Source organism: Mixophyes fleayi, chromosome 4 (genome assembly GCF_038048845.1).
Source record: "Mixophyes fleayi isolate aMixFle1 chromosome 4, aMixFle1.hap1, whole genome shotgun sequence".
Classification (NCBI taxonomy): Eukaryota; Metazoa; Chordata; class Amphibia; order Anura; family Limnodynastidae; genus Mixophyes; species Mixophyes fleayi.
In genome coordinates, this window is record NC_134405.1 from 128,276,097 (window position 1) to 128,401,531 (window position 125,435).

A 125,435-nucleotide genomic window follows, 5' to 3' on the forward strand; every position below is an offset into this window, starting at 1 on the left:
GGGAATTCAGCACTGTGTTGACCAGCCTACAGCTGCTTTGGTAATATGACGATCCCGGGCTGGCATAGCATAGTGCTGGTATCTGCAATTTTAGGGGAACCCCATGCTTTTTTGCCAATACCACTAGCACTAAGGTAAGTTTGGCCTTTTGGGGTGGGGAGTGTGCCCACTCAATTTTGGTTTATTTTTAGTGAAGATGCAAAAGATCTTGCACCAGGGAGAAGCAGTCTCCTAAGAGATATATCTGTACCTGCTTCCTACTGTACATGAGGTATGTGAACACACCCTTCATGTACTCGGGTTACACCTCTCCATCCTTCCCTCCCCTGTTCCACCTCTCTACCCATATAAGTAGCATTTCAAATGAACATTTTTAGTAAACCAAACTTATTATCAAAATTATCTGCAATTGTGATCAACATCTAATCAGGATTGTTCAGATATATATAGGTACTGGCAGAAAATATGATCAGATGATGATATCTATGTGTGAGGTCATTGGCCAACCACACTAATAGGACTAATTGTGATACAATGGCTGGACCTGAATAGTGACTGATCATCTGTTTTGCATATGACTGTGAGTGGTTAGCCCTTTGCTACTAGGCAGGTAATCCTAAGCATGTCACACAAACTACTGTCTACAATATGGACCGTCATTTACTAAGGTACCCATTTTGATGATCAGCAGTGAATTTCTTGATCAGTAACTGAGGGAGAATGAAATCACAGAGCCAAGACTAACAATAGGCTGCGGAATTAGGTGCGCTATATAAATAGATGATGATGATGATGATGGAGGATAGGCTGGGAGATTATGCAGAAGGTGATTAAGACTCATGGATAAAGCAAGACAGATACAGTAACCAAGGAAAACAGTTACAACACGAGTCAGGATTCCAGAACAGGAAGTCATACAGCAATGGATCAAAACAAGAGATGGCCAGGAAGGGGTTTATACAAGGAGTCAATAAAAACATAAACATGACACAGACACAACAAAAGATATCAGACAAGACTGAGGCATTAATCACATGAACGGGGAAGGGGCGAGAGAAGGGAAAGGATATGAAATCCATGCCTACTGGAGAGCCAAGTTCCCAGTCTCAGCATGCTCTTGAGACTTTAGAAGTCATATTTCCCCTTGGGAGTGGAATTGGGTACTCAGATGCTTTCAAAACTTGGATAGCTTAGAACATCAGAACCACAGTAGAGTAAGCAGGGTGAGCGGGCCAGGACAGAGACACAAGAGAAGGTAGCAACAGTAACTTGAACAAGGCCGACACAGACTAAACAATAGGAAACAAAAAAAGAATACACTAGACAGACTAATACAAAAAAGCACAAAGGCCACGGGCTAGGAATAAAACAAGGACACAATAATGTCAGATCTAAATATACAAAGCAAGGTTGGCCAAAGGAATAAGATATAAAATGTTCCAGCAATCTCTAGTATACTTATTGGCCATATATACCCCTCAAGATTGCTTGGAGCTCCCTACAGCTGGGCTTGTTAGCAAGGGGAAGACAGATTGGAGACCACCCTCCCTAAACAAATGCATTGCCCAGTGCACCAGTGGAAGTTGTGCATGGCTCCTGCTCACCATTGTGTGCAGAACACACCTCCCAACATTTTCGACATTCAGAACAAAGGACTAGATGGCGGGACAATCCCCTCAAATCAAGATTGTCTTGCTTAAATTGGTACAGGTGGAAGGTATTCACATGGTCGATAGATAGATAGATAGATAGATAGATAGATATATTTTGCAAAGCCATAATTCATTATATGCAATGCTTATAGATTCATACGTATTTGTTGACACATTTAATTTATTAGACACGTTCACATGTTCATGAATGAACGAAACAGAAGTCTACGCATATTGTAGAGGCTCATTAAAGGATTGCAGAACATAAAATAAAAACAAATAGCCTTATTTAAAGAACTACTAATAAAATGTTAAAAAAATAAAAAATATATGTACATTTATTATAAGGTTAGTAAAACTGAACATGTCTGAGACATCAAGGAGGAAAAGTTGTAATTTTTTTACAGCAAATCTGTTCAACTTTGTTTTTTATTTTTGTTCTGTTATTTTATTTTTCTTTATTATGCATGTGGTTGATTCATTATTATAATCCTTAGAACAGCCTTTTTTGTCTCTTGTATTGTTTACATTATATTGCTTTCTTATTGCCTTACACTTTCGTGGAAGGTAATTTTACAAATCTACCGAATACACTATATAAAAAAAGTGTTGCTTTATATAACTTTTCAGTTTTCCTTCATAAAATTAAGATTGATTTCTTGAACAGCCAGATTACCAGGATGAATTGTAATTTGTGTTACTTGAAGTTTCACATCTGTCCAACTCACAAAATATGTACCCACAAATATACATACAAAATAAGACATAATGTCTATGTTAAAATAAATGCACCAAAGATATCAATAATCCATTATATTGTGCTCCTAGGTTGAACAAATAGAGCTTCATAAGTGGATGAAACTAATGTCGGGGTACCGAGGCTTGGTGCCCCTCTGATAATACTCTGATAACCTGATTTCCCAATAACAGCAATGCTTGCAGTTGACTGGAGAGTAGAAAAATGAAATTCAGACATGTGGTTAGGTTTCAGAGTCAGCTCTGGCTGCTTTCCAGTCCTGCTCGTTTATATATATACACAGAATTAGGCTGTTGTCCAATAAATGTAAAGCATAGTTTAACAGATGCTAAAGTCCATATATGGTACTAAAGGTGAGTTTTCCTTATCTAGTTTAGCAGATGATTGATCTAGGCATTGTCTCCTTGCAGTCTTCAGATTGTATGGTAATGAAGGTGGGTTTCCGTATCTTGCTTAGCAGATGACTGATCTATGTGTTGGCTTCAGATTCCAGCAAGCAGAAATATATCTGGTCTTTATTATTTAAAGTTGTAACATTTATAATTCGCTTATCAATAAAAAAATATATAATTTTCACCCTCACACTAATATATCCTCCAACTTTAAAATTAAGGCCTTTTGCACAACGAAACACTTGTGTCCCACAATTTTGTAAGTGCTAAAATACTAAACCTCCCTACAAAAGATGCCATCTTGACATGCAAATCCTTTCTCAGCAGGATAAATCCAAGTGCGCAAAGAAAGCATGTGTGCTGTCATAAGAGGGAACAATGACTTTTACCTGCCCAATACTATTTTCTGCTCTGTAAATGATCATCCTGTGACATATCATCATCATCATCATTTATTTATACATATAGACATCCCTGCTAATGGTTGCTGTTGTAAGTCAGCGACCCACTATAAAATATCAATGCTGTGTTTATACCCAATTATATTTTCTTTTTATGCCAAATTGCTGGAAAAAAAGATGAAGAAACCCACCATCAAGTTGTAGAAGTCTAAATAATACATTCCAGAGGCAGTGACTGGGACATATGTGCACACTGGGAAATACATATTACTCATTCTGTATGTGTTATATAGATAAGCTTACCCATAATGGATGCTATTATCAGAATGCAATTCATCTCAAAGTTCCATAACCTTACAAAGAATACTTTATAGCCAAGGAAGCTCTCAGTGCTTGTTATATCATTGCATACATCAGGAGTACTTTATCTCATATATATTTATTACTTTTAAGCGTGATCTGCGGCTCCATTATACTGATCTGGAGTGTTAGGAAACAAATGATTTTCATTTTACACCCATTGATAAGTGTGATTTTATGGAAGTATTCTGGTTACATTATATATTTTCTTATTAGCAGATACACTTTTAGATACGAACCTACCTGCAATTTCACATAGTGATGACTAATGTATATCTCACTATTCTTCTAGTAATATCTTGTACTCAGAGCCAAATAAACGTTGTGATAATGAAGCGGCAGCTTTAAATCTCTGTAATACAATATCCACATTACTTCCTAACACGGACCCCCATCCCACCCAGCTAAGATTGCCACCTATCGTTTTTAGCTGAACTGATTGGTTGTGAAGGTTCTGCAGTCACAGGCCATGTGAGCACAAACCTTATTAGCTAATATTTTGTGGGTTATATTAATGTAGGTACGAGAAATAGTTGTTTTACTATGTTTTAACTTATACTTTTGAATTTTAAGATAGAAAGGGAGAACTCACAGCACCTCAATAATGTTGCTTGGCTTCTCAGCCAAGGGAGTTGGCTCATTAACAATTTTGCCTAAGAACACAGCCATGAATGAAGAATGGTACCAAAATATCCTCCAAGCGCAACTTCTCCCAACCATACAAGAACAGTTTGGTGACAAACAATGCCTTTCCCAGCATGATGGAGCACCTTGCCATAAGGCAAAAGTGATAACTAAGTGGCTTGGGGGTCAGAATTTTGGGTCTATGGTCAAGAAACTCCCCAGATCTTAATCCCATTGAGAACTTGTGGTCAATCCTCAAAAGGTGGGTGGACAAACAAAAACCCACAAATTCTGACAAACTCCAAGTATTGATTAGGCAAGAATGGGCAGCCATCAGTCAGTATGTGGCCCAGAAGTTGATTGACAGCATGCCAGGGCGAATTACAGAAGTCTTCAAAAAGAAGGGTCAACACTGCAAATATTGACTCTTTGCATAAACTTAATGTAATTGTCAATAAAAGCCTTTGATACCAGCCAGGCTCCTACGTTAACAGTAACTGTGACAGTAGGCTATTAATTTAATGGTGGAGTTTAGGTGGGGGCTAATTATTTAATGGATGCTATACTATTTGTGGGGTGATAGTGGACCTTTAATTTAATGTTGAGTTGGTTTGGGTCTATAATTAAATGTAGGGTGGAGATTGGAAGAAGGGCCATTTATTAAATGTGAATATATTATTATTTCATGCCGTGGATGGTTTTGGGAAATAGTTATATTAAACGTAAATGCTATTAATTTATTGCTCGGGCTGTTTAGATGAAGGGTCATAGGATTATTTATTAAATGGGAATACTATTAATTTAATGTTGGGGTTGGTTGGAGGAAAATAGATTTATTTATCAAATGTGAGTACTGCTACTTTGATGTTGGGGCTGAAGAGAGGCCTAATTATTAAATGTGTGTGCTGTTCATTTAATGCCAGGGATGGTTGGAGGTTTCTAAATTTCATGTAGGTATTTATTTTTCCAAATAGGGCCCCCAACATTCCAGGATCCAGACAAGCAGCAACTGATCTAAAGAAACCAGCAGCTGTGGAAGTCGAATAATTGGATGAAGTTAGTTAAATTAAAGAATATTGGTTTACAGTACAATTGCATTTAGTACGCTACGTGTAATGACGCAATTACACAGGTAAATAACACACACACTTCCATTTACACTTGTAAATAGTACACATGTTCTAAAAGAACCAACCCACACTTGATTATTTAATAAATTAATGAAAGTTTATTTATACTTAAATAATACTATAGTAAAGGTATTTATGGTTCAGATCCTCTAAAATATATGGAGTTTGGTCTCATATTAATCCATATTATAATCCCTATTATACCAGCAGAAACCCTGTGTCAACAGAGTAGCAATTGCACCTAGCGGCCGCTAATTATGAACAATATGAGATTAATACTCAAAAGCACTGTTTATGGGTCAGTTTAAACCGGTTCTTCGGTGGGAAGACACATATGCAACAGTTGGAATGAGTTGCCCCCTCTTTTGAGAAGAGATCAATTAAACTGACCTATGACCAGCAGTCTACTGGAACATTGTAAACCCTGGACCACTGAAGACCTCTCTTAGTATTATCTGTGTGTATTTGTGACATCATCGCAGCCCTTGATTCAGGAACGGCCTCTCTTTGCCAACAGACATCAGCTTTGACGGACTGTTCCTGGATCCAGGGTTGTGCAGCGTATGTATCGGTTGTACTTTGTATTATTATTGTGTTTTGCTAAATTTTACTATTAAATCTCTTTTGTGCTTTGGAACCACATTAATTGCATTCGACAATATTTATTGGTAGCGACAATATGGACACAACACAGCCACAGATGGTGAAGGTGACAAGACAGGTAGGAGAGAGCAGGATAGTCTGTCAACTGTCCTGAATCTGTTGGGGCAGTCCCGAATTTGGGTGACCGTTTTGATTAGTCAGGATTTGGTCCGACTACAAGGACAGTTAGGAGGTATGTCCTGCTTCAGTGCCACGCAAAGCTTTAATCCAGCACAGCTCACCGGTACACTGATTACATTTGAGTTCTGTTTCAGCCAATTTAGTATTAAAGTAATTCTATCATTTTCAAATAAGCATTGCATAAACGATTATATTGTGTTTCCAAAGCACAAAGTAATTTATTTTAGCAGATGCAATAATTTAACAATTCAATACATGATTATAATACAGTACAGCCAATACCAAAAGATAAATACATACCGGTGCGTTCGCTTGCGCTAGCTGCGCTCCCACTGGTACCAGAGGACAGTATTTGACTACAGAATACTGTGGTCAAAGAATGACTGAAGCCAGTGGGAGTACAGCTATATTATATACACTCAGTGTTACAGAGAGAACAATGCAGATGACGTGGCTTGCTTCTATAGGTCCAGACTTCAGGTGGGTCCAGTGTAAACAGGTCATAGGCTAGTTCAAACAACCCCCTCTAAGGCTGAGGGTCAACATTCCAGATGATTCTCCCGCTCAGAAACCAGTTTAAGCTAGTCTATTCACACATTACAGTCAGTATAACTTTAAGGATTTATTCCCTAACATCACTAACTAGAGTATGCAATGTGCGATCTCTTCGGCAAAAGAAGACAACTGCTGATGAATAGGGGATTAAAATGATACCAGACATGACACATATCCTATAACCAGAACCTTAAATAACACTAAAGTGTACATATAATCATAATATATAAACTAATAATAAACTAATTACTATCTGCTCATAAATCACTGTGGAATATATGAAATATGAAAATAACAAAATGTTGTAGTGCGAGTGTGTGCGTGCGTATTTTACTGTGTGATCGCAGTATGGCACGTGTAGCGTGGCATACTGAGTGCAATCGCACGATAAAACAATATTAACCAATATACTTTCGTTCATCCAATTATACGACTTCGACATTAGTATCAGCACAGCGGTTCTCAAATGTAGTTTTTGAGTGAGAACTACATTTGAGAAGCACCGAAACCTCAGTACTGATACTAAAATGGGCAAAACTGAACTGCTGCGCATGCCCAGTGACAGCAGCTCCTCCTACCTAATTGGGAATTTCTGAAAAACAGGACAGATAGTTGTAATGACTACTAAAATTTTGTGTGTCCCAACTGTGAGTATTGTTCTTTGTGAGTATGTTTCCTCTGTTTTTAATTTCTTAAGCACGTTTAATTTGTATGCAGGCGCAGGCACATACTGGCTAGGTGGTCACTTTCTCATTTAAAAATAAATTTCTAAGTTACATTTAGTTGGTCTAAGCCAGGTTCAAACAGTCCAGTCCTAAAGTATCAGAATATTGATTAAAATTTGATAACAGATACTTTAAATTCTAGAACAAATGTAATTGAGACCTTTAATATTGCTTCTATTGTCTTCAAATCCTTTAATTAAAATATCCAGAACAGGTGTCATAGAACCCAGTATAATCAACATAAAATGTATTTCAGCAATCCTTTTGTTTATCATGCTGGAGGTCTATGTATACTTATTTCAATGTCTTGTTTGATGACATTTCTTACAGTTTTATGTATAAAAAGACCCAGACATACTGTACATGTCGATTACCAAAAAATATAAGGCCTACAGTTGATACTATGCAAATATGGGCAGCACAATGGCCTAGTGGCTAGCACTTCTGCCTCAAGGCACTGGGGTCATGAGTTTGATTCCCGACCATGACCTTATCTGTGTGGAGTTTGTATGTTCTCCCTGTGTTTGCGTGGGTTTCCTCCAGGTGCTCCTCTCATACTCCAAAAACATACTAGTAGGTTAAATGGCTGCTATCAAAATTGACCCTTGTCTCTCTGTCTGTGTGTGTATGTTAGGGAATTTAGACTGTAAGCTCCAATGGGGCAGGGACTGATGTGAGTTCTCTGTACAACGCTGTGGAATTAGTGGCGCTATATAAAGAAACGATGATGATGATCATGATGATGAAATATGCTGCTGGCACATGGTAATTTTTCAGGTTTATTTTCAATAAGGCTGTGTGTCTATGGATGGCAAGGATTTATGGATGAGTCTCAGTAAATTAAATTTTATACGTGCAATTGTATTTACATAAACTTAACATCCCATGTATTCTTTAACAGAAGAGTCAGTGAGAGGCAATGGGGACAGGCATAAAGGCAAAGAAGCAGAGCCAACAAAGGGGCAGACATAAGGTACGAGGTTCAGGGGTGTTATGGGCTGAAAACTGAAAATAGATTAAAATCAACTGGGAAAGTCAGTGATGTGAGAGAGCAGGGAAATGGCAGGAAATGAGTTCCATTAGGGGACTTGGACCAGACCAGCCTGAATCCAGCTCCAGCACAATCTGAGAATCAGGAGGTCACAGATATTTGTAAGTACAGGAAGGAATAATAATACATTTCTCCATTCTTTACACCTAACTGCATATTTCACTCTAAATGAGTGATGCAAATGTAGCTTTTTCATTTAAGCACGTCCTCAATACCCCCTGGCTGGGAGTGGGACACATTCTAGGTCAAGAAATCAGTTTAAAAATAAATCTGTCCAGTATTTGCTACATGCAAAAGCAGCTAGTATTTTCCCTGCATAAAAAAATCCCTTTTCTAATCCTAGATGTCCTTACAAGCACTATTCTCTCTTTAATATCATCCCCCAGGTATTTTATTTTCCTACAGTGCAGCGTGGATTGGCGATCGAATCAGAGATCACACCTTGTCACACCTTGTCTCCTCTGATTGGTCTACATGGTGAAGTGTGCCGTTCGTAGTTCCTGCAGGTTACACTGGGGCACATGTGTTATATATAGGTACTATACAGGGAGGGGTAGTCAAAAGAATACGCCATTGTTGTCCAATGGATCATGTGATTCAATGTGTGTTTCTGGGAAAGAGAAACCCACCTAAGTGCACTCCTACTTAAGTCAGCCACTCACAGTCCATTCCAGACAATTGTTGGGTGAACAGAACTGAACAAGATCCAGCCATCCAGCCTGTTGGATTGAGTGACTGGATCATTTATGGAAAACCTGTGTCTGTCAGTGCAGTCAGAAGATAATTACACTGGAAATGTTCTTTGTATTTAATTAAGATCAATGCACAGTATCAGTTATACTGCTCTGCACGCTGGATATAAGTCTTAATATGTTTTGTATCTATAATCCACTTATAACAGTGACATGATTTTGAGTAAGTTATTCTAAACACCATTCTCATTACATAGCACTTCCTCCGGTACACATTTTGTTACCTCTTTATAGAGATCTTGGGCCTGATTCATTAAGAAACTTAGGCAAGAAATTGAGTGAGTTTTCTTACTTAAGTTTGCTGGACAAATCCGTGTTAAAATGTAAGGGGTGAAAATTAGTTTTCTATTTTGCACATAAGTTAACTACTGGCTGTTTTTCATGTAGCACACAAATACTTGATAGCTTATTTGTACACTGATATTTAGGGCTAGATTTACTAAGCTGCGGGTTTGAAAAAGTGGGGATGTTGCCTATAGCAACCAATCAGATTCTAGTTTTTATTTATTTAGTACCTTCTACAAAATGATAGCTAGAATCTGATTGGTTGCTATAGGCAACATCCCCACTTTTTCAAAACCGCAGCTTAGTAAATCTAGCCCTTAATGTTGATATTTGTGTGCTACATGAAAAAACAGACAGTATTTAACTTATGTGCAAAATAGAAGACTAATTTGCACCCCTTGCATTGTAACATGGTTTTGATAAAAAAAACTTGAGTAAGAAAACTTACTCAATTTCTTGCCTACGTTAATTAATGAATCGGGCCCCTTGTCACCAGGGGAATAGGCTCTATTTTTTAACAATCAGTTTAAAAAAAAGCTTGCCCCAAGCAGGCGGTTGACTGTCCTGCTCAATCTGTTGTTGGCATAACAAGACCAGCTGGATCAGAGAATTGATGAAGCACAGGTAACTGAGATTTTCCTATTCTGTTTTATTCCTTTATCTTTAAGCACACAAGGAAGAAATATTTAAATTGTCCCCAACATTAGCATGGGAGGCCTTTAGAACAGCTAGGCTGCTAATAAATGCAACTACTATGCTCATGGGATAGCACTATACCCCTCTACCAACAGCCCCCATGCTACATCAACCCACTAGGCTAGTAAGGAGTACTACTAATCATAGAGCATCTCATAGGCAAACAGAAGTGGTTGAAGACTTTTCATTCATTTTCTAACAATATAGATCATTTACGAACCACAAAAGTGCAAAACAGCAGCTGCCTACTTTTGCTCAATAGAACCCCATTTAATATATGGGTTTGCTGATTAAACTGGTGGCATGTGGAAGGGTGCAAGAGTTTGCACATGCCGAAAGAAGAAAAGAGGGGCGGATCAGGTTGAATGTGCCTTTCTTTGCACCAACGTGCAAAGACGATATTTTGTTTAGTGGGATAAAATAATTTCAAAAGAATACGTACAATTTTGTTTCTCCCTGCAAAAGAACTTGGATTTTCCTGTCTCATACATGTACTTATAATGGGATTACAAAGGTAGAGTTCTGTAGTATGATAATGTGCCAAAAAACGTTTATTGGTCAGAAAAGACCCATCATAAGATTTACCAACAGGCACATAAAACACTGCCTGCAGTTGCTTTTGGCAAAGTATGCAAGATTTCACCTGCATTAATCAACTTTTCGTGGGTTACCGTAGTCCCAATACAACTCTATGTGCAATGTTTGTGATTTACTAAGCAGCGAAAGCTACTGCTTTTCGCTGCAAACTAACGTCATCACAGGATGGCATTAGCTTACCTGTATCTATGGGGTCTAAAGAAGCTGGAAAGGCCTTACATGATCTCCTGCTGGGTAAAATCCTATGACCATGTGTCAGTGACGGATCCAGGGGGGGGTGATCGGGGCAATCGCCCCCCCCCCCCCCCCCCCTAAGAGGGGCGGCTGAACACCATGTGCAGGTCTGCTCGGCAGTGACAGGCAGTGACAGTGTGCTGCCCGGCTGCTCTGATTGTGTTTTAAACACAATCAGAGCAGCCGGGCAGCACAATCTCCCTACCTGTCACTGCCGAGCCACCGGCAGCCTCAGAAGTCAGAAAGGGGCCAGGACCTATATCCCCCTTCCCCACTAAATTGCCCCGGGTACAACAATTTTCTAGATCCGCCCCTGACATGTGTGAACTTTATCTGTGCATGCGCAGTTAAGATTCTGCTTTCACTGGCAGCGTTAGTCAGAAAACACTGTGTGTAGGAGAGTCTCTTTCGCAGGGCTCCCTGCGTGGCCAAGGCATAGTAAATAGCAGCGGTAATGCATTATGTATTGCTGCAATTTGCAGCAATTCATAATGAGTGGTACCACTGCACAATAGTAAATAAACCTGTAGAAATTAAATAATATAAAATCAATGAAAAGTAAAATTATGCAGTTTTACTTATCTCAGTGCAACCTGTTACACAGCTAAAGTATTTGATGCCTCTTCACTTTTCATATTGTTTCTGATTGCAAAGTACAACACTCTGAGGTATCATTTTGGTTGGCCTACTTGCCTACATGATAGGCTGATTGACCGCCCAGGGAACAATAAAGAGGGTCAAAATGCAAACGTTGAAGTTGTCAAAGAAAACTAAGATAGGAAATAGAAGAGTTTGCGAATACAGCGATGGGCAGATACTGTAACTATGGAGTATTATATTTGCTTTTAATATGAAACAGGAATTAGCTTTTTTTTTAGCTTAAAAGGTTTTAGTTTTTAGTAAAAGAATATGTAACAAACATGGCAGTTACAACAGAGTACAGTGCATAATGTAGATCCAATAAATCAGTCAGAACTGCCCATAAACAAACAATCAAAAAAGTAACAACAATCAATAACACAAGAAACATTCAAATACACATAAGACAAAGACTTCATGGGGGAGGGGGAGGGAGACAGACAGGGGGGCAAGAGTCGGAGACTGACCGTATTGAACCCAATCAACCATAAAAATACATTTTTAAAACAGGACATCTACCCTCCAGAGGGGTATACAGCATGGGAGAGTTAGGTGGCAGACACTGGTCTATACTCTGAAAAAAAATTGTACTATGTGAACCATTTAACCAGGGGGGAGGAAGCCCTTGAGGGGAAGTTAAACCCTATGGTTTCCATCTCATAGCTGTGTTGAACTTTGCTGATGATTTTGGTAAGAGATGGAACCAAAGGGGATTTTCAGCTTTGAGCTATTGCGGCTCTGGATGAGATGAGTATGTGTCCAGCCACATAGTGCTTATGACACTGAAGATGAGGGGGATATAGGTGTAAAAGCAGGAATTAGCTTTTAAGCTCTGCATTTTATCTTATCATTTATTATACGTTTTGTGATAATTGTGCTCCAATACTACCTACACATGCTGAGATATTTTAGCCTACGAAAAAAAGGAGAACAGAAAAGGCTGGATTCAATACTGGTGCACAAAACAATCCACATTCAGAATGTCAATTTATGCTTTCCATGCAAATCAAAAAAATAATTTAAAATATAACCTTTGAGTGAGACCAAAAAAGGAAGAAAGGGCAAGAAGCTTGATGGAGGCAGGGTCAGTGGAGTTATCAATAGGAATGTTAAAATCACCTAGTATAATGGAGGGGAGGTCAGAGGAAAGGTGTTGGGGAAGCCAGGCTGAAAGGTTGTCAAGAAAAAGGGAAGTGGGGCCAGGGGGTGGTAAATGACAGACACACAGAGTTAGATAGGGGAGAAGAGACGGATAAAGTGGAGTACAAAAGGAGGAGAAAGAGAGGGAAGGCACAGTGGGAATGACCCGAAAGGTACAGTTAGGGGAACGGAAGAGGCCCACACCACATCCTGGATGGTCGTCCGGTCTGGTGGAAAGGGTGAAGGAGAGGCCCCATGGGGCAGAGCGGCGGGGGAAGCAGTGTCAGTAGAAGTGAGCCAGGTTTCGGTCATAGCAAGCAGGTTAAGAGAGTTGGAATTGAAGAGGTCGTGGATAGAGGGCAGTTTATTATGTAGGGATCTGGTGTACCAGAGGGCACAGAAGGGGAGGGAGGGAAGTGGGGAGATAAGGATGAGATTGGCAGGGTTGCTGAAGCATGGATGAGGGCTATAGTTGGGGCAGGGAAGGGGGCTGGGGGAGAGGATGGGTATTGGACATGAACGAAGAGGCATGGTGAGAGATTGGGAGAGGGGAACGTGCAGAGGAAGAGAAACGGGGGCAGATGAAGCAGGAAGAGTGTAGAGACAGAGGCGAGGAGCACCAATGGGCAACCAGTAGTCAATCAAGCTAAATGAAACTAAATTATATACTAAATAAAATACAAGGCAATAACAAATTGTTAAAGCTAAAGAAAGTAGAAAACCAGGCAGAGAAGAAAGCATGCACAAAAACAAATTGTGCAAGACCACATGTACAGGTGAATCCAGATGGTGAATGTCCACAGAAACTGGTGTACTCAGGCAATGGTAAAGGAGGAGGAGTTCAGATGAGTCGAGGTGAGTGAGTTCAGGTGAGTCCAGAACTTCAATGTAAGCAATGTATCCAAGCAACAAGATTTCTTGGCTGTAGAGAGAGCAGTAATATTACTATAATTAGAAATCACCATATTTCTATGTAATATATTCTAATGGCCGTCCTTATTGCACAAACCTTGATTTAAGGTGCAACTAAAACCCTCAAAGCATATTTTGCATTCAAATTCACAAGTTGCTCACTGCTTGCTACCATGTGAAAGTCACTCCCACATGCTTAGTCACTGACATTAAACATTTAATAACCAAACCTGTTTGCACCAAACCAGAAGATTTTTGTTTGGCTACTTTACCGATTTACACATCACACCTTTAAAAATAAATAGAACGTGTACATTATATAAAAAAAAACCATTATATTATGGTAGCCATAGCAGGAAGAAGGTAAAAGCCGGAAACATACTAAATGCATTGAAAAAGCCGGAAACCATGTAAAGTGTATTGAAAAAAAATGGAAATCATATTAAACGCATTGCCAGAAACATATTAAATGCATTGAAAAAGCCGAAAATCATATTAAATGCATTGCTGGAAACCATGTAAAGTATATTGAAAAAACCTGGAACCATGTAAAATGTATTGAAAAAAACAGAAATCATATTAAGTGTATTGAAAAAGCCGAAAATCTGTAAACTATACTGAAAAAGCCAGGAACCATGCAAAGTATATTGAAAAAGCTGGAAAATGTAAAGTATATTGAAAAAGCCGGAAACCATATTAAATGTATTGAATAAGCCGAAAACCATATTGCATACTCACCTACTCTCCTGGAATTTTTGGAAGGCTCCCCAAAAATAGGCATCCTCCTGGATCGCATTGGAGGCGGAGCTTAATGACGCAATTTTGCACCATTAAGCCCCGATCCCCTCGCTATGCAGTGCCATTAATACACTTGTCACATGACCTCCCCTCCAGGATCTCCCAGAGGGGAGGTTTCAAAAGTCATAGCAATTGTATTGAAAAAGCATGAAATCCTAGTAAATGTATTAAAATAGTCGGAAACTATAGAAAATGCTTTAAAAATATATAATGAAACAATACAATTGGCTTTTGTACGATAAAACGTGATCGTGGGAGCATACACACTAATGCAATATCGGACCTAACATTCGTTCATTTAAAAGTATAAAAATTATATTTACTTGTAGGCTGACTGTACATTCATGCTTCCAAAGATTGTAACATGTTTTACCATATATTTGCCTGCCTACAAATTCAATAAAAAAATGTATATATATATAAAAAAATAAAAAAAGAAGAATTTGTAGGCTGTATAACTCAAAACTTTGGCATCTATTTATTAAAACATTAAAAAAAACCAAAGCTGAATAGGCCACGATTGTCGCTTTTACAATTCCTTTACTATGGTTTCCGGCCCTTTGGGTGAATCTAGTGTAGATCTAGGTGTTTTGTATGAATTCAGTGTGTATATGGCAAGGTGTGTGTGTTTATATATGTGTATCTGGCTTTCAAAACATTTTCTATTATTTCCGGCTTTTTTAATGCATTTAATATGGTCCCCAGGTTTTTCTATACCCTTACTACATGATTGCCACTTTCACAATACATTTACTATGATTTCCGGCTTTTTCAATCATCATTTATTTATATAGTGCCAGCAAATTCCGTAGCGCTTTTCAGTGCATTTGATTGATTTTACGGCTTTTTTTAATACTCTTTACATTGTTTTCGGTTTTTTCAACGCATTTAATATGGTTTTCGGCTTTTTTCAATACATTACCTATGGTTTCCGGCTTTATACACTTACTACATGCTTGTCACTTTTACAATATATTTACTATGATTTCCGGGTTTTCAATACACTTTATATTCTTTTCCGCTTTTTCAATGCATTTAATATGGCTCCGGCTTTTACCCAAACCCGCCATAGCAGAATGTACAGCTTACCTACTAAGACCCGGGGCCATCTTTTTCACTGGGCATGATGGGCAAGTGCTCAGGGGCCCCACGTGCAAGGGGGCCCCATAGGCAGGGCTCTTTCTTAATAAGAATAGATAATCCTGAAAAAAACCCCAAAAAAAACTTACCTTTTGTGGTCATGCAGTTAGGGCAGGTGGCAATCCAGCTGCCTCCTTGTTCCCCTCCTCCATGCCACCCGACATTTTCATTGAGAAGCGCAGCCCGGGGGCCCATAATGTTGGTAAGATGCTAAGACCTCCACAAAGATAACGCCTTGGTTGGGACTTGAATTCATGACCCCAGTGCTGTGAAGCAGAAGTGCTAAATAGGTATTCGCCTATAATATAAGGCTAGGAAATAATAATTATGTTTAATAATGTAAGTATGTTATGTTCATTTAGAACAAATCCCATTCATTGCGTGATTTAATTTTGGTTTATCAATCTTGAGTGGAGGTCTGATGAAATGATCACTTTACCCACACATAAAACAATATTGCACTGTATTAAGGTCCAATGTCTAGTTATCAACAATTCACAAGGTGAATGCTACAACATTGACAATGTGCACCCTATTCTATATACAAAGTCTAAATAACTAAAATTCCATCTACATTAGAAGAGGACCTGTCATCAGGAGGGTACATGAGGTTTTAGTTTAGTTATTGAAGAGAGAACTGTTTTTTAATGTGTTTTAAAATAAAAAAAAATCTCCACCTGTTCAGCCAGAAGACAGCCTGCTTTGTAGTACTCCCAATAAACTATAAATTTGTGTGCACACTTATCTCTTGTCCAGCACCAGCCTCCTTACTTTATGTCAACTCTTACAATGCATTTAATTAGCTAGATAATATCATACTTACCAGCTTTCTGACTCTATCCTCCGGGATGACAGGTCATGTGACAGGCGTATGAGAGGGCTATAAAATGCAAAAATGTATGGCATTTAAAAGTGAGCGGCGCTTAATAATACGATTAAGCCCCGCCCTGATATTTAATGCTGTGAATATCGGCAATTTTTACGATCCGAGAAGATGTCTAATCCGGGTGGTGTCCCTGAAATTTGGGAGCCTCCCAGAGAGTAGTCAAGTATGCTTAATATATTAAGGGGTCTATTTACTATTTGCACACTGCAATAGATACCACTGTGTATCACAGCATAACGTTGCATCTCAGGTATTTACTATGCCGGGGTTGCTCTGGGAAGACCCCCCTATTTACAATATATTTTAACTCTTCAATGACAGCCTAATGCTGCAGCACATGTTCATAGGGACCTGACTCGTCGGGGAGAATAAACCAAAGCCTTGCTGGCTTCACTGCACCCCATCACCCATGCCATACTGATATGGCATTATTTTGTACTCGCTGCTTTGTAAATCACTAACATTGTAATCCCTAAAATGTAATATGGTTACAGCGATTACCAACAAAAAGCAGGTTAATGTAGGGGAAATTGCACTGCTCATTGCACCTTTGTAAATAGACCTCTAGGTTCTACCATGTGGTTTCCCTCCTGGGCGGGGAAAAACGTCTTAGTTTTTAGAAAACATTAAGGATTTTTTTTCAATAAAAATCCACTGATGTACTTATGGGGCCATAGTTTATTATTTTACATATAAGAAATACTAGCTGTTTTGTTTATGTAGCATACAAATAATTGATAGCTTATTTGTACACATAAATTTGCAGTTGATCTACAACATGCACTATGCCAACTATAAATCTGCCATCACAATTTAAATTTTCCTCCCCTCCAATGTAACATGGTTTTGCCTTACTGACTTTCCTTAATGATTCAGGCTCAGGGTGAGTTATTTGTATGAAGATAAATAAGATATAATGAAAGCCCCCCCCCCCTCTCTCTCTGGTGATATGTTGGGACTACCAGCCCCTCCCACATGTACTGAGTCGCTACACCCTGACACCACAGCCTAATCCCACCAGCGGCTGCAGACAGGTGCTGCCAATTCAGATGGATCCAGTCATTAGTGGGGAACTATAAATGTCTCTTCTGCCCGAACATAACTCATTGTTAAAAAAGATCTTAGAAAACAAACCATTGGATTTAAAGACAGAAAGTCTAGGGAAAGATAATCTCCAGACTCGCAGAGCATTTACCTGTGCGATGGCTTTCCCACTGGTAAGGATTTGGTTGATTGCGTAACTAGTATCCATGTAGTTTGCATGATAATAACTAGTGCTGGATTATCTGTGGGTCAGTGCAGACAGCATTAACCAGGGGGGAGATTACCGTACTTGTGTTGGGTACAGAAAATAGTAATAAAGACACTTATGACGCTGTGATCAGTAGACTAAGTATGCCAATGTAGGATTTATATGCCTATAATAACGGTCCGCAAACTGGAACTGCATCCCACGCCAGCTAGAGCCTCAGTTTGCATACTTGTAACATGACCGTAGTAACCTACAGGGATTACGATAAGGTGTTTAGCGGCCCCCTATAACCATAGCATTGTAATGACTTGATGTGTGGCTCCTTTGGCCAGCAGGGGTTAATGGTGTATGGGTGAGAATGGCTAATGACATCACATGCCTCTCTGGTCCAGCGTTCTACTCGCCACGCCCCGCTGAAAGCTGGCGGGAAGAAGGCTGGAAACATGTGGTCCATGCAGGTTCTTGTGCTTCGTTCCTCGTCTGTTGGCCCTGTGGTGTCCCGTAACCACTGGTGGTTGTAGTCCTGACGCCATGTAGTGGGATGTTTGTATTCTGTAGTGCAGCGTATGTTTCTTCCCTACATGTGGAGCATTGTGTGGGTGTAAATTTGGCGTTTTGCTGGTGTCTGTTCACTTACTGCCACAATTCAGATAAGTAGGAAAGACCAATAGCTGTGACTACGGGTATGGCTGCACGTATGTGGGAGCGTAATTAGCCTGAGAAATGGCAGATTATACAGTATCGGGTTTGCCAAATGTCCACAATTTGCGGTCTCCCAGTCTTTGCAGCCCTGACTTATTACTGTGTCAAGGTATTTAAAGGGACCGTAAAAATAAATGTAGTTGAAAATTCGGGTCACCTCTTCTGGTGTTTCTATGGCACTGTGCTATTGTAGAACAATTGCTGCAGATGCCATTCTTAGTCGTACTGTTACCCACTTGTGTCATGAATAGGATTTACATGCAGTTTCTCAGCCCAAGGTCATAGTGCTCCAGGGTCGTTTGAACTCAACATGTAGAGTAAGGTGACCGCCTAATGTATAGGGCAAAACCAGTTTTGGTTAGGGCGTTTCACTCTTTAATAGATTGACCTCGTGGTCTGTCTGCCGTCTGGGTGGGAGACACAATAACTTGTCACAATGAGAGCTTGCTGGAGAGACTACTTAAAATTCAAGTGTCACTGTTGGACATTAACTAAGGATCCATTCATTGCAGCTTATATTTCACTTTCAGTAACTAAATATGTTGCAGTGGAGATATAGATCCATCTCATCTCCTAGATGCAATTTGTAGGCTATGTACACACTAGCATTTTCAGTGCATGCACACATTTTATGTGCTTAAGATACAAATATTAAATAAAATATATATTGATAAAGAATATTTTAAATCAGAGTAAAAATGTCAATGGGGCACTACCAAATCAGATTATACTGGTAATGTTATACAGTTGTAATGTAGCCACATTAAATGAAACAGGATGTATATAGGTAAAAATACAACATAAGGCAGCGGTTCCCAAACTGTGTGCCGTGGCTCCCTGGGGTGCTGCGGTGTCCTCAAAGGGGTGCTGTGGCCAGGGCAGGTGATAAGCAAGATAGGGGACTACTTGATTATTTTTGCTTGGAGGTGCCTTGAAAAAATTATGGAGAGCTTAACGGTGCCTCAAACTGAGAGAGTATGGGATCCACTGACATAAGGGAAGGATGTTGATAGAAAATCACATGACTTGCACTGTCCTACATATAGAAAAAATGTTGAGTTCCATATGGTTCACATTATCGATCTATTGACTAGTAGGTCCAAGGGATAAGCATCATAAGGATAATACAGTGCCAGCCATTTGGAACATATTCTACTTTGGCAGTTTGTATTGACAAAACTGCAGTGTTTAATTGTGGCACTATATTTGATATCCTGATTCTCTCATGGATTATGGAGAGATGCCAAATGGTAGATGTTACAATCAATATGGATGTTTGGGAGAAGTACAGCTTATTTGGCCTTTACCACAGAGTGTAGTATGGTCACAAACTCTTACCTCTTTCAGACTATGGTGCTGCGGCACGTCACTATTATTTTGTTGTAGTAGTGTATCAAAACAGGAGGTAATCTTTGTCAAATGTCTATGTAAATATTATTCAACCATATAATTTGTTTACTCCATAATTTTTTATTAAAGATTTTTCTAAAACTGTAGAAAATGGCTGCAAAGTCTAAAAGAACATTAATAAAACAGGGTGGTTAATAAGGAAAGAGGGAAAGGGATTACCAAGGGAGGGTCTTTAGTGAAATTAAGAATAAGAAAACACATTTATACATGAGTTTAATGAACTAGTCAACTGGTATTCATTATAATGTGAACTTGGATTAACCATATTTTATTTTACAATGTAAACGTCCACTCTGATGCCCTGAAATATAACAAATGTTTTAAAAAAAAAACTACTGCATAAGCTTATACACACATAACTGCTAAAATGTACAGTCACTTGGTAGAATTTATTTTCACAGCCATTTACTTAACTTTCTTTAGAAATGCAGTGTACATATACAGTGTACATGCAGTGTACATAGCATTACTAACTACATTTTTAGTGCCTTTGTTTTTCAGCAATGTCTCTGAATTAACAGGCACTACTTTCCCCTGCGATATGGCTGCTCTGCACTGGAAGCATTTATATCCAGGACAGCCTGTAATTTGTAATAGGGCTATACAGATGGTCTGTTCATATTAAAATTCTGCTAAAAACAAGGAAGAGACTAGTTATATACATGTACACCCCCCCCCCCCCCCCCCCTTTGTCTCTACATTATCCCATTTCATCCCAGCTTCCTTTCGCAAGACAAAGGAAACAATTTGCCCTCATTGTTTTTATCTGTTTCCTTTACAAACCATGCCTTTAAAAACAAAAGCAAAGAGAGAAGCAATGTTCAGGTAAAAGTTGCAGGGTGGTGTATACAGTGGTCATCTGAAGATGGAAGACGTCTGTTTAATTTCTATTTCAGTCCCCTACCATGGTGTAACACTTGGAAGTGCTGAGAAAAACAAACTTGCAAACATTTTAACCCACTAACTCTGGATTTTGGATACATATTGTCTCCATTTCAGAATTGCACAGCTCAGCCAATCGCATTGCAAAAAATTTCTTACACATTTCTTGTATGTCTGCGCTGTGCATCAGTGTCTGAGGTTAAACTGTAAGTGTTGTTGAAGACTCTTGTCCAAGTGCACTTGGCAATGTTAAATTCTCTACAATATATAAAGGAATGTGTATAGCACAAGAATGCCCTGACAGAAAATCATGTGCCTTGCTTTGTCCATGTAATTCTTTCCACTGCCTCGAACTGCTGCTTGTGTGCAAGGTAAGAAGAACAAATGGCTTTTTTAATCACTGATTGGCTGTCAGCAGAACACTTCAGTGATGTCATCACCATAGCTGAGCATGATCACAGACCATCAATGACCAGGAAAATCAGCATGATTTATGTTACCAGGGACACCCTTCCTAGCTGATTATTGTATAAGGGTGAATAAGCAGTGTAGTAGGGGAGTGAAAAGGAATCACGGGGGTGGTGCTGAATTAAAATATGTGGGGGTGGCTGTAAATGAATAACAAGGGAAGGGAAACTTAGATGAATTACAGGGGAGGAGCGCTCCTGATTTAAAATATATCTCTTGCAGCCATTGTTGGAAGTTGACAACAGGCCAATGTTCATAGCAGTTGTTCCTGACATTAGCTGCAATGTACTGTACCACAGATGGAGGTGTACTGTCTACAATAAAAAAAATCCTTTTTTATTTTAATTGTCTGTCTCGTAATCTGAGTCTTGCAGGGATACCCTACCCTTTGTGTATAACACTAAATTGCTGCTGATAGTGCCTTAATGCAGTGTTGCCCAATTTAGTGTTTGAATTTTTGTTTTTTTTTATTTAACAAAGCAATCTTTAGCAGTTTAAAGTCACTATTGTTGATGCCCAGCATCACATAAAGTGGCAAAATGAGATCTTTTGATAGTTATTCAGCTTTGCCTGAATTTACATAGCCAGGGTCCACCTGCTGCTTTGGCATTGTATTGGAAGATCTAGTGCAAGCAGACCCTGCCCAGTCATGGAGATGAAGCATGAGATTCGTCTCACCGCCCTTCTCTGGGGGAGGTGCTATGTGCAGGCATTGATGCCACTAGTTGCTGCTCATGCTGGCAGTGGATGCATCTGCAGAAGGGATAGTGACTCAGAATAGAGGTGGGTCTGCTTTGTAATGCATATTGTGTTGACTGTGCTTTGCAGCAGTACTACTGCAAATGTTTAGTGCTAGCATGCATATCTTACTTGTACATGTCAAATCAACTAGTCTATCACCGTAACATCTAAAATGAAAGTGATATGGATTTGGCAGCATCTGACATGATCCTGTCTTCTGCAGCAAAGTATCTCGTTCATTAATGTATACTGTTTAACTGTGTGCAGTGTGTGTGTGCTGTATCCAGGTATTGCCATCTGTTGGGAACAGTCTGTGGCTCATGGCTTTAAATCTTCTAATCAAAATCTAATTGTAGGTGCATTGGTGTGCATCCATGAGACTTAAGCTAGAGGCTGTCTTGATGTAGACATTCCCCTATGAACTAACTGTGAAAATGGCACAAATGTTTAATTGATGCACTGGTTTTATTGTGTTAAAGCTGTGCTACGATCTATTGTAAAATTTTAGTAATGTGCTCATCCTCTTAGCCGTAGCCCTAGAGGCTGCTACATGCAGTCTGCGGGGAAAGCTGTATAGCAGCCCGACCGGTCTCTGGCTTGGGAACAGATTGTTAGAGAAAACGTTTCCGTTAGAAATGTGATTTGACACAGCTTTAGAAACTACTCCCTTTATTTGCAGATATCTTCCTGAAGTATAGGAAAAATTGGATATGGATTGCATGTGAACAATTGTCAACTACTGCAGGTGACGTGCAGCATGTTGAATTTTATTAGAAACCTCAAATTGGGCAGTAAATGTGTTAATTTTTTTTAATCCATGTCTCAATACAGGGATGAACAACCTGCTGCACTTCAAAGGACACATGTGTGGTCCCCCAACCTTTAAAAGGGCCACACATTGTCCTTAATTTCAAGAATGAAAAACCGCTATAAAATGACCTTGACACACTCATGTCACTCATTCCAAAACGCACCTGTATGCCTCTGGTGCTCCAAAATTCCACCACATGCCCTTAGACACACACTTGCCCCAAAATGCACTTGGACTCACACAATCCGTCAACTCCCATGCATGACTCATTCCTCCTAACATGCCCACAGACTTTACCACTTTGCAGAGGTTTGGGTGAAGATTTGCAAGCTTGAGGCTTAGAAGTGGTAGATCTGGTTGTTCTGGTGGCAAAGCATACTTTTTTTTTCCTTTTGGAAACTGTGCCTCTGGATAAGGGGTATGTTTTTCAACCAATGAATGTTTGATTCAGTGAGATATGTAAAGTTGGACCAAGCCACTGCAGTGGAAGCTTATCCAGCTGTCTGGCAACTTAAGAGAGTAATTGTGTCCTAGAATGACATATCTAGACAAGATGCTATTGACCATAAAAACTTGTGCTGGTGGCTAACTGGTAGTCCCCACAAACTCTGTAGAGGTTTGTTTTCTGGAGTGCAATGGTCTTGGTCTGACCAAGACAAATCAGAAACTACAATCCAGGATGAATCTACACGCACAATAAAGAATAAACACTTCTCAGGAGCAGGACACAGTGACAGATTTAAATGTCCTAATACTGAAAGATCTTTAACAATGACAGGGAGAGAAAAATCTGGGCATTTAAGCTGATAAGAACCTTACTTCAGCTTATCTTAATGATGTATCCCCCCCCCCCTCTCTACAAATTTCTTGATATAACAGCTCTTGAATGTTGTGCCTGTTTCTAAAGCTGGGTGCACACTACAGAAATTTCAACCAACTTTTTATGCCAAGCTATTTCACATGCGATCGATGGTCCGATTGCTGGGTCCATGGACTGCATACACACTAGCCTTGTTTAGGACGATAAAGGGAAGAGCGGACGTCCCTTTAGCGACTTTTTACAGCCATCTTGTCATGAGCAATGACTGTAATCTCATACTCCCTGTTGTGGATTGGTCGGAAGTTTATACACACTACACAACGGAAACGAGATTGGAACGAAAATATTAAACGGTACGACCAACCAAATGAGGTGACAATCGTCCATTTGGGCAGACTTTCGACCATCGTGTCACTGCACACACTGACCCGACTTTTGAACGAGCGGTCGTATGTCGGTTGAGTTAGCCGATTATTGGATGAAAACTGTAGTGTGTACCCAGCTTTATTTAGTCACTTATTTGTAAAGTAGCCTGATGAAGGGGCCTCTGTGCTCTGAAAGCTAGCAAATATAATTTTTTTTTGGGTTCGCCAATAAAGGTATCACTCCTATAATACTTTTTGTCTTTTTTGACACAAGTATTTAACATCACAAAGGGAACTGTTGAAACCTGAGGAATGTCTGCTGGACTTTGCTTCATTATAGCACCAAAATGGAAAGTGCTAAGAGGTTATAGCTGTTTTTCAGGACAGCTATGCAGGAGTTTGCCTACTGGAGGGCCCTTGCTTTATCCAACAACCTTAAAGCTGGGTATATACTGATGCAATTATTGTGCAGATCACACTGTAAACGACCATTTAGTCAGATATTTCAAGAGTGTATACTCTTCCACGATCATGTTTTATCTTGCCAAAACACATTGCTGGTTTGGTTTTAGAAACTTCTCCAATTAAAATAAAGATCAAAGATGGCACAATGTTTGGAAAATGTTGAAGTGTGCACTCAAAACCAGCAGCATAGGCAGATGGTTGTAGAGTTTATTCACTATCTCTAGCAGATGGTTGAGATGTTGATCCCAGATCTGAAGGAAACATGTTGTAGGTGTACACGTGTCTGCATGATCATTGGTAAAATCACTACAGAAATTGAATCTGCAGTACAATGCAACAGTGTACCTAGCTTAAGTGTACTAGGATGTAGCTTTGCACACTGCACAGTCAAAACGTGCTACAGATGGCTTTTGTCATTTGAATAACTAAAGTTTAATTTTATTGTACTGTAAACCAGGAATGCATCTAGAGAATTTTCTAATATACAATGCCATGTTACCTGTGTAGTTTACATGAATATAGCAAAACCTGACTTCTGCCACCAGACCCTGCCCTTGGGTACATCAAACAGTGTGGTGCATTGTTTCATGTTAACATATGCACAATCAGGTGATTACCATAAGCAGGAGCAACCCTCAAAAAGGATACTCTTCCCCTTATGTGGTAAGAATCCCTGTAAATTGAATCTTCAAGCCATAGGGCATTGATTTATGCCCATGTATTGTGCTGAATGTAGTAGCTTCCCAACCCTACAGTAATAAAATGTCAACCTTGGCCATATTTGTCTCTCCAGAAATTGTGGTGGTCTGCATTCAGATCATGTTTATTAGGCTATTCTCCAACTATGAGCCTCAACACACAGCATCTATGGCAGCCAACAACTTCTCATCTTGTGTTTTTAGATTAATTGTATCATTGCAGTATTGCTGCATGCAGTGAGACATTTGCTATTGGATGCTGTTTATATCTGTAGTAAAGCTGTGGGATTTGTGAATTCCATTTATTTATTTCACCTTCCCAGTGCCTGTCTCATCCTCTAATTGAGCTAGTCCCTTAAGGTTTAGAAAGTGTCTGTAAAATACAATGAACTGTAATTAGAGATGTGTATATACTGCAGTTTTAATGGTTTGATATGAAAGAGTTTAGCCATTTTCTATTAAACACAGTAGAATTCTAGAACGGCTTCCCAAAGCTACATGGCTTTTAAGACTCATAATCATGGTATTCTACTAAGGGTTTCCCAGGTTTCCACTGCCAAATGGTTAGGTGTTGGAGATCAGCGTAACCAATCTGTTTTGTTTTCCTTCCAGAAAGATGATTTAGGGAGAAGTAAAGATTGCTGGGGTTGCCCTTCCGATACCCCAGCACTTTCCACATGCAGCAATGCTGACATTTTTCGTCGGATAAACGCAATGCTGGACAACTCTCTGGACTTCACTGGGGTCTGCACCACTCCCAATGCAAAGGGTAAATGTGACCACCTACAAGGTACCTAGTTTTAATTTAAACAGTTGACAATTCAAATAGTGCAATATGTTGCTGTTTAGTTTGAAACTGTGCCATCAAATTGTACTTTATTTTGCTACATATTGTATTCATTGGCTTTAATGAGATGTAATAAATTGGTATTTGGGCTACAATTTCCTGCAAACTGCATATTCAATGTGAACAAGTCAGATTCACTATACATGCATAAAATTGACTGTTTCCATAGCATGTGAATTCATGTCTTTCTAATCTGGTTAAGTCGTAGATTAAAAGTGTGCAACTTTCTGGTTAATCAGAAACTGAAGTAAGAAACCATCCTGGAGCACTCTGATTGTGGCTGCTTCCAATGTGTATATGGGTCTTCACTTTCCCCTATGAATGGAAAAACTATAATAATACAAGCATAATACATAGGTGCTACACCCTGTGTTAGAAGGTGTGTATGTATATACATGCATACCATATAAATCAAATGGATACTCTAAGCAACATGTCTCAAGCCATCCAAATGGACAATAAAAGTTCATATATAGTGTGCTGTAGCTTGTTCTCTTAAAAAAAAAAAAAAAAAAAAAAAGCCATCCAAAACTCCTCACCTATTATGCAATATGAAAAAGCATTTTAAAAGTGAAATACTACACTATATATGCTTCTAACAATTTCAAAATCAAGCACACCAATAAGATGAATGATTTCTAAAGGGTATTCCACCTACACCACTTTTGTGAGTATGCTTACTTGGAAAATGAAGCAAACAAATCTATCACCATCAGTGGTATATAGCTTCAGGGGACAAACCTTAGGTGGTGAATTTTAAAATGGAAGAAAGAAGCATATAGTGAGTGCATTGCCTCATAAAGGCTAGTCTAAGTGTCTCATCTTGGTTAGCCTGAAATGATCAAAATTTCCTATCTGAATATCGGAAATATGTGGCTTAATAGGGGGACTTATCGCCCTTTACATTTATTACACTTGATAACATGTTTGTGTAAGCACTTAAAGTTTGTAAGTAACTATATTTGTAATACCCCGCGTGGTGTTATTTAGAGTAATACGTTGAAATTGCACCAGAGAGGTAAGGAGATTTATCCAGATTTAAAATGACAAGTTTATTCTTAACTAACTTCCTTTTATTATTATTCTGATATTTATATTGGAAGCAAACAATTATTTTTAAACAATCTTATCATTTTAAAACTATTTACAATTGACAAACCTTTAAATTCACCATACTAATATCACTGACATCTCTAATAATATATATAACTTAATTTCTCCATACAACTTTAAGACCTACATTATATATTTCAATATTTATTTGTGGAAGTGGTGCACGTGGTTGGGGCCCATAAATGATTTTTTCACGCCAAATAAATTGGTGATCTTTTGTATTACACAGTCCCTTTTGTGTGTATTCACAGACCTCTATTTTCTCTCCTCTCTCACTGTCCTCAGTACATAGCTCAGTTTCTTTTTAGTGTGATTTCACAGATCTCTCTACTGCTTATTTGTTTTCAGCACTTTACTTTTTACTTACACCTCTCTTTGGCTCACTTCTTCTCTTACACTTTCTTCACTTTTAATCTGCTTATATATCACTTTGTCCCATTTTCATTCTGTCCCTATTTTTCTCTGTCTATCCAGACACAGGGATCTCTCTCAGCGGTCCTGAGTATCACTCCTCTCGCTCTGTCACCCCCAGCTTATATAAGATTTAAAATAAATACATTTTATATATATATATATCACTTTTAACAATTAACAAATTAAAAACATAGATACACCCCAGGGTACTCAGATTTTGGGGTATCACCTTGTGATGACGCAAGATGCTGACATCTAATTTATACCCCATTCATACTGCACCAAAAACCCGGGTTTTTGCAGAGGCACGCTGAAAAACCCGGGTCTTGGTGCAGTATGAATACTCCAACCACAAAATCCCGGTACTTAGACCCGGGATTTTGCGAGGGGTAATTCCCGGGTTGGACCCCGCTCGCCTGCAGTATGAATGGTGCAACCTGTGTAATTCCTGGGTCTCACCATTCATACTGTAAAAAAAAAAAATGGCAAAGTGTAAAAAAATGATTTTAATTAATAAAAAAAAACCATAAGAAATGTTTACTTAACTTATTTTCAGCCAGCGGTGTCTCTGGTGCGTTGCCGGCTGTCAGGGGGACCTCTGGGTACTAAAATGATGTCATTTCTAATGGACTAGAAATGACATCGGGTCGGGCAGGTGCAGTATGAACCCGCCCTACCCGGGAATCTTATCTATACTGCCCTGTGCCCTGGTAATATTCCAGGGTTAACATGATGTGATAAAATGTTCTACTTAAGCATATTAACAAAACCTTTGGATACCAGAGTTCTGGCCTCTTTCCTGGATTCCATGTTTGTGTATCGCAGAAAAGGCAGTGTTCCTAGTACAGTTATTAAAGATATCCTTGGTAAAGAATAGTAGCAATTAAATACTTTAAATTTAATAAAATTGAAGTATTTATCGGCTGCATCCCTTTCACTTCTAAATGGTGGTCAGTGTCAGACTGATGCAGCTGAAGGCAGTTACCCTACTAGAACCACTAGAATTTCTTTAGGAAGTCCAGTGAAGGATTGCATGGATATAAAAATTAAAAGTTCATGTAAAACTTGACACTTCCTCTGGAGTAGCTATGACTTCAGTCTCCAGGGCAATTAAGAGTATGGGCAGAGACCTTTTGAGAAATGGGAACATGAGTACTACATATGTTCATTCTAGATAGAAGAACATTTTAAATAAACCTCATAAAATCAGTCATAAGACAGGACCATGCATAGCATGGCTACTAAACTCTATTTTGTATCCAGATTGTCATTCAACTTTTACAATCAACCCTCTGACTCTGGAATCGCCTAATTGGCCTGCCTAACAATGTCGCCTTTGCCAAAATTCTGATAAAATGCTGGATAGTCAAACAATCTTCCTTGCTTGCACAAGACATTTGGGAAGACACCTTTTATTTGCATAAATGACAAATGGGCCCACAAGACCAGTCTTTGTTTATTGTACTATACCTGACATCAACTTTGATCCTGCACCTAGATGTGGAAAATGATCCCATGTCTTTGCCAATGTCCCTTCTTGCATTTCACTAATTTGGTGTCCTTTAATCACATTATATTGGTCAGAAATGAAGGTACAACATTTTTGGCCTATCTACATACTCCTCTACGAAGAACATATCAAGGACCTCTTGATTCTAGAACTGCTCTTACCTTATCACAGCCAATTCATCACTACAGTGACTAGTTTTATCTATAACCTTATCCAAAACTTCTAAATATTGTTGCAGTCTGACAGTATCTCAACCCCTACTTGAGGGAAAAATATCAGAACTGTTTTACTCTTGTAAGCCACCCCTCTTTTCTGCAACTTGGATGCTGGTAAATTGTCATTACTCACAAACATGAGCTCACTTTCCACATATAAGGTCCCATAACTTATGACCTGTGCTGATTTGAACCACTTAAAAAATTCCTTTTTTTTTTTAAGGAGTTAGACTTGGGTTCTGATTGGATCCAAGTAATCAGTCCTTATCTTGCAAACATCTTTATGATACTGGTCATCTGGATTTAGACTGACAATTGTCAATATCAGGCAGATGAGTATAAAACTGTGCACCAGGGATGTCTGCTCATCTGAGCCAAGTATTGCCAGACTTGCTTTTCAGTAAGTAACTACTAAGGGCCCACTAAAACATGGAGTTCTCCAAATAGGATTCATAAGGGAAGATACTGAAGGGGTCTTCAGGGCATGACCCTCATGCCTTGTGATATAAAGGGTTATACTTCTGGCCAATGTGAGACCAGTTTTCTTTATGATTTTGGTCTGTAGTCTTCATTTTCTGGTTATAACTTTCAGCCTTTCCACTTTAAGGATGGTAAGGGGAGTGTAATGGTCTTATGCCCATCAGATCACTTGTCAGTTTTAATGCTTGTGAAATGGCTTAGTCTGAGAATCACTTGTAATCCATTTCTGAACCATCTTTGCGGTTATATTTGCTGTGGCCCTGGCAAAGCTTCCACCCAACCATAAAATTGTCATTCAGCTTTCACAGGCCTCGCACGCTTTTCAACATCTAGAACTGAAAATTAGACTCCCTCAAATAGACCTAATTGGCAACACACTTCAGCACCAAGGTAATGCAGTTCTATCATCACAGGGATACTGGAACAAAGGAGTAGATGAAAGTAACATGGAATCGACAAATCAGCTAGTATGATTTGCCTCCTTTTCTTATTGTCCACACTTCATAGAAGATCATTATTGAAGGGCAAATAGCTGTACTTCAATTTTGCCCACACCGCATGAGGAAACCTTCTACCATACTGTCCCAATCAGACAACCTACAACAGGGACCAATTTTGCATCCCATTCCATAGGCAACATCTTTCAACTGATGCAAGGCAGTTGAAGTGAGGTACTTCTGAAAGCTAGAAAACTTCTTGTTATAGGTTTTGAATATATTCATTCTGTAGTGCAAACCGAAATTATCTTGATCCTGCTACCATTCCACAAAATCTAGATTCATTCTTTTTTTCCAGAGGTTTTTGCTCTCATGACCTTAAATTCAGGTGTTTTTCTAGACTCTGGTTTGGCATCTGAACATCTTTTTTGCAAGGCTGTGCAGGATGCAATTGCTTCATGCCTTTACCAGACATTATCTTCTGGATGTAGCATCCTTCAGTTATTCAATTAAAACATCTTTGTGTTGGATTACTTTGCTCTGCTGTTTTAACCCACTCTTTTCATACTTTGATTATTCTACAGTTGTATTTCATCACTTATTTATATAGCACCACTAATTCTACAGCGCTGTACACTGAACTTGCTCACATCAGTCCCTGCCCCATTGGAGCTTAGTCTAAATTCCTTAACACACAAACGCAGACAGATACAGACTAGGGTCAATTTGTTAGCAGCCAATTAACCTACCAGTATGTTTTTGGAGTGTGCCAGAAACCAGAGCACCTGGAGGAAACCCACGCAAACATGGGGAGAACATACAAACTCCAGACAAGGCCGTAATCAGGAATTGAACTCATGACCCCAGTGCTGTAAGGCAGAAGTGCTAACCACTTAGCCACTGTGCTGCCTCACTTAAAGGAACATTGCCATGCTAGCCAGATATTTCCACCCATGGCTAAATTTTGGACAATTTGGGTAACAGACACGAAATAGGAGTCATTAAATGCCTTCCAGGGTGTTGGTTAGCTGAGTAGACCAGAAAAAAAGTAAACCCATACATTAGTTGCCTGGAGGTAAATGGATATATATATATATATATATTATATAAAATTTTCGATGCAGGTGAGCAATATATTTAAAAGGGAGGGTGCATGGCTAGTTTGTTGTGAGGGGGGGGGGGGGTTTCTCCCAAAAATAACTCTTATCAATAGACTGGCTGAATAAACTGCATGTAAGGGCCAGCTTAAATAAGGCTAAGGAAACCCATCATCCCTTAACCTGCAACATGACACTCCAACTACATGTATCACTAAATGAGTGATACATTTAAACTGCCATACCCTGTTCAAAGAATGAACTGCAGTCTGAGTTTCAGTTAACTATACTTATCATCCTTTTTAAATTCATTCACTCCCCCTATGAGCTGCTTGTTTCTGATAATGCTGAGAACCCTTTGTAAATCTTGAAAGTGGCAAAATAATGGTTGCGTTGCTACAAACTTGGTACAAATGACCTGATTTGAAACCAGGGTGTATTGTTAGTCAGGGATCAAGTCTTGTGACAAGCTAAACTTCAGCGTGCTTTTGTGAGGGGTAGAATGTTGCATGTTATGATCAAACAAATAATTGTGTTTGCAAGATTAAATGTAAAATTGTTTTGATACCCCATTCCTTTTCCTTACATGGTTTTAAAGTGGTCTAATAAATATGTTCACTAGAATGAGCTGCTTTGAATGTTATCCTTATTGCATTCTGGTAAACAGTGGCTCATAGACCAGGCTCTTGTCTATATTCCAAGCAAACAGATTATGCTAGCACAATGGTGAAGCCCTGCGTTGCTGCTGCTGATTCAGGCTTGGAGTCTCTCCAGAACTATGTGTGGGAGGGGTTCTGGAAGGGCTTGGAGAGGGATGAAGGCAGGGCCACTGGAAGCAAAGTATCTGCATCTATGTGCGCAGGAGTCTCTGCTTATTTTATCTTGACAGCTGCAGATCCTATATCAAACTTCAGATTCTGCTATTCTCCCTGATGCATCATATGGTGCAAAAACAAGCTATGCTTTCTGAAATATTAACGTAGCAGGCAAGGCTGGGTGTGGGTAATGCAGTGCTTTAGGTACTTGGCAGTGGTGCTACTTGCTGCAGGTGGAAAGTCATTTATGTTTTACTGAGATCAGGTATGTAAAAGCAATTGAGTCTTGCATTCCTCTTATTTCTGAACAGAGTTCCCAGATACGGAGGGAGCTACAGCAAGCAGGATGCTCTTCCCTACATCACATGATACATCTCCTCGTGGCCTTCCTGACACAAATGACTTGTGCCTTGGTCTGCAGTCTCTTAGCCTCACAGGCTGGGACAGACCGTGGAGCACTCAGGACTCGGACGTTTCTGGGCAGTCCAGCACACCATCAGCTGCCCAGTCAGGTAAGGCACTCTTACTTATATTGCTGGGAAGCAACTGGGATGGAGGTCTTGGCCCTCTGAGCTACATTTCAATCAATGTGAACATCAATTACTATGTCACATTTTGATCTTTAAATAACCGCCTTAACATAGAACTTTTCTTATGATGTGCATAACTCTTAATCTGTCCATAGACCTTGTATTTACTGTGTAAAGTAGGTGTAGGTAGCTACATTGAGATGCAAGGGAAATGTCCCAGCATCCTGCAGGACGAGTGGCCATCTCCAGGTGGCTTTTTATTTTACTTAAATAGTAAGTGTGCATGTGATATGATGGCAGAGGGGGTAGGATGTCTGCACAGACCATATACAGCATTGACAGTCCATGTGCCTCTGGAATAGTCATGAAGGCACTCTGCAGCGATTTAATATCACTGGTATTTGTTCCCCATAGATGTGCACTGGAAATCTATGATATAGTACAGTGGAAATGAGTGCAGCCAAACATTAAGGGGAGGTATTCAGTTCCATAGTCTACGACACACATATGCTCATAGCTCTAAATATGTCCTGTAATGACAGAGCAGGGGTATGAAGAGGGGGAGGATTTAAGCACTCGGGTATGTTTCAAAGCATCTCTTCTCACTGCATGTGCCAGAAAAGGGAATTGGTAAATACAGACATTCCTCTTGCAGCCTGTTGGTGATTTGTTTGGGACCCCTTTTTTTTCTTCTGCATTAACCTCTGGAAAGAAGTTCACAGAAAAGCATCAGTCGCCTTGTTTAAGGATATTTAATGTCAAACACTGCAGTTAACTTTGTATTGTTGCATTATTTAGAGAATGACTTGCTTTATTGCTGTATGAAGAGTACAAGTTTGTCCTTACTGTATTCCCTTAGACACTGAATATCTGGGTTAGGGACTTGTTTGGTGCACAAAGGGAAAATCTTGTGACTTCTGCAGACATTTCCAAGTGCAATGAATGAATACCAAAGACCTATCTGGGGAGAGATGGGACATATGGCCAATATGGAGCAAATGATTTGTCTGGTAGAGGGTGACACTAGTAAAACATACAAGGATTTTTTTTTTTTATCCCAAAATTTTAAGCTTATTTTGTTATGAACCCTACAATATTTCTTCTGTATAGAAGGCTAATTAGAAGATGTTGGCTAACTGTTAAATTCTATTGGCCATTCATTCTTACTCCCAGGGCTTGCACATGAACCTGTTTATGGAACATTATGAGATTCCTAACAAGCAGGCTGTAGTCTGTCCTGGAGAACGATCAGCAGGCCCCGCAGCTCCCATTAGGCAAGGTTAGGCAGTTGCCTAGGGCGCCGGGCTCTGGAGGGCGCCACAGATTAAAAAATTTCTTTAAAACTGTGCGGCGACCGCTGACCATACCTTTCACAGCTTCAGATACATCCACAGGGAGGGGGGGAAGGACTATTGCTCACCACCACCGCCTTTCTGCTCCGTCTCCTCCCCTCCACTCACTCACTGACTGACTGTCGGGCATGACATCATCATCACGGCCCGACAGTGTCAGGGAGTGGAGGGAAGCAGAGAGGAGGCAAGTTAAGGTAAGAAAAGACGCACATTTTCAAAATCTGCACCCCCCCCCCCCACCCTGCACACTTACACTATTTTGTAAGTGTGCAGGGTGGGGGCGCCGATTTCGAAAATGCCTAGGGCGCCACGGACCCTAGCACCGGCCCTGACTATCAGGCAGCTCTTGGACCATCTATACTTGATTACAATTCAAAATTAAAATAACAAGACTTAGCATGGTAAATTACAGAGATGGGATTGTAAGGGATAGCCTATGCTATACAATGTAGCACTATACTCTGACTAGACATACATTTTAGGTAAACTCCTGCAAAGGGTTATTCCAAACAGTATATGGAAACCTCCCCCTCCATTCCTTTTAAAACTTCATTAAAGCCCCATTATAAGGGGGGAAAAAAGAGAGGGGGGGGGGGGGGCTTTGTCTGCTGACACTTGTAACTTAATTGGGCCACTTCACACAATCCTTTCTACAATGCCACACCCTGAACAATTGTATTAAGGAGTATTACTTTCAATAAACAATAGAATAGCTTTGAAAATGGCTTGAACGCTTACTTGCACAATCGTAGTAACTATGTAGTATAGTACTGTAACTACCTTTTATACTGTCTTGTATAAATTAAGGCAGATAAACTGGCAAGAGGTTCCCATGATATACACTATTGTCTCAAGTAAATGAAATTAATGCATGATGAGCTAGCTTAATTAAACATAATCATGTCTGTAGCATGATGAAACCTGAACACTGAATGAGGTGCTGCAGTTCAAACTAATATCTAAATGGAGACTATGCTAAATCTTTTGAACTCCATAGAACAGTAGTAAGCTTTTGTAGGTGTTTATCATTTAAAATATATACTTGTATTTCTATCAAATACATGCAGTGTCAATAGTCACTTGGGACATGGGGTGAGCGGTTGTATTTGTGGTATAAACACTTGACTGCGTTACAGCATGAGTTTGAGACTCGTATTGTTGCACTAAGTATGTAGGGGGGAAATGCGTCAATGGTATGTAGTGGTAAGTTGCTGGTTCTTGGGCCCATTCCATATTGTGTGCTGAATGGAAACTATTTGTTGGTAACCATGCTTTTTTAAATAGACTGCATGTTGGCACATTCCATTCCACAATATTGTGCATTCCAATAACTTGTGCTCATAGGATCTGATAGACCTCATAACACCATTTTACGCCCACATGCAAGTTGTCTACAAAATCTATAGTAACTCAATGGACGTAACACATTTGGGGTGACTGGCAATGCAATTTTATTCAAAAGGCTTTATATACATTTGATCTCTGGCAGGGTTTTAATCTGCAGGGGTAACTTGTTTGCCCAGCAATATCTTGAAGACTGATTTGCATCTAGAAACTTCCCATGTATTGCCTCCAGATTTGCCAATCCCTGACAGAAGTCATTTTCTCAAATTCATGAGTGCTAGACAAATGGGCAGAACACTTCAGACAGAGTAGCAAATGTCTTTGGCAAAACTGCTGGTTAAGTTTGACATGGGTTAGTTACTTCCTGACAGGGGTACCCACACTTCTTATCAGAGGTAAAATTTCAGGGTGCCAAATTTATTGGCATTTTGGGCATTGGAGTATATTAAACCTACCACCTAAGTGGATGCTACAAAAGTAAGGGAAAACTAAAATTGGCATAATAGACATAATATTCCTAAATCAAAACTCATTCCCTGTTTCATAGGATGTTGATTTTGTTTGTAATGAGACCTCAAATCAGAGGTAAAATAGTTAATGTTTTGACTATCTTTAATTGATCTGCTCAAGATTACAAATGTTCTGGCTATTATAAAGGATAATACAGGAGACTGTTCTAGAAGAGATTGACCAGTCATGGATCTAATCCCTGCATTAAGACGATGATTCAGCAGAATGCACCCCTTGGCATGGGCCATCAGTGCCAGGTTCCAAAATAGATTCTGCAGGGAATGAGGGCTGCAGTTCTCATCTCAAAGGTCTTAATGTTGTCCAGCAAGTTCATACTAAAGTCGTGTTTTTTTTTTTTGGTTTCCTTGGATTACTCATTATCCTACCCTTAGACGTTTAAATGCAATTTTTAGTGCTGAAATTGCCCAACAATATAAAATAAGTGATTGAAAGTTCAGGAAGGTAGGAGTTTAAATTAAGGATTCTGTCCTTAAAAGTTGTACACTAGTGATGGAACAGGTACTTTTATAAACTACTGTGCAGAATGTATGCTGTACTCTTGTTTTTGCAAAAGTGCAACTTTGTGTGTTATCTTGTGAAAAAAAGGCCTTGCCACTGGAGGAGGCCTTGCTGTCTAGTGTAGTTTCCCATGATGGTGCTTGTTTGGATTTAGTCAGTGATGAAATGTAATTATAATGGAGTGTTAACTTTTTCTTGATACAGGAACATCTAATACTATATTATTTTTCTGCAGTTTTCAATCTGCTAAACAACCCTCTTGGAAAACCTCCACCTCTGGGCTTTTTGCCTCTTGATCCAATTGGCTCAGATTTTGTAGAGAAATATCCCTCTCCACTGCTGCGTGGCTCACGATTGGACAGCCGTTCCATTTTGGACTCCCGCTCAAGCAGCCCCTCGGATTCTGACACCAGTGGATTCAGCTCTGGCTCGGACCACCTTTCTGACTTGATAGTAAGCATGTAACTTTGTTTAAAATATTGGTCTACACCTAGCTTTGTCTTTAGGTACTATGGGCTTGATGCAGAGTTAAAAGCAACCTGGACATAATTTATGGTAGAAAAATGAACTTTCAAATATAGCCCATATGCAGTCGCACAAGTTGAGTCTTCCAGCTTTGCATCTGTAGCATATATGCAAGGTTTATGGACTGTTACTTGGACACTAGTATGCAGAGCCAGGTCGTAAATCAATAGAACTGTAAACATGTTTTTGTAGTAAATTTGCGTTTAGGATTCACATAATACAGCAGATATAACCTTCCGTCCCGCTTAAACATGTGAAGGTTGTTTGTAAAATATGCATGAGCAATGCAGGAGGCAGTCCTCGCCATTTCAGAGCTGAATCCACATTCAACTAATTAAAAGTGGTTAGCTAGTGTTGGTGTAAACAGTTGTGAACTGGTAGATACCTTTTACCAGTCCACAACACTGCTTTACTGTACTCGGCCTACATTGGAACACCCCTTCCCTTCCCATAATGCCTTTTCAGTCACGAGTACAGATGTATGAAAGCCTGTGCTTGTTTACAAAAACCCTGAAAGTATCTTTGAAGAGTGAATTTACACTTTACAAACAGGCATGCCTTAGACTCTGCATCAGGCTCTGTGTTCAACGTGTTTCTGTTTGTCCTCTGCAGCTTTATATTTTCAGGAGTAAAGTCTTATAATGCTGCCAACCCACTTACCAAGCACTACATTTGGTTGTCTATATGAAATGTGTTAAATGTTTTTTTGTTTTTCTTTTTTAAATTGTCATTCTAGAATTATGTATTTTGCCAACTCTATGGATGCTTCTGATCACCATTTTATTTTTTTTCTCTACAGTCCAGTCTACGTATTTCACCCCCTCTACCATTCCTCCCCTTGGGCAGTGGCTTGTCCCGGGACCCTTTAAAGCTGGGCATTGGCTCAAGATTGGACACAGACCATGCTGCTCTTGTAGCAGCAACTGGTTCCCCCATGGGGATGTCTAAGAGATGGCCTGGCACTTCTGTCTGGCCGTCTTGGGACCTTCTGGAATCTGCTGAAGATCCATTCAGCATTGAAAGGGAGGCACGGCTGCACAGGCAGGCAGCAGGTACATTTTGTTTGTTTTTGCAGATTGTTTAATTTACGCACTAGGGCCAACAATGGCAGTCTACATTTTCATCTTGTTTATCAAATGTAACTTAAACTGAAAATAGAACACCCATTGGTTTTTGTTTGTTTTTTGAGCAGTAAATAATATGTTAAGTCTTTATCTATAAAAGAAACAAACAAGCTTTTCATTCCTTTGGGTGCTCTATAATCAGACTATTATAAGTGTGTAACTAGGTGCGAGTGAAATAAGTGTTAATAGGTGTCACAAGACCCAGTATATAACTTGCAGCAAACTTTTATACACCTATCCCACTAGCTGTAAATGAAGCAACTTGTACATGGAGTGGTCAGCTGCCTCCTCGCAACTACAAGAATCCAGTTTATTCCTGCAAGGTGTTTCTTGGTGGAGTTCCCTGGGATATTACAGAGAGTAAGTGCACTAACACCAGTGACAATCCTTTCCCCTTTTCTCCTCAAACAGTGAAAAACAAATGCAATTTCTAGCTCATCAGGTGGGGACGGGTCTCTGATCTATTCTCTATAGATTGCAAATATTCTCAAGCTTCTACAATTTTACTTAAAACCTATTTCTGTCAATATATTAAACTGAGTGAAGCACTCTGATAAAGCTGTCGGGTTCTGAATGGTAATGCCTATTTTGCTTTGCAGCTGGATTGATAAACACTTTCCGTGTGTTTGGTGCTCTGAGTGTTGAGTGGCCTGGTAAGGATGGGAAGCATCCCCGTTGTCCTCCTAAAGGTAATATGCCTAAAGGTAATGCCAAAATGGTAGGAGTAAACTTTTTTTTTTAAAACACTTACTGGTGGTACACTGGTGGTTTGCTTTGTTTCATGGGACTTAATGGCTTGATCACACGGTGATGGGACATTGCATGTTTCTGAATGGCTTTCAATATAAATCAAAAATATCACCAGAAACACAAATGTGTGTTTAAGAGCCTGTTCATGTTGGGGTAACAAGCCACATGCTATTGAGACTGGTTTAAAAATTGAATAAAAAACAAAACGGACACTTTCATTATGTATTAAGCTATTTGCCCATGTAGAACTAACTAGATGGTTTTTGTAGCTTGGGGAGGGCAGACACTGGTGCCCCACCACCAGTCTTGGTGAGAGTAGATGCTGCCTCCAAACTGTGGTGCACCACTGAAGGAGATTTGGCCATCTTTCTTTTGGGGAGGGGGGGGGGGGGTGTGTCAGCACGCCTGGACCTTTACATGCAATAGACAAAGCCTACATCCCTGTGCTGTTTTCTCCTACCTGCTTTACAGCTTTGGCTATCTGGCGCTGATGTCTGCTCTGCTTTCCAGTAGGAGCTCAGTAACACTAGGCTTCCAGTCCTTCCCAACATTGTCAGTAGCACACACATGTAGTAATTATGTCACCTGATGGCGCCTCCTGTGTTCCTGCAGGAGCATCTGTCTGAAGTGACTCGTAACCACTTGAGTCAGTGGCCCTGAACCACTCCTCACTTGTGTCTGAGCTGGCCTTTTCCTCAGCATTGTTTCGTGGGTGGTGGAATATGCCATACTTCCCTAGTTACAGCCCTAAACCATGCATGTTGGGGTTTTGTCTACAGACACAAATAACTGAGGCACAGGTTGTAAATAAGTGCACATAAAAAAAAAAATCACTGATCACCTGCCAGTTTGCAGTGTCTGGGCTGCAGGGTAATTGAACTATGCATTAACTTGAGTAGCTTCTACTTGGTAATAAACTCCAGATATTCCTGTTATACTTTTTTATTTTTTTTGTGGGTCACTTGATGTTTTGTAAACCACAGCTCCAGCACTACAGTGTTGCATTGCAAAGGTGGATTCTTTAATTGTAACATTCTTAGATTTGGCCAAGATTCTTGCAGTAACTTCCTTTTCTTAGCACATAACTAATAAGCAAAATAAGAAATTTGTCTTCTACAGAAAAAAATAGTAGGTGAAGTTCTTTGTTTTGATCCACAGTATTTTTCACCATTGCAGGCTATGTGTATTTGGTGTTTGAGTCTGAAAAATCGGTCCGCGCTCTACTTCAAGCCTGCACTCAGGATTTGCTAAGCCAGGATGGGCTGAGTGAGCACTACTTCAAAATGTCAAGTCGTAGGATGCGCTGCAAGGAGGTAGTTCTCTGCTTTGAGCATGGTTAGCTCTTCATAGTCTTGACCAAAGTACAGCTAATGGTGAGACCAGTCAGTAACACAATACTCAGTATAGAAACAAGTCTGAAAACTGAAGCCATTTTCCATCTTATGAATTTGCATAAAAAAATTGAAATGCTGGCGATGCCAACATGATCTGCTTCATGTTATACACCTATAAAATTAACTTTGAACTCATTAGACTAGTGACGTTTAGTGACCTAAGTTATGTACTCTTATGGTCACAAACTGCCAGGCATGTACTTCAAAAGTCTATACTGGCACAACCTTAAAACAAATGGTAACTGAATGTTGTCACCTTTAGCTAGGGTGGAAGCCAACAAATAGGAAAGCATTTCATGGTGGTTCCACCCCTGAAACTAACCGTAACGTAAATATGCTGGTTTATTAAAGTTTAAGGGCTAGATTTACTAAACTGCGGGTTTGAAAAAGTGGAGATGTTGCCTATAGCAACGAATCAGATTCTAGCTGTCATTTTGTAGAATGCACAAAATAAATGAGAACTAGAATCTGATTGGTTGCTACAGGCAACATCTCCACTTTTTCAAACCCGCAGTTTAGCAAAGATACCCCTAAGTCTTAAGAGCAGGGCTGGATCCAAATGCTGCCTTGCTCAAGCCAGTGGAAACATGTTTAAACAGGTTGTCACTTTGCAAGACATATTTTAAAAAAAATGTGCCAAATAAAACATTTTATAGTGAAAAATATTGAAACTGAAGATTGGATTATTCATTAAGGCAAGTTGAGTAGATTAATGGAGAGTTAATGAGATGTTATGACATCATTCTTATGTGTAACTTTGAGACACATGACTTGTATTTTTATGCTAAAAAGTTCAGTCTGCAATAAATGTCACTCATAGGTGCAGGTCATTCCTTGGGTGCTGGCAGATAGCAACTTTGTGCGTAGTCCATCTCAACGCCTGGATCCCAGCAAGACTGTATTTGTTGGAGCTCTACATGGCATGCTGAATGCTGAAGCACTTGCCTCTATAATGAACGATTTGTTTGGTGGAGTGGTCTATGCTGGTATTGATACTGATAAGCACAAGTACCCAATTGGTGAGTAGCAGTTTCCTCCCCTTTAAATGTGCTTTAGTATCGCTTGTAGATCTAGCTCCTAACTTTCTCTCTCAAATAGGTTCTGGACGTGTGACTTTCAACAACCAGCGCAGTTATCTGAAGGCTGTGAGTGCTGCATTTGTGGAAATAAAAACTGCAAAGTTTACCAAGAAGGTGTGTTTTAAAATTGGTTTTAAATCTTGCTCTCTAGCTGCACTTTCTGTACAAATGTTTAGTGTGGGTTGATTTCCTTTAGCTCATTCACTTTGACTCTAAATTCTGCGAACCTAATAGATTTAATAGCTTATTAGACTTGCTCTTCAGGTGAAGTAACTGTTATGGCTTAATGTTTAGATTTCATGCTTCTGATTTTACATGAAGGGCTCTATGTAAAGAGCCCTAATTCAGTTTTTGGGTGCACAGCGGTGCCATATGCAGAAGTTATGCTCTAATGAGCAGAGCTGAAATTGGTTACCTGAGGTGAAGGGATTCGGACCATGCGGCATGTTACATACAATATATGCCTTTGCACTGTCCAAACGCCTCCAAAGCCACGTAAGCCAGCCGTCTGGAGGCAAATATGGTTGGAAGAGGGTGGCCTTATCTCCATTATCTTAACTGGCTTAAATAAGAATGTGTTTTAGAACTGTTTTAATCTAGATTGAATGTGTTTATAATTCATTTAGGAGCATAAAGTTTTCCAGTGTGTAGTTGTAGAATAAAACTTTATAACAGGCCAATTTACACTCCCATTAAGAAAATGGCTGTTTTAACGCCTGTTGTGTGCATTAAAGACCTCTATGTGCAGAAGTTGTTTATCTTCATACAGAGCAACAAATACAGCTGTCTGCAGATGCCACTACAACATTTATTATCCGTGTTTATTCTTATAATTGTACACCTTACACACTGAACCTGTGTTTGGTACAATGTAATCACTAAAGTATGACAGATCACATTGTAAAAGGGTGGTCTATTTTGCACTGGCACATGGACTATTCCCTATCAGGAGCTCATGTAAATCTTTGTTTAAATGGTAGTTCATTTATACATGTGTATACTGGCTTATCCTATTAAGGGTTACTCCATATAGCCTACAGGCCCACTCTTCCTGAACTTGAATGATGCACAGGAAGTATATATCTGCAGTGCTCAACTAGATTGTTGGTGTGAAATTAGGTTAGATGTATATTTATATTCTTCAGTAGAAGGCTCTGGCTTCAAATGGATGTTTATTACAGTGTAAAAATTCCATAAATGGCATCTTCGTCAAACTACTATGCCTAGAAGGGTCTTGAATTAAAGTAAATTTGCTAACAGGTAATCGGCCCAGCATTAATAAAATTAAAACTTAATGACCAATAGCAACTCCTTGAAGTCTAGTGCCCAATCTATAGTTCTGTAACTAGTGGTTCTGGTTTTTCAAAATGAAAATGTTAATGAGGGAAGGTATATGAGAAACCACCAATGCCACTCACTATATGGAAGTTCAATTTCTTCTCAGACAGCAATAAAATGTTTCATGGCACTTAATGCTGACCAAGAGCTTTAGAATATTGGACAAGCTTGTAAATGAGTTGAATACACATGAATGTTATGTATTCAGGAAACCTGATCACATAAACGTCAACTTAAGTCTGGAAAGCTAGAATGAATCCACTGATACAAAATCTGCAAACCCATAATAGAATTAAGGTGATATCTAACACCAGTGGAGGTGCACTATCAAGTCATGTATGGTTTAACTCTGGAGTCATGAGTTTTATCACCTTGACAAAAACGAAGACCATTGCCATAGGTAATGAATAGTATGTCCTCAGAAGGCATAGTGAGATGATTTATTCACTGCCCGGTCTCCCCTGCACTGCCAGTAATTGTACTAGATGCACCTATCAGACAATCATCACTGTCATAACTTACAATTGCCTCACACATTTCTTCAAAGGATCATGGCTACAATGTGTAAAATAAAATTCACTTCCACCTGAAGGGTGAAGAAACTAAACACTTGCAAGCAGGACTAATATGAACTGCATCAATAGGGCATAGTTACACCTGAATCATTTAAGGAAGCTAACTAAAGCTGTTTATTAATTGATAGTGACTATCAAAAACCTGGGCAGCCTCTGGGCTAGAGTCTACACATCCAAGTGTATCATGAGCAGGAAGGGGGTTCTGCTTCACAGAAGAGTACAAGAGAACTAGAAGATTACCTTGCTGAAGTAATAACCATGTAGGGTATTCAGTAGCATTATCTGCATGCGGTATCTTAGAGCAAAATTGTGTGGCAGAGAACTGCTCTAAAAGTGTGCTCTATGCTTCACACTTACCACCTTGGCATATTTGCATCCATTGGGTCTCTCTCTCTCTCCTTAACAGCTTACAAAGCTTTGTAACTCCATACCAACAGTGGAAGATGCCTGCGCTGCAGCATATTTGAAGCTCATGTAAATAAAGAATTATTGTATGCTAGAGGAAATACATAATTCTGCGTAGAGATAACAATTGGTTTGTTAAAACTAGTGACCTTTAGCAACATTGATGACATTGAACAATTTCTTAGTTCTCCTTGAACTAACATGTTGCTTAGATTGTCTAGTTCAACCTCATAGGCAGGGGTAGTGCCATCTTTAATTTGGGGATCCACAATATGGATCAAGAGCATTTTAGCCAAACACCAGACCACATGGTTTGAACAGTACCACAGCCTAATTTGTAGGGTGATGCAGGCTCCTTATCCATGTGCAGAAGTGAATTAAAGTTGCTGATTAAGAATGTTTTGTGAGTTCCCAGTTCTGGGGCTAGTTTAATGTATAATTATGCAAGTAAATAGAAATGGGTTTTTAAAAAATAGTGCAACTCTGGAGGAAAGGTTCATATTAAAGGCAATTTTGTTATGGTAGTGTCTTGCTAAAGTATATTGACTGTTATGATGCTGGTATTGCTAAACAAAGTATTTGGGTGCTCTGGCCATGGCAGCTGTACAGCCGTTGAAATCGGCACCTGAAATGAAGCTACTTTCCTCAATGGTGACTAAGTTGTACATGTCTCAATCTGAAAGTATGTGCCCAAAGAGTACTAACACTTATTGTGGCAGGTTATATCCTTCTACTCAACTAAAGAACTAAAATGTGTGTAATCATGCAATGTCATTGGTTTCTTATGCCAGACCTTATCCTCAAAAGACTTCATAAATCTCATCAATGACTTTAATTTTAAACAGCCTTCATTTCCCTTTATTTGACACATCTAATCTGCCAGAAATGTATACTTTTTTTTTTTAAGGGTTCAATGATTTTGCCAGAACATATTCAGTATATAGATCCAGCACTTCTACACAGCCTTCTCCAATCCCACAACCCTTTAAGTGTACTTGTTCATACATATGTTCCATTAAATAAACCACATATGAGGAATGGCAGCTCATATTACCATAAATATAAAGATTGCCCAGTACAGAAGGAACTAAATCTATCAAATTGATTTCAACAATGTGTAAATTAGGCTGACCTTAAACTTAGATAAGTCATGAGCCCAACATCAAGTCAACAAGTGGTTACTCTATTCCCTTAGTCAAATTAGGAAATAGCTCAATATTGGGGTCCAGCAGAAAGCAAGTGTACTGTTGCTTTGTCTAGACATAATACTCAGCATTTATACTAGCCAAGAGGTGATTTGTTTGTACCAACTACTTAAGATCTCTGATAACCAGCAGCTCAACTATGTGATATGCAAACACAACCAAAGGTGTATCAAGCCTGCAGATGGTGAAGGTCAATTCTAGATAAAGTATATTGCTGTCTGACATCACCTAGGATGTAGGATCTAGGACCTAGGATCACCTAGTCAAATCTAATGAGTCGGACAAGAAAATGGTGTGAAAAGCAGTTAAGACCCAAGCTTTACCTTAGAACCAGTGTTGTACTTGCATAGTAAGTGGAGTAAGTGTTACAATTCACATATAGGAGAACAAAAGCGCTACGGAATTTGCTGGCGCTATATAAATTGACATATGCTTATTGCAAAAACTACTGTGATTGTTTCAATGGTCTGTCAGACGTTATGAAGGCGGGGATAAGTGTTCAGGTTTAAAATAAAGGAGTAGAGGCCTGGAAAACAAACTCCCTGTTGTAGCAGTAAATGGAGCAGCTTGCTGCTTGGCAAACATTAACTTCAAATGCCTGAACATCCTGATTTTATCTGCCAACAGGCCTTTTTTATATGAATTGTTGCATATGTTTCTGTCCAGTAGTTAACTTGATGAAGCTGTTGCACTGGGTGAAAGCATAATATTGTGGAGTGTTGTGCCAGTCTCCAGCCTAGCCTTTCTTACATTCCCTCTAAGGGGGGGGAATTCAGTTAGCTGTAAAGTCTCGTGACCATTCTGGAGACATTTTGCAGTGCAGATTTTGACAAAAATCTACTTTTTTTTTTTTTTTTTTTTTTTCTTCTGCCTCATATAGGTGAGGGAAAAAATGAGCAGAGATTTCTACCATAGTGTCATAAACATAAAGAACTTGGTTATTTGTAAGGGTTGACCCATCACATTGTGGGGAATAAGGCCCAAGTCATAACTGCGGTGGAAATATGGTATATCAAATGAATCCATTGATAAGGTGAGCTACTAAAGTGTAAAATGTGAAGTAAAAGTCTGTTCAGTGACTCTGCACATTCCTGTGTTTGAAGCTGTCACAGGTGACACTGCTATCTTCTAAGGTCCCTGTGGTGGGCTATATCCTTGCCTGAGATGGAGTCGTGACACCTGAATAGACTTTTAGGAAGCACTCACCATGGTATCTTGCTCAAGTAGACCATGTGCTGACTGGCTATATTTTATATAGACAAAGAATTCAGTTTTAAAATATGCCACTTAAAATCAATAAAAGTAGTTATCGGCCATATATTCCTCAATAGCATGATGAATGGCAGCTCATGTTGAATTAAGAATTCTGCAACACAAGTTGAGGAAATGAGTATAAGCTCAACTGATTCAGTGTACCTATGTCTGTTTGGTATCAATAGATGGATAAATTCATAGGGGATCTATTAGTAATAAAATGGGGTCTGTGTGACACTCCACAGAAAAATTAGGTCACATTGTAGAATTGGGTAGTAAATCGGGCAACATGCAAATGGTGGTTAAAATGTGTCAGACCACAACCCCTGGAGTTGGGGACAGGTGTGGAAGTGTCTTTGACAATTTGTTGTAACTGGTCTCAGCATTTTAGTCTCGAGAAAATCAATCCACATTGATAAGTTGTCCATCTTCCAAGCCAATATCCCATGGTACAGATTATACAACTCATGTAAATTATGCTCTGAAATTTAATCCCTTTTAACTGTTTTGCTTGTGTATGTTATGTCAATTGTTTATCTGAATGCCCTGTACCTTTTTTTTTTGTATATTAAACCTATAAATTTAAGTGGCGTCCTTGATACGCTAACAAATCCATTAGCCTATTAAGAATATAGCTCGACCAAGTTAACCCTTTGAATGCTGGTGTGTAGGCTTGGTCAAATGTATTAACAAATCAGTGTGCTTGCATTTACATTTGTGTAAGTCTGGAGGTGTGAGGAGTTAACCCTTTGGTTGCTGGTGAGGGCTTTGCTAACCTGTGGGTAGCCAGAAGCCGTGTGGGACAGTATATTTGGGTCCTATTGCCCATATTCAATAGGTGGTGACAAACCTGAAGTATGTGGGGGGGTGTGAGCGCTGTTGTGGGGCAATTCAGCAGGTCTATAACCTGTGTGATGGGTAGAGAGACCTTAGTACTGGAATCGTGTGTAACCTACATTAAACACCCAAAGTAACAGAAGCTGGGAGCTTGTTCATGACATGGTATAGGAAAAAATGCTTCCTCAGAACATTGCAGCTAATTGAATTCCCCCGTAATGTTCTATATTGGGACACACTGCTTGCACCAACTACCTGTGGGTAGAGTGTGCAAATTGTACACATTATGCCATGAGCTGTCTGCTTTACCCACTCTTCCCTCTCCAGACTTTCTTGCCGAATAGTCTCTTCTGCCTGGTTTCTCCCTCTTCACTGAGAATTTTGTGAATCCATGCTGAATATCTGCCATCTAAACAGGCATACACTTAAGTTTGTACATTAACTGTTCCAGAGGGTGTTTGGTGTTACATGAGGGGCAATAGGTGCAGAATATAGTATGCAGATACAGGCTTCATTTGTTGCAGTGATTAGCATTGCTGCCTCCCAGCAATTATCCCTTTTGATTCTTAACTGGGGCTATATCTGTGTGCAGTTTGTGGTCTCTCCCTGGTTTTATACTCTTCCTCCTAGTTCTAGGATTATCTTCCACACTCCAAAAACATACTGACACATTAACTGGCTGCTGACTAAAATGTGCTCTTGTGTGGAAGGACATTTTGGAATATGCTCCAGTGGGGCATGGACTGATGTGAAGGACAAATATTCTCTGTACAGCGCTGCGTGTTATGGTGGGGGATTTCATGGATAAACAATAGCACCACTCCATAAAGCTGAATGTTTTTCCCTTTTGACTTGAGTAATACTCCATTTTGGTAGCTAGATATGTAATTGTATCACGATTTGCCATTTGGATTTTGAAAATATTGTACACCTTGTCATGTGTGCGGGTTTTTTTTTTTTTTAAATCTGTACCCCTTTAACAGTGTATTTTATACCTAGTTTGGGTAACACATTAACATATTGTAAATATGATCAGCAGTACTGTCTCATTGTAACTTTACCAGTGATCTAAACTTTAACATTAAAGCTGCACATATTTATTTGCTAAAATGGAATGTATCTTGTGAATAAACATGCAGGATTATGGTGAAGTTTGAACAGCATAATAAAAACCTCAGATAACTATTAACTAGAAGTTGCTGTACATTGGTTTAATGTGGTCCCTTTTCTTTTATGATCTCTTCAGGTTCAGATAGACCCTTACCTTGAAGACTCTGTGTGCCAGGTTTGCAATGCTCAGCCCGGTCCATTTTTCTGCCGAGACCAGGTAATCCCATATTTAACTGCTTTTCAGACAGTAATTAATCAGTTTTCTTTAATGAGCTTTTTGCATACTTGCTACTAGTTACAGAAAAAAATTGCATACTGCACTGTGTGGTCAAAACCCAATTTCTATCATCCAAAAATTAAATCAAAGAATAATACGTGGGGGGGGGGGGGGGGGAGACCTTGTTGTAAAGGGTGTTTTGAATAAATATCAATATTTTGGATGTTTGATTCTACTCCTTTTCTTATTTACTAGATTATTTTACTGCCAAATAGGAACTTTTTCAGTATATTAATGAATATCAATAAAGCTGTAGTGCATATTTTATGTAATTGAATGTAAAAGTCTTGCAGTGTCACAAGTTGACACTTTATTTTTCCTCTACTTAATTGCTACTAGAGTTGCCAGATACCAGTAAACCATTAATTCCCAGTCATAAATATGGACTGATATTGTAAAATGTAACACCTCAGCAACAGGAGAGCCCAACCTTCCCTGAATAGAGTGCAGGCTAGAAAAGGTCAGATATTGTGACTGGTACATGGCAGGACTGGAAGCAATTCCGCAATGTTTAATCTGCTACATATTTTGGAGGTTTGACAGACATTCAAAGCCCACTTGGGACAATGTAGAAGTGGTATGTTGCCTACACAATTGACAGCTTGTTGTACCAACACCAACCAATTGCAAAGGACCATTTAGAGGTGGTTGGGAGGGATATTCTCTGCCTGTAATACTAGCTGTGTATATACCATTAAGATTATGGGAGTAGTTGTAAACTTATACGGGAGATCGTGAGATTTTGCCAAAATCCATGTCTAAACTCTCCACTTTCACCCATCCTAAGGTTTGCTTCAAGTATTTCTGCCGTTCTTGCTGGCACTGGCAACATTCAATGGAGATTCTACGTCACCATCGTCCTCTCATGCGTAACCAGAAGAGCCGTGACTCCAGCTAAAAAGTGGAAAGTCCAGAGCCCTCTTACTATAAACTGAATGTGCGGTAGAGAGGAGACTGCCTCCTGTGTCCTGCCACCCAGCACGCAGAGCACTCTTAAGTCTTTCCTGGAATAAAGCGGAAGTCAGAGAATGGTGGGGGAAGTCACTTTATAGTTTGTTTTGGCACTTGCTGTACCTTGTAACAGTTTTCTGCACTTGTGCACAGTAAATTCTTGCCAGGGTTAGCGTTTTTCGTTTGTAGGGTTTTTTATTTTTTTATCGTTATGGGGGAATATTCCTCCCAATGTTTTGCAGTTCCCATACTGATCTCCAGCACTTGCTGAACGTAAGCAATGTGTGAACAGTGTTGTCTGATGGTTTAACTATTAATGCCTCTGTCTTAGGTTTTCTTTTTATTACAGGCGCTTCTTCTTTTACATTCATTGCAAATACTGCGGGTGATATTTCATTACATTACCTGTTACCCAGTTTTTTGCCGTTGCCATACAGTGCCTTCCGATTTGTTTAGTGTCCCATCTGAACTACATAAACTGGTTGTCTAGTTGGCATTTTTACTGGAACAATAGCAGGATCTGCTCTTTATTTAAACCAAATCATATTTCATATTTTTACCCTCTGTGGGATTTTTACCAGTTCCTTTTTACACTCTTAAAAAGACTGTTTTTAAGTCCATTTTTTTTCTTTTTTTTTCTTTCCTGGCAGCTTTTAACATTATTGCAACATTTCAGTTTCTGGGAGCTGCTAGTTTAAGAGACTAAACTTAAACAAAATATTTGTACTACAATCTGCAACAAAGGAGATTTGGGGCCTTGGCTGAAACTGATTAGTGTGTGTGTGTATATAGTTTTAAGGATGTTTGTTGCACTTTTTTTAATTTGCACTTCAGGGGATGGTAGAGTTTTTAATCACTATTTGTTTGGCTGGACAGAAAAGGGCTGTAATTTCTTTTGAGGCTGGGGTGGAGGTAAGAGATGAGACCTTTCTCCTGGAGGGAATGTGCCCATGCTCTTAGGTTATTTTGTTACAGGAAGCAGCTGACTTATGCAAATTGTTGCAAGCCTTTAAAATCTGTGTCCATGTTTTTTATTTCTGTACCCCCCTCTATTTTGGAAGCTCTGTGCCAAAGATCCCACTGTCTGTAACTTTTTCCCTTTTTCAGTACATGCTGAGCTAAACCTGCACTAGCTGCCCTATATGGGTATTTCTGTGAAGCTGTGTGTAAGTCTCTACCTCATTGTAGTTATGCAAACAGCAAATGCACTTAACCTACAGATGTGGTGTTTTCTTTATTTTTGTTTTTGGCACATAATAAACACGTTGAAGCAGTAATTGTGTGTCTTTATTTGAAAGGGGTGTCTCTCCTAAAGTCACTGACAACAGAGGCTATTAAATGTAGTATTACAATACTCTTAAACTGCCCCTATTCTCCATGCTCTGCAGGGCATCAGTCAGAAACACCACCCAGACATATCCTTACTGTCTGATCTGTCTCTGACTTCACTTGCCCACCTTTTTAAAGCTCCAGCATATTACTCAGTGACTTAAATTGAAGGTATTGTGATTTAATTCATGTCACTGTATGACATTTATAAGGTGAAGGTGGCCCTGCCAAATGAGCTGACCGTAAGGTATGGGATATTTGTAACTTAAGGGGAAAAATGTTTCTGTTAAGTATATGCATGATCTGCCACCGATATTAAAGGAGCCATTTGTAACTAGTTTCTTTGGGCATAGTACACTTGTAACAAGGAGAGGCCATGGAAGATGGACTTAAATGTTTACTGAGGTGGCTTTTCAAAGTCTACTGCTGGCAACCATGACTATCCTTCCTGTTCTGTAGAAGGATTTTGTCATTTATCCTGTAGATTAATTTATAGAAATAGCGCTGCCTATATAATAGAAGAAACCTAAGAATACACAGGCATATCTAGAATAAGTAAACCATGTTTCTCTCGATTGATCAAGAGAATTAAATTTACATTGGTGTGAAAGAATGCAGATTATGTGCAAATACACTAGATGTAACTTTCAAACATTCATAAATGGCTCTCCTGGTAAAGATCAGTGGTGTCTACTAGCTTTCTGAAGCTGATCACTAACTTGCTAGGAAGTTCTTGAAGCATCGTTTAGCTGGTCACATGTTAGAATACTGGTCATTGGGCTTTCTAGTTTAGAAAAATGTGGTTACTAGTGGAAGGCCAAAATGCACATATCCATGATTGATCAAAGGCCCAGGAAATCTAACTACTAGGTTCTCAAAGCACCTTATTGCAATTGGTGGGATCTCTATTTGCAAACTAAATCTGATCTACTACAGTGTGAAACTGGAGCTTGTGTACTCCTAATTGTGCAACTATGCTCTCGGCATGACATACAAGATCTCAAAGAAATTAAGGAATTAACTACAGGTGTACAGTAAATGTAAAACTAGCTCATTTCTGAGTTTTGTTGCTAATGCTCCACTTTAATCAGTGTGACTGTCCTAGAAACACTTGTGCAAAGGGTTGTAGCCATGGCAATGACAGGACCTTTTATTAGTCACATGAGCTGTATTCTCTGGTTCACAAATACATATTGAATACAATGTATAGTTAAAATTGTTACAAGTAGTCATAGCTAGAAGTACAAAACTGAGCACAAAATTGTAAAAATCTGTTTTACTGCAAATCTAATCGGATTTTTATTTGACATAAAACACATTGAAAACAAGTAGATTGAAAAGTGATCACTGGATGGCTAACTGCAGAGGGCTTAAGTACAAATTCAATCAAGTGTTTTTTCAGTTCTTTCACTAGCACATGCATGATGGAGAACTAGCTGTTGTGCAAATATCTTTTAGATATGCTCAGTCTGCACAGTGATGCCGACATTAGCTAGACACTGCCTAAGGCACTATCTGATATCGAGCCATTGAATTTTTTTCATGTTGGTACCTTTTGCATTCCAGAAATGCACACGGCCTGGAAACATGTAAGATTGTAAAAATAATTATACTCTGTACTGGAACCAGGCCGTCTGTAACAACTTAAAAGCGCTTGCTTTGGTTCCCAACCAAGTTTCTTGCATATGTGATATGCAAGAGCGTAAATTGTCATACAATTTGTGTCCACATTAATTGACAGTGAAGCAGAACACTCGTACATGTGTTTGCTAGTATTAGGGGGGACTTGTTTGTCTTGTGGAAATGCTAGCTATGAGTAATAAAATGCTATTGCTAAAATACACAAAATCTGGCAGAACAATGGCATTCTTTATTTATAAAGTCTCCACTACCACCCCTGTGTCTAAAGTTTGCCACATAGAGCACACATTCAGATTTAAATTTAGCAACTGTTTGGTGTCTGATTTAAAGATTTCATGAGGGCTAACACTCCCATAAAATTGCAAAAGTTTTCTTTCATGCACAACAATCAGCTTCCATGGCAAAGATCTGCTTTGCCTGTGAATTGAAGAAATTATGCTGACTTTTGTTCTGTTATGTATGTAATTTCTGATTCTCATTGAAGGAAACTGGTAAGCTATCAGGAGAAAAACCTTCCCTCACAGAGGACTGTCTGAGGACAGTGCTGTAGTCTATTAGATCTTTATATATACACTTGCTGCAACAACTACTTGCTGTTGGTCCTTACATGCACTAACTACTGGGCTCCAAGGGCTAAAAAATATAAACTAGCCTACAAACAGTCTTTTATGCCCCATACTGATATGTATTAGGATTATTTTTATTTTATTTTTTTAACATTTTTATTAGCTTGTGGTAAAAGACCTATTAAGCTTTCCCAGGTGTTAAAGTATTCAACTCTGCTTTCTTTTTGTAAAGAGGTTTCAACCCAATCCATACGAAAGATATGGTAGTTTTTGTCGAAACAATGGTAATGTAGGTGGTTCTTTCTGAGCCCAGACCTGCAGAACACTCTTCCTTGCTGCCGCCGATATAGCAAGCGACCATTTTCTGCATCCCTTGGTCACCTTAATTTCTTTTGGCAAGATTCCGAATATTGCCCACTCCGGTGAGAGTGGGACGTAATTTATTAAGTGGGCAAGTATCTCCAGATCTGGACCCAAAAAATGCTTTATATAAGGACAGTCCCACAGGCAATGTGTAAGATCTACCTGATGTGTTCCACACTTTGGGCAATTATGGTTATCTGCCATATCTATTTGAAAACGCCTAAATGGAGAGAGATAAGCTCTATGGAAGATTTTTTTATAAACATCTCTGAATAGGTCATAGCTGGGTTTAAATGTAGCTGTTTAGATAAGGCTTTCAAAAGATAATCTGGGGTCATAGAAGGGAATCTTTCCTGCCACTTAACAATGCCTGTCTTAGAATTGTTAAAATCTAACCAGTGGCATAGAATAATGCTGTGAAATGGCTTGGTGTGTCGGGACCGGCTTGGACAAAATTGGGTCAAGTGGGTTGTCCCAGTCTGACGGGGAGAACTTCTTTAAAACAGTTTTAATATAGTGTTGACATTGAAAATAGGCCAGATTGTGGGAGCGAATGGGGGGGAAAGAAGAGGCTTTGTCATGAGACATAAGTTTACGGCGTCCCTTGTCAATTAATGGACGGATTGTTGAAATCCCCGCTTTTTCCCACGAAGTAAAAGGGGAGGAAGCCATGCAGTCCTGAAATTCAGGGTTACGTAGTAATGGGAGGTATAACGAAGCATGTGGGTTTAATTTAAATTGTCTACAGAGCTGATGCCATAACTTATAGGTGGTAAGAAGTATTGGATTAGCATTAACCAGGTCTGGAAGTTCCTGTTTATGCATATGAATAAATGCATGGAGGTCTATATCTGGGAGGAAATTTTGGTCAAGGGTGGTGTGGGTATATGTGGATGTGTTATGAATCCAATCTCTCAAATGTCTCAGTTGAGCCGCCTGGTTGTATTGAGCCACATTTGGTAGGTTAAAGCCTCCCCTTTCCCTTGATTGTTGCAACTTTAGAAGGCCAATTCAGGCTTTTTTCGAGTTCCATATAAACTTTCGGAAAATCCAGTTTATTTTTGATGAATCTGACTTTGCAAATACTCCCTCTACTCTTCACAAAGGGTATAACAGTCTCGGAAAAGTAATCATTTTTATCAGATTTATGCATTCCCCCCCCCCCCCCCCCCCCCCATAGACAAATTCAATCTACCTCATCTGTTTATCTCGTTCAGTTTCTAGAATTGTCTTTGTGATATTTGAGTGTGAGAGTAGGTGGATTTTTTTCGGGAGACAGATGCCTAAATATGTCAGAGGACTTTATCCAAGTAATGGGGATATCATGCGCCCATTTTGGTTTAGTAATCTCTTGATAAATACATGGCTGATGATTTTTCAAAATTAACCCTGAAACCAGAGACTCAACCAAATTCGGCTATGCGAGTCATTAGTGGACAAAGAGAATATTTTGGGTTAGAGATGTAGACCAATACGTCATCAGCAAAGGCTGAAATTTTTATCTCCTGTGTACTGATTTTAATACCCTTGAGAAGGTTCCAACTCTGCAAGACTCTGAGCAGTGGGTCTAAAACTAAGTTAAAAAGTAAGGGAGAGAGGGGACACCCCTGATGTGTTCCCCGAGACATTGTTAGAACTGGGCTTTTGAGACAATTAATCAGCAGTGATGTGTTAGGGGAAGTATAAAAAAAAAGGCTATTAAGGCTTTAAAATCATTATCAAAACGCCTTAGTGAGAGGATCTCTTGGAGATATGGCCAAGACACTGTCAAACGCTTTCTGCGCATCGAGACTTAGTAACATGTTAGTGGACGGGGTTGTTGTGGAGGCTATTATGGCTGAGATTGCTGAGCGCACCCCCTTTAACCGAGTGATGACCATTGACAAATCCTAGTTGGTGAGAAGTTAACAAATGGGGGAGTATGCTTTGAAGTCTATTAGCCAATATTTTTGCCAGTAGTTTATAGTCTATATTAAGGAGAGTAATTGGGCGATAAAAGCCCTCTTTCTGAGGGTCTTTCCCAGGTTTGGGAATAAGGATTGTGTGAGCACTATTAAAGGAAGGATAAGACGGACGCTCCCTATGAAGTTTGCAAAAGAGTTCAGTCAGGATTGGCTGTATTTCTCCACGTAAAGATTTATAATAATAGGCGGTAAGGCCATCAGGACCAGGGGCTTTCTGTAATTTTAAGCATTTAATTGCTGAATCTACCTCTTGAGATGTAATATTTCCTGCCAGGATCTCCCTCTGATCAGGTGTTAATGAGGGAAGTTTTGCTTCTCCCAGTAATCTAGACATCAATTGTTGATCCGGCGGGATACCTGAATACAGAGTAGAGTAATATTTATGAAACGCCATCAGAATCTCTTCTGAACTAGTGAATAAACCCTTAGGCGAGTTTGTCTTAATTGCCACTATATGTCCTCTACGTTTATGGGTTTTAGTCATATTTGTCAATAATTTACCAGCCTTGTTACCCCATCTGAAGTATTTGTTTTTTTGTATAATCAATTTGTTGTTTAGCCTGGCAAGTTAGAGAAGCACGACAACTATTGGAAAGCTTCCTATGTGTCGCTAGGGATGCATCTGTTTGAAGAAGAATATGGCGATCGTAAGAGTCCGCCGAAGCTTCATAGGTTTCTTTTGACTTTTTACGGTGATTCGAGACACATGCGCTTATTCTTCCCCCGCATGACTGCTTTTGAGGCCTCCCAAAAGAGAATAGGATTTTCCCAGTGATCTATATTGTCGTCTAAGTATTCTGCCCAAGCATTGTTGGAAATGCTCAGAGCCATGCTGGTATGTTGGAAATCTCCAAGTACGAGTTCTTTGACCCGAACAGGGTAGTTGAATAGCAATTGAGACTATCGCGTGACCCGAGATGACTATATCGTTAATGTCCACTCGTCTAACTAGAGGCATCAGTTGGTCTCCCACAAGTATATAGTCAATTCTGGAAAACGAGCCATGTACACTAGAATAATGAGTATGAACGATCTGACGGACTAAGTAGGCACCATGGATCAACTACACCACATTCCACCGCTAGTCCCAAAAAGTAATTGGAATACGAAGTTCTAATCAAATTTGATTTCCCTGATCCTATCTAGCTTTGGATTTGCAACCGAGTTAAAGTCCCCTGCTATGATAAGGTTAGGTGTGTCTTTTTGCATTAACATTTGTTTAATGGATCGAAAGAAGTCCTGTTGAGCCGAATTTGGAGCATAGATGTTTAATAGTTTACATTCAAATTAATGATACAAAATTCACACTAACAAGTATTTACCATTTGGATCACTTGTTTCCTGAATGGTGTATTGAAGGTGTCTTGCCAATATGATAGCAACACCTCTAGATTTTGAGGTATGGGGGGGCTGATATACAATCACCTATCCAACCTGCTCGTAGGGTAAGGTCCTCTGAATCTTTCCAGTGCGTCTCTTGTAAAAATGCTATATCTGTGTGTAATCGTTTAAGATGTGCGATTACTTTCTTACGTTTAATTGGGGTATTGAGGCCTCCCACATTCCATGATAACATATTTAGCGTTTGTGGAGGTAAAGGGGAAGGGGGCTTAGAACCTAAAGACTGCATGGCTTAACCCACCCCTCGTGAAGGATCAGAATGAAGGGTGCTGACCATACGTCCCCGCAAACAGTACGCAACACTTTCAATAACAATTGACCTTGTGCTTAAGAAATGTGACTCAAAAAAAAGTAAATTTGTACAATCTCAATACATTTTCCTAACCAAATCTAAACATAACTGACCTCCGGAGAAATTACCAGAGATCAAAATTAACTTTTTCATTCGAGTTAATGTAACCTTCAACCACTGAGAGAGTTCATCTCTTCCTTCTTACATTTTATAACATTGAGTAAACATCATGTTAGCAAATTTATTTGACCACATTTATATTATGTACTTGTAATCAAATTTAAAACCTTTACCAGAGGCTATTTCTTCAAGTTGGTGTGCGGGGTAGTGAACGGGCATGGCCTGCATTGCTAGGAGACGAGGTGGTCATTGCGAAATGACGTTTGGCCGTAGCTGGATCCTCAAAGAATACCGGTTGGCCATTCTCTATTACCCTTAACTTTGCCGGGTAAAGAAGCGCAAAACGTTTGTTATTATCTGCTAAGAATTTACAAATCGAAGCGAATTCCTTGCGCTTTTGTGTGAGCATGGCCGAATAGTCCTGAAAGATTAAGATTTTATCATTGTCTATGACCAGTTCTTTCTTACGTCTATAAGCTATTAGAATTTTTTATTTTTCTGTGTAGTCTAGGAATCTGGCTATTACAGGACGAGGACGACCACTCTGGCCCTCTCTCATTTGGCCCAAACGGTGTGCCCTTTCAATACGAGGGGAATCAATCTCGTCCTGAAGGCCAAGGCCAGTGACAACATCCTGACTCAAGAACGAGACTAACTCAGGGCCTTTGATTGTTTCTGGGATGCCAATAAAACGCAAATTGTTTCTCCTGCTACGATTTTCCAAGTCGTCTAATTTATATTGGAATTGAGACATTTGTTGAGCTTGTTTCTCAGAATTATTCTGTAGTTGCAAATTTGTGTCTTTAACATCACTTGTGTGCTGCTCCAGAGTTTAGATTCTGGCTGTATTTTCTGAAATCTTCAGAACAGCAGCATCAAGAGAGGCCCGAAGTGATTCAAATTTTTTATCAATAATTGGGAGTAAGATATTTAGAATTATCTGGGCCGTTTCAGACCCCGGCTCTCTAGTTGGAGCCTGTGAGGGTAGCTGGTCACCTTCCCCAATGCCCCCCGACGAGAGGGGCGAGGAAGAAGGGGAGGCCCCCCCTATCCGCTATTGATTTACCTCGACCTGGTCTTGTTTGATCGGGTTTTGTGTTTGCACGTTTTGACGTGGATTTATTACAGTATTTCTCCATGTCCAAAATGTACCCATTGTACTGGGGAGTATATATTATAATTATTTTTTAATCCTTTTATAAACCTTTTTATAGTATAAGATTGACTACACAGTTATTAGGTTTTAGGTTAAATTGAGCTTACAGAACATAGAAATTAAAAATAAAGAGTGATGATTACATTTCAGTTAGGAACTCTCTAGGGTAATTTTGGGCGAAGAATTACATTTTAACACTAGTTTTGAATCATCCCTCAGCCATCACCTCCATAATTAAAGTTTATCCTTACTTCTCCCCTCAAGAGACTGCATCTGCATTGCTTTGTTTTATTTAGTTAGTCACTTTATTTAGTTAGGTTATCACGCATAAATCAAAGATGATTTTAGTGATCTTTTAGTTCTGCTGGTTATTTCAGTAGTCACAAACTTAGCCGAGTGGCTTTTTGGTTTTCTTTGTGTAATGCAATACAGATTTGACCTGTGGGACTCACAAACACTGAATACCTTTCCCCAACAGGTGGCAACAGAGTCACAGTGTGTGTATAAGGCCACTTGTTATAGAATTCTACATGTGACGTTTAAAGGTATAGAGCATTTACCATCAGTAAAGGATAATAAGGTCAGAAAAATGCAAAATGTTAGAATTCTAAGCGAAAAATGAAATTACACAATAAAGATTACGACCTTCTCTATGTGTAATGTAATACAAAGTTAACCTATGAGACTCGCGAACACTGTACCCACCACCAACAGGTGGCGATAGTCACAGCGCTCGTATAGAGCCACTTGTTATAGAATTTTGCTTGAGATGTTCAAAGGTATAAAGTATTTACCATCAATAAGGGATAATAGGGGCACAAATATGCAAAGTGTTAGGATTTTAAGAGAAAAAAAATGAAATTACACCATAAAGATTACGACCTGCTCTATGTGTAATGCAATACAAAGTTAACCTATGAGACTCTCAACCATTGAATATCTTTCACCAACAGGTGGCGATAGTCACAGTGTTTGTATCAAGCCACTTGTTATAGAATTTTGCAAGAGACATTCAAAAGTATAAAGCATTTACCAACAATAAAGGATAATAAGATCCCAATTATGCAAAATGTCAGAAATTAAAAGAGAAAAGTGTCTCCGTCGGCCACAGTCTCTGCAAATGGTCTATCCTCGGTCCCCTTCACTATTTCCAATGGCACACGGCAGGGCTGTCCCCTTTCTCCGCTCATTTTTGCCCTTATCATAGAACCTTTAGCAGCTAGAATCCGGGCTAACCAGCAAATTCTAGGCATCCCGGTGGGTAGCTCTTCCCATAAAATAGCATTATACGCGGATGACGTCCTGTTAACAATTGCTAATCCAATTTCCTCTGTCCCTCCTCTTGTAGACGAATTAATGCTTTACGGCCACTTCTCAGGATACAAAGTTAACGCGGACAAGACAGAAGTCTTAGACTTTTATGTCTCCTCAGCTGACAAGGTGTCTTTAGAAAGCTCCTTCCCGTTCAACTGGCGCCCTCAAAAACTCAAGTACCTTGGGGTATATCTAACTAAACAACCTCATCAGCTTTTTCAGGCCAACTTCCCCCACACTCTTGCTCAAGTTAAGCTAGACCTTGTTTCATGGTCGCAACTATACATCTCCTGGATAGGTTGTATTAATGCGGTCAAGATGAACATACTCCCTAGACTCCTCTACCTTTTTCAAACCCTCCCCATCCGAGTCCCCCCCTACGTTTTTAAATTTCTCCATTTCCATGTATCTAAATTCATTTGGGCGGGTAAGCGCCCCCGAGTCCGTTTCAAGCTTCTACAGAGAGCCCCGCGGGGAGGGGGACTGGGAATCCCTGATTTTCGACGCTATTACCTCTCCGCTCAGCTTGCTCAATGCGTTCTGTGGTGTAGCTTGTCTCCCTCCAGGGTCTGGGTCGAGATTGAGGCTGAAAGTCTGGGTATGCTATCCCCATCCACTCTCCTATGGCTTCCACGAGCTCGTCGACCAAAACGTGTCTCACTTTATCCGGTCATTACACATTCCCTAGCGGTCTGGGACTCATGCTCTCAAAAATTTGGCCTTTCCCCCCATCCTTCTCCCCTAGTTCCTTTGTTTAACTCCTCAGACTTCGCTCCAGGCCTTACCCCTAAAGCATTCTCCTCGTGGACCTCACAAGGGGTCCGTTTCTTAAACGATCTCACCTCTACAGCTGTGTTCCCCTCGTTTTCTGACATCCAATCGCAAATAAATATTCCCACTAAATTATTTTACCAATTCCTTCAGCTCCGCCACTTTCACCATACTGTCAAATCTCGCCTCTCCTCCCGCCCCCTTACCCCATTTGAACGTCTCTGTCTCCGTCAGTCTTCCACGAAAGGCCTTATTTCAACATTATATTATGAACTTGCCCCACCTTCCTCAAATACTAGAGTTTCGCATGAACTGGCCTGGGAACATGACCTGGGTGAAGTTCTTTTGAGCGAAGAATGGTCGGAGATATATGAGAATGCTGCCTCCAGCTCAATCTGCGTTAAAATAAAAGAGAATGCCTATAAGGTATTGTACCGCTGGTACTACGTTCCCTCCCGGATACATAAATTCCTCCCAGACTCTTCTGATCGCTGTTGGCGTGGGTGCTCCCATGAGGGTAACTTTATCCATATATGGTGGACTTGTCCCAAACTCTCAAACTTCTGGGCCGAGATCAAACACCTGATCCAATCGATTATTCAGGTAACGATTCCATTTGAGCCTAAATTTTTCCTCTTGCCCCTGGGAGCGCCAGCGGAAACTCGGCATGAGAATAAGTTAGCTAGGCATATCTTATCGGCAGCTACCTGCCAAATAGCAGCAGACTGGAGGCAGCAAACTCCACCTTCGCTTCAAGCCGTTATCAATAGAGTCTGGAAGGTTCACCGCCTGGAATATATGACTAGCATTATCAATAGGACATCAAGATCGTTCACTAAGGTATGGAGCCCATGGCTCTCATTTTTTCAGATTTATCCCCCTTTCACTTGACTCTTCTTTTACACATGTCCGTCCTCCTCATGTAAACCCCTCTCTTTCTCTTTTCTTCTCTCTTCCCTTTCCTGTTCTCTACTGTACTAGTCTCTCTCCTTTTCTCCTCCTGCGTCATGCCACTCTCTGTTGAGGCATTTCGCCCCCTCCCTTATTTCCTTAAAAATCCTTGGTCAACTGCCATACACGCATATTGTTGCACTGATTATTTATATCTTTATACTGATTTTATGCTTTGTTAACTGTGATGTGCTTCTATTGCTTGTTTTTTTTTTTCTTACTGACAGTGCATGTCGGTTCTGTTTGTTACTTGACCATTCAAAAATAAAAATTTAAAAAAAAATAAATAAATAAAAGAGAAAAGTGAAATTACACAGTAAAGATTATGACCTGCTACTTTTTCAGTTGCAGTGTGGATCACTTGGGAAAGCGTGTATAGTTGAGAATAGGAAGTTTGCTTTGTCCAAGTCAGAGGTGAAACTGGGGGAGAATCCAAAGACGTTTAGGGGACTATTATCGCTCTCAAAATGTTTGTGTGCCAGAACAGGTAACACCGGGCTCAAGGTAGAATGTTCTCTGCAGGCTTAGATTCTCCTCTTCCTCCTCTCGTCTCCGCTCTGATGCACCGCAGGGGGCCGGGGACACCTCACCCTCGAAAAGGCGACACGATCACTCCAACTTCTCCTAAGGAGTCTCTGTATAGTTGCCACTACACGGACGAGGTCCTCCACCGCGGCCGCCAGGTGTTCGCGTGAACCCTCTCCCGTGTGGCTCCTTCTACTGGGCTCGTTCCAGATGATCCGTTCGCCCCTGTAATTACTTCTTCTCTCTCAGTTCGGCCGTAGATAAATGCGGCCTTGGGCTCCACTGCCTCAGCAGGAGCTCCAAGCCGGAATTGCAGGTGAGTGTCGGCGCCTCTGGTTTCGTGCCCTTTATCGGCTCTCTTGAGAGTTTTGTAAAGGAGGTTTGGGCTCTGATTCAGTCCACTTTTGAGGGGGTTTGTGATATTAATCCCCGTTTTGGTGAAGCACGAGTAGGTAGGACAGGGTGTTCTTCTTGTGTCCTTCTGAGAATATATCCGCCGTATGGCGGGAAGATATGGCGTGGCTCTAGTTCAGAGCCGGACTCCGGGGAAAAGCAACAAATTGACCCCGTGCTGCTATATGGGTCTCTTCAAAACTCCTGGGCTTGATATGAGCCAAGTTCTGATGTTTTCTGGAGTTTTCTTGTTCCCTGGTATCAACGGTTTATTGCAAGCAAGCTGCACGGAGCCGAGGTAAGAAGCGGCCATTCCAGAGATCCCGCCCACCGGAAGTCTTTTTTTTTTAATGTCACCTGAAGAGGTTCAAGCAAATATTGTTTGCTGCCTAAAAACAATCTGGTAACAAGATTATTTGTAGTTCAACACTGAACATTATTATTATGTAGGGGTGCCTAACAATTAACACTTTGCTAGTGAGCAAGCTTCTATTCACTATGGTTTTTTAGGTGGCCAAAACGGACTAACTCCAACACCTGTATCGTGGATTTTTCTCTGCCTTCAGTTCCACCAGCACTGATCTATGCTTTGTGGTGGACAAACACTGAAATCCTTCTAAATATCTTTCAACACAGGAGTTTGCATAAAGTTGTGTTTCTTTACAGAAGAGACTTGCATAGAACAGCAAAGTTTTAACACTATGGAAGGCATTTTTATGTACACTGAAATGATGTCCATACCAATTTAATGGCCACATGTACCCAATCCAATTAACCCCTTTACCAATTATGTTTATGCTTAAACATCTACATATATTCCATTAGATTACAGGGGATAGATGTGAGGAAAGAGACTCAAAGTGTGTTTTCTACATGGGTCTGGGCTACCATAAATCTTTATTTTTTTTATTTGTATATTGGAGCATTCTCCTTCCAGCTGTTGTACATCCAGGACAGCTGGTGTTGCACAGAGGTGAAGGTACTGGCAAAGTGCAGTTGATGGTGCATATCCTTTTATTTCTTGCATCTATACCTCCATTTTAATATAACATATTAAAACCTATTCAACCGTGTGGTGTTAAGCCTTGTTTCTATTTGAGAAGCAGCTACTGGAATTAAGGTTCTACTAAATTTAAGGGCAGTTTTTACTGGACTATTTTGCACAATAATATTTCCTTATTTTGGATAGTGCTCACTTACCTTTGTGTCTTGGTCATGAACATAAAAGAAACAATATTGGTGCATATGTTTACAAAATTAGGTCCTAGCCTTATGCCTGTCATAATAAAGCCACGCCAAAGGTATAACTAACAATACGCAATGGCTGCAATTGTTTTTAAAGTGTTCACAGAAGAATGTGACTTCAGAAAGCATTTTACATTAAGACAATCATTTAACAGTCTTAATTATTCAGCAGCAGTAAGTCCTTATGTTTTACTGGAAAAGTGATACATAATGAAGTATCACAGTAATTTACCATGTCAGGGCTGCTCTGGAATCCCTGGTAAAGAGTACAAGATTAAGAAGGGAACTAGGTGTATACACAGCCATTGTACAGTAAAGGCATACCAAACCCAAGTGCACGCAATAGCATTTGCGTCAAGCTTTGGTCATCTCTAAGATGTGTTTTTCTGTCTCATCACCTGCACCAACTACAGATCTAGTGTAAGTGCCAATTGCTAGTGATTACATCACATATGCACGTTGAAATGTGTGTGTGCAATAAGGGGCAACTGTAAAAATGTGTTGTGTATAGTATACGTTCATAACCTCCTAATTTGTTTTATGAGGGGATGAAGAAAAACTTTTGTCTTAAATGTTTTGTCATTAATGATTATAGAAACCGATGACAATTAATTATTTATTTTTTGTCCAGTGTTCATTTGTGACTTTATATTCCACCCTTGTATTGGACGTATCTTGCAATGTGGTTTGTTAGAGCAGAACGCGACCAAACCCATATTCAACAGACATATCTTCAGATCTGCTCCTAGTTGAATACGAACGTGCATATGCCCGATTTTAAGTGTGTTTAAAAAAAACAAAAAAACTCATGAATCAGGCCCTGTGTGTCTAATCTGTCTATCCAAAATGATTCTCTTCTAAGCAAGAGTTTTCAGGTTACCACCACAAGGTGGCACCCTAACCCATTTAGAAACCGCCAATATAATTGTGAAACAATTTTCCTATTGCTATAAACATGTCTGCCAACAGGACCCTTATCTTATAAACTAGAATGTTCTAATATCAGATTAAATGTTATATATATTTTATTTACATTTTAATTTGCAGATTAACTTCATTAGGTCTTTGACAATGTTCTCAGAAGACCGTCACATGCCTTAAAGATGACCCATTTTTTTAAAAAAATAAATAAAATAAAAATATCTTGGGCAGGGGGCGTGGCTTGGACGCCATTGTAGTGAGACGTGTTTCATTTGAGCTCCGTGCTCAAATACCCCTAAATCGCTGATTTAAACCGCTTACAGCCTGCTCGTGACCACTGACAGCTCGGGGAAGTGACCGAGACCACCCGTACCCACGGTCAGCTCTGTTTTGCCCCATCTGAAACAAGCAGATTCCACTTTTGATTTTGGGCCTGTTTTCCTGCCAAATTTCGGGGAGAAATCCCGTTGCTGCGGGACCCGGGCATCGGGTTTCCAGAGCCCACATCCACCCGGGACAAAACCTCTCTCTATATCCTCGGTGATCCCTCTCTCTCCTACGGGAGCTGAAACAGTGCCCCCGTCGTCGGCAGTCCCGACATTAAATAAAATAAAATTAAAGAGAAGAAGAACCCTGATAGCGGGGACACCGTCTGCACAACTGACAGGTGCATCTGATCCGCTGCGACAGCTTGGTGGCACAGATCTATACCCTGGAACCGCTATTTGCGCTAACTGGCCGCGAGACCAAGAGGTTTTTCCAAAATATCCTAGTGTACCTACAGCGCTCCCAGAGACATCATTCTCCACAATCAACATACCTGATCCCGCCCGCGGTGAGAGACTCCGGCTGCAAGTGATGTTGGAGCTTCTTCTCTGCCCTGGATCTCAGCTCTGGATGCGCTGACCGCTGCTGAATCCAGCTCCAGCGTCGGAGTGTGTCTCCGTCTGCCTGCAGCCTCTGTCCGGTAACAGGATCCTCTGACATCTCAGAGCAACATACACTGTCCGGGACTTCCTCTGATTCATAGGTCCAGCGACTGATGGTGAGTGTCCTTCATTGTTGAGTTCTTTGTGACAGTTGCCGGCTCCAGACTTAGCAGATTGCACAGATCAGATTGCTTCATTCTCTGTAAGGAACTTTGCTGCCACCTTGTGGCCATTTATTGAACTTACCTATTTCTAATATTCTGATAACCCCTTGCTGCTGATTAACTACTTGTTCTCTGTGGCACACTGATGTGTTGAACCACACTCCCATAACTTCAAAACAAATGTAAACCCCAAGCGGATTCAGCCACCTAGGAGGCCATGATGACCCGATAAGTGTATTCTCTCATTCGCTATCTATGTGACCAGTCCCCCTTCTACACCCTCCCGCTCTCCCCTCTCACCTATTCTATTGCTCTGGTAGAGGAATTTCAGGAGAAATAATAATTTTAAAAAACAAAAACAAAAAACAAACCAAAAACAACAAAAAAATAATTCTTTATAAAAGAAATAAAAAATAACTGAAAAACACGAAAAAGACCCACTGAAGATGTCTACTAAAAACAAAAGACATGCCACAGGAGGGACAGCTCCCATCTTTACTGCTGCCTCTAAGAAAGTGACGGCTTCTTCGCCTCCAGCAGATCAATCTCGCACCTCAAGTCCCAGCTCTCCGCTAGATTCGGACATAGATCCCACAGTTCAAGCAGCTATTACTAACTTAGCGAATGATATAAAACTTACTTTCCAACAGGAAAGCTATTGTTGAATTCAAATTAGAAATAGCAGCCCTCGGCAATAGAACTGATACTCTTGAATCATAAACTGATGACATGTGTCGTGCTCAGACGTCTTTCGAGCGTGAATTAGCCTTGCTTCGTACTGAGGTGGACTCGGTGAAAGAGAAACAAGAAGACCAAGAGAACAGATCACGGCGAAACAATTTGAGGATTCGCCAGGTACCAGAATCTGTAACAAGCTCTTCTCTGCCTGACTTCCTCTCCAGCCTTTTCAAACACCTACTTCCAGACCTAACAGATAGCAAAATTCTGATGGATCGGGCACACCGAGCTCTTAGAGCCAGGCCAGCAGCTGATCAAAGACCGCGAGACATCATAGTCCGCCTTCATTATTATCAAACGAACGAAAAATTACTTAATGCAACCAGACTCACAGATTCGATTGACTTTCAAGAAATGCAGCTTCAGATATTCCAAGATTTGGCCCCCTCTACTATTCAGAAACGTAGAGATCTTCAACCGGTTACAAGAATACTACGTCAACACAACTTCCGGTATCGATGGGGATTTCCATTCAAATTACAAGTATTTGCTGGGAACTCTGTCCTATATGCCAAATCGCTTGACCAAGGACAAGACATCCTTTCCCAGCTTGAAATTCTTCCAGATTCTACCTCATCCACAGCACGCAATAACTCCTCAATACCTGCAAGAGATTTAGCACCGCCTCCTGACTGGACCACGGTGAATCGTCGATCAACAAGACCTTCCATTGATCCAGACTGAGTGGTAACTCACAAAAAGCTCATTACATTTTTCAAACTTTTTCTTGGACTTAAGTCTAACACCTAACTCTTGTTTGCCTTCTGCTCACTGTAGACACTTAATAACCAAATTGCCTTTTGTCATGTACTCCTAGTATTTCTCTGCTTTTATATTATATCCCCTTACGGGAGTTAAAATGTAAACAAGTCCTCGGATGTCTGACAGTCTTATTAGGGACTTGGTCAGATGTCACCTGTTATTCTTGATGTTGTTGTTACAAATTCAACATTACATGAATGTTCATATTGTTTAGTCTAATTTCTCCTCTCACTCCCCCCCCCCTTTTCCAGCTCTACCTTCCGGATTCTCCCTTTTTCCCATCCCTTTCCTTCACAACCGTTCTTCCCTTACTTCTCTCCTCCTTCTCCACACTTTCCCCCTTTGTCCTCCTCCCACCCCCAACTTCTACCACCCCTCCCTTCTTTCTGCTATTTTCGCCCCTCCCCCCTTTTCCCCCAACATCCCTTCCTCTGGTCACTTATCCACTCCAACTTTGCTCAGAATACTCCAATCTATCATACTAGATAATTATACCTGGCCCCTTTTGCGGCCTATCAGTATCTCACTAAAACTAACCACCCCCCACACGCACCCTTACTTGTATTACAATGTTTTCTCTTCATTGTTTGATAATTTTATTGATGACCCTACCCAGGGCTCTCCTCTCTGAGGGTATTGGACTAATTAGGCCTCTTTCTCCTTCTTCTTTCTACCTTTCTCTTACCTGTGGCACCCCTCCCTTTCCCCCATCCTTCCCCCAAGCTTCCAGATGGACCGAAGATCTTTTTTCTTTTTTATTCACTCATGTAATTTTTTTACTAAAATTATGTAGGAATTACGCTTCCTCCTGCACCCATGGCGCTTAAGATACTCTCGATTAATGTCAACGGTCTAAACTCACCTACTAAACGTGCGGTGGTCATGGGAGCCTGCAGGAGAGAGAAAGCTGATATAGTCTTCCTTCAAGAGACCCACCTCACGGGACAACACACTCGTCTACAAAGTAAGCTTTATACCCAAACGTTTTTTGCCTCTGCGGACTGCAAGAAGCGTGGGGTGGCAATTTTAATACACAATAGAGTTCCCTTTCTCCTAACTAAATCATATTCAGACCCAGACGGTCGGTACTTGATTCTGATTGGCACACTCCGATCTGAGCAGATTACACTAATTTCTCTATACGCACCTAATCAGGGCCAGAGTTCCTTTTTTTCTGAAGTGTTTAATCGTGTTGGGCGCATTGCACAGGGTCATATAATTCTTGCTGGGACTTTAATACAATTTTACACCCAACACTAGACAGATCCTCTAGCACCTCCAACCAAAAACCTTCAGCCACTTCCTTAAGAGACTCTCAATCTCTACTGGCATGTCTACACAATTTGGCTCTACATGACACTTGGCGACTTAAAAATGCGGATGCAAAAGACTTCACACATTATTCAGCCCCTCATGTCAGCTATTCTCGCATAGACATGATTTTTGTTTCCCATTCACTCACTCGTGCGATATTAGATGCAGGAATTACCCATCTTAGCTGGACAGATCACGCAGAAGTAGATATCACTCTTGACTTGATAAAATTAGCTCCAAAACCTCGTTGATGGCGCCTGGATGACTCACTGTTGTTGTCCCACTCTGTCCATCAAGAGATTAATGAAGCAATTAAAGAATACTTTGAAATGAATACTTCAGAAGAGATCGCCCCAGGAATTATTTGGGAAGCTCATAAGGCTACCATCTGAGGCAAAATGATAAGCAAGACTTCCGCAGCTAAAAAATTGGCCTCTCAAGAAATAATATGCCTTAAAAAAAATTTGCCTTACTGCTCTCCCAACATAAACTACACCCATCTACTACTCTTCTAACACAAATTTCTGCAGTCAGAGGCCAACTGAATACAATCCTCTCCCGCAGAGCTGCAAATACACTTAAAAAATTAAACCAGCAATACAATGATAAAACTGACAAAGCAGACTCTATACTAGCTAATAAACTTCGACAGAGAAAAGCTAAAAGGACTGATCACAAAACTTAAAAAAACATCTAACTCTCGGCCGGTGTATGACCCTGTGCAAATCGCCCAAGAATTTTCACGATTATTATAAAGCACTGTACAATCTCCACGGTGCCACATCCTCTGCCGACTCTCTTGACGAGAAGATCACATCCTTTATATCATCTCTTTCATTGCCGCATCTCTCAGACAGTGACCTCGCCTTCTTAAACGCTGATAACACTCAGACAGAGATGGTCTCAGCGATTAAGATGATGAAATCATCTTCTACCCCGGGCCCTGACGGACTTACCCCACAATATTACAAAAAATTCGCTAAAGTTCTTGCCCCTCACATGACAGACTTGGCCACCATCGTTGTTATACCAAAACCAGACAAAGACCTTGTGCTCCAGCTATAGACCAATATCGCTACTGAATGTAGATCTTAAGATATACGCAAAAATTTTAGCTAATCAGTTGAATGTCCTCCTTCCTTCCCTGATCCACCCAGATCAGGTTGGGTTTATACCAGGCCGCCAAGCCATAGATAACACTAGACGCGCTATTGACCTTGTACACTCTATTAATGCCACTAAACACCCATCACTGATTATGGCGCTTGACGCTGAAAAAGCATTTGACCGAATTTCTTGGCCCTTCATGTCTAGGATCTTGAGGTCAATGGGCTTTTCTGGTAAATTTCTAGACGGTCTACTAGCTCTATACCAATCACCCAGGGCAACGGTGGTGGCCAATGGGGTCTCATCCTTCCCCTTTTCAATTTCCAACGGGACAAGGCAAGGCTGCCCCCTCTCACCTTTAATCTTTGCCCTTCTAATTGAACCATTAGCTGCAAAGATTCTATCTAATAAGGCTATTCATGGAATTAAAGCAGGGAAATCTGAACACAAAATATCATTGTATGCTGACGATGTTCTCCTGACTCTCTCGGACCCAGCAGTCTCTCTTCCCCCCCTCCTTGCAGATATCAACACTTACAGCACCATCTCAGGATACAAAATAAATCCCCAAAAAACATAAATTCTTGATTTCTTTCTGACAGATAAAACTAGATCTTCCCTCTCTCAGCAATTCCCCTTCAAATGGCATAAAAAAAAGATTAAATATTTAGGCATTCACGTCACTAAGCAATATAACCAACTTTTTCAAGCTAATTACCCAAAATTATTCTCCCAGATTAAATCTGATCTTGAAGCTTGGAACCAACACTTTATCTCATGGATAGGACGCATCAATTCAATCAAAATGAACATCTTGCCTAGATTACTATATCTATATCAAGCCTTACCAATACACATTCCCCCATATGTTTTCAAATTTCTACAACACTACACATCGCAATTTATATGGGGCAAAAAACGCCCAAGAGTCCGCCTTCTAGTCCTGCAGAGGTCGGCGCGGGGTGGTGGCTTAGGGGTACCCAATTTTAGGCAGTATTATTTAGCAGCGCAACTTGCCCAATGCGTGTTATGGAACTCTCCTAATTCCTCCAGGGTCTGGGTCTCGATCGAAGCAGAAAGCTTGGGTATCTCTTCTGCATCCTCTCTCCTGTGGCTCCCTCACACCAGTCGTCCACAATCCATTTCTCATCACCCAATTGTAGCCCACTCGTTATCTCTTTGGGATCGAGCAAACATGAAATTTAACCTTGCTCCTACTCCCAGCCCGATCATTCCAATCTTTGATAACCCCAAATTTCCACCAGGGTGTATAACTTCATCTTTTGAACACTGGAAACGAAAAGACATACGCTATCTCAATGATATCACCAAAGACATCTCATTTCCCTCATTTGATGAATTAAAAACAAAACTTAATACCCCAAACACATATTTTTTCCAATACCTGCAATTAAGAAATTTTCACTCTACCAATAAATTAACTCTAGGTCGTAGACCGTTGACCTTTTTCGAAGCGCTTTCGCTCCGGCGATCTTCTACCAAAGGTCTCATTTCCTTACTATACTGGGAACTCAAAGTCCCTGATTCGGACGACCGAGATTCTCATGAGAGGGCTTGGGAGAGAGACCTGGGGGGAACACTAGACAATGAAGACTGGGAGGAAATTAGAACTAACACAGCCTCCAGTTCAATTTGTGTTAAACTGAAAGAAAATGCTTATAAACTACTTTATCGTTGGTATCTGGTTCCAACCAAACTACAAAAAATCTTCCCAGATTCATCTAGCACATGTTGGAGAGGTTGTGGCGCAGAAGGGTCCTTCCTCCATATCTGGTGGCAGTGTCCTAAACTTGCCCCATTTTGGACGGAACTTCGGGACTTCGCCTCACAGCTACTGCAGCTTGACATCCCGTTTTCTCCCAGGTTTGTCCTTCTCCCTCTCGGGATCCCATCGGCCACCAAACATCAAATGAAAATGTTTCGCCATGTAGTCTCTGCTGCCCTATGCCAGATTGCTACGGACTGGAAGCAGCCCAATGCTCCAACTCTACAGACGATTATCGGCAAGATTTGGTATGTTTATCAAATGGAATACATGACATGCATAATCCGTAATACCTGTAAATCATTCATTAAGGTTTGGGCACCGTGGACCTCATACTTCCAAATCCAAACCCCTTTTGTCATTTGATTCTACAGCATCACTCCATCAGGATCCTTTTTTCCCTTCCCTATTCCATCCCTCCCATCTCTTCATTTTCTTTTTCCATATTCTACTACACTCCTTCCTCTCTCTTATACTTAGGCGGCCCGCCACGCCGCCCCCCCCCTCCTTACTCTCCTCAGTCTTCTCTTTCTAAAATTATTGCTTCCCTTGAAAAATTGGGTCAACATCCTTACTAATGCTCTCTTCTTATAAGACGCTGTATGTTTTATTGCATATGTATTCTTCAGATGTTTATAACACAGTGCTGTACAGAATGTTACTTTTGGTTGACCCTTGCAAAAAATAAAATCTTTAAAAAAAAAATATCTTGGGCAATAAGAAGGGAATGGATTCTTGTGTATTAAAGATATACAGTCATGGCCAAAAGTTTTGAGAATGACACAAATACTGATTTTTAGTTTGTTGCTTAAGTGTTTAGACCTTTTTTTCAGATGTTACGATGGTATACTGAAGTACAGTTACAAGCATTTCATAAGTGTCAAATGCTTTTATTAACAATTACATTAAGTTTATGCAAAGTCAATATTTGCAGTGTTGACCCTTTTTGAAGACCTCTGCAATTCACCCTGGCATGCTGCCAATCAACTTCTGTGACCCATACTGATGACTGCCCATTCTTGCCTAATCAATGCTTGGAGTTTGTCAGAATTTGTGAGTTTTTGTTTGTCCACCCACCTCTTGAGGATTGACCACAAGTTCTCAATGGGATTAAGGTCTGGGGAGTTTCCTGACCATAGACTCAAAATTTCGATGTTTTGATCCTGAGTCACTTATCACTTTTGCCTTATGGCATCGTGCTCCTTCATGCTGGACAAGGCATTGTTTGTCACCAAACTGTTCTTGGATGGTTGGGAGAAGTTGCTCTTGGATGGTGTTTTGGTACCATTATTTATTCATGGCTGTGTTCTTAGGCAAAATTGTGAGTGATCCCACTCCCAACAGTGCAGAGCTTGCTCGGGAATGGCAGCAGGCAGGTGTGAGTGCATCTGCACGCACAATGAGGCAAAGACTTGGAGGATGGCCTGGTGTCAAGAAGGCCAGCAAAGAAGCCACTTCTCCCCAGGAAAAACATCAGGGACAGACTGATATTCTGCAAAAGGTACATGGATTGGACTGCTGAGGACTGGGGTAATGTCATTTTCTGAGATGAATCCCCTTCCAGATTGTTTTGGGCATCCGGAAAAACGCTTGTCTGGAGAAGGAAAGGTGAGCGCTACCATCAGTCCTGTGTCATGCCAATAGTAAAGCATCCTGGGACCATTCATGTGTGGGGTTGTTTCTCAGCCAAGGAAGTGGACTTACTCACAATTTTGCTTAAGAACAAAGCCGTGAATAAAGAATGGTAATAAAACATCCTCCGAGACCAATTGCTCCCAACCATCCAAGAACAGTTTTTTGACGAACAATTGCCTTATGGCAAGGTGCTCTATCATGCTGGAAAAGGCAAAGTGATAACCAAGTGGCTCGGGGATCAAAACATCGAAATTTTGGGTCTATGGTCAGGAAACTCCCAAGACCTTAATCCCATTGAGAACTTGTGGTCAATCCTCAAGAGGCGGGTGGACAAACAAAACCCCACAAATTCTGACAAACTCCAAGCATTGATTAGGCAAGAATGGGTGGCCAACAGTCAGTATATGGCCCAGAAGTTGATTGCAATTTGCCCTGGCATGCTGTCAAAGGTCTTCAAAAAGAAGGGTGAACACTGCAAATATTGACTTTTTGCATAAACTTAATGTAATTGACAAAAGTCTTTGACACTTATGAAATGCTTGTACTTTTACTTCAGTATACCATAGCAACACCTGACAAAAAGGTCTACAACCACTGAAGCAGCAATTTTTGTGAAAACCAATACTTGTCATTCTCAAAACTTTTGCCCATGACTGTACAGAGTTTAAATACATCTATTCCCCATGAGGAGGGGGTTGATTATGATTGGTCACATTTTTTTAAACAATAATTACATTTTGTTCTAGACAAAACTTTCAGATTCCACAGTTTTTGATTTATTTAGAGTTGATCACATTATTCAATGCTGCACAGAGAATATGAAATCATTCATATACGTCCCTGCTCCATTGGAGTTGATTAACAGAGCGAAATTCTCTGCCAATATTTTTGGAGTGTAGGAGCAAACAAGCACCCTGAGGAAACCCACGCAAAAAAATGGGGATAACATGCAAACTTCCCACAGATAGGGCCCTGTTTGGAAACATACCCATGACCACAGCGCTGTGAGGCCCAGAGTTGGGTAAATATATATACACCAAATTTGTATCCACCATTATGGAATCTTATAAACATACAGATTCATATATTATTTATACCATTATAGAATCATATAGACATATACAGATTTACATTATTAAAATGCATCCCTTTTGCCTTTTTTGTTTTATTTGAAAAGTACATTCTTTATATCTGTTTGCTGCTGAATGTAAGGTAAGAGGAATAGAGGGGGGTGGAATGGCATATTTACTGTCTAGACAAGCTGTGTATTGTGATTTAATAGCTAAAATTGTTTTATGTTGTGGGGGTTTGTTCTTTTTTTACACTATTGAGTAAGCTTGTAATGCTAGTAGCATGGTGAGTAATGTACACTTGACCATTTCCACACTGAAAAAGGGATCAGCAGGATATCTGACACTATTCATGTGTACATGTTCTCATTCATCCAGACAAAGCTTTGTTCTGAGACACACAATCTTCACATCCATGTCACGTGGGCAAGAGGGTCGATGATCATTCACAACGGTCTATGCAGTTGTCACCTTTATGTCCACGATGTACCGAGCTTACCAGCCCACTCTGCCAACAGCCAACCTCTACCTACAGGAGAAGTGGGACCGAAGCAGATATGCAGAACACAGAAGAAAGGTAAGGAGAGTGGCAAGATGAGAATGAGGTGTAATAACTGCTACCTATTGTACATCATTAGAAAAACACCCTGTGATCTGATGTAACCAAGATTTAGGTATTGGTAGGTACGTGCCTCATCTGCATGGGCACTGCCATTTATTTCATTCTTGTACTACTCCCCATTATGATCCCTCATTATTCAGGTAAATCAATGATGCCCATTGTAATTTGAACTGATCACATTCAGTAGATTGGTTGTATACTTTTCCCTTTGATGTCACCTCCTATACATAGACATAATTATCAAGACTCTGATGGCCATCACATGGCCTTAGGTCAGACAATTCCATGCAAAAGACATTACACAGCACTCCCCCAATCAGAGGTTAGTTTTCATTTACAGAGCTGCATCCAGAAGATTCGGAGCAGTGTCAGATTATTCGCAGAGGTCACGGCTGCATGTCCATGCTGGGACCATTCTAATTTTATCAAATAGATGGGGTCTTGGGAGGGACAGTAACTAAAATTCTCTTATTGAATTTAAAGTTAACCATTCCTTATTTTTTATTTTTTTATAGTCCAGACAGATAGACCAGTATTTCTGTGCAGTAGTTAAAGCACCCCTTAAATAATCCCTGTGCACATGACCTCTGTGTGTCTAAGGGCGTTATTTGAAGTTACATATTAAATTATTGAAAGTAGAAGTATATTTCATAGAAAAATGTTTATACATGTTATTTTTCTGGAAATAACTTCTGGACAAAAATGAAGTGCAAAAAAATTAACAGCAACAGACTAAAATATATTTGTAACAATCTATTTTTTGAGCCATTTTCCTGGTCATGTTTTCTATTAAAACCTTTTTTCTTTTATATTTAACCTTTTTTGTTAGTAAGTATGGGGCCATATTATGCTCTTCAGTATAAGTTATGAAATGTGTAAATTTGTATATCACTTCTAGATTTTTTGGCTTTGCAGAATGTTATGTAATATACAAAAGTTAAAAGACAATCTGAAAACATCTTTTCTTTAATAAAATGTTTGTAAACTATCCCCCATATGACACTTCATTACATGTACAATTATGTATTTCTAGTGACCGGTATGCAGATTAAAGTGTGCACACAACTTTACATTAAACAGAGGTCTGAACAGACAACATATAACTAAACATGCTACATTTACAGTTTGTTACATCTCTGTACTATGTCTGTATACAGTAAGAGCCACCTTCTCGGCTGCTAATAATTATCAGAAGTATTAAAAAGTGTGAACAGCCGACACATGATCTATCTGATCTTAGGGACGTTCTGTGAGATCAGCTACCTGCTTCCAGTTCATTGGCTCAGAATGATCGTTCAAGGTCACAGGAATTTCTTACCACACCAGCAGCGAATTACATAATGCCCAAGGTTGGAGCTCAGCTTTACAGCTATTCTTCCTACTAATTCAGCACTATCTGAGATGGGTGGGGCAGCATGGTGGCTTAGTGGTTAGCACTTCTGCCTCACAGCACTGGGGTCATGAGTTCAATTCCCAACCATAGTCTTATCTGTGTGGAGTTTGTATGTTCTCCCCGTGTTTGCGTGGGTTTCCTCCGGGTGCTCCGGTTTACTCCCACACTCCAAAAACATACTGGTTGGTTAATTTACTGGTAGGTTAATTGTCTGCTAACAAATTGACCCTTGTCTCTGTCTGTGTGTGTGTGTTAGGGAATTTAGACTGTAAGCTCCAATGAGTTCTCTGTACAGCGCTGCGGAATCAGTGGAGCTATATAAATAGATGGTGATAATGAAGGCCACACAAATAGCTTTATACAATGGTGCAGGTGGTATACTTGTTACATGGCATCTGCTGTAAGACAAGACCATCAGCCATATGTCCCAACATTTATAAATGTAGAATCAGGACCAAATAAGCACTACCGCCTACTCACACAAACTCTTGCCTCCGATCCACCCCTAAATGCCAACTCTTCTTCAAAGTTCCTTCATTTTTTATTTTTTTTTAAGTACGTTTTATTTATAACATCTTATTTTTAACAATGTTAAAAAATTCTCAAGAGGTACATTAACGAGTATATGTACATATAAATAACCACGATGAACAACACTTTCTCATCGTGCTTTTACAACATAAATGTGGCTACGTGTTAATCTCGTACCATGCAGATGTTGTTGTTTTTATTTTGAACAAGACAAAAAGAAATAAAAGAATAAGAAAGAGGGGGGGGAATAGGGAATGGTGCAGGGCAAGAAAGGGGAGGGAAAGAAAATTAGAGGGATTGGGGGAAGGAGTTCACGCCTTTAACTTAGAAGAAGTAGTCAAATCCGATGATTTCAATAGAGGACCGGTCTCTACTAGAATTGAAGCAGTGGTTGATTATGGTATGAGGCCCATGAAGACCATACTTTGTGGAAGGACACGGAGGAGCCCCTCAGCACGCTAGTAATGTGCTCCATTTGATAGGTATGCCAGACCCGACCACAGACCATTTGGAGAGTGGGGGGTGTAGGATTTTTCCAGGAAGCAGCTATCTGACAAGTGGCCGCGCTGACTATGTGCCGGAGGAGCTTATGTGCATGTGTAGGGATGTCCGGGAGAGGCAAGGGTAATAGTACATGTTTAGGGTCGGATGGTATGGGGGTGTCGAGGACCGCTGTAGCTAGTGTGAGAACCGCTGTCTAGTACGAGCGTATTTTTGGACCGCTCCACCAAATATGCATAAAGGTGCCGACTTGGCCACAATTTGTCCAGCATGTGGGGTTTGTCTGTGGGTATATAACGTGAAGCCTAACTGGTACATAGTACCATCTATGCAGCAATTTATTTGCATTTTCTTTTAATGCGGACATTTATGGAACAACGCGCTGTCCACTCATAAACGTCTGACCATTCTTCTGGATCTAGAGACGTTCCCAGATCCGCTTCCCACTGCGTTTGGAACCGGTCCTTGATCTCTGTAGAGGTGGGGAGTAAAGCATTGTATAGTGTGGAAATGAGACCTTTTGAAGATGGTCCAGAAAGGCACAGATTCTCAAATGTCGTGGGAGGCCTAGATGATAACTGAGCCTTGACCTTTTGGTGATAGTGTCTGATCTGTAAGTATTGGTAGAACTGTCTCATCACAAGTCCACACCGGTCCGCCAACTCTGAGAACTGAGAGAATGTTAGGGTCCTAGTGATGTGGTTTAGCAGTAACACCCCGCCCCCCCGCCCACTTTGTGTGCATAGGGCGAGCAAGACCAGGTGTAAAGGCTGGGTTTGACCAAAGGGGTATCATTATCGAAGGTGCGGGAGATAGAGGTGCCATTTTATTACATCGGGACCAAATTGAGAGGGAGAGGGCTATTACTGGGTGAGTTCGAGCAGGGGCTGAGCAGCTGGAAGCCAAAGAGCAGAGCAGATCGGTGAGCGTCACAGAAGATCCGATTCTATATCAACCCAGACCCTAGTTCCAGGCAGAGAGTGCCATTGGACACATTGAGCTAAGCGTGCCGCATAATAGTAATTCCGGAGATTGGGAATGCCGAGGCCACCTGCCATAGGAGGGCGTTGCAAAACACGAGCAGAGATCCTGGGTCTCCTGTTTCACCAGATAAATCGCATTATTAAAGCTTGTAACACTTTTAAGGCAGAGGGGGGAATTCTGATAGGGAGGGTATGAAAAAGAGTTCCTTAATTTTTATGTACGCTCTGCCCATTTCAGGGTCTGCAATTTGTGACTGTCTTGCCGATATCGGGGCAGTTGGGAGGTATACAATCAGCATTGTGTAGGGCATAATGTTCTTTTATACTATGATATATTCTGCCACTGCTGCTTTGTGAGATAGCTGTCAGCTGCAAGAGATATGATCCGGATAAAAGCTGGAACAGATCTCAATAGGTTAGAATGTCCTGAACATCCATTAATTACCCATTATCCATTTTCCATAGTAGAAAACACCGTAGGTAGGAAAGTAAAACTGCTTTATTCTACTTGTTAAGCTCAAAACCTTTAACATCTGTTTAAATGGGAATGTTTGTTCATGACTGTGTCCTCCTGCTCCTTGTTTACCCCATGCATTTCAAGGAAAAATCTATATACCGAAACAAACATTTGTGGTGCCTAGTGTTAGAGCTGTCCTATGTTTTTTATGGCCTTCGTTTAAATTCAAAAATGAACATTTCAGTCACTTTTAAAGTAAGAAAAAGTGTAAATCTAATTTTGACACACTGGGTTAATGAAAGTCAATTTTCTTCCTTATGCTCAAAACCTACTATGTAAGGTTTGCCTGCTGTCTACCATTAACATTTGTGGACCTGATTCATCAAGGAAAGCAAAGTGGATGTAATTTGCGTTTTTTTTAAAATCAGACGGAAATTGCACACATGTAGGTCTGTAATTAAGTACAAGCGGATCTCCAGAAACGTTTCCATTTGAATACAGGTATAAGTACTCTCTGGCTATACGGTACTTGCCGTATGCAGACCAACAGATCACACTGCAGGATACGCACAATGCTTATGTTCAAACACATCTACTGGCATGCATTCATGACCGTCATCACTATCATTCGGCACTTGACCTGTAGCTGGCGCAAGTGACATGACAGAAAATTACACATCCCCCCCATTCCACCTATGAAATCGTAAACCGTTTGAAGTGCCATTTGTGCTCACAGATGAACTGCATGCACTTGCGTTTACTGGCATAAAATCCGTGTCTGAGCGTCTGCAGAGCAATTTCATGCAAAATGCGGCAGGCCGCGGGACTTACGTTCCTTAATGAAACAGGCCCCGTATGGTTAATTATTTTCATGCCATTCTGGCCTGTTCTGATTCATTCTGGCTTTTACCAAAACCATAAGAGCGAGATCACTTTGCACAGGGGACAGAAAGCTGGATACACGCTAGCCCCATATATAACTGAAATATATTATTTAATACTAGTTACCATATACATGATTATATTTAACATTTCTGTTTAAGCTGCAGTCTGCTAATTTTTCATCTGTTCATGTTATTGTGAATCTAGTAGATAAAAAAAAATAACAAAACAGATCAAGAAAAATGCAAAAACTATAAGGGTGAAAAACTGCAGGAAACGTAACAAAAAAAACCTCTGCAAAGACAAAAGCCTACTGCATTATGTTTTATATTACAGGTAGCGGGGGCTGTCCCTGCAGTAGACTGCAAAGGATCTCAAACACCTATACACCTGCTTGTGAACATGAAAAAAATACAGGTAAGTAAAGACTAGTGTGTATAAATTTACCCCTCACCAAATAATTCAAACTTACTTGCTGATAATAATAGTGGGCTTATGTGGTTAATCATTAAGAACTATGAAAGTTTGCCCATATAAAGCTCAAAACAAAGTTACAATATATAAATATAAAAAAATATATGCAAACGCAGGTCAGGGTATTACACACTGTAATAAAAATCACTGCTCGATTTTTAGTTTATACTATACAATTCTCAGTATTAAAGCAATCGCCATGGTAACCATGTTATAACAAAGTTCTCTAAATGGTTTTAAGTCAGATACTATTGTAAAATTTGCAATCAATACAATATAGAAAATAGGATTTGAATTGAGAAAAGGGAGGTAAACAAATGAGAAGTGTAACAATGCAAAGTCACACTACAAAAGGAAAATACAAATTAAGGCTACCATTAATTCCGTTTCCTCAAAATACCCATAGCAATGGGTAGGTTGCCTTTCCAGGCTAGGTAGCAGCTTCTCCTCTTCCCCTACGTCTTTCAGTAACTTCCCAAGCTTTCTCTGAGAAACAAACTTATCAAACATGGGTGGGAATTGGGCCATGAAGTATTTTGAGTAAAAGGAATTAATGGTATCTATATTTTGCTATGTTCCCCTTCAATCCTCCATGGCAGTGTTTCCTGATTTCTGTAGCAAGTTGCAACAAAGAAAACCCTTGATCCAGAGAATGTGGTCTGGAACACACAAGATATTGAAGTCTGTTTTTGGGGACCACAAAGTTGCCAATATATGATTGCAAAATTGACACATTTTTTAACCTGACATGGACATGTGTTCATGTCATGTTCTGTGCACTCATTGCAAACATAGGACAAGAAATGAACACTGAGCATGATAATAAATGACTTTATTATTACAGTGTGAGACATACCCAGGTTGTTGTGGCTAAACCCGATATATACCGACACTGGGAGTATAAAAAACAGATGCATAGAACTGCATGTTCCTCTGTGATTTGTAATTTGCTCCAAGTAAATTGATAACTTTATAAATATCGGTTCAGTACAGAAATAGCTGCCTCCAATGAAGGTCATTTACAAAACCCACTGGAATGAACTTACAAAATATCTTTGCTTTGCACTAGTGTGCTAAGATCATCTACCCAGCAGACATAAAGGTGCATGCCTACACACTGCTCTTCGTAGACACCTCTGCAAACTAGAAGTCCACCTAAATGTGGAACAGCAAAGACAATCCATACTTCCTGACTCCCCTGGAAGATTTGGGAGTTCTTGCGTTCTTCAGTGCTTAGTAATGAACGTCCTCACTCTGCCCAACTGCAAACTTTTGCTCCTCTTGATCCATAGAACCAAGTGCATAAGCACAAATTAAAGAGCACTTAATATGCAATGCAACCTTTCTTAAATTAATTTACAAACTACAGGCTCTATACACTATAATTTCAATTGTGAGTTCAGTAAGGAGTTCTATGAGTTGTAGAGGTGAAATGAGAGAACATGCTGTTTAGTATCAGATTGTTTAATATTAAATGGACCAGAGTTGAAGTAAAATTTGTTTTATGTTTTCAAACACTTGATTCTAACCCAGATGGACAGGGATCAACGAGCACTTATAGAGAAACAAAACCACATTCATTCAACCAAACTGAGTGCAATACGCCAATCTCAAGGACGACTTGATAACTGGAACTACTACGCTCAGCGCAGGTACGCACCTAGACAGGTTCTGTATAAAACAAGAATGAAGTGTGTGTGTTTGTCACAGATGCATGCCTTAGACAGTGTGACGCTGCATGATCTATACTGACACTTTAAAACACAATAAAATGAACATTAACAACTTTATTGACTTAGTGATTTTTGCAGTATAAATTCCAAGTCTGCTTGCCGTTTTGCTACAGACCTCCTGACTGTGAAAATATTGTAGGTAAATATTTAGCATTAAAAATGTTATTTAAGCAATGATTATGTATTATTAATTCAGTTTTCTTTTAATGTTACTTGTTCTGTGTAATTACGGGGAAGAAAAAAAGGTTAGGTTTCATTACCTTATTTCCACTTCCCACCATGCCACCCAAACAGTGACATAATGGGGGTCATATACGCCGAGCAGGAATTCCATGGTGCAGCATGTCAATGTATGGTCAAGTCCATGTAAGGATCATTAAGGTTGTATTGAAATGCACGTCTTACATGAAATGTCAGTACTTAGCATGGACTATCACATTTGCCTCTGTTCCCTCATTAACATAAGCAAAAATGAGTGTTTTCTCCTGGACAAAACCATGTTACAATGCAAGGGGTGCAAATTATTTTTTTATTTTGCAGATAAGTTAAATGCTGGCTGTTTTTTTATGTAGTACACAAATACTTGATAGCTTATTTGTACACTGAAATTTCAAGTTGATCTAGGATATGCTTTTTCCCAACTATAAATCTGACATCATATTTTAAATTTACCTCCCCTCCAATGCAACATGGTTTTGCCAAAGTTACTCATGTTTTTTTTTTTTTTTGCTTTACTTTCATTAATTAATCAGTCTTACAATAAACCACTGCATTGAACCGTATTTAGGTTTCATATAACTCCTGACACTGCAGGATGCCTTTTCCAAAGAGAAAGGCAGCACAACAGTGTTCCCACAGATTATTTTCAGGGGGGTGTTCCGGCAGTGCTGAAAACCCAGCGCCACTTTACAACGATGTTGAATAGACTATGTAAAGTTAAGATTTCTAAAACCCACCATTATTGCACTTATCCGACTGTAGGAAAGAACAACCCTTAATTTATCCAAGTCAGCTTATCACACCATGCAAGAATCATTCCATAATAATGCTTAAATCTGTAGTCTGCTATTACTGTCCTACAGTCCTCCAATGCGCTTTTATAATGTCACAGTGGGACATGTGAGCCTCTTGCTCTGTGATTTCCCTGTAAATGTAGATTATTCATTGTAATAAAACCTACTCATGCAAGATTGGAAGATGCAACTATTTTATGTAACTTGGAACCATAAGGAAAAATATGTCTAATTCCAGAATTCAAGTTGGCTTTGTCATGAAAATATATATTTTATGTTGTTCAGTACAACTTAATTCTTTATTTTGATTTTTTCCCACTTCTGCTTTAACTAGTCTCCTTCGTACCTTTTCCTAAATAGCCTCAATATAGGGCAGCGGCACCAAAACTTAAGTAGACTAACTGAAGAAAATGGCAAAATATTGGAAAGGATCCTCAAAAGGGAGTCTGAATATCGAAGATGGAAGTCAGAGTGGGAAAAGGTGGAACGGATGAAAGCAAATATATCCCACTATCCACAAGATTCTGGCCCTGCTTGGGTAAGAGGCAGCTTGCATGCTAAGACTTCTAATGGTAACATAGGCAAATCCAGATGGTTAGGGTTACAGAAGCCATAATCCCACTTGTGAGCTAGGCATTTATTTTTTAAATATCAATATATCTGTAGCACTGGCATTTCAGCACAAGCATTTATACATACTCATTCATAAAGGGCAGTTTGTTATTTATATGTTTGCTATATGTGATATTTGTAAACTATGTTTATATATGATTATGAATATTTAGATGAAAACCAGGGCTCTTTCTACAGGGCCTCCTTTTCCCATTAAGTAAGTTTCAAAGTCACGATAGTCATGCATTATTTACTCAATCTGCCAAATGGCCACAGAAAAAAAACTCCGGTGTAACTGATTCCTATGTTTCAAGTTACACGGATGCTTTAAACCTGACATCAGCAGGTTTATATTATTAAACTATTATTATAGTTTATTTAATAAAGCAACACCATATTCACATCACAAGTGTAAAAATACTTTTATTTGAAATAATACACTCCTACACTACCCTCATTTGCCCTCTTTATTGCTCACCTAGATCCAGGATCTTCATCGGTAATAAATTGAAGGACCCGTAGCTTAGCAAAATATAAAACCCTCCTATGTGATGCAATACTAGCTCCCAAGAGCTCCTAGCGCAAATGAGCTCTTACTACAGTTCAGACATATTAATAACATAGGCATTTCCCACGGCTTGAACTCAAGCCGGGGACAATCCCTATGTTATATATATGACCAAACCGGTTTTCCCTGCTATAATGCCACCAGGCCAGGCTGGACCTAGACCCGGTAATAGTATAATCGAGGGACCACACACTTTTTTGTCACCCCTCATTTGGCTACTACCAGCCTAGGCTGGCAGCACTAGAGTTGGTTAAGCTGTTTGCGTATTTGCATAATCACAGACACTGTCTATTTGGATTGTAACATTGTTCAACAGGTTTCCAGATCCATATTATATTATTTGAGATATACTGCCAACCAGCACAAACGAGTATTAAGGGTATGTTTACTGAACTGCGGGTTTCGAAAAAGTGGAGGTGTTGCCTATAGCAACCAATTAGATTCTAGCTTTCATTTATTTAGTACTTTCTACAAAATGACATCTAGAATCTGAATGATTGCCATAGGCCAGTGGTTCCCAAACTTTTGCAGTTCACGGCACCCTTAGAGTCTCCATAATTTTTTCAAGGCACCCCTCCAAAATAATTACTGAGCAGTCCTGTTTTAGAAGTAGCTGGGTCAAAAACATGTAATAAGTATTTAGGTCAGGACAGAAATACTTATTTAGTTGTATGCAAAAATGCCCCCTCTGCATCCAGTCACTCTGCTCCCTCTCACGCTGTCCCCCTCCTCTGCCCTCTCACACTGCCCCCTCTCATGCTGTCCCCCTCCTCTGCCCTCTGTCACGCTGCCCCCCTCCTCTGCCTTCTGTCACGCTGTCCCCCTCCTCTGCCCTCTGTCACGCTGCCCCTTCCTCTGGCCTCTGTCCCCCTCCTCTGGCCGCTGTCACGCTGTCCCCTCTCCTCTGGCCTCTGTCACGCTGTCCCCTCTCCTCTGGCCTCTGTCACGCTGTCCCCTGGCCTCTGTCACGCTGTCCCCTCGCCGCTGTCACGCTGTCCCCTCGCCGCTGTCACCTCTCCTCTGGACGCTGTCACGCTGTCCCCTCTCCTCTGGCCGCTGTCACGCAGTCCCCTCTCCTCTGGCCGCTGTCACGCTGTCCCCTCTCCTCTGGCCGCTGTCACGCTGTCCCCTCTCCTCTGACCTCTGTCACGCTGCCAGCCAGAAAAAAACAAAACAAAACATAAACTTACCAATCCGCGCGGCGCCAGGACCCAGCATTCTCCTCTCCGACGCAGCTGTCACTCACTATAGTGACAGCTGCGTGAGAGAGGAGGTTGCTGGGTCCCGGCGCTGCATGGATTGGTAAGTTTATGTTTTGTTTGTTTTTTCCCTGGCTTTTTCCCGCGGCACCCCTCTGACAGCGCCGCGGCGCACACTTTGAGAACTGCTGCTATAGGCAACATCTCCACTTTTTCAAACCCACAGTTTAGTAAATCTAGCCCTTAGAGTGAGTTTCACCCTTACAGTGGCTGGTTTAAGCGCCATCATTTTTTTTAAATAGGTCTGTAAATTCTGGGATGTCCCTTTATTTAGTTATGTTTATTAGAAATTACATATGTGTGTACAATGATATATGAGCAGTGGTTGAAGTGGATATTTAGAAGTTGGGGCATGGAAAAAATAAGTGGATGTAGTATGCTAGCTTGAATTATTATTTTTTAAACACTTGTTCGGTCTGTGCCTGAATAATTCCCCCCCCCCACAAAAAAAACACGTGTCTGTGCTTTCCCATCCTTAATTCCTATTACTGTGTTTTATGGTGTCTGTGTCCCTGATGTTCTCATTCTTAATCTCTTTGCCTTCACAATTTACTTTTTACCTATCCCTTGCACCATCTTCTCCCCTGTCTCTCTCTCACATATCCCCCTGCATCATCTTCTCCCGTCTCTCACATATCCCTCTGCATCATCTTCTCCCGTCTCTCACATATCCCCCTGCATCATCTTCTCCCCTGTCTCTCACATATCCTCCTGCATCATCTTCTCCCCTGTCTCTCACATATCCCCCTGCATCATCTTCTCCCCTGTCTCTCACATATCCCTCTGCATCATCTTCTCCCGTCTCTCACATATCCCCCTGCATCATCTTCTCCCCTGTCTCTCACATATCCCCCTGCATCATCTTCTCCCCTGTCTCTCACATATCCCCCTGCATCATCTTCTCCCCTGTCTCTCACATATCCCCCTGCATCATCTTCTCCCCTGTCTCTCACATATCACCCTGCATCATCTTCTCCCCTGTCTCTCACATATCACCCTGCATCATCTTCTCCCCTGTCTCTCTCACATATCCCCCAGCACCATCTTATCCCCTGTCCCTCTCACATATCCCCCAGCACCATCTTATTTTTTTTCTTCTGCTTCACCACTTTTCTTTATTCTGGTGATTTTTCTGTTCACTCGGTGAGAGTGAATGGAATGCATATGGAACACAGTTTCAAAATATTAAAATGTCAAATGCTGCATACGGTGAATACGGTGCTAAATTGAAAGCAGTGGCAGAAGTGGCGGTGGCAGAAGTGGCGGTATGGTACCATTGTATACCGGCACACTTCGACCACTGAGTAGGGGTGACAGCCACAAACCTACTATAATAAAAATGGAGTCTTACAATTTATTCAGGGACAACTTATTATAATTACAAAACCATTTGCAGTGCTATTACATTTCTGGACAGAGGAAAGTGAAGTCCCCCTGGGTTATTGTTACATTTCTGTACAAAAAAGGAAATATCGTTAGTAATTATGTCTATGATCATCAAAAAATTAGAACAGCATTGATCTTCGATTGATTCTGCACTTGTCAAAATCTCAAATACAACAAGGTTCACTACACTAGAACAAAGAAATAGTGATACAGAAGATACACTCCTGTCATTGCAGAAATCAGTTGAGGCCCAATCCAAAGAACTATAACAGTTAAGTGATAAAAACCGGTGATCTTGAAAAACAGACATCATACTATACTATTACTATTCATTGGCGTTCTGGAAGGTCCAGCCTTGTCTGTCAACCTAAGCACAAAATTAGTTCTAGAATTAAACTTGCAAAATGAGATTAACACCTCACAGACTGAGAGAGCACACCATATAGGGTAGAGCAGGGCCACATCCAGAAGGCTAGTTATAGCTAAGTTACTTGGTTTTATTGTGAAGGAAAAAATTATATCAACATATAAGTGGATGATGCAACTGAGAATCGGTGACCACAAATTTTAATATTCCATTGATTCCTCAGTCGAAGTTACTCAAAAAAGAAAGCAGTTTTCAACAATCTGCAAATAGCTAGTTTATTATAATAAACACTTTGGTCTATTTTACCCTGTAAAGCTTGTAGTCATTAATAACAGGCAAACCTATACCTTTGACTATTCCTCTACCATTAAACACCAGTCTGACTGCTAGCCCTCTCCTAGGTCACAAGCTGTCCATACTTACACCCAATCCTGTAACAGGGAGTTTCAGATCTACAATCTTTTATGGGCCTAGGACCAAAGTGATGTATCTTCCTCAACAGGATCAAACAGTTGATAGATTATACAAAATGTATTTGATTGTTGCGCTTTCTCCCTGAGTTAACAGGTGTGTATCATAAAACAGTTAAAGGGAAATTCAATAAGACACAATGTTCCTCTGAACATTTTTTACGGTACTGCAACAACGCTGATTTCTCCTTGCATCCCCTGTGGTGGGGGAGCAATCCACGATGTTGTGGTAATGCGGAGTGCTTTTGTGACCGTTTTGGAGACACTTAGGAAAAAGAAAACAGTGTATTGAAGCATGTTTGTTAGATAATTCTCTATTTTAGTGCTTATCAATGTTTTTAGATTCCACTGCCAACTTTGGACTTTCAAGGCGGAGACATGGTGGAGATAATCCTGAATTTTTCCTGTTGAGGTCACCTCTTGCTCGTTGGGATGAGGGCTTTGTAAACTTGTAGAGCACTGAGCAGCATCTAAGACATCCTGCTGAGATTGTAGGTTTGCAATGCAGTCCACTAAAACGAACCCACATCCGCACATACCCCTTAACACATCATAATTTACATCATGGAATGTATGTGAGCTAAATATTCCAAATAAGCAGAAAAAATTATGTACTGTAGTATGAAACCCAAATTGGATATGCTTGGCTCCAGGAGACCCATTGGAAGGTCAGAGACGACCCTATTTTAAAGATGGTTAAATTAATGAATGGATTTCGGAAAAACACAAAACCATGTCTCATGGTGTAGCCATTCTATTAATCAAACATTTATAATACACTATCCTTGACAAACTTTTAGACCCAGAAGGACACTACATACTTTAGACATTCAGATGTATTACACTAAATTCTCCCAAAGCAATATCTATGGCACCAATACAAGTCAGCAAGAGATTTTACAACAATCTCACCACTGTTAATGCAGCAAGACATCCCAAATCTCTCACTCCGGGGAGACATCAACACAGTTGACAATCAGAAATTAGACAATAACCCATCCCTGTGAATCTCAGATCTTTATTGGTCAAACGTCAATGCTAAAAATAAATTACAGATTAGTATGCCCTTGAAGACTATTCAATCATTCAGATTCATCTATTTAAATTCAATCAGGGACCACATATCCTTCTCGAGAATAGACTATATCCTAGTGTCTTGCTTCTGAAATATATGGGGCCAATATAGGTCACATTATAACATTAGATCCTGCCCTTGTCTCTATCACAAAGTGGTTGTCCTCAACAGGGACCTGCACTTGATTTCCTTCTGATTTAATCCAATCCCAGCATTTTCAACAATATGTTATGAGCCGCTGCACTACTCGTGCCGGCTCACTCTGATTCTTCCTTCCCAGCAGGGTGCCAGGCAGCTGAGACCCTTATTCATAAATTCTGCCGCTCTGTGTATCTTCATTCTGGTTTGTTGCTAAGCTGCCAGGACACTTCTTCAGGGAACTCTTGTAGTCATGTGACCCTCTTATCCTATGCCTGCACAGGGGCTCATTTTTTTGTTGCAGTCTTGTGATTGGCCACCAGTACTATAAATGGCAGTGAGGGCTTAGCCTCCCTGTCAGGGATAGTGTTTGTCCCTGCATTCATGAAGCCTGCTATTTTGCTGCTGTTTTCTACTACTGACAATCTGTTGTCTGACCTTTGCTTTGTCCCAGGATTTCCCTGTCTACTGCCTGTCCTGACCTTTGACTTTGTTACTGGACCTCCTCACACGCTGCCTGCCCTGACCTTTGGCTAGCTTGCTGCCTGCCTTGAATATATGTATTCTATCTGGTAATTTTCTTGTGTATTGTCAGCTGTCCATTGCTGCCCACCATATACTTCCAGTCTCTATACCCTTTCTCTACCTGAAACTTCAAGATAAATTCCTACTACTCTTAACTCAAGTCCTGGGCCATCCGAGTACCTGTGAGTATATCACTCTCTACGGGAAAGGATGCTTGCTATAGATGTAGAACTCTTTCTTTTCTTATTCTAGGGAGTAAAAGTTTTTCCAGCGGGTTTGAAAAGTGGAGATGTTGCCTATAGCAACCAATCAGATTCCAGTTATCATTTATTTAGTACAGTCTACAAAATGATAGCTAGAATCTGATTGGTTGCTATAGGCAACAACTTCACTTTTCAAACCCCCTTCGAATACAATGTTAGCCTACTGTAATGCTTATGCCGCAGACCAGAGTGATGGCTCCCTCAAAAAATACACACAAGTATGCCACCTTTTGGGTAGCTACATGGTCATTTAGATTATCCAAAAAATAAATTTTATAGATGGGAGGATTCCTGGCCAATATGACAAATACTTTTAAACATAAAATAACCATGTTATAGTAATCAAACATGATAATGATAATCAGATAGGCCTTATTAAGCTTCAACAATCGAAATCCAACGGAGGAATTAACCTTAAAAATATAGCCCTATAAATCCAAGCATCCCAATTGACATGCACTTGTATACAGTAGTCAAAGTGGAATTTAGAAGTGGTGGTATGGAAAATGTAAGTGAATGGAATTTGATAGTTTTGCAATCAAATCACCAGGAGAAGTGGTGGTATGGCACACCGTCATATACCGGGCCACTTCGACCACTGCTTGTATTCCAAATATTGTATTCTTCAATAAATATAAAAGGCATAATAATAGTAATATACAGCATATCAGAAATTCTGTTATGTGTTTTACAGGCAGGAGAGCAGACAGTCACATTTATGGACAACAGAAGAAATGTGGACATCCACTGTCTGGAGGAGGAGAGTAAGACAGACAGCACGCAAAGCAGTGAGTAAACACAGAAAGGGGAATTTAACAAAGAGCAAAAGGCTGCCCCAAAGCACATTATGCACAAATGAGTCTATTTGTCAGCCTCAAATATACACAGGTGCTTGCCTGCATTCTGCTTTCTGGATCTGCCTCTGTTAAAATACTTTACATGTCCATTTGTAAAACTATGGGTCCAGATGGAAATGTGCATGATAGGAAGTACGATCACTTTATTAACTTTACATTTTTTCTCCTTACAAAGACAGCTGGCACAAACGGTGAGTCTTGTTTCAATTATTCATGATAGTAAGGGGACATTGGTCTTTACTACACGAGTCAGATTTATAAATGTAAACCTTTTCTTTTTTTCAATTTCTGGCTACCAGCACCCCTAAACCACACTTAGGTCCTTTTCAGGGCAAGGTGGCCTCTGGGGGTCACATCCTCAGATTATCAATCATCAACATCCCACAAAACAAAATCTATTTGCAGCATATGGGCATAGTAAAAGACAAATCAATGTGCCAGTCATGCATTCAGCAGGATCACTCTAATTCACCAGCTCATACCATCACAAGATGCTAAATGTTGCACCTCCCTGCGGATGGCGCCATCAGGCCTCACTAATGTAAATGCTTTTATAAAAAACACGTGTATTTGAACAAAAATAGGCACATGACATCACAAAGCAGTATTTGTGCTGCATTTTTGCACTATGTGCCAGTGTGCTAAAGTTTACCTGTTCCAAACTGAATTCTACCTGTCATGGACAGATACTGTATATAGGATATTCTCAACTTGGCTGCTTAATAGTATGTATCCTACTGTTCTGTGGGTGTCTTCAGCTGTAAAATGTGTACAACGTACCTTCTTGAACCCCATAGGATCTCACAGTAACGGTTATTTTCCATTGTGAAATTCTAGGCAGGTGTTAAATATTCAAGAGCAGGGATGAATTTCTGATATGAAAGGTGCCAGGTTACTTACAAATAATAGGTTGTTTAACATTACCTTACATAGTCTTTTGGGAATTTCAGTTGTCAGCCCCGCATGTCGCCCCTTATGAAAATCAATTTTTATTAATTAATTGTGATGAGGCCTGTAAGATTGACATCCTTAGTCTGAGTCTATACAAGGATTTAAACTCAATCAGGACAGGTAATTTGCATTAAGGAGAGACACAGTTTTGTCGCTTTGCTGAATTTCCTCTAGAACAGTAAGTTTGCTAAAAACTGTATATTGCAATCAGAGGTGGAACTAGTGAGCTGTGGGCCCCGTTGGAGGGAGGAGAGAACCGGGGCCCCCGATCCTCTGTATCTGCCATGAAACTGGGCCCCATTATCTCCATGGGCCCAGATCACTGCACCTGCCGCACCAATGGTAGTTCCGCCACTGATTGCAATTAATCTTAGGTTTTCCAGATCTGAATGGCAGTGTACATACACCTCATCACACTTTAATATTTTTATTTCAACAGGATCAACACTAAAACTTGAGAGTATCCCACAAACAGCAGGTCATAGAACAAAAGAACTTTCATTTTACACAGATAACAGTAGACAAGTCACGCCAATTCAGGCTGAAAAATCCACACAGGCTTTGTACGGGGAATCAGCCTATTGTGACTCAGAACAGGGATCCACTTACAGTTTCCGTAAAAGTGGGAACGTTCACAGCGCAATATCTGAGATAACTGAGCATAAACTACAGGCAAAATGTAAATCAAGATATAAGAAGTCTTTTAGCAACTCAGAAAAAGACATTACTGGTGTAAATCCAAGAAGAACAGGTATATTCCAAGAGGATTCTGAGGGAAAGGAAGACCTCAGTTTGGAGCTTTGTGTGAGAGAAAAATGTCAGTCAAGAAATGAGCACAATCAATGTACAACTCAGTCTAAAAAAAAGTGTGGAAGAGGGATGGCATCTTACATATCTGCTGAACGTGAACCAGTTGTTTCAGACACAGAAGAAAAAACACATATGTTGTATGTAGGATCAGATCGGTCATTTGACTTCTCACCAGTGGAGTCTAATGCAAGCTCCTGTTACTCACTCAAAGACTCTGAAAAAAGTTCTCATCCTTCTTCTCCACAAAATCCAGGAATGTCAGAATCACTGTCTAGTCTGCTGAGCCTAAACTTGAAAACCAGAGCAACAAGTATAAGCACTACATCACAGAAGAGTCCAGAGACGCCAGAAACTTCATTACACAAATTAGAGATTTCAAATACATCTTCACAAAATGCAAGTAGAAGCCAGAATCCATCACCAGAAGAATCCAAGAGTCACTATCCCCTCCCGCAACCCACAAACAGTAGCTCAGGTCCTTCATCACGAGTGATCAACAAAAGCCCAGACTCCTTATCGCTTGTGACAAACATGGATCAGGATTTACTCTCACAAGGAGTCAGTATGACTGCAGTCAGTCAAAGATCATCTTCTTCTACAAATACACAAAGAAGCCCTGATCTTATAACTCAAAACACGTCTAGGCTTGGTGTGCCCTTGACAAGACAATCTAAAGGGACACTGGACTCCTCCTCTAAAGTATCCACTAAGATTAATTTTGAAGGGAAAATATATAAAGCGCTGCACTATTTAAATGAAGCACTGTACAAATAAATATACCTAAAATGCAGATACATAATTATTAATTAGAACAAAGATATTCTGCAAAATAATAAAGATACACTAGTTCATATCTAAACAATTAAAACACATAACTTCCAATAATCCCTCTATTGGCCACAATTCCTCTCGTTCCCCATTAACTTCCAAATTAAACATTAGTTGAGTCTAATGAATAGATCATTTTGAACACATTGTTTTGGACTTAAGTCATAAGTTTAGGTTTGGCTCTCATGCTGTAGATTGTGATTTGTTTTGATGTTTGTAACAGTGTTCATTAAACTGTGTTTTATGATTATTATCTAAAAGTCTTCTGCAGTGTCTTTGTGTGACTGGGTGTGTTTAAAGTCACACTACCACCTAGGTCCTAGGAATTTTTTTATTTTTTTTTAAGGCGCCCCCTCCACCTAACTAACTAGCTATGTATAAGGAGTGTGAGCAGAAAGACCAATCACAAGCCTCAATTTCCCAATCACTCCTACCCACAGTTTCCGGTTGGGCTGTGAGCGAAAAGTGAGGCGCCCTGGGAAAAACGGCTGCAGAGAGTAGCCCCCGTTGCTCCGCTGGGACAGTGATGAGCAACAAGCAGCCCCGATGGCCTGATGCGGCCCTCTGAGCCTTCACATGCAGCCTTCAGCTCCTTCCTTCTTTATAGTCAGACTTGTTTGTTATAGCTTGCCTCACAGGTGTCTCTTTCTTTGATTAAGAGTATTGATTTCATTTATTTGTGAGATTAAGAGTAATGTTTGGCCCTTTTGAAGGTTAGAGGGCCACACCATTTGTCCCTGAAGTGTATCAGGTTGCCTATTACTGGGCTTGTGGAGCGGGCACCTTATGAAAATATTTTCCAAGGTTGTTGTGCAGCTTAAATAACAACAAAATTGATTTTTTAGATGTAATTTAAGCAATTATAGCCATTTGGTAGTTATAATACATATTCTCATACAGCAACCAGAAAAAGCCACAAAATTTGATCTATTCATAACTGTGAACATATAGGCATATTTTGCTGCTGAGCAGGTGCATTTTACCATATGGCTTGTTTAGATGGACATTTGTACACTATAATAAACATGTTCACTGAATTCTGCTATAATGTCATTTTTTTGCATTGTAAACACACTTCAATAAAACTAGTGAGAATTGCATTTAATACACTGTACATAATAAGAGTAACTAGTCTGCATTTGATCAATCATTTAGTAATATAAGGAAGGGCCTACTCCTAAGGCCTTAGCCCTCCATGCCATCTGCACGAACTGTGATTTAAAACAGCTGTAAAACATAAAAGTACCAGATATATCTATTTATATCATACCTGTCAAAATGTAAGATTTCTATATTGGGACATGGCCTTGCCTCCTCCAGAGGAGTGGTTGCATCATGTTTGCGTGTGTTCTATTCATAATGGACATGACCAAGACTATGATAGTAAAATAATAAAGCAAAAAATTTCAGAAAAGAAACTATAGAACAGTAAACTGAGGAAGGTGGAGAAGGGGGAGACCCAAGGCTGGGCAGCCAAGATCACAATTTACAAGTCTAGCCCTTTCCCCCACTAGAGTTAGCTTAACTGTCCATAAAGATACCAATTTGTAGACTCAAAGTGGGGGTATTCAATTGTTCGTCCGGACCTCAGAAAAACTCGCGCTCTAAAACTATTACCGTTAATACGGTAATATTGCGCGTAAATACCGTTCATACGGTAATTTACTCGCTGAATTTCAGCTCGCAGCTCAGCTGTTTGGCTACTGTCATAATCACTGTAAGAATTGGTTTACTATCTCTCACTGGTAACTGTGGTTTTCAGAATTCAAAATTGCTGAGGATTATTGGTAATCGTCTCTTCTGTAGATGAAGACTGATGGTCCAGTTTAATCACCTTATCCCAAATGTTTTAGTCTTCCTGCACTCCATATCCTCTCCGTAATATTTTTCCTTTGTGCCTGGTGATTATATGTCCAATTGATCTAGGGTCAATTTTGATAGCACCCAATTAACCTACTGGTATGTTTTTGGAGTGTGGGAGGAAACCGGAGCACCCCCACGCAAACACGGGGAGAATGTACAAACTCCACACAAATAAGGTCATGGTTGGGAATTGAACTCAGCGCTGTGAGGCAGAACTGCTAACCATTAAGCCACCGTGCTGCCCAGGCCCTAATATAAGTGACCCTTCAGTGCCTCTCGCTCTATAGTGTTGTGAAACTACAAAGCACAGAATGTCCTGTCAGAGTGCAAGCTGGGACTTGAAGTTCCAAAATAGCCAGCCACATAATCAACAAACACAGTTTCAATGTCACATACAAATGCAGTCCCCCAGTGGGCCCTTTGTGCCTCAGTCCGACATTGCCCCTGCTGGGATTTTTCACTACAACTTGACCCCATATAAAGGCAACAAACCTCCCCTGCACCCACATACTGACCACACCCCCTATGCTGTGGGGTGGGGTGCAGTGGCATGCGCTTACTTGGGGTGTAGTAGCTCCACGCTGCACTTCTGATGGCAAGTAAAACTTTATTACCCTATCAAACCATATACTACACATAGCTTATTGCGCTCAATTGGAAACATCTTGACAATGTAAGCAGGCTTCCCATTACTTGCCATAATGTTCCCTTGTAACTGCAACTCATCCTATCTTTTTTAGACTCTATTCAACTTACAGGTATATTTTTGTAGTACAGAAAATGTTTTCAGGGACAAATATGACTAGGGAGAAATTCTTTAAAACTTGGGAGAGCCGTATGGTCTCTCTGGATGAACAGGGATTTCTTCTATGTATAGTGTTGCCCTCAATGCTATATTGGCCCTGGGATGTAGGCATGAGAGCAGTGGAACTTAAAGTGGCCCTGGAAATTTATTTGAATTTGGCGTCGTGTAGTGGGGACCAAAACTGTAAGCGGGGTTAGTACACCTTTAGCCGTAGATACAACGGTGGAAGCCGGGACAAGCCTGAGATGGCGATGGAGAACAAATATTGCTGTGGTACAAGTACCAATAAATAGGCTTTCACAGGCAAAAGTAATCTTTCCACAGCATTATCACCAGCAGTAATCCATTGAAACAAGAAACAGTCATCATCACCATTTATTTATATAGCGCCACTGATTCCGCAGCGCTGTACAGAGAACTCCAGTACATGCAAAATATCCAATAACCAATGCCTGACCAGTAGTGTCTCAAAACCCCATTACCACGTGCAATAATAGGGTTTTAAGCATGATTAATAAGAACCAGAGCCGGATTTAGACCTCATAGGGCTCTAGGCAGGATACTGTTTTTGGGGCCCCTCCCTGCAACAATCCATAGCACTATATTTTTGCAGCCTACCATATACCCCCTATAGTTACGTAGAAGTGAAAGCATGTGCCGCCGCATGCCTACTATATACCCCTATAGTTAAGTAGATATGAAAGCACTGCCAAAGGAGGTGAGGGCGTGGCTTGCATCTTTGGGGGCGTACCTAACATGTGAAAAGAGCAAGGCCACCCTGCTGCAGAAAAAGGCACCCCTAAATAATTACCAAGCAGTCCCGTTTTTTTAAGTAGTTGGGTCAAAACAACATAATAAATATTGAAGTCAGGGCAGAAATACTTACTTAAGTTGTTTGCAAAAATAATACGCATAAATCCAAGTATGTGCTCTTGTCACTTTTGTCCCTCTATCATCACACTGTGCCCCTTCATTGTCACTTTTGCCCCTTCACAATATCACATGTGCCCTTTCACCATCACCTCTGTGCCCATCACCATCACCACCTCTGTGCCCATCACCACTTCTGTGCCAATCACCATCACCACTTCTGTGCCAATCACCATCTCTGTGCCCTTCACCATCACCACCTCTGTGCCCTTCACCATCACCACTTCTGTGCCAATCACCATCACCACTTCTGTGCCAATCACCATCTCTGTGCCCTTCACCACCTCTGTGCCCATCACCATCACCACTTCTGTGCCCCTTCACCATCACCACTTCTGTGCCCCTTCACCATCACCACTTCTGTGCCCCTTCACCACCTCTGTGCCCATCACCATCACCACTTCTGTGCCCCTTCACCATCACCACTTCTGTGCCCCTTCACCATCACCACTTCTGTGCCCCTTCACCATCACCACTTCTGTCCCTTGTTTTACTTACCTTTCTATTGCGCGCTGCTCCTCCTCCGTCAGTCCAGATGTAAAAAAAAAAAAAAAAAGAGAAAGAGTCACGTGATCGCTCGTCGGTCCCGGCAGCCTCTCCTCCTCTCTCTATCACTGAGAGGAGAAGAGGCTGCCGGGACCCGATTCGCGGCACCCGAGCCCCCCCTCCTCCGATTCGCGGCACCCCCCCCTCCCCCGACTCGCGGCACCCCCCCCCCCCCCCCCCCCGCACGAGTCGCGGGGGGGGGGGGGGGTGCCGCGAGTCGGGGGAGGGGCCGAATTTTATTTATTTTTCTTTTTTTTTTTAATTACTCCTGTCCCCCCCAGCTGTGCCCCCCCAGAGCCGCTAGGCCCTAGGCAGGTGCCTAGGTTGCCTAGCGGTAAATCCGGCCCTGATAAGAACAATATCGTAACAAAAGTTTACTATTGAGACATTCAGCAAAAATTATTAAAATCAGAAAATTGTTCTTACCTGTCATGCTTAGGTTCAACTATGTGACCTTTAACCTGGTTGTGCTTCTTTTTGTCCACATCACTTCTGATCAGCAGCCACTAGCACTAGTGGAAGACAATGGAGAAAAGTTGTGGTGCAAGTTTTCTGTAGGGGCAAATGGGAGAATAAGGGGGGGGGGGGGGCAGTTGAGATTGGGGGGCAAAGGGGCAGAAATAAAGGGACAGGCACCTATAATATGGAGATTAGGAGGACCTGGTAGAGAGGAACATACATGGTGAGAGGCAGATGGCGAGAAATTGGTACACAAAAAATTGGAGACGCGCACAAACACAAAGGAGGAGGGGACAGGTGCGCACAAACACAAAGAGGGGCAATGGGGCCGCACGCACGCGAAGGGGGGGCAACGGAGGCATGCACGCGTGAAGGGGGCAACGGAGGCATGCACGCGTGAAGGAGGGGCAACGGAGGAATGCACGCGCACGCATTAAGGGGGGGCAATGGAGGAATGGACAGAGATCTCTATACCTGCTGCAGATTATTGTCCTGCCTCCAGCAACTCTGCAGCCAACCACAGAGGTCTCTATACCTTCAGCAGATTTTCTCTCCTGTCTCCAGTAGCTCTGAACCTCTCCTCAGTGGCCTCAATATCTGCTGCAGACCATCAACCTTGTCTCCAGTAACTCTGCAGCTATCCACAGTGGTCTCTATCAACGCAGATGATCGGTATTTTCTGCAGCCATTCTGCTTCTGTTCTCAGTGGGTTCCTTATCTTCCCATGGAATATCTTGCCTTGTATCAGGCAACTCTGTTGTGCTCCAGCGCTCCTAATCTCCAGCAGCCACTTCATACCACTGGGCCTTCTCCTGTCTCAGTTGGATCATCACCTACTTCTCTCAACTGGACTCGTCTGGCACTCACTCAGAGGACCGAGACCTGCAGGGCAGAGGCTGCAAAGTTCATACCTTCTTGCGGGGGTCCCTGACGAAAACCATCTGCCTTGTTAGACTACGCACCTCTGGGCAGAGTAGCACTTAGCCAGACAGGCCTCAAGAATCTGACCATTATAGTGAATCTGACAATTGGGAAGTTATTAGAATTTTTTTTTGCCACCAGTTCAATTTCTACACCAATTAAAGAGAACATATACAACGTATAATATAGATGGTACATCACTCCTCATAAACTCACCAAGATATTCCCCTCTATTAGCTCTGCCTGCCAGCGTGGGTGTGGACAAATGGGTATGTTAATACATGTATGGTGGTCACGTTCAAAGATATCCTCCTTCTGTTAGAGTCCCCCTCGCCTTGTTAGCAAAGACCCATGGTCCTTCCTGCTTTGTTTTTCTCTCCAGGATGCTGATAGGCTTCTCATATACTTGCTGCTGCCAGATGCTTAATTGCTATGACTTGGAAAGAGAACTACCTTCCTGTGTTTCTAGTTTAAAATCCTGTATTTTGTTTATTGCCTGCTTTGAGATTACTTACCATCTGCATAAGAAGGATGAATTCCATCAGATATGGGCACCCTGGCTATTCTTGCAATCCTTATTTTGTCCCCCTCTATACTATTTTTTTTTTTGTCCAGGCTGTCGGCATCCCATTCATTGCGGCTCTCCTCTGCCTTACTTACCTTTTAGATGACCAGTCACCCCCATCTAAAAAATAAAATATAATTAACAGTACTCTTAATAATGAAATTTAAAAACTGAGACGCACTACTTCCCAGAATGTACATTTGGGGTTTTTTTCTACTGTGTATAGTTAATTTTTATTTATGATTGCATCCCATGCCCTACAATTGTTTACACTCTTATGTCTGTAATCAAAAATGCCTAAATTAAATGTTTGCAAAAAGAAACAACCAATAAAAACTGGGTCTGCCTGGAAATAAAGGACAGCCATAACTTCTGAAAGTTAAATAGGCTACACATAAATAATTTATAAAAGAAGTCAGCTCCTGCTTGCTAGGAGCCCTGGTTAAAAAAAACAAAACACACTGACTGTGGCACAGACAATTCTGGTACAGAATAAACAACACATATACAAAGCTGTAATAATAACCATTCCTGACAAATGTTAAGTTTCTGTTTGATTTTGAAAAGTAAATTATTTTCATTCATTAGCTGTATAACCACATTATATAGCACCTGCCACCTGGGCCTCTGGAGTTATTTTGCTTTGTGCACTATGTTGTAAGCCACCGCAGTAGAGCTGTAACTAACGTAAAGGGAATGCCGACCCAGGGAACTCACTCACAGAGCACAAGGCCCATTATAGTGAAGCAAACAACAAAATAAAATAACACTAATAGACCTGGTGACCGGTCTGCTGTACTCACAGCAGGAGCAGCAGCTCCCCTCCAGGCCGCTAGGGGCCGCCAGTGGCAGCGTTCTCTAGGCCGCCTCTTCCGCCTGTTTATAGCCTCGCTCCCGGCATCCTTTGCCCTCTTCTACCATCTCGGTCCAACATGGTGGGTTTCCTATCTGAGTGTGTCTTCTGTACAATCCTTCTTCATCCTCCTCCTAAACACCCAGAGCCGGCTGGATTGGGTCTGCGGAGGCTACCTGACACCCTCGCCGTGCTGTGGCATGAAGTATTAGCGACGGATGTCGGTCCTAGAAGGGAATCCCGACCAGTGACCGAGCCAGTGAGGGTGTCATGGAGGCCTGCCTGCCGCTTCGTCCTTCTGGCTGCTGCGGTGCTTTAACTCCTCGTGCTGGGTTTTGTGTGCTACGTTGATATGGTGGTTACTTAGTTGAACCGGTGCTATGTGCACAATGGGTGGGGTTGGAGAGTTTCTTCCTAGGTATTGCCCGTAGAATAGACCGGGGCTTGTGGCCTATATCTCACTGATGTGTAATGCTCTTCGTGTTATATCGCTTGCATAGCTAACTTGTGATGGAATAGAAGGCGATTGCATATACATATGTACTGTTTAAATGTGACTTGTTACTTTCTATGCTGTGTACAGTGTATGACATAGTTATTTTCAGTTTGGAAGCTTGTAATGTCTGTTTCATAATGTTGTCCAATGGTTTCTCTTTATGCAATTGTTTAAGCTTTATTAATGCCATAGGTTATCTTTATCTTAACTATATTGATCTATATTTACAGTGACTCAGGTTGAACTAATTTGGCAGGTTTGTAAGTGTGTATGTTGCTATACTGTCTGTAAATGCACTATATTAATAACATTTTGACATGCATGGTGTGTCTTGCTGGTTTTGTGTACTGTGTGTTGATGGTAATCATGTATTCCCATGTGGTTCTCTTGTGAGCATTGGTGACATGTATGAATATGAACATTGGCTTTGCTAGAGTAGAGGGTTTTTTTTTGGTCCATAGGTCTTTAAGTCTCATGTATTTGAAAACCAGCATCAAGTGACTGGTTTTGAAATTATCTCTGACATTGATACTGCTGGTAGTGTCATGTTTTCTCTGGTTGGGATAGTTCACGATAGGTACCATACCCTATGACTGACTTTCACACACGTTTTATAAATGTGCTATTGTTAGTGGTGTATTCATATGTTTGACCATTAATGCCTAGGTGTACAAATGTGTCATGTAGGTTGATATGTTCTGTTTATACAGTCAAAAAGATCATGTTTTACAGGCATTGAATATTGTGTTGCTCATTTTGTCAAGATTGTTTCCTTGATTGGAATAAAATATTGTTTTGGACTTGTTATATCTGCAAAATATTGGCAGCTATTTTCAGAAATGTTTTCCATTTGTGTTGGAGAACCGTTTCCCTCCTAATGTGACTGCAAAGTTAAACACAGCTGTGATTGTTTTGTGTACTTTCTCATTTTGTATGTTTCTAACACAGGGACGCGTCAGGACAAAGACCGTGAAAAAGGCCGCCCGGGTCATCATTGAAAAATACTACACCCGGCTGGGCAATGACTTCCACACCAACAAGCGTGTGTGTGAAGAGATCGCCATTATCCCTAGCAAAAAGTTGCGCAACAAGATCGCTGGGTAAGAGTTGATACAGTGAAGGTTCTTATTTGGCTCAAAGTGTATGAAGTGGATGCAATGGAGTGTCCTTTTAAATACCAAAATGGATGATTTAATACAGGCTTAGTTGTGGTACTTCTGTAATACATCGGAAGCACTAGTTGTTACAAATTGTAAACATATGATGGATCGCATATGCCTTACGTGTATTGAAAGGTCAGTGCAGTCTAACACACTGAAGTGCCTTAGTGCCTAATGTAAAGACAGTCTGAATATAGGACTCCTGTTTTTACTAGCCTTCGGGTAAGTTTTGATTTTAAACGCATTGGAGGTGATTGCAGTGACCTCCCAATAGGTCATGTCAAAAATGTCAGTGGATATGTGGTTTGACAATAGTTTTGTAATAAAAGAACCTCTGGTTTAAGGCCATCATTCTATATCAAGTAATTTGTGAAACAACCTGCATCGAAAGTGATTGTGGCTCTGGTTGTGACCCAGTCATTGATACTGCAGGGAGATCATAATTGAACGAATTTCCCGTGTTTGCAGTGTAACATGGTACCTAGCAAACCCTGTAACGTTCAAACAAGCTTTGCATATTGGACTGTATCGTTTAGGCAAAATCAGTGTTTAACTCCAGTCCTCACACCTCCCCAGTGGTTCATGTTTTCGGGATTACTTTAATCATGCACAGGTGAGTTAATCTATTTGGCTGGGTCAGTAATTATCCCACCTGTTCCACAGGTAGAAATCCTGAAAACATGAGCTGTTAGGGCTCCATGAGGACTGGAGTTAAGAATCATTGGACTAAATGGTTTACTATAATGTTACCTTTTGGGTTTTCAGTGTATCCTTTTCCCTTGTAGGTATGTCACACATCTCATGAAGCGCATCCAGAGGGGCCCTGTCAGAGGCATCTCTATCAAACTGCAGGAGGAGGAGAGAGAAAGGAGGGATAACTATGTCCCAGAGGTGAGTCTTCTGATGCATATATTGTAATCTTTAAGAATTTCCTCTAAATTCAATTTATAGACTGGAGAGAAACATTATAAAGGAATATTGCTGAGTCATTCGGTTTGACCAGACTTGATTGGTAGCTATTTAATAAATACCGTTTTCCTGTTCTCTTCAGTCTTCTTATTCAATGTATGCACACTCTACTTGGGTGCTATGGCAGTAAAGCTATTTTATATTCTCCCCTTGAGGCTATTCTTAAGGTACATACTTCATGCACTGCTAATAGCTGACTTGACATCAGGCTTGTGGTCGTTCTATGTCTTATTCAGTTAGGATTCCTAATTATAACACGTGATTAGGAATGTTGGGGATTAGATCGATTTTAAACTAATTAAAGAAAGGTATAGGGCTATTGCTAGGTAAATTTCCTGTATGATGGATGCATATGGTATGAATAATAGATGCACTTAGTTTATACAAATTGTGAGCTCATTTCTGGTATGAGGGTCATATCCTTTTGTGCTTATGAAACAGTTGGTGATCTCCATAAGCAGTATGGATCCTCTGAGGAGCTTGCCCATTAGGCCAGGGAAAGGATCCTGGAAAGTGATGTTTGTTCTCAGGGGTGAATAGAGAAGAAAATGGTTACAGGGAATCTTTATTCTAGTCAGTGGAAGTTTAGGTGCTGATGTAAAGTATCTAAAGTGGTGGTAAGCAAAGTCAAATCTTAAGGGTCTTGCATGTTCCTGATCACTCTACAGGCCCAGTGCTCACTGTGATCATGCCAATTACCAAACCTCCATCTTCATACTACCATATCTCCCTAGGTTTCTCTTATCACTCTCGGCCTCCTTCCTCTAGGTCATTGCCCTACATCCTCCAAGTACTCTGTCCTTTCCTCATCACTCTTCCCTAACTGTTGCCCCTTCACGCCACCTATTCCATCTCCCCTGCTCACACCTTCCATTGCTGAAACCATTTTTATTTTATTTGCCTTGCTTGGTTTTAATACCTGTTTGTGCTTTATAAAGCTAGCACAGACAGAAAACCATGCACATATCATGTAACACGTTTCATTTTATTTTATTATCTTTACACTGGAGTGCTTCTAATGACTTTAAACTGCACTACTATATTTACAATGTAAACTGATGTTTGTACAGGAATTGTTCAGCAGAAAGCTTTTGACAAAATTGCTGAGTGCTCTCCAGACAATGTATCTGTCTCTGCAGTCTTTTCTATATGTGTTGTCTAGGGGTACTATTGACAGTATTGGCTTAATTTGCCACCTATTGAGGACTTTACAGATTGGGGTTTTCCAGTGGTTAACCTGCTGTTACTCAACCCTTCTACTGGTGCTGCTTGGCCATTGAGCCGCTTGCTGAAGTGTTGGCCGTCCACCAATGCAGCCCACAGTAGTAGGAGAATGGTCTCTGTACCACCAGGCTCCTTCATCAGTGCTTGGAACCGTTTGTTCTGGGTATTATGTAACTGCTGCATCTCCTCTTTGTGGTCATTCTGTTTGGATCCTCCTGAAATCTTCATTTAGATCAGGACAGCTGGGTAGCGGTCACGGAATAAGGCAGGATATTGGGCTCCACACAGGACAGCTGGGGAATAGATTGGCATGTTGGCTCTCTGTAGACATAGGAGCCCAGGTATAGGCATGTTTGTTACTTAAGAGCTGTGAATGCATACATATAATCATGTTATACATTTTGGGATTACAGGCACCTTCTTTTATATAACTCCCTTTAACCAGCCCTTATTGATCTGCTAATTGGGAATAATATTGGACTTGTGCTCATCAGTGGCAGGAGGGGAGTGTTTTGTTACATATAATCGCTAAGTGTTCAATTGAAAATTCCTCAGTTTGTCTCGTTTAAAAGATGTCCTTTATAAATGTTTTCATTAATGGAACAAAAGAAATACACTTTGCTTTCTATAATATGTAGATATCATGCTTAAAATATTTAACACCTCAAGTTGTCATCTTAAGTTTTTCGTTTTGTTAATTCATTTTCTATATGTTTGTGACTATTGGTAGTGTGCATCTATTTCTGTCCAACATTTTACTTTACAGAAAATGTTCATTTACGTGAGTCCCTGCCTCAGTGAGGCTTTAGTTGAAATCCTTTTCAACACACACTATGGTCAATTTTCATCAGAAGTCAGTTAACCTGGAAGTGTGTTTTTGGACTGTCTTGTGTGAGTCAGGATAGAACTCATGACCCCAATACTGCAGGGTAGCATTGCTTTCACTATAATATCTGTCTAGTGTTCACAGGAGTATAGAATAAGTGATTTTAACTTGTGATTCAACCTGCATCGAAAGTGATTGTGGCTCTGCTTGTGACCCAGTCATTGATACTGCAGGGAGAGTAAAATTGAACGAATTTCCCGTGTTTGCAGTGTAACATGGTACCCAGCAAACCCTGTAACGTTCACACAATGCTTGAATTATATATATTTTTACAGCAAGGCATTTTAATGATAGATCCTGTAAATATTAAAGGCTAGGCCTTCTTGAAATGTTTTATTTTATAGCATTCCTCACAATTTAGTAAGTTATTCTTCCAATGTACCTTCCCCTTTACTTCACAAGTTACAGGCTCAGATAGGTATGGTGCTCATTGTCCCACCAACCATTGCTGCATTCCCTACATCGGGCCTGGTGAAGCTGTGGCTCTCCAGGTGTTGTGAAACTAAAAGTCCCTGTATGCTTTGTGAGTAGATAGCCAGCTGATAGCTGGCAAAGCATGCTGGGACTTGTAGTCTCACAACACCTGGGGAGCCACAAGTTGGCCAGGCTTGCCCTACCCCATCCCTGTCAGTTTAAACTGTGGATTACTTTTTGCTAGTCCCACAAGCAATGTATTTCTCTGATATAGTTAAGTAGTTCTTAATTTTGCTAAGAAGTCTTATATTTTGCATAAGCTCTCACTTATGATAATTAACTTCCTGCATTTTAGGCTTTAGAGATTCTGGATTATTTTTTTGCATAGTAATTGTTATTCAAGCTTTAATGAGTAAATGTCTTTTGTGTCCATCTGTGCTTCAGTCTTCTGATAATGCACTGCTTCCATGGAAAATGCCTCATGTAGATTTATTTGGTCTGTCTTTGTAGGTATCTGCCCTGGATCAAGAGATCATTGAGGTTGATCCTGACACCAAGGAAATGCTGAAGTTGCTGGTAGGTGCTGCACAGCATTTCACTTTTCTACTAAAAATTCACATATATATTTGAATCCACTATTTTACAAGTTGTAGATGTGTCTATATGCCAATGTCTCCTGACACCTGCATCGAAAGTGATTGTGGTTTGATCAGTGGCCCAGTCATTGATACTGCAGGCAGAGCATCATGTGAGATTTTCCCGTGTTTGGTTGTCATTTGTACAACTCAAACCCTGTATCTTTCAAACAGCTGTGCTTAAGATTATAAAACTGTTTGGTTAATAATATTACATAATGTTTATATCTTTCATAGAGATTAATTAAGTTGCTTAACTCTAGTATATCTATCTGATTTTAGGACTTTGGCGGCCTATCCAACCTGCAAGTGACGCAGCCTACTGTGGGGATGAACTTCAAAACGCCACGGGGGGCTGTTTAAATGTTTGTATTATACAATTTCCAATAAACTTGGGAAAACCAGTTGCATGAAGTGTATTTCATTGAGCCTATTGTACTGTGTGCAACTGCATGTTTGGGAATAGCTCTCCTCTGTCCTGAATATATCTGGGACTCACATTTTGTGGTGCAGACAGAATAATGCAGCCAGGGCAGTTCTGTCTACTGCATCTCAAGTCTTTTTTTTTTTTTTTTTTTTTTTTTTTTTTTTTTACTCAAGGATTGGCTCTTCTATAAGGTGTAAGTATTACCTAATATATTGTAGGAGGAGACTTTAGTAAAAGGTTAGATCTCCTCCTTTCCAAACATAAAACTTGTTTATTTGCTGCTTCTGCGATTCCAAATCTTAAGAATGTTTGGAGATATGAATTGCAACAATATATATAGGATGTTTGTGTACATATAAGAAAAATGGTATATGTACTGCTTCACAGAGTTGTTCTATCATTTTATTTTTTTCTGGTCTGTCAAATTAATATAGGTAGATGGGTAAAGATTTTGCTTATGTCTGCATAGCCATGAAGAACGAATTGTAAAATGAAACTTGCTGCTTTGTCTTGTGAAGAATTGCCCGTAGAGGTTACCGTGGCAACACATCTCAATGAGTGCACATTTTCTTTACTGTAAACCCTTTTGTGACCAGTCCAGTTTACAATTTTTGTCTTCACTTTATACGAGAAAAAATAAATACTGTATCTTCCCAGGTGAAACTTTATTGAGTTCCTTTTTATAGGCTATACATTATACAGTACAGTGGAAAACAGGAGGTAGATGTACAAAAAGCCCCATTAATTTTACATAATTGGTGCAACCACAAAAACTTCCGAATGTAGTTAATAATAGGCTAGCATTGATGGATCTGTTGTAACTTGGACCTAAAAGCTACTGATATCTGTTTTTACCACTAGTGGAAACCTGAGATATCCCTTGTAGCAGCACCAGCCTCCTGTGGCTCTGTGAAATACTTGACTACTTCACTGGGTTTTCCTTTTGACCACCAAGTGTGATCAAATGGTCAGAAGCAAAGTAATTGTTCTTGGCCACACACAAACTTGCATCTTTTCATCCCAAAGCTACCTTGCTGTTGCCTGAAATATACAAAGTGGTAAGTCAGGTGTGTAAAGGTGATATAAAGCGTCTCCCGCTTAACTGCTGAAATGCTGACCACCTGCAATGATACTGCCTTCAGGCATCTGAGCCAGGATCATCTTAACCCAAGGAAGTGAGCAGATATGTTAAGTTTTTGGGGTTTCTTTGGAGGCATTTGAATATAAAATGCAACAGCCCTGCTTTAATAGCACACATATGGACCTGCTCCATTTTAAAATCTAAACCTGGAACATAAAGCATTCTGGAGGTCTGTAGATCGATAACACCTTTAGCTAGTGCAACCTGGTTTAGGCATAAACTTCAAGGATGTTTCCCCAGTTACAGAAATGTAGTTTTGAAAATGGCTACTGTATATAGTGGTGGCATTGTCATCTCTTCAGAGAGAGCACTGTACATTGGATGTACACTGCATGGAGGGAACCTATCTGATTATGCCTTAAATAGTGGGAAAATACTACTAACTAAACTGGATTATTTATGTATGGCAAAAAAATGGTTGTTTAGAAGTGGTGTTTGCTGCTCCAAGAGAAAGGATCTGAGAGGATGAAACTAACTTATACATTTGTGAATGTTACTAGCAAATCTTTTATACATTGCTCTTTATATATTTTATGTTTAGCATTTATTTAATGAATCCCAATTCCTGTTTAGTGCTTATTGCATGACCACTTGGATCAACTACTGAATATTGGACATGTAAATGAGTTATGGCTGCTAAGGCCAGACCTCACTATGTGATGCACATTAGTTCCCTTGATCCTGTGACATAGAATGCTCTACAGGTATATCATTTTGTTGATCAGGTGCATGAGAGCAAAGAACTTGCCTCTGAATGTGCTGCTTCAGAAAAATAATGCTTCATGCCATAGGACTAGGAAGTTTACTGAATGAATTGTTCCTGGAACATTACTGTGCCTTTCTCTTACTGCAGTCACTCCTGTCACTAGATCCCTTGTATTGAGGCTCTTCTAGGGGCAGGTGGGAGAGCTATTTGTTATTTGTACCTGTTAAATTAGCTTGGTGTATGTGGCATTTGATAACTTTAACTTTTGTTTTAGCCATACAAAAAGGTATCTTAATTGGAAGGCCAAAAATAGCTGTAAGCTTTTAGGGCCCTGAGGCCTCTTTCATACAAAATTTATAAATGAAGCTAAAAACATACATGTAAGTTAATTGGCTTCTTTTTGAAATTAACTAGCATGTGGTAAAGAATTTAAGCTACGTTCCGCTGGGGCAGGAACTGATGTGAACGACCAAACTGGCTCTGTAAAATGCTGCCCAATATGTTACTGCTAAGCTAATGAAGGATAATAGGAAGAAAATATAGTAAGCACATGCACTGAGCAAATGTATTTTGAAGGTAGTGTCCAAAGAATTGGAGTAATGAAGGATAATATCAGACATGAGTGAATATCTGATATAAATGATATGGGCATTTTTTTAAACTGGTTAGAAGGCCTTAAAGGTAAAAGGAAATGTGGCTGGGTGCTATATAATTAACAAATTTATCATTAAAAACAAAAAAAACATTGAATATGCTATCCCAGGATGAATTTTTAATAAATGATCGCGAATATCATTGCGATAAGGCATAATATTTAACGGGTATATGCAGCCTTTAATATATCGTTAGTCCTGATCCCGTAGCATTCTTGTTACCTCTAGATGTTCTCTGCATTTCATAATCGTGGAAGGCGTCACGTCTTTGAATATCTGGATCTTGGATTCTTCAAAGATGATGTAGGTTGAGTTCCTGCAAACAGTAACTATGCTTGATTTTAAACAAGAGAAATTTGAGAACATCTCTAGTCGGCTCAGTCTTTGGACTTGCGACACAAGGCCCTATGTGCACGCTCTATTTGAATGTCGTGGTGTGAAAAGTCAGCGACAAGGGATAGAAATGGGCGGATCAAGTACGGTTCAAGGTGTTGGGGATCTATTGACTCGGTACTTTGCGGACCCTGAGGTTGTTCCTTCTTTCTCTATCAAAATCTTCAGCTTGGTCCTTGAAAAATGCCAGCTCCCTATGTAAGCAGTCAATGTCCTGAGTTGCGTCATTGAGTGTTTTAGTATTAGAGTCCGCTTTGTGCTCAATGGCTGCGGTTCTTTAGACAGTAATACAATTTCAGATCGTCAGACAGTTTTTGAATTTCAACTGTAAATTGTGAAGGGTCACCATCATAGCTTGAGTATTATCAGTGGTATATGTCGGTGTAGCTTGGGAGGGAAGGAGAGGGGAAACTTGGTGCAGGAAAATCCTGTCACGTCATATGTTAAAGTAACCCTGGTTGCGTTCCCCTTTTTTCCTCTATTTCTGCATGGTGGTTGATGAAAGAGCAAATGATGCTTTGCAATTTAAATATTTTCAGGTGGGTTGAATCAGGTAGTAATCTCTTAGGCATGTAGAGGAAGTTACATACATTTATGGGGTAGGAAGATGGTGAAGAAGGCACAATCAGAGGTAACACAACAGGAATGCTCCATTTCACATATAAAGTAACATTTGGGCAACACTTGGTGGCGCTGATGCACCAGAAATCAAAGTATAATTTCTGTTGGAATGGTGTTAAACTTTCCTCTCCTCGCTCCAGCACAGTTCTTGCTCTCTGCATTGGGAAGGTGCTTCCGAGTGTCGGCGGTCACATGACCACATATCAGGACTGGGAATTTGAAGCTACTTGTATATAAACCGTGCTCAGACACTCGTTAAGTGTCAGAGCAATTTGTGTGTATCCTGACTGCTGCCATTGTGCTGAGCCTGTATTCTGATTGATTCCTGTGTACAAGTCCTTGCCTGACTTGACCAGTGCCGTAACTAGGGCTGTGCGACAGGGGCGACCGCCCAGGGCGCAATGCTGAAGGGGGGGGTGCAATCAATGAATAGTTTAGGTTCATTTGGTTAAAATTGAGAGCTAGGGGGGCGGCATTTGTCTTTCTCGCCCCAGGCGCTAGAATTCTAAGTTACGGCTCTGGACTTGACCATTCTTGTTCTCCTGCGCCTGTGTACCGATGTTGGCTTGCTGACTACCTCTGCTTGGTGTTAACCCTTATGTCTCAAACCTTGGCCTTCCTGACCCTGATTCCGCCTGCCGCTGCTGTACTCCGCTGCCTGATTGTGTTTCCTGACCCAGCTGGTCTGACTTCACTCCAGCCTGCTAATTCAGCTCTCCATTGCCAGATAGCGTACCAGATCTTGGCTTGTCCTGACTGCAACTCTACTTGCTGATTCTGCTCTCATCTGTCAGTCTCTCTACCGAACCTGCTTGTCTGACTACTCTTCGTACCTTCCATTGGTCACCAGTCATCCCACTTCCACAGTGCTACATCTAGAAGCAGACCAGTGGACCGTGACCCGGAAGCCCTCAGCAGCAAAGCCCATTCCGTCTTGCAGGGGTTCTTGGTGAACACACCACTGGCCAGCCACCGCAAATCTAGTGCAGCACAAGGATCCCATTCTGTCTGTTACAAATGGATATTGTACCAACTAATTACAGTTACCAAAAATAAACTATGCATAAAGGGAGATGTCCTCCAATAACCCATGGGGGATACAGTTCTGCACCCTGGTACAGTGGAGGCACCAGCTGTTATTTGAAACAGGGTAGAGAGGGTGTCTCTGAAGGCTGTACTCCGTCAGAGTCTAAGGTGCAGATACTTCAAAGACTCTGATATGAGGTATTACTCCAAGGGTCTACTGTATGGCACGAGAAACTGTGATAAAAAATAATGTCGTAATTAGCTGCATCAGATTGCCCACAGCTCCATGTACTACGCCCCAAGGTTTTCCAAACAGAAGTGCAATATTGTTGCATCTCGTGTATGAAGAATAGGAGCCCCAGGTGAGAGTCCAGCATTTGTGTGTGCAGATAGCGTGTTAGAGTGCAGAGCTGAAAGCTGGCTTTGTCAGCATAGAGTTACCTATTTTCGTATGCAGTAGTCCATAAGGGGAATAGCTCACAGAGGTTACACCGCCAAAATGCTCAGACAGTTCAGTGCAACGTGCAGACAGGAATCGTTGGCGATCACAAGAAGGAGGCCAAAGATCGAAGGGAATATGGTTGCAAATATATCTCCTTATTCTCTCCAGCACAGTTCTTAATGAGCAATATGAATGTGGTTCCAAGTGCATCTCCTTACTCTTCCTGTACACATCTTACACTGCTGGTGCTATCACAGTATATACCAGGTTCCCCTAATCACAGTAGTACTCACAGTTCAGGTTCCAGTATACACAGGCAGGAATCAAAGTGTAGCTCTGACACTATCTGCAGTGTACTCTCAGCTTAGGCTCTGACACTATTCAGGGCACACACTACTTGCCCCTTCATCATCATCATCAACATTTATTTATATAGCGCCAGCAAATTCTGTAGCGCTTTGCTGCAGTCACTGTGCTTGCGCTCCCAGGCAAGGCTGGGGGAGCCTTGGGTATCCCAGGTCCCGAGCTATATCACATCACCTCTCTTCTCTCACTGTTTCCTCTGTATCTCCGCCTTCTCGTTTCCCCCCTTATTACAGCCCTTCTTATTCTCAATCACTAGCAGACTGGGCTGGGTTGTCGCCATAGCAACAAGAAACACCTAACTCACCGTCCAGGTGACCCATCCTGTAGTCACTGGAGTGCATGCTTTACTAAAACACCACTAGGGGGTGTTACATATATATAATTAAATTATGGGGACAATACTATAAATGGAGCCCACATGATGAAATAATAAGTTTGCCACCGTCATAAATTATTATTGCCCATGTTGGTAATCAAATTATATTCCCCCATAATATGTTTAAATAATATTGTCCCTTTAGTATTAAACAGTAATTTATCCCTTTGAGTAGAGTACAGACACTATTAAACTCTGTATTGATATTCCCTATACCCCTGCACTTGTCTTGTCTGCTACTATCCACAGAATGTCGGCCCTTTCACATTTATTAGTTTTCATCCTCTAAATAATCAAGAGTATTTCTTGAACTGTTAATGTTTGATAGTCAACAAGAATTTTTACAAAAATATGGATTTTGTATAGTGCATTCTTTGATTAACTTCCACCATGTGTGTGCTTTACCAAATAAAGGGTTATATAGTCTCTACGTCTGTCTATCTGTGTTAGGGAATTTAGACTGTAAGCTCCAATGGGGCTGGGACTGATGTGAATGAGTTCTCTGTACAGCGCTGTGGAATCAGTGGCGCTATATAAATAAATGATGATGATGATATATGAAATGGATAGCGGCCACATGATTTCCAGCAACCAATCTGAATCCAATAAGTCACATGGGTTAGGAATCCCTGTCAGAGTCCAGTGGATCACATGGTATAAATGTCCCAATCATTAAGGGTTACCGATCTTCTCTCCAATCCCAATAAAAGGTGAATAATATATTGATATTGTTGTTATAGCCTCCAAGTCTGTCAACTTTCATAATTGCCTCATACATAACTAATACAAAACAAATATTAATTTGCTAGTATAATAATTGGATATATTAAGCCCGATAAATAACATAGACATCATAAAAACAGAAACTGATATTAACATGTGAACCCAAACTCACATATGACAGCCTATACATAAAACATCTCACAACACAAAATATATATAAGCATGCAAGTCTCTCCCCTTCAAATGTGAATAAAGTTGAAAAAAATCCCTAATCTCGCCAACAGCGATTGCAAGCCAGCATGCTCGTAGGGAACACTAACACATAACCCTACCTTGATCATATTGTAAACCTGAGGGCCAATCGTGAAAAACATATATCATATCTTTATATCATCCATGGTTTGCACTCTCTCAATTCTGTAGAAAAAGGAAAAAAGTAAGGGCGCTATAGGATACTGATACAGTCAACCTCAATATCAGAAGATGTATAACTGTCTGATCAAATTAGCTGCTTCCATTAGACATTCTACTGAAATGTCTCATGAAAATATACCAAAATAAAAAATGGGAGCGTTGGTATGTCAGACAATATTTAATAAACCATAATTATTGATACAAAAAGCAGAAAAGAATAAAAACAAATGGTTATAATAACAACAATATAAAAATGAGAAATAAGCATATATGCTTATTTCTCATTTTTATATTATAGTAGAGTTAAATAGACACTTGTTTATGCATACCTAGTCCACATAGGACCTTATATCATCAGTCGACAAGCTGGAACCTGATATATGTATCCAATTTTTGGGAGTATTTATCCATTGTCCCTTTAGAAGACATTGATCTTATATCATCAAGACTTTATTTATGAGATTTTCAGTGTCAATATAATACCAGCAGGTGGTTCCATTCCGGTTTGCATATTTTATATTATTTATAAATTGCATATATATCTATATCTATATATATATATATATATATATATATATATATATCTATAATATAAAAGCCTAGCGGCGTGTGTTAGTCTGTGTGTGAAAAAAAACAAAAACAAGCTGCAGCGCCACCTGCTGGGCGGAGTTATACACTGACCTACTAAATTCTTAGCATTATCTAATATATAAAAGTAAAAGCCTAGCTGTGTGTGTGTGTGTTAGTGTGTGTGTGTGTGGAAAAAAACTATTTTCCCAGAAAGGGCTCATCCAATTGACCTGAAATTTGGTATACTGACATTTGACAAAAAAATTAGAATAGTGAAGTCAGTTTACTTCCATCATCCCCCCTTCCCCCCGTGGGAGGGGTAGTAAAGGCTAAATTTACTAGTTGAGGGGTCACACTCATTTTTGTTAGGTAATTTTACCTCATGAACACACATTAAAAAGGGAGCTTGCGTCGGGAAGTAACGCTCTTCCCCTGAGGAGGCCTGGGCTAGGCCCAAATGCATGACAAGAACCTTTTTAAGACCTTAAGTAGCTTGATTTGACTAGAATGCATGAGTATCATGCACGGGTTAACTTGTGTGTATATATATATATATATATATATATATATATATGTATATATATACTATATAAAAGCCTAGTGGTGTGTGTCTGTGTGTGAAAAAAAACAAAACAAGCTGCAGCGCCACCTGCTGGGCGAAGTTATACACTGACCTACTAAATTCTTAGTGTGTGTGGGGGAAAAAACTCAGAAAGGGCTGAAATTTTGCTGCAGCGCCACCTGCTGGGCGGAGTTATACACTGACCTACTAAATTCTTAGTGTGTGTGGGGAAAAAAACTCAGAAAGGGCTGAAATTTGGTATACTAAGATGTTTTTAATTTGTTAATTTGATTTGTTAATTGTTAAAAGTGTTTATAAAGATTTTAAAAAAAATATATATATTTCTTGAAGGAGAAGTGACAGTTGGGAGTGGTTGGTGGTTGCCGGGGGTGACAGTGGGGAGTGGTTGCCGGGGGTGACAAAGCGAGAGGAGTGTGATACTCAGGACCGCTGAGAGAGATCCCTGTGTCTGGATAGACATCTGGATAGATGTGGCGATAAGGATGAAGGATGAGGTGATGGAGAAAAATGATGAGGTGGTGACATGTGGACAAAACCACGTTAAAAAAGGGCGCTTGCGTCGGGAAGTAACGCTCTTCCCCTGAGGAGGCCTGGGCTAGGCCCAAATGCGTGACAAGAACCTTTTTAACACCTTAAGTAGCTTGATTTGACTAGAATGCATGAGTATCATGCACGGGTTAACGTGTGTATATATATATATATATATATATATATATATATATATATGCTTATTTCTCATTTTATATGGTTGTTATTATAACCATTTCTTTTCTATTCTTTTCTGCTTTTTGTACCAATTTTCATGGTTTATTAAATATTGTCTGACATACCAACTCTCCAATTTTTTAGTTTGGTATACGCTCTCAATTCTGTTGTTCTATGTTTGCTTTCTGGCAGGTCCAGATCCTGCTTTGTGAGACCTGCAGCATTGCTGTTTTAACATAATTAAGGGTCCTTTCAGCGCCTACACATTGTTTTTGTACACACTATAATAAAACAAGATTAATAGTTTAAAACTAATATTGTTAAGTAACATATATGGATATTAGAATCAATCAGCATATATTTATATAGTGTGTATATTGTTTAAGCTTGTGGACAAGGGATTGTGCAGAGCCTAACACTCAATACAGGATATAGGATTATTACATAACAAAAAGCATTGGTAAATGTAAATACTGAGAAGTTTATGAAAAGGAGGTGTTTCAACATACCTCATTGTAACAAAGGGATGTTGTATTTGGGCTTATACTTTGCCTCAGTCAAGTATTTTCCTTTAACAATGCAGGACACATGTGGTACAGCTACTCATCAAGTGTTTGACAGACATCCAAGTAAAAAGAAAGAATCCATCATTGTATTTACCACGTACAGAAAGGTGAAATGACCTTTGGTCAGTTGATGATAAAGCAGGATATGAGAAAGCAGGATATGTACCTAATACTTTCTCCTCCTCTGTCTACTGGTCAACATTCTTAATATTCAGCTGAGCTGCTGCAGCTACAACCTTAAGGATCAGATTCACAAGGAACACAAAACTCCTTTTTCTTTCTCCGATGTGAACAGAATATAATTGTGAGTAAAATCTAGAAGTTGGTACAGACGCATATTAGTATTTAGTATTTGCAAACATGTGCATAAATGAAGTGTGGTGTTCATGAGTTATTTTGTTTTTTCAAAGTTCTAAAATAAAGCATTTCAGATGCCAGTGTGTACATAGCCTTAAAGCATACATTCCAACATTTGGGTAGGTGGCATTGGAACAGGAGGGCGTGGTTTCGTCATGATGGTTTCATGACCACTCTCCCCAGAACATGCCTAGTGCTTTTATAACGCTAGACTGCCCCATTCTCTCCTCCTCTCCAAACACTCATTTTGGTGCGCACGGCCATCAGGGGAGTGCTGGCAGACTTTAGCCCGGGGGACAAGCACACAGCACTGGCCCATAAGTAGCGGCCCATCCTTAAAGGGTGGTTTTTGCTACAATATATATTTATCTATATAAAAAGAGGCTATTTTAGTGTTGCCTAATCCATATATATATTTTTATGCCCAGGCCCAGAGCTGGTTTAAGGCTCTGGGGGGCCTGGGCACTTTAGACAGGGTAACCACCTATGATGTAGCATTGTTATCCTTTTAGACAAATACACAGGCAATACTGTTAGGTGCACACAGTTCTGCCTTCACGAGCAGTACATGGTGGAGCTGGACATACCTCCCAACTGTCCTAAGCGAAACAGTCACCCAAATTCGGGACTGTGCCACCAGATTCAGGACAGTTGGCAGACTGTCCTGCTCTCTCCTACCTGTTCTTGTCACTTTCACCACTTGTTGCTGCTGGTTACTTTAGCTCATTTGCTGGTTGTCTGGATCCTGGAATGTTGGAGGCCCTATTTGAAAAAATAATGGGTAAATAAAATTTATTAAACTCCAACCAGTCCCAGTGTTAAATCAATAGAACCCACATTTTATAATTCGGCCTCCCTCCAGCCACAACATTAAAATATTAATATTCACATTTGCTAAATAGATCTCTTTCCCTCTAACCAACCCTAACACTAGATAGCAAACATATTTAATATATAAACCAATTTCCCTCCCTCCAAACAGCCCCAGCAATAATTTTAATAGCATTTACATTTAACAAATGTTACCATTTCCCACAACAATCACAGACATTAAATAATACATAATCACATTTAATAAATAGACCTCATTTTCCACAAACAGCCAACAATCAATAAATAGCACCCAAACCACCCCAGCGTTAAATTAAAGGTCCAATTACCCCATTATAAATTCTTAGGCCCCACTATTAAATTAAATTGCCACACCATCACCCCACAAATAAATTAGCACCCAATAATTGGCCCCCACTTGCACTCCACAATTAAATTAATAGCCTACCTCCCACATTATATTAATACCCCCCTCCCTCCCACACTTCATTCAATTACTGGCCCCCATGCACACACACTACATTCATTTACTGGCCCCCTCACACACACTACATTCAATTACTGGCCCCCATGCACACACACTACATTCATTTACTGGCCCCCATGCACACACACTACATTCATTTACTGGCCCCCACGCACACACACTGCATTCATTTACTGGCCCCCACGCACACACTTCATTCATTTACTGGCCCCCACGCACACACACTACATTCATTTACTGGCCCCCACGCACACACACTACCTTCATTTACTGGCCCCCACACACACACACTGCATTCATATGCTGACACACACACACACTACCTTCATTTACTGGCCCCCACACACACACACTGCATTCATATGCTGACACACACACACACACTACCTTCATTTACTGGCCCCCACACACACACACTGCATTCATATGCTGACACACACACACTGCCTTCATTTACTGGCCCCCACACACACACACTGCATTCATATGCTGACACACACACACTGCCTTCATTTACTGGCCCCCACACACACACACACTGCATTCATATGCTGACACACACACACTGCCTTCATTTACTGCCCCCCCCCCCCACACACACACTGCATTCATATGCTGACACACACACACACTGCCTTTATTTACTGGCCCTCACGCACACACACTGCATTCATATGCTGACACACACACACTGCATTCATTTACCCGCCCCCGCGCACACACACTGCATTCATATGCTGACACACACACACTGCCTTCATTTACCCGCCCCCACGCACACACACTGCATTCATTTACTGGCCCCCACGCACACACACTGCATTCATTTACCCGCCCCCACGCACACACACTGCATTCATTTACTGGCCCCCACACACACACACTGCATTCATATGCTGACACACACACACTACATTAATTTGCTGCCCCCTCACACACACACACTGCATTCATATGCTGACACACACACACACTACCGCACCCTCCTTACTTACCTGGTTCCATCCACGCTCGCGCCGTTTCTTCCTCTCTTCTTCAAACATGGGACAGCACCAGCCATGTGGTGCGCGTACCATGTGACTACAGTAGAGAAGCACACAGAGTAGGAGGGAGGGTGGACGGATCTAGGATCTGCGGCGAACGGGCCTGACGGTCATGCAGAGCAGCAGTGAACAGAATATTTCTCAACTTTCCCAACAGTCCTGATCAGGATGACTGGACAAAACCTTCAAATCAGGATGGCTGGGAGGTATGCTTAAAGCTTCCTTACAGTCCTTTCTAAACTCAGCAGTTACTATCATTTCCTTCTCTCTAAAATTCCTACCAACTCATCTCCATCATTCACCTTATTACCCACAAAGTCCTCCTTCATCCTTTATCTATTCCAAGACATCTCCTTTTCTCATCTCAAAGCTGCCTCTTTTCTTTACTATCTACTCCCACTGTTTTCTAATGGCTGACACCTATGTTTTACTTCCGGTACTCCAAACCTCTGGATCCATGTCAACACTTGTCACCATTAATCTTGAAAGATAATCTGTAACCTTACTTTTTAGATTGCTAGCACTCAGGGCCAAAACTAGGCCTGTGCAATAGGGGTGACCGGCCAGGGCGCAACGCTGAAGAGGGGCACAGTTTAGGAATATTTTAGGTTCATTTGGTTAAAATTGAGGGCTTGGGGGGCGGCATTTGTCTTTCTCGCCCTAGGCGCTAGAATTCTATGTTACGGCTCTGCTAGCACTGTCACAAAGCCCAGCGTGTGTAATTCATGTGTCAGACTTGGATGATCTACTAGCTGTATAAAATAAACAAATTAGGATCAACAGCAAGTTCAGACATTTAAATGCAATATGAAATATATTCCTGCTGTACACATTTCAGCTACTTGGGTATATGAAGACACAGACAGAAATACTAGTAAACTAGGTTTTGCTCTGAGCCATAAATACTGCATTTTTAATGAACATTATTTTATCCGGTTTCCTCCCACACTCCAAAAACATACTAGTAGGTTAATTGGCTGCTATCAAAATTGACCCTAGTCACTCTGTGTGTGTGTGTGGGTGTGTATGTTAGAGAATTTAGACTGTAAGCTCCAATGGGGCAGGGACTGATGTGAATGAGTTCTCTGTACAGCGCTGCGGAATCAGTGGCGCTATATATAAATAAATGATGATGATGATATATGAAATGGATAGCGGCCACATGATTTCCAGCAACCAATCTGAATCCAATAAGTCACATGGGTTAGGAATCCCTGTCAGAGTCCAGTGGATCACATGGTATAAATGTCCCAATCATTAAGGGTTACCGATCTTCTCTCCAATCCCAATAAAAGGTGAATAATATATTGATATTGTTGTTATAGCCTCCAAGTCTGTCAACTTTCATAATTGCCTCATACATAACTAATACAAAACAAATATTAATTTACTAGTATAATAATTGGATATATTAAGCCCGATAAATAACATAGACATCATAAAAACAGAAACTGATATTAACATGTGAACCCAAACTCACATATGACAGCCTATACATAAAACATCTCACAACACAAAATATATATAAGCATGCAAGTCTCTCCCCTTCAAATGTGAATAAAGTTGAAAAAAATCCCTAATCTCGCCAACAGCGATTGCAAGCCAGCATGCTCGTAGGGAACACTAACACATAACCCTACCTTGATCATAAAGAGATCATATTGTAAACCTGAGGGCCAATCGTGAAAAACATATATCATATCTTTATATCATCCATGGTTTGCACTCTCTCAATTCTGTAGAAAAAGGAAAAAAGTAAGGGCGCTATAGGATACTGATACAGTCAACCTCTACAGGCCCTCTACACCACTGCTCCATATGTACTTCATCAAGAAATGCTTTTTACAAAAATGTGAGTATAATAATTTAATTGATCTTATCTTGTTTGGTTGTCTAAATATCACTCCCCTTCCATTGCTCCTGCGACTAAGTGATCTGAATTGATGCTCTGCCGTCTGGCATGTATTTCAGGGCGTGTATTGGATTAAGGCTGATAGTTTACAGAGCAGCAAGGTTACAGCCTACCTGTTTATAGTAACCAGTAGGGAACAGCACAATACTATTCATAGATACACATCCACAGGTAAGTGCTGTATGGTATGTCTAATCTCTGGACAGTAATACAAGATGCTACAGCAGTATGGAGTCTTGCACAAGCAGTGATATTACTAGGTAATTATATGCTCATTAACCAGCATCCGGCTGACAGGAAAGTATATAAGACAGTTCCAATGTCCACTAAAGTCATTCACAATGTATTATTCATACACAAAGACATATATCTCTTGTTATTGTTTATAGAAAAATCATTTGTGTTATCCTAAAAGGATATGAAGGTAGCAGATTTAATTCTTCTAAATTAATATTTACACTCATAACTAGACTACTGTAATTTGTATTGGGATTTGTAGCACTTGTCATAGGATTGTTTATCATTAGTGTCTGCAGCTAGGAATAACAACCTTTGTGGTATAAGATATATGTGTGTGCTCCATTGTGCAGAATGAAACACAAGTATTTGGTAGCAGACATCATGCTGGATTATGTGTAGTTAATGAACTGTTCAGCATAAAAGAAGGTGAAATTACATTTCTTCACAGACAGGTCCTTTTGAGATGGATTCCAGACCTGGCTGGGTCAAGGGGACTGATGATCCTGCCATGGCTGTTATAGCATCTAATAACTTATCCAGGATGGCCCGGAGAGCCAACCAGATCACAGATGAAGTGACTAGGATAAAGCAACGGGTGGATAGGGTGAGATTTCAAGTTATATTGCAGTTATATTGCAGTATATTTTTCATTATTTCCATAAATAAATCTATGTAATCAGGTTAGGTGCCATTTATATAAAAATAGTGGTTCAAGGCCAAGTTGGCGGTTAGAGAATGCATCCCAGTTAATTAGTTAGGTTCTAGTTGCTAAGTGGTTTGTGCTTACCCTCCAAATAAAGGCAGGTTCTAGTCTGGCACCCAGCAACTTCTAGTCATACTCCATTCTCCACAGTGAATTATGTCTGTTCAGTTAATGTGACTCATTTTGTTTACATACCCTACCCAACCACTTTCTTCACTTCCCTACAAGAGGCATATATCAGAATTAAAAACTCATCAGATATAAATGTTCATGGCTGTTGTTCACTACATGTGAATAGAAATTAAAACTGTTTTTCTATCAGATGATAAAGACCTTCGATCGAGCACACAGTGCTTTGAGCAACAGACAAAGTCCTGATATGGAGATTTTGGAAGATATGGTGAGGAATAGATAATAGCAAGATTACAATAATAATATTACTAACCATGTGTATGGCCAGCCTGATTACATTTAAATAACAAACATTTAACATAAGACTGTCCCTGTCCACACCACAATTAACTACAAACTAGTGGGTTTAAAGGTTGTGCAATCATCTGACAAATTTATAGCACTGCAAAAACTTTAAATCATGCATTCAATAGCTCCCACATTGAATATTGCAATACCCTCCTTACTGGTTGTCATGAGCCGCGGCGGCCACGGGCACCGCCGCGACTCTCTGCCCCTGACTTCCGGCGTCCCGGCCGTCGCTATGACGACCGGGACATCACATCCAGTGCCATGGCTCCGTTGCCTTGACCCCTCCTCAAGGGGGGGTACTGTCATGAGCCGCGGCGGCCGCGGGCACCGCCGCGACTCTCTGCCCCTGACTTCCGGCGTCCCTCTGTCAGCCTGCGGCCAAGTCTGTCCCCACCACTAGGGGCTCCAGCGAACACCAGGCTTTCGGAGTAGACTCCGAGTTTTATTGTGCTGGCTAGGGAGTTCCTAACACTGGTCTTCCCCGAATCAAACTCTCACCCAAACTCTCACTCTCGAAGTGGGTTGGTACATGGTGGTATGCCATACCACCACTTCTCCTACTGTATTCATTGTAACACTATCAAATATCATTCACTTACATTTTCCATACCGCCACTTCTAAATTTTCACTTCGACTACTGCTCTCACCCCTACAATCTATTTTGCATGTATCTGCTAGAGTAGACTGATTTTCCTTGCAAAATGTTCTTCCACTACTGCTCTGTCTGATTTTTACCTAATCCAATATAAAATACTTTTACTAACATACAAGGCCATCAACAAAACTGCACCGACATACATCTCCTCTCTTGTCTCAAAATATCTCCCAACTCTTCCGTTCTGCACAAAATCTGTTTCTCTCATCCACACTCATTACATCCTCCCATTCCCGGTTATGTGACTTTTTTCAGGCTGCGCCCATTTATGTAATGCCCAACCTAGCACAACAATACTTTCCTCTAGTCTCCAAACCTTCAAGCGTTCACTGAAAACTCACCTCTTCAGAGAAGCTGGAACCATCATCTTAACCTCCCTGGGTTACCCTATTACCTCCCTATTGCCTTCCTTTGCACAGTTCACACAAGACTTACATGTGTTCTTTCTATACTCAATCAACCCTCTGATCCCCTAACCAACATTGCTATGTGACTGGATCATATAGCACACTAAGCACTTTTTACCTTTGCAATCTGACTGGACCAATATGCACTGTGTGACACCTAACCTCCTGCATCAAACTCCTATTGTCCTATAGATTGTAAGCTTGAGCATTGCCCTCTTATCTCTGTCTGTCTGTAATACACAATGTTATTTTATTATGTGTTTGTTCCCAATTGTAAACAGCTAAGGAATATGCTGGCGCTATAAAAATGTTAATAGCATGTTGCAAATTAGTTTTGTTACTTCTGTAGCATGCAACAAATTGTTCCCATATACAGAAATCAACAAATACAAAAATTAGTAATAAATATCCATTAACAGATTCCTGCCCAGGTTACTATCTAAATATTTCCTTTAGATTTTATTGGGATTCCTTGAAATTATAATGTGAATCAGAGTAGATACATGATTGTTATTAGGCTGCTTCTTGTGTACAGGATGATCTGGAGAATGTCCTGCATGACCAGGCTCAGAAGAGGAGATACCAGCAGAAACTAACTGTCTTCATTGTGGGATATCAGGAGACCTGCGGGCAAAGGCAACATCTGCTGACACAACTGCAAGAGGTCTGTCTGAGACACTTGCACACATGTTTGTATCCAGGAGGTTCGGAAATTGTTAAACTACAATCTTGCTTTATTAACGAGTATTTCTGGAGGGGTAACACTAACATCTTTTCTTGGTACATGACATTTGTATCTGCATTTGTGTGTTTTAATTTGTTGATAATCTTAAAGGCAAATTAAATTATTTAAATTTGCACTGCATGTGTCTAATGTGAATATTCAGAGGCAAAAGTATTTAAAAATCATGTTGAAGGAATTGTGTGATGGATGTATAAATGCGTTACCAAGTCTGCATGCAGTGTCAACAGAGCCATTGTTTTTGTCTCTTTCCCATATATCCTACTCAAATACTCCAGTTTATCTTTTTCATCTGCGATGATTCTCTCACAATACAAAAGTGTTTTAAGCATTTTAGATGTAGGTATTATGGCATTGGGTGTGTTGCCAGTCAAGTGGCCCAAAAGATGACAGGGAACCCAATAGGAGACAGGTAACAGCTTCCCAGAGTTGCTTGTATTCTAAATAAAACAATGCCTAAAAACTATTTCTAATGCTTGGCACAGCTAAATAGAAAAGAAAATGTTTGAGGCCTTTAATTGTACCTAACATGAACTCTTGGCATTTGCCTACCATATACACTATATGGACAAAATATTTGACCCCACTTGTCAATAGTTGAATTGAAATGTTTCAATCAGACCCGTTGTCAGAGGTGTACAAGTTCAAGCACCTAGCTATGCAGGCTCCATTTGCAAATATTTGTGATCAAAATGGGTTGTTCTGAAGAGCTTAGGGACTTCAAGCATGGTACTTTGCAATAAGACGGTTTGTGAAATTTCATCCCTGCTGGATATTCCACGGACAACGGTAACTGATATTATTAGAAAGTGGAAGCGTTTAGGAACAACAGCAACTCAGCTATGAAGCGGAAGACCACGTAAAATCACAGAGCGGGGTCATCGAATGCTAAGGAGCATGGTGCATAAAAATCGCCAACGCTCTGCTGATTCCATAGCTGAAGAGTTCTGTACTTCCACAGGCATTAATGTAAGCACAAAAACTGTGCGGCGGGAGCTTAATGGAATGGGTTTCCATGGCCAAGCAGCTGCATGCAAGACTCACATCACGAAGACCAATGCCAAGCGTCGGATGGAGTGATGTAAAGCATTGGACTTTGGAGCAGTGGAAACATGTTCTGTGGAGTGAAAAATCATGCTTATTTGCTTGGCAGTCAGGTGGGCGAGTCTGGGTTTGGCAGATGCTGGGAGAACGTTACCTGCCTGACTGCCAACTGTGAAGTTTGGTGAAGGAGAGATAATGACACGGGGCTGTTTTTTAGAGTTTGGGCTAGGCCCCTTATCTCCAGTTAAGGAAAATCTCAATACTTCAGCATGCCAAGGCATTTTGGACAATGCTATGCTTCCAACTTTGTGGCAACAGTTTGATGAATGGCCTTTTCTATTCCAACATGACGGTGCCCCAGTGCACAAAGCAAGGACTACAAAGACATGGTTTGATGAGATCAGTGTGGAAGAAGTTGACTGGCCTGCACAGAACCCTGACCGCAACCCTATCGAACACCTTTGGGATGAACTGGAATGGAGATTGTGAGCCAGGCCTTCTCGTCCAACATCAGTGTCTGACATCATAAATGCTCTACAGAATGAATGGGCACAAATTCCCACAGAAACACTCCAGCATCTTGTGGAAAGCTGCAAAAGGAGGACCAACTATATATTAAAGTATATGTATTTGAATACAATATCATTACAGTCCCTGGTGATGTAATGGTCAAGTGTCCAAATACTTTTGTCCATATAGTGTATGTTCATGAGTTCTACTGTATACATATAGATGAAGCATGGCAGTCAGTGACCCCAATACATTTTACATAGTTACCAGCCTCCTGATGCCTGCAGTGTACTGTAACTACATTGAGATTTATGTGTCTGAAATGTCCCCATTAGTTTGTTAACCAGGAGGGAGCACTGGTGGGCCTGTCTGTATCTCAAATATTACTTTGATGTAACTAGATCTGAAATGTATCTTATGCATAGTAATGCCCCAGATCACACAGCCTATATTACAGAATTGGTACAGCATCATTTACATCATTTAGTAAAGTGTCAATGTGTAAAAGTGCTTGCATTTCACAGGATCATGACCCTGCATGGTTATATTTCATAGTCCTACTGCTTTTAACACATATTTCAATTGCATTGTATGCATTACATAGCAATAATAAACAATATATGCCATAAATGGACAACACATGGCTGCTAAGTTACATTTGTAACAGTCCTTAGTAACATAAAATCCCTCCAGTTTTTCAGTATCTATTCCAATATGAGTGAAGAGGATGAAGACCAACAGCTCGTCCAGTCTAGTGTGGATTTGGATAGTATAGCATATCAGGTAAGACTGTGATTCAACTGGACAAATGTATTAAACTGTTAACCCTTTTAGTAGTGATAAACCAATGGATACACTAAAAGCACATTTTGGGATACGGATTAATACCAAATCCATTAATACAAGGTCCTGTCAAACACCAAATTAAATCCAAAACCTAATTTGCATTTTAAAACAAGAAGGGTCTAAATGATAAAATCACTGTATTACTTTAGCTGCTGGAAATGTAAACTCTGTAAGAAGAGGCTAAGGAGAGATGTCCCCTGGAAGTACAAATCCCAGGAATTAGCATGGACAGTGTATATGGCGTGATATATTTAGATTAAGAGAAGTTGTACTGAGCAGTTGGTATCAATTGAAAAGATACAAGAATTTCCACAGAGGAATCTTTAAAGAAGTCCACTTCTGGCCAATTACCCTGTTATCACACATGCAGAACCCCCTGACCTGGAAAACAGTGGGATTTCTTCCCAGTTCCCTTTTTCCCATTACCTGAACCAGCAGTAAATCATACTGT

The 125,435-nt window shown here is 40.4% G+C and overlaps 3 protein-coding genes, 2 long non-coding RNA genes and 3 other non-coding genes across 19 annotated transcripts; 6 read left to right on the forward strand and 2 right to left on the reverse strand.

Annotated features, from left to right (window-relative positions):
- Positions 1–11,571: 11,571 nt before the first annotated feature.
- Positions 11,572–18,074, reverse strand: LOC142152014 (uncharacterized). Its single transcript, XR_012691280.1, has 4 exons — positions 17,705–18,074; positions 16,447–16,503; positions 15,713–15,889; positions 11,572–13,695 (listed from the first exon to the last, which is right to left on the reverse strand). It is a non-coding gene; the product is annotated as an uncharacterized LOC142152014 (long non-coding RNA).
- On the forward strand, positions 17,503–50,407 carry CPEB1 (cytoplasmic polyadenylation element binding protein 1). 8 transcript variants are annotated; one of them, XM_075208202.1, is made up of 12 exons: positions 17,503–17,726; positions 25,736–25,913; positions 32,363–32,563; positions 36,542–36,759; positions 37,631–37,883; positions 38,202–38,315; positions 38,555–38,659; positions 39,882–40,018; positions 40,920–41,118; positions 41,198–41,292; positions 48,039–48,119; positions 48,967–50,407. In XM_075208202.1, exons 1-12 carry the CDS (start codon positions 17,589–17,591, stop codon positions 49,075–49,077), a joined length of 1,830 nt encoding a protein of 609 aa, XP_075064303.1. In that variant the 5' UTR covers positions 17,503–17,588; the 3' UTR covers positions 49,078–50,407. The 8 variants fall into 8 exon arrangements, with proteins under 8 accessions (XP_075064303.1, XP_075064304.1, XP_075064305.1 ...); XM_075208203.1 differs by having other exon boundaries at positions 38,555–38,644; XM_075208204.1 differs by having other exon boundaries at positions 25,736–25,892.
- A 23,615-nt stretch (positions 50,408–74,022) lies between these two features.
- On the reverse strand, positions 74,023–101,716 carry LOC142152018 (uncharacterized). 5 transcript variants are annotated; one of them, XR_012691283.1, is made up of 6 exons: positions 101,634–101,716; positions 98,325–98,494; positions 98,026–98,245; positions 97,363–97,891; positions 96,856–96,941; positions 74,023–74,116 (listed from the first exon to the last, which is right to left on the reverse strand). It is a non-coding gene; the product is annotated as an uncharacterized LOC142152018 (long non-coding RNA). The 5 variants fall into 5 exon arrangements; XR_012691281.1 differs by lacking the exon at positions 101,634–101,716 and adding an exon at positions 99,178–99,264; XR_012691282.1 differs by lacking the exons at positions 74,023–74,116; positions 101,634–101,716 and adding exons at positions 78,762–79,159; positions 99,178–99,264.
- On the forward strand, positions 74,063–93,280 carry LOC142152015 (uncharacterized). Its single transcript, XM_075208210.1, has 6 exons — positions 74,063–74,164; positions 79,293–79,373; positions 80,964–81,082; positions 82,537–82,714; positions 89,534–89,627; positions 91,087–93,280. The coding sequence occupies exons 1-6, from the start codon at positions 74,063–74,065 to the stop codon at positions 92,229–92,231; spliced, it is 1,719 nt and encodes a 572-aa protein (XP_075064311.1). The 3' UTR covers positions 92,232–93,280.
- Positions 99,207–105,415, forward strand: RPS17 (ribosomal protein S17). The gene is made up of 5 exons (XM_075208211.1): positions 99,207–99,309; positions 100,672–100,823; positions 101,669–101,774; positions 104,887–104,952; positions 105,294–105,415. Exons 1-5 carry the CDS (start codon positions 99,307–99,309, stop codon positions 105,372–105,374), a joined length of 408 nt encoding a protein of 135 aa, XP_075064312.1. The 5' UTR covers positions 99,207–99,306; the 3' UTR covers positions 105,375–105,415.
- Positions 101,261–101,390, forward strand: LOC142156242 (small nucleolar RNA SNORA71). Its single transcript, XR_012692308.1, has one exon. It is a non-coding gene; the product is annotated as a small nucleolar RNA SNORA71 (small nucleolar RNA).
- LOC142156241 (small nucleolar RNA SNORA71) lies at positions 104,081–104,210 on the forward strand. Its single transcript, XR_012692307.1, has one exon. It is a non-coding gene; the product is annotated as a small nucleolar RNA SNORA71 (small nucleolar RNA).
- On the forward strand, positions 105,058–105,184 carry LOC142156240 (small nucleolar RNA SNORA71). The gene has a single exon (XR_012692306.1). It is a non-coding gene; the product is annotated as a small nucleolar RNA SNORA71 (small nucleolar RNA).
- Positions 105,416–125,435: the final 20,020 nt, after the last annotated feature.

Excerpts from the sequence above, each read along its gene's own strand:
- CPEB1 (XM_075208202.1), top strand. The coding sequence starts at position 17,589 with ATGTCTCTTCTGCCCGAACATAACTCATTGTTAAAAAAGATCTTAGAA. Across the intron at positions 38,316-38,554 it reads TCCCTGGGATATTACAGAGA|CTGGATTGATAAACACTTTC; the intron begins GTAAGTGCACTA and ends TTTGCTTTGCAG. Across the intron at positions 41,119-41,197 it reads TAAGCACAAGTACCCAATTG|GTTCTGGACGTGTGACTTTC; the intron begins GTGAGTAGCAGT and ends TCTCTCAAATAG.
- LOC142152015 (XM_075208210.1), top strand. The coding sequence starts at position 74,063 with ATGTCCACGATGTACCGAGCTTACCAGCCCACTCTGCCAACAGCCAAC. Across the intron at positions 81,083-82,536 it reads AACTACTACGCTCAGCGCAG|CCTCAATATAGGGCAGCGGC; the intron begins GTACGCACCTAG and ends TTTCCTAAATAG. Across the intron at positions 89,628-91,086 it reads GACAGACAGCACGCAAAGCA|GATCAACACTAAAACTTGAG; the intron begins GTGAGTAAACAC and ends TTATTTCAACAG.
- RPS17 (XM_075208211.1), top strand. Across the intron at positions 101,775-104,886 it reads GGGATAACTATGTCCCAGAG|GTATCTGCCCTGGATCAAGA; the intron begins GTGAGTCTTCTG and ends CTGTCTTTGTAG. Across the intron at positions 104,953-105,293 it reads AGGAAATGCTGAAGTTGCTG|GACTTTGGCGGCCTATCCAA; the intron begins GTAGGTGCTGCA and ends ATCTGATTTTAG.